At 46.7% G+C, this 111,482-nt stretch overlaps 1 protein-coding gene across 1 annotated transcript; it reads left to right on the top strand.

Annotated features, from left to right (window-relative positions):
• The first annotated feature begins 3,456 nt into the window (after window positions 1-3,456).
• On the top strand, window positions 3,457-111,132 carry FRAS1 (Fraser extracellular matrix complex subunit 1). The gene is made up of 72 exons (XM_083861299.1): window positions 3,457-3,486; window positions 34,979-35,086; window positions 36,956-37,048; window positions 38,197-38,356; window positions 38,892-39,025; window positions 42,166-42,249; window positions 42,880-42,981; window positions 43,079-43,270; window positions 46,404-46,493; window positions 47,296-47,443; window positions 49,246-49,389; window positions 49,662-49,796; window positions 54,537-54,680; window positions 55,979-56,119; window positions 56,533-56,673; window positions 57,427-57,600; window positions 59,664-59,804; window positions 61,053-61,196; window positions 67,222-67,374; window positions 68,964-69,110; window positions 71,956-72,102; window positions 72,732-72,872; window positions 72,961-73,101; window positions 73,312-73,455; window positions 73,811-74,081; window positions 75,312-75,396; window positions 77,097-77,411; window positions 79,795-79,948; window positions 81,712-81,890; window positions 83,049-83,165; window positions 84,992-85,106; window positions 85,561-85,698; window positions 85,890-85,922; window positions 86,558-86,689; window positions 86,942-87,067; window positions 87,445-87,692; window positions 88,867-89,015; window positions 89,248-89,410; window positions 90,114-90,249; window positions 90,545-90,741; window positions 91,094-91,247; window positions 91,618-91,881; window positions 91,996-92,184; window positions 92,604-92,723; window positions 93,231-93,410; window positions 95,273-95,397; window positions 95,961-96,101; window positions 96,672-96,899; window positions 97,169-97,282; window positions 98,287-98,437; window positions 98,921-99,080; window positions 99,324-99,486; window positions 99,714-99,960; window positions 100,510-100,854; window positions 101,084-101,244; window positions 101,617-101,764; window positions 101,862-102,067; window positions 102,527-102,683; window positions 103,232-103,432; window positions 104,052-104,239; window positions 104,402-104,677; window positions 104,836-105,068; window positions 105,381-105,541; window positions 106,248-106,462; window positions 107,430-107,580; window positions 107,877-107,984; window positions 108,156-108,315; window positions 108,690-108,806; window positions 108,898-109,064; window positions 109,367-109,572; window positions 109,875-110,021; window positions 110,436-111,132. The coding sequence occupies exons 6-72, from the start codon at window positions 42,175-42,177 to the stop codon at window positions 111,021-111,023; spliced, it is 11,373 nt and encodes a 3,790-aa protein (XP_083717425.1). The 5' UTR covers window positions 3,457-3,486; window positions 34,979-35,086; window positions 36,956-37,048; window positions 38,197-38,356; window positions 38,892-39,025; window positions 42,166-42,174; the 3' UTR covers window positions 111,024-111,132.
• The last annotated feature ends 350 nt before the right edge of the window (window positions 111,133-111,482 follow it).

Here is a 111,482-nt window from a genome sequence, read left to right as displayed (position 1 = left end):
CATAGACTAGTAAAAATAAACTCACTTTCTGAGTTCATTTTAATTTGAGGCTTTGGCTCACAGCAGTTTAATGGCTGTAACTTCAAACTTGGGGCTGTTTTTCTTTATCCTGTGACTTGTAGGAGCCAAACTTTCATTTGGAAACGTTGGCTCCAAGGTGTGTTGAGTGTGCAGTGCTGGAGGGGTGACATGGGAAGCTTTCCTTGAGTGGACATCGTACTGTGTGTGTGGAGATGCTTCAAGCAAAGAAAACACTGTAAGGACAACAGTTTTAACTTGAGTTTTGTTGTAGTTTGAGTGCTCCATTTGTGATTGCTCGTGTTTGAGTATTTAACTCATTTGGATTAGCTCCAGAAAGGAGAGCAAAGCAGCAGCAATGGCAAGAAGGAATAGACACGGAAACAGACCGGGCTTTGATACTTCTTGTTATAATACTACAACCCAAACTGGCACCCCAAACGGCACAAATTAGAACCTTCCAACCCCTAGGAGAGGGTGACCTCTCCCTTCCAGCCACCGGCACGGATAAAGCCAGTGGGGTCAGACCCGACACAAATGCATTTGCTTTGCCTAATCCCGGCACTGCCGCGGCTGGGACGGGCTGCGGGATTACCGAGGGCTGCTCCATCCCCAGGTACCGGCGGGGAGGAGGAGAAGCCGGGTGGATCCTGTGGCCCCCCGGCGCAGGGTGCCGAGGAGTAGGAGGAGAGGAGAGGAGGAGGAGAGGCTCCGGTGCCGGGAGGAAGGAGGGCGCAGCGCTGCCCGGGGCGGGGCGGGGGGCGGGCGGGCTGCGGCGCGGAGCTGCCCCTTTGTCTGCGGGCAAAGTTTGGCGGCGGGGCGGGGGCCGAGGCGCTGCCCCGGCACCTGCCGCGGGCCCGGCGGGCACTCCCGGCTCGCTGCTGCCCGCCCGGGGCCATGGGAGCTCCGAGCGCCGCCGGGGCCGCCCTGGGGCTGCTGCCGCTCCTGCTCAGCGCCGCGCTGGCCGCCGCCGATGTCGCCTCAGGTGAGTCGCGTCCCCGTCCCGCGGGCGGTGGGCTCCCTGAGGGGAAAGCCGGCTCCCAGGGACCCTTTCCCGCGGGATGCCGGACGGCTCTGCCTCCCTGCCCGCCTTTTGGCGCTCCCGGCCGGGCGGGGGTCCGCCTCCGCCCCCCGCCATTTTGGCGGCTTCTCCGCGGGCGAGGTGAGGAGGGGGGACCGGGGCCAAGCCGTGCCCGGCTCCTCTTCCCGCCGGGATGGAGGAGCGCGCGGGGTCCCGTTCCGGGCAGGGATGGCGGGGCTGCCCCGCAGAGCGGGCGGGGAGGAGGCACCTGCCCGTGCCCAGGTGAGGCAGTGCTGCCCGCGCTGAGGGGCCGGGGCGGGCGCAGCAGCCGCAGCCCTCGCACACACACACACACAACACACACACAAACACACATCCCAGGGTGGCCGTGGCTCTGGAGAAGGCTCGGGAATGCTGCGGCGGGAGCTGCTCAGTGCCTGGGCAGCCGGCAGCAGCCATCCCCGCCTCCCGGCGTTAGGAGAAGGCGGCTGAGCCAAGTTGCCATGTGCGGGTGGCGCGGTGGGAGCGCTCGGAGAGGCGCCGGGCTGTGTCTGGAGGCGCTGGGCTGTGTCTCGGGGCGCTGCCGCACACACCCGGGGCCGGCGCAGGGTGTGCGATGCTGCCGGGCGGCCGCGCTGATGTATTTGGAGTTTGGGGTGGCGGGTTGGCTGCCTTCGTGCTCTTAAGTTGTTTTCCAGCTTGTCCTTTTTGCTGGAGGTTGTTGGTTCCCCAAATCCTGCTCCCAGCGCGATTCCCGTTTGGCATGGCTGTGTTAGTGAATAACAGCGGGTAAAATCAGCGATGTGTGTGTGCCAGCTAAGGAGCTGCTACGTGTGGATTTAGGATTTTGCCTCTTTGGGTAGCACTCCGACAGACTTCACTTTTACCAAAAATAAAAGCTCTCAAACCAGAAAACTTATGCTACCAACAACCCGCATCCAAGAGGTTCCCCCACAAAAACGCCACAGCACCAAGTCTGGAAGTTTCTTCTTTAGGTGCTTCAGTATGTGAAGGTCATAATTTGCAAAATGCTTTTCAGGTATGCTTTGCAACATGTGTTGATTACACCTGGGACTTGGAGTTGTGTGGAAAATCAGGGCACTATTGCACAGCAACCTTAATGTGTGCGTGGCGTCTTTGGCTCACTCATAATTGGGAATAAAAGCAAAATTTATTTGTAACTAAGGATTTTCCAAGTCCTGCATAGTTGGGTTGTATGTTAGTATCCCTTGGCAACTTGTAAAGGAGGGAGATAAGTCTTTGCCCTCCTTGGGGAAGAAGGATCAGACTTCATGAGTTTGCTTTCTAGTCCGACATGATCCCTATTCCCTGCTCTGGCCCTGCAGGGGATGAGCACACTGATATTTTAAGGAACTATAGCTGTCAGTGAGCTAAAAAGAAAAGGCAGCCAGCCCTGGAGGGGCTGTAAAACAGATGGATTGTGCTGCTCTTAACTGATATGATTTTTTTGGGTTCTCTTTTCCCCTTCATGCCTTCCAACAATGTGTGACCTTCTGTTTTGTGCTGCATTTTGAGGTGCAGCTTGATGATGAACCTTGAAATTATATTTTCTTGCCTAAAAAACCAGCTATTTACTGAATTTGAGAGAAGTGTGACTGGCCTCCTGTGGCTCATCTTCTTGGCAAGGGAAAATAATTCCCCATGGTGCCTCCACAGCCTCTTGCAGCTGAGCTGAAGAGAAGCTCCAAGGAGGAGCCTTTTGATTCCAAGTAGTGTAGCTCCCAGGTTTTCTGTACAGATTTGTCTAATCTGCATTTTTCAGGGAAACTTCACTCTTTGACAAGGAAATTCTGACTTTTCCCTGTGGTCTCTCGAGGCAGCCCTTCTCTCAGCCTCTTTCCTTTTCATCTTGGAGTTCCTTGGGTTGTTTTTCATTGCACATTCTCCTCACGCTTTTGGGAGACAGGTAATGTGTAGTTGCTCAAGGAAGACCATTTCCCAGAAAATCGATAGAAGGGCTGTCATTGAGCTTATTCCTGGTTTTACTTCCTAAGCTTTCATTTGATTATTGGGGTAGAATATGTAAAGTGTGCTTGGATCTGGAACTGCCTCTGTCCCTGGCTTGGAGAAGCTTTCTTTTCAGTGCCAGTGGGGAGGAAAGCTGAAGCAGGAGGAGCCCTGTGAGCCTGTCCTGTTGTCCATGCAGGAGTGGGAATTCACACTGGTACTTCTCACTGTTATTTCGCCAGGTCCTCTCTTTTGTCTCTGCCTTATTTGTGCCTCTTTTGAGCCCAAACAGGCCAGAGGTCCTGTCCCTCATCCAGAGGTTGCCCAGCTGCCCCAAAACTGCATTTTTTGTTGGCTGCTGGTATTGTGGCAGAGCGGGTTCACTGGTGGATGTGCTGCTGCTGCTACTCACTTCTAACCTGGTTTATTTTTGTTTTGGTCCCTCAGGTGCCTGTGTCTACCATGGCCTCTTATTTGAGGTAGGTGAGCTTGAATATGTGCTGGGGAAGGCTTTGAGAGGGTGCTGTTTGAACTTGACTCCAGCTGCTGCTTTTAGTCACCCCTGTGACTGGGGTGCAGGTCACAGGTCTGTCAGCTTCCAGTCTGCTGGAAAATGCCTCTCTCTCCTTTGGGAGGTTGGGAATTCTCCCTGGGCCTTTGGACCCTGCCAGTCTAACTAGGGCTTCAGTGGGTGGAAAGATGTGAGGGATTTCCAGGGTATTGGAAGCATCAATGAGCAGTCCCAGGCAGGATGGAGGTGGTGCTTTGTAAGACGCCAGGGCATGTTCCATGTTTCTTTCTCTGAATTAATGAGTTATTAATGACAACAGCTTAACACTTTTTCCCCTCAGCTGAGTCTGGTGTATGTACCCTGACTCATCCTTATAAACCCAACACATTTTCTTTTCTGGTGTCCCTAGAAATGTAACCCACAAGTGACTCGGTACAAGAATCTCAGTTTTTAAGAATTCATGACCAGCGTTTTGCTCGGTAACACTTGTCTGCCTCACTCAGGTACTCCGGGCTAAAAGGAGGTGGCTGAGGTGCTTTGTGTCTCTGGAATGCTTCTGGACCTGCTTCCATTCCCACAGCAGGCTGGCTCAGGGATTTGTTAGCTGAGGCTGGGAGGCAGCAGCTGTCAGAGGTTTTGTTTCTCCTGGAGCAGAGCTGGATACGAGCTCTGCTCCTGTGACACACAGCCACAGGGCACTGTGGAAACAGCTGGTGGCAGCTGCCTCCTTTGGCTTTCCAAGGTGGGCTCGAGGTCCAGGAAGTCTTTCTGCTCCCAGCAGGGCATGGAGGGAAATTGCTAGAGGGTACTGATTTTGGTGGGTGGCTTGGGAGGGAGTTTAGGCAGGCCAAATGTGTTTGCCTCTCTTAGTGATGTGCTGTGGAGGGTCTTGACAGCCCCCAAAAGAAACCTGTAGCAACTTTTTGTGTTTTAAACGATGGTTGGAAACATTGTTTCCTTGCAGTGTCTCCCTTGGTCAGGATTTTTCTCCGTGCTTGCTGCAGAGAGGGCTGGGATGGTTAGAGGAATGGAGCACCTCTTCCATGAGGAGAGGCTGAGAGAATTGGGATTGTCCAGCCTGGAGAGAAGAAGCCTTGGGGTGAAATATGTATGGCCTTCCAATGCTTGAAGGGAACATAAAAGAAAGATGGAGAGAGATTGTTTCAGAGGGATGGAGTGACAGGACAAAGGGGAATGGATTTAAACCATCAGAGAGGATAGGTTTAAATTGGATATTAGAAAGAAATCCTTGGCTGTGAGGGTGGTGAGACCCTGGGACAGGTTGCCCAGAGAAGCTGTGGCTGCCCTTGGATCTCTGGAAATGTCCAAAGCCAGGCTGGAGCAACTTGGCTTGGAGCAACTTGGGATTGGGGAGAGCTGTCCCTGCACATGGCAGAGGCTGAGACTGGACACTCTTTAGGTGCCTCCCAAGCCATTCTGTGATTCCACGTGGAAGTGGCTGTGGGTGAGCTGCTCCTGGGTTATTGTAGGAATGCTGTTTGCTGCAGAAGTCTCTGAAGTCACTTGGAAAACCCTTGGTGCATAAATCAAACATTTAAGTGCAGTGAGGCAGGCACTGCAGGGTTTGCTGGAATTGTTAACGCTGCAGAAGTTCTGCCTCTTGCTTGACTGACTTATAGCCAGGGTCAGCTCATGTTCATGGCTTTCTTCTGAGGGAAAGCACCTCCCTGAGTGTGATTTCCAACTGTGTGGAGGTGCTTGGCATTCCTTCCTCCCTCTGGCTTCTCCTGCCAGGGAGTTTTCAGCTCCACACAACCACACAGCCCCTCCCTTTACTTAGAAAGAGGAAAAACCACATTATTTTTTTCTTAGCTGTAGGCCACGAGGAGACACATTGATGTCACTCTTGAAAGGATGTGTGGGAGGCGTTGAGCAAATCCACAGCGGTGTCTTCCTGCCAGCTGGCTCATGCCAAGATCAGGGGAAAAGAGGGAGGGGAAGGACAGGGCTGTGCCTTGAGGGGGTTTGGATGGTGAGTGTGACTTGAGAAATGACTTTGTGTCTGGTAAAGGCTGCAGTACAGAAGGACGAGTCCAGCTGAGCAACATCCATTTCCATTTTGTCCCCTTTCAAACACGGACGTTATCTGTGGTACCAGCTGCTGGTTGTGCACCTGAGGATGGCTTTCTGGGCTGACACATACCTTTGGATGCTTCCTGAGACACAAATGGGATGCACTGTTTTAACACCATAAGGCACTAAAGGAGCATTTTTTTGAAAGAAAATGTTTTTAATCTTTGGGTTGAAAGTTGTGAAGGGAATAAAAAGCCCAAGCTTAATTCACAGTAAACGGTGCTGTGCTTGTGCTTCTACCAAAAATCTTGCTTCCCTGTTTCCTTTTGAAAGATTTGTGTGCATTTTGTTTAAAGTTTAAAGAAAGTTTAAAGAAGTTTAAAGAAATCCTGATTTTATGCTTTTGAAGTCAGATTTCTGTTTCCATCAGTGTTTTTGATGGACAGAAATTAGAGTGGAAAGGTAATAAATAAAAAATGCTGGGGGGTTTTCCCCCTAAATTTTAAATCTCCCATTCCAGATAGCTTCTACTATGAATAATTTCAGTGACTTTTAAAATAAATGTTAGCAAGTCCAGAGCACTTCTGGTTAGGGAATATTTCAAACTAGCAGTGGAAAATGAGCTTCATTTTAATTTTATTAGAAAGATAAAAAGTTACTACTGAAAAATGAGATCAGACTTGAATATTTCAGTTAAAAGGTTTGCTTATTAACTCTTACAATGGTCAAGATATTTTTTGTTTTTAAATGATGCGATTTAAATGCCACTGCTTAGCTTGGGGCTACATCCTCTGCATGTACATGAATGTTTTGCAGTTAGGATTTATTAGTACAGTAACGTGATGCCTCTAGGGGAGCAAATCTCATCTGCTTGTGGGTTTCAGAAAGGTAGGATCAACTGAGGATCAAAAATAAAAGTGATTTTTGAATCAAGCGTGTGCTTCTTTGTTTTCCTTGAAAACAGCAGTGAAATACAGAGGGATGGGCTCTTCATTTCATGGTACCAGGTAAAAGAACCTTAGATGTAGGATTTTTCGCCTGAGGATGAAGTGAATTTTTTTCCCTTCATCAGCAAATGAAAGGGACAGAGGCACACATTTTAACATGAAATAATTACTCTTTTTTTATTTTAGTGGTTCTAAACATCACCTTCTTGTCCAAGAAAATGAACCTTTGTGCAGTAGCAGCACCTCTCCGTTCCCCCTGAGCCTGGAGCTAGTTTAGATCCACAGCCCCAGTGTCTGGGAGCAGCAGTGGCACCATGTGCTGGTTTTGCATTGGTTGACATGTGGTGAGGAGAGAAACCACCCACAGGAGTGATTTTTTTCCTAAGGAAAGCTGTGATAAAACCAATCAGTGACTAGTTTTGAATACTGACACCTTATTAGACCACTACAAAGCTGAGCACGTGCCTGTGAACACACATGTTAAAAACAAACAAACAAACACCCCCCCCCAAAAAAACAAAAAAAAAACCACAAAAAAAAAAACAAAAAAAACAAAAAAAAAACAAAAAAAACCACAACCCCCCCAAAAAAAAACCCAAAAAAACAAAACAAAAAAAAAACAAAAACAAAACAAAAAAACAAAAAAAAAAAACAAAAAAAAAAAAAAAAAAACAAAACAAACAAACAAACAAAAAAAAAAAAAAAAAAAAAAAAAAAACAAAAAAAAAAAAAAAAAAAAAAAAAAACAACAAAAAAACACAACCAAAAAACAAAAAAAAACCCCAAACAAACAAAAAAACAACACCAACCCAGGAAAACTCTCCTTCCTGCCTGGGAAGAGGTAAAGGGGCACCTGGGGGGCTGGCTCCTGGCTCTGCTCTGCTGTGTGGCCTGTGGGCTCTGCAGCTCTTCAGGGTGGCTCCACAGCTGGAATTGAGTGTAGCCAGAGCCCTCCAGATCCTGGCACAGCCCCAGTGTCCCTGAATCTACCACTGACCATCATGACCTTCTGCAGGCCCTGGGTGAGATATCAGCTCTCTCCTTGCACAGATGAAACCTGCAAAGATCTAATCCTCTCTTAAGTGAGAGAAAAGGACAGAGTGAAGACATGTAGAGAGACACCATAGAGACATTAATGTCAGTGAAGGAAGAGTCGAATCCCAAATGAGAGGAGAAAGAGGAGATGGCTAGTCTTAGGCTGGAATTATTTTGTGAGGCCTGTGGTATACTAGAATATCCCTTTAAACAGTGTGGGGGGGATGGAGTTTTTAAATTGCAGACATGGGCAAAGGCATTTTTTGCTGAAGCAAGTAAATGTTGAAGTAGCTGTGATCTGATGAGAAGTTTGAACAGAGAGAGATAAGATGATGATCTGCTCTCAGACAGAGAAGAACAGAATCTCTGTTTCTAAAGATGAGGATGATTTTAAAAATAGATAAAGAGAACCTTTGCTCTTGAACCTCTCATCTTTAAAATAGTACCCCATGAGTTTACATGGCTCATAATGCAGCTGTGTAATATGGAAGGGACTTCACGAATGCAGATTCCTGGGCAGCTGCTTTTGTGAGAATTGAAAGCCACAAGAGAATTTTTTTTTCTTGTGGAGAAGTTTTCATGGCAGGACAGAAGAGACTTCTCTTTCTAAAAGAACTGATGAAAGACTATTTTAAAGGTGGTGTACTGACCTGAGTTCTAAGTTTTGCCTGTGTGTGTTGTCAGTGGGAAGGGAAAGAAAGGTTATGGAGGAGGAAGAAGTGGTTTGAAAATTTTGTTATAGTTTTTATTAATTTTTTTTCTCTCTTGTAGCTTTGCTCATAAGGCTTTCTTTATAGCCTTTAAAGTTTGAGCCTGCTTTGCTTTTCTCCTAATCCTATCTCACGGCAGAAACCAGAACTTGGTGAGCCTGAAACCACTGCACCATCCCAGTGAGCTTCCCAGACAGGAGCTGTGTGTCCATGAGCACTGACTGAAGTAGATGATTAACATTTACTAACAGTTACAGGAGCTGTATGCCTTGGCAGGAGATCCTGACTTTCCCATGGGTTCATTCACCAGGACAGGAATTCAACAATTACCCAGCGTTTAGAAAATTTTCCAAGTCCTTCTGCCTTCCATCTTTCAGGATGTGTTTGAAGAGCTCTGTTTAGGAAATCACACCTTACAATTCATCATTTGCTTTTTCTTTTTAAATCCCCACCATGCAAAATGCCTTTTTCCTTTGCTAGGTCTCTTCCTCATTCCTTCCCTCTCTTCAATCCTTTCAAAACCTTGGTCAGGATTCCCATTTGCATTTTCTCCTTAGAGGGAGGTGTTGCCATATCTAATTAATTGATAGGAGAAATTTTAGAACTTTGCTGTACATTTTCAGTGACCTCCAAAGAGCTTAAGGATTTTGTAAGATAAGTGAGGGAAGTGGTTCCCCACTTTGTTGGCAAATTGAACATTTTGCCAGCCCAGGGTGTGTTTGAGACCTTGTTCTTCACTCTCAGAACATCTGAGGTGAAGAAGTTAAAAGGAACTGAATGTCCTCTCAGGCTTTTGAAATAGATTGTTAGTGTTTTAATCCCTTGTAAACCTTAGGCAAAATTGGATTGCTGTGTCTGGATGGTGGTCCCATGTGGAATTTCTCATCTCTAGGGTGATTTCATTGTGTTCCTTTTTCCCATTTTTCCCCCTCCTCGAATAATCCCCGTCAAAAATGCCATTATAGTTAAATAAGTTTGTTTGGTGCTGTCCAGGGTAAATCATTCCCTGTGCCTTTTCAGCAAACATTAACTCTGTTTGTTGCTATTTTCACCACTGAATTCCCCCAAGATACTCCTTGGTGTTGTCAGGAAGACAAAAACTCCCAAATCTGAAGCTCTTTCCAGTTGAGTGCATTGATTTTATGTCACTGTTTGGATGCATCAGCATTGGGAGAGGCTGTCAGGAGCCACATAGTGCTCTGAAATTTGTGATTTCAAGGTGCCAATATTTCTGCCATGCATATTAAATAGCCTCCAGTGGGAGTGCAGGCAACAGACTTCCCTGGGAAGGCTGCTGTGATTCTCCTTGTGCTGTGGTTTATTGCTGAGCTGTGGATTAAGGAGACCCGTTAGGATAAAAGACTCGATTTTGTAATCATTATATCTGCTCCAGAGTCGTTCTGTAATGAATGCTCTAACTAACCCCGGGAGCTCAGCATCCAAAGGATCTTTTTATTACCAGCTGCCATGCTGCAGCTAAAGGAGAGTCCCAGTGGCTCTGTGTTTCTGAGGATCAGCCAGGGGGAAAAAAATCCTCTCCCTCCTCCCTCAAAAGATAAATCCTGAACATGACTTCTTCCCAGATTAATTTGAATAATTTTAAGCCAGATGTTTCATTACTAAAAAAAAAAAAAAAAGAAAAAAAAAGAAAAAAAAAAGAAAAAAATAGTTTCCTAACCTGCTTTGCATGTGTTTTAGGGAGATCAAAATGGAACCCCTTTCAGGCTGAGAACTGGGAGATTTTAATTCAAGGATAACAATTTTTTGGAAACATCACTAGGACCTGCAAGCTGGGGTCTTGCAGTGAGATGGCAAAGATACGCAACTTGAACCCTTCCGTTATCAAACCAGAGATCTTGTTTCTAACAGAATGGCTCCTTGAAAATCTTAACTCTTTCCTTCCCTGGGTTATTCATTCACCTGTTGCTCTGCATGAATAGATTTGGTCATGACCATGTGGGGTTAATTCCTTTTGGGTGCTTGGCCAGCTCAAGACTGATATGCCATAGATCAAGTGTTGTGGTTCATGGCTATTTATATTTTCAGAGGAAACACAAAGGGTTTGTTGTTTAATTATGAAAAACTTCTGCTGATGGAGAGACACAGTTGTCATTACTGACATGCCAAGAGCAAGTTCTGAGTTAGTGGATGCAGTAAATCCTTTTATGCATCGGGCTTGGAGAAGTGGTTTCAGGGGAAAACATGAGCAAACTTGTTAGCAATTTCTTTCCTACATTTTTTTGCAGTTTTATAGTTTCTTCTATATATGTAAAAACTCTGATTTTCTTGAGTGCCTTAGGAATTCTCAGTATTGCAGAGCAGAAGTAACTTGCTACGCTTTTATTCCAGTGGGTTTTTTTTTGTTGTTGTTGTTATTTTAAAAATATGAATTCTAAAAGTGCTCCATTTTGAAAACTGGTTAGGTTTTAAATTGGAGGCACTTAAAAATTGCATCTGCTCCTTTCTGTCTCAATTTCTCAGTGAAACTGCAAGATCATCGTGGTTATGGGAAGGGAACCCTAAAAGTGCCTCAATTTGCTGTTAAATGGAAACCTTCCAAACCAAAAATAAATTGTGTGCTTCCATTGAATGACATAAAGAGTAATTCTTAGGCCTCTTTTCCATGTTTTATTTAAAATAAAAATTCCCACAATGAAGCAATAAGCTTAATGAAAACCTGTTTAAATTTTAATGAAATCCTTAGGACAAAACAAAATCGAATATGTTACTTCCAAAGGCATTGGGAGACTTTGTATTAGTTAAAATGGAATCAACTGAGATACAGTTGATTAAAAATTGAGGAGAACTTGTCCCAGAATTTAGGCTTTAAGCCCTGTTACCTAAGAGCAGTGCATCCCACAACTCCAGAAGTCTGGCCATGACTGCATGGCAGTGTTTTGCAGTATTTTTTTTTTTCTCCCCATGTTGTAGTTTTACTTTCTAAGAGGTTTTTGGAGGCTCAAATGCAATCCAGGGACGGATCCTGTGTATGTGGTGTGTGATTAACAGGTGTATCTGTGATGACACAGCATAGCTGATACCCATCAGCATGGTAAAAGTAGAATGGATTTTGAAGTCATTTACCTCTATAATGTTGGGAGTTCCTTTTCTGTCTGGTCCCTTAATACTCTGATTCTTCTGAGCAGACTTAATTAATTCAACTCTACTCCTGCTGTTTCTTTTGGAAGATGATGTGGCTTTAATAACCCTGTGTACGTCCTGCTGTGCACCACAGAGTTTCTCTGGTCACAGGATCCTTTGCAGGGGGTTTCAGAAGGATTTGCTGGCTTTAGAAGAGTGGTAAGGCTTCACTCTATGGAAAGGAGTGTACTGGAGTTACCACAGATCCTTCCTTCTCCTCTGACCTCATTTTGTGGGGAAAGATCTAAGCTCACAAGATGTAAGACTGTCAGTTCTTCTTGCTTTGGGCAGAGAAACATCTGTGAGATCAGAGGCAAGCCTCTTGAAATCCCTAGGAAAAGGCACCATCCATGATATTTTGCAGCCTAGGAGGGAGTTGTGCAGTTCAGCTGCTTTTCCTGCTGTGATCAGCATCCTGTGTTGTCCAGCTTTCCCCTTGGATGGCATTTCTGTCTGGTATGAGCTAGCTGTGGGCACCTGGTGTGTCCAGGCTGCCAGAAGCACTGATTTATGACATGAGGCCCTCTTGTCAGTTTTTGAATTATTGTGGTGATGCTGATTTTCCTCATTAAAATAGGAAGTATTAGTATCAAAAATAAACTGTGAATGGTGCTCTCTAAGCAATTTTTTTTTGCTGGACTTTCACTGCTCATCAACAAGGTATCAGCAAGCAATGCTTGATGCTTTTGAGCCTGTGGCTTTATGAAAAAAAGGCAGGATTGAAATCTAGCACAGGGAACCAGCAGTCTGTTCATATGTGATTGTTTCCCTCCACTTAGTCTAGCATGGGAACTGGTATTTTGTTCTGCAGGTAGCTGATCTGATCTTCAAGGTCAAATCTTTTCCTCAGCATCCTGTTTATATGGATGCCTTCATTAGCTTCTACAAATAGCTGCTAAATCCACATGTTCAGACTGAGGAGATGATAATTCCTCATCTGGCAGCCTCACTAAGTAACCTCCTTGTTAAAATCAGCTGTAGTGCTCAGCAAAAGGTGCTGTGAGGTCTCTATACTTAATATTTTTAGTGCATTTTGTATGGTGCCAGAGTGTTTCTAACCTTACTGGAGTCATTTCATGCTTCTGTAATTCGTTGGGTTTTTAGTGTATTTATAAATGCCATTTTATCGAGCACTGCAGCAGAAATGTTTGATGGGAGCATCTGGTTAAATCAATCACATCTTGTGCAGCAACCTCTGAAAAAATAACCTTGGTAATTGAGCCTTTCCCCCTTTAGATGGTACCACTAGTATTTTAAAGGCTTTAGATATTTAATATCTTTGGGGGGGGCCATGAGTGTCCCTGCTGTGCTTTTCTGTGGTGGAAAGCACATCAGTCAGCGATGACACCTGGAACAGCAGAGCCACAGTTCAGCTCACACCCAGACCCTCAGCCATGAGGATGTGGAAGCAACAAAGCTGTGATTTGTTGGGATTCATATTGGGTAAGCTCCCTGAGATGGTGCTGACAGCAGCATCTGTGGGGAGTGACAGAGCAGGGTTGTGTGAGGAGTGTTGGGCGGGCCAGAAAAATGAGAAATATCCGCCCATGCTGGCAGGGAGAACTGTGCCCGTGCTTCATCTTTCAGCCTCTGGGAAGTGGTGCCCGAGTGATTTAGATGGGGTTTGCAGCCTTGCCAGCTTGCAGCCTCACAGAGAAGCTGGAGGGGAGGCTTATCGCAACACGACCAGCACGTTTCTATTTGGGCAGCCCACGTTCCTGCACTCCTGAGCCCTGAGCTGCTCTAAGCGCTGGAGCTGCTTTGATGTTGGTGGGGCCGGGCATTTTCCCAGCTGAGCACTTGACCCTGGCGCTGGCAGTCAGCCTTCCAGCCACTGAGCTCATTTAATGAAGCAGGGTTGCAGGCTGGCAACAGCCTTTCCAGTTGGTGTTTTCCAGGGAGAGCCTGGATTTGCCTTCTCACTTCCCTTGCAAGGGATTTGCAGCTGCTGCCCTTTCTCTTTTTCTTACCTTGTCTTGGCCCTACATGTACACTTTTGTCTCTTGTGAGCCAAGCTCCCACCAACACAGATAAAGAAATTGGTTCTGGAAGGTTCAGAGAGGAAGCTGGGGAATGTGTTAAAGGTGGGATGGAGATTCCCTCACTTGGCTGCCTTTAGACAGCCTAATGCTCAGCTGCCCTGGTTGGGAATGCAGTTCCCTGTGTGATTCTTTTGTTTCTGAACCACTTTTATGAGGGGCAGCCCGCTCTGGCATCCAGAGGCTGCAGTCCAGGCTGGAATACCAAAGGTGTTGGGGAGTTGGCAAGGTCTTTCCTTCACCCATTCTGATGTCCTTGGTGTGGTACAGTCCATATCCCAGGTGACGTTCTTGTGGCTGAACTGGACAGACAGGGCTGTGTTTTGTGCTCTGTGCATGCTCCTGCAGTAGTTTCAGCGGGGTTACTCTTGCTCCAATCAAACATGATTATCCTTAGCTTCCCAGGCACTTGGAGTGTTGGAAATCCATCCGTGCTTTGCCTCTGGCTTCCCTGGGAGCAGCTCCCGGCTGTGCTTTGTGTTCGTGTCTCTGTTTCCTGGCAAGGCAGTTGCTGTGTGTGACTGCTGAGAAGTCAAATGAGGTCCTTGACTTGAGTTTATTTTTCTCATTGCACGGTCAATTTGGTCGCTGGGAAGGTGATGATCCCTATGTGTCTGAAGGAGCTGGAAAATGGTATTTTAGGAATCCAAACAAAAGTGCATTTCTCTCTCGCTTCCCCTCATTTCCCCTTTCTCCTAATCACCGTTTTACAGAGACTTCCAGAGGATTTTCTGATGAGCTTTTGGCCTCCTTGTGTTCCAAATGCTACTTTATTGACTGTGTTGTCCATATGGGGACCTTGACATGGAAGCAGTGCAGTGGGACTGGTGTGCAGGAATCTTTTGGTGTCCTTTACACAGAGAGTAAATTTTAAATTTTATCAGTGACAAGGATTTTTTCTATAGGAAGTTCCTTCTCCTACTGTTTTTCCTGGCATTTTAATGTGAGCATGTATATGAATAAATAAAAGTTCCTCTAGGCATCTTACTTTTTTTTTTTTTTTTTTGGATTGTACTTTTAAATAGCTGTGCTTACAGGAGCCTGTTTCCAGTTTCATCCAATTTTTTACAGACCTAGGGAAAGAAAAACCCTTTCCTGTCGACTTTAGACACAGTGGAGGCCAGAGTTTAAGTCCGGTAGGAGAAGATCATCAAGGGGCACCCACCCTGACCCTTTAAAGTGTTAAAACCAGTCTTTGGGCAAGGTGTGTATACCCTTTAAAGAAAAAAAACAACAACTTGGAAGCTGAACCTGAGCAGTGGTTGATTGTATTTCTGTGCCCTTGGGGTTGCTGGAGGTTTGTTTTCTGCCAGGCCTTTTGCCGTTTATTTTGTGCACACCAAATCTGAAGAGTGGCTGCTGGTAAAGGCAGTATTTTGGGTAGTTCCTTGGGATAACATTTTAAAAAAAGAGAAAACCTCAGAAAAGTCCTGCAGAATTTATCAAACAGAAGAGGCTGTGCATCAAGAGGTTTGGTCCTGCAGAATTTATCAAACAGAAGAGGCTGTGCATCAAGGGATTTATTTTCAAAACAGGTTTTTTTGAGAGTTTCTGATTCAGGGTTTGGGCCAGCTCTGATAAACCTGTCACCTTTGCTGGGGTTGTAGATGAAGGTGTTTGGGAGAGAAAAAAACCCTTCTGATGTGTCTTGGATCTGTACCCATCTTAATTTCCTCAGAGCAGGACATGTCCCAGCCCTAAGGAGGGGAAATCTCATTTGTTCAAGTGAACTCTCTATGGAGAGGTTTAGAAGCTCAGGGCTTGCTCCTTGTTGTCTGTCTCAACCAGATTCGTGCACAAAACAAATCCAAAGCTGGATTTGCTTTGGAAAGCAGTGATTTATGGTGTGGAGTAACTAAACATGTTTGTACATGAGCCCTTTGGGCATGCATAACAGCTTAGCTTGGAAACCTACCACAAAAGCATTCATTCCTTCTTATCTTGCCCCAGAGGCCAGGGCCAGTGGTGGTTTTGTTTCTGTTCACAAAGAACTGGCTGCAGGCAGAGATGAATTAGAGGGGGGGTCTTCAGGCCTTTCTGAGGGGGGAAAAAAGGGATGCACTTCAGTATTATTTACAATAAAACCCCCACATATATTACATCTGAATACAGAACACCCTGGCTTTTACTGGAAATAGTGTGGCCAGCAGGACCAGGGCAGTGACTGTCCCTGTGTGCTGGCCACTGGTGAGGCCCCACCTTGCACCCCAGGGACAATTTTGGGCTCCTCTCTCCAAGAAAGATACAGAGGGGCTGGAACATGTCCAGGGAAGGGAATGGATCTGGAGCACAGGTCTGGTGAGGAGCAGCTGAGGGGGCTCAGCCTGGAAAAAAAAAGGAGGCTCAGGGGGAACTTTATTGGTCCCTACAACTCCCTGACAGAAGGTTGGAGTGATGTGGGGATCAGACCCTTCTCTGAGGCAACAAGTGACAGGACAAGAGTAAATGGCCTCGAGTTGTACCAGGGGGTGTTTACATTGAATTTTAGGGGACATTTCCTTTGTGAAACAGTGGGCAGTCATGGAAACAACCTGTCCAGTGCAGTGGTGGAGTCCCCATCCTGAAGGGATTTAAAAGCCATGTGGTTGTGGCAGCTGGGGACATGGTTTAGTGGTGGCCTTAGCAGTGCTGGCTTGATGGTTGGGCTCCATGATCTTGAAGGTTTTTTCCCACTCCAAATGATTCCACGGTTCTGTGATTCTGTAAAATGTTTTAGGGGCTCCTGGTGTGTTAGCACTTAAGTGTTAAGGCTGATAAAATTCCTCTGTGAGTATTAGGGGCTTACAATCCAGGAGGAGCAGTGTTACATTAACTGGGTATTTGGCATTGCTGTCACAGCTGGAGGAACATTAATCTGATTTTTCACTGTTCATTTGGGATGAGATATGGAGGGGATGCACAAAGATGGAGGGAATCCAGGAGAGAGTCATGATTCCTCATTACAAAGGACTTGAGTTCTGTCTCCGTCAGTTCTCAAAGGGAAAGTTAAGGAGTAATTTGTAGAATGCTACAGAGGGAACAGAAATTATTATAAATAAACCTCTTCTACCCATAAGAAAATGGAGTAGCCAGAAAATGAAAGCTAGATAAATTCGGCTTAGGAACTAGGTAGACTTTTACTGTGAAGATTGGAAATCATTGGAATCGTTTCCTGACGTGTGCTATGAATTATTCTGTATCACTAGAAATCTTTAAATCATGGTTGGCTTTTTCCCCCCCTGAAAGTTACACTTTCGTTAAATTGCAGCTTTTGGACCAGAGTCAAGAATTCATTTATTCAGCAGAGTCAACCAGCACAGGCTCCCTTGCATTCCAAACCAGGCAGGTTACGTTTTGGGGTGGAATCTGTGGAAGGATGGTGGCACGGGGACAGCACAGGGCACAGGACAGCTGTGGGGAAGGTGTAGTGTTCATCTCACCTGCCTTTTCGCATCACACCAAAGGGGAGGCTGAGGGGATTTTGTCTTGCTCCACTGATGCTCCTGTGTGTAAGTGGAAGGTAAAGCCCACTCCTGTCCCAGGATTAAAAGCTGTGTCTTGCTTGCACGCAGCTTGCTGAATAAGAGCAATATAGACAGAAATGGCCAAATCATTGTGTGCTGCTTTATTCTTTGCTCTGGCAAAAGGGAGAGGAGAGAGGGAAAGGAGTCCTTCCCACCTGCTGGTAACATCCAGCTGATTTACACCCTCTCCCTGTGTGTCTTGTTCTCCACTGCCTGGGGTGAGTGGCCAAATGAATGCTGAGGAGTTATGATGGCATAAAACTGATGGGAGACCAGAATTATGGAGGTCATAAGCTTGTTCCACATTAGAAACCTAGCTTGCAGGAACAAGCTGTGCAGCATCCTGGCTTCTGGGAGGATTAATTACAGATGGTGGCTGTGGCAGCTAAATCAAGTACCTCTAATGTTGTGTAAACTTCATTAAACAAATGCTGTAGCAGGGCTGTAATCTATGAGAAATGGGATAGGATGATGAGGGTAGAAGAGGAAAATACTCTGTAGGAAGTTAAAAAAAAAGAATTCCCAGTGTCTAAATCCACTGAAGCAATTTCTTCCACCTCTTGTGCTTTCATGGTAGAATTTTAAACCACAAGCTTTTAAACTTATTATCTAGTAAAGCCTCGGTAGCTTGAATTAATAACAAATTTCTGCTAATGCCTTGCTGAATTCCTCTTAGTCAGCAAATCCTGGTTTATCTGATATGCTCAATCCTTCCTGATATTCTGCCACCACGTGCACTTGGCCATTTCTTTTTTCCTTGTGGAAATCTCAGAGGAAGGTTCACCAACAATTAGCTTGATTGTGGCCACTGTGGGTGGGTGACTGATGTAGTGCAGGGCTTATAGGAGCCCTCAGTCCTAACTTTGGCTGCAGGGTTGTGTTTTGATCTGAAAGTTAAGCGCTCCTGTATGCTGATATAATATCCTGAGCAAAGTTATCTGATTTAAAGTCCAAGAAATGCAAGTTCATCCAGCTGTCACCTGTAACGTGAGGCTGTCATTTCATTCCACTCCAGATCGCAGGCACTCGTGTGCTGCTGCAGAAAGGGGTGCTCACATTTCCCCTGCCTCCCTCAGAGCAGGCAGAAGCCTGAATCAGGAAAAAGTGAACAAATCTCTGCTGACTTAGCAAGTTAAATCTGCTCAGCAGAGAGTCCCATGAATGGGCAGCGCTGGGGCTGGGAATCAGGGCATGAAGGAGGGCTGCTCTGGGGAAGAGTTGATGGCAGGGGCCACAGTGGGATTAATTCATCTGCAACTTGTAATTTCACCCTTAGCAACTCAGTTATTGACATGGCGAGGAATTGAAAGGCAAATTAAATTAACTGAGCTCTTCCAGACAGGGAGAATTAACTGAGGAGGAAAAGCCAAGTGTCTACTTTAAAGCACTTTTGGTGGCCGGAAAAAAAGGTTTTGTGCTTGTTTAGTTCAGTTGTTTGTTTGAAATTGGATAGTTAGGATTGTGTTAGACATTTGTCGCTACAGACACTCTCAGTGTGACCCTTTGCCTGGCTGAAGAATAGAGTGGGTAATAGCTTGTCCTTAAAGAAACTAGGGAGATCTAATCCCAAGGGAGTGCTTTTTAAATAATTTTTTCTCTCAAAACATTATTTTAAAAATTATTTTTCCCCACTGTCTCTCCATCCTCTCCCAAATCCTTGACTATGGATAGGTGCTTTAAGGTGACTCTTTCAAGATCAGAAGCCTAAAGTTAGGTTGTGGATATAGGAATCCTGACTGTGGTTTGATTTTTTCATCTGATGTTTTAACTGTATGGTGGCTCCACAAGACTTGCGAATGGTCAGCTGAACACAGGATTTCTGGAGAGGAGCACTGAACACTTTGATGCATAAATTTAGGCTCAGGAGCTTGACTTACCTCAGCTGGTTTGGAAAATGCTGACTTTTGAAAATATCATCTTTCTCTTGCAGTTTTAGGAGGGCTTAAAAAGAAACCAGTCTTGCCCAGTGTCTCTTTTTGATGTAGGAAGCAAGTGAAAAAGTTGTACCACTAAATAAAGGTAAATTTCAAGCAGCAAAAATATTTCAGCTTTTATGTTGGCATTAAGTCACTTTTGGTTTTGAAATGCATTTTTAAATCCTTGTCCTGGGTTGCAGTGTAGGATGTACACAAAGTATTTATTCTATCACCATCTTCATGAACTCTTGAAACCAGGTGGGCTAGTGTTTTCCCAAGCCCCCTGCCTTTTCTGCTAATGGCCCATTAACGCCTTTGGGGTGTTTTCTGCTAATGACTTCTGGGGTGTCTCCTGCTAATGGCCCATGAGTCACAGGTAACTCCCTCCAGGGGTTATCTCTGTTAATGGGCCATCAAGGACACATTTCACACTTCTCATGCTATTGTGAGGTGCTCTGCCCAGGGGGAGGAGCCAAGCATTCTCACCTGGATATAAGCTGGGATTTGAGACAGTGCAGGGGGCATTTATCCACTGGATTCCCAGAGGACCAGAGCTCCCAGACCTTTCTACAGGATCACTGCTTCAGGAAGAGCACCTCACCTGGACTGCTTCCACCATCCTGCTCAGGTTGTATTCTGACTCTGTCAGTGATCCTTTGTGTTATTGTATTTATTTTATTTTACTTTTACCTTTTTACCTTTCTTCTTATTAAATTATATCTCTGACTTAGAGCCTCTCATTCATTTTGCTTTCAAAACCACAAAAATCCTCTTTAAGGAATCCAGGACTAGAAGCCTGGCCCTGCACTGCCCTGCAGGTTAAGTGCTCAGAGGAATTGCTTTTGGTTCCCAATGGTTTAGATGCAGCTGAAGAGAAATATTTTGGCCTTTGGGCTTCATCAGATAACATGGCATAGACTCTGTGATCAGTGGGAACAGCACATGGTCTTAGTGGAAGTGCTGGAATTTTTATAATTTGCCATAAAATGCTGCAAAATTCCTTTGGTTTTTTTTTCCTTTCAAAGCTGTTCTGCTAAAGGGAATCCTCATTCCTTCTCTAAAACTTGCTTCTTGCAGTAAGAAAAACAACACAACAACCAAATGCTGCCTGTCCTTCTCTCCCTTGCTCCCCTCTCCTCAGGAACAGCTGGGGAAGTGCACGTGTGTTTAGTGCTCCGTGTATGATTAATCCTGAGGAGTTTTACAGAGCTGGTGAGTGCAGTATCAATGGGATCTCTGTTAGCTCAGTTTTCAGGGAGAAGGGATGTGGCATTCTTCAGACCTGGAGTTTGGCAAGCAGCCAGAGGGGTACCAAAAAGCAAATGGCTTTGAATGGGCATGCCTATAAAATCCTGGAGCCACAATGATGGAAAGGTCTTAATGGTATTTTTTTTAAGAAGCATGTCCAATTCTGGCAGTCCAGAAGTCACATGGACAGGGGGAAGAAAAGACTGATGGATCCATATGTGCAAACATTTAGTCATTGCATTTCTTTTTTGGATGCTTTATACCTAAAATGGAGGAAAATTGGAATTAAAAGCTAGTTTAGAGACAGGCAACACCTGTACATTTCTGTTTACCAAGGCATTTATTTTGTGTGTGAGATCTGTGTCAAGCCTGGGAAATACTTCTCTGTAGACGCCCTGAAAAGGAACATTCTTGAAGAAATCTTGAGTTTATGATCATCTATTTAACTCCATTTCCTTCCTATTGTTTGGATTTATCTGTATCACCGTGAGTTGTGCTTGCTCAGGGAAGGTATTTTCCAAGAAGAGCATTTGCATGTATTGAGGATAATTAGTTTATTTGTTTCTCCTTGAAGCATCTGTTAAATATATTTCCGGGTTTTTTAAAATCATTACTTTTTGGAGTCTTCTCAGCCCTGTTGTGGTGCACTGATGGGAAGTGTAAAAAAATCCTTTAAATCATGGATCCTTTGGAAGGATTTCCAAAACATCTCCTGTCAGGACAGTTGGGTGCTTCGGAGCCAAGTCTTTTTTTCCCTCCCTTTAAAAAGACTAAAGTAGGTTTTCTGGCCTTTTGGGTAAACCTCGTCCTAATTTGCATCCTTCTTACCTGCCTTGGTCTACGTGAAGCTCCAAAATGTCTCTAATTAGGGAAGACACAGAAATGAAAAGCAATTAAAAAAGGAGTTGTTTCTAACGAGGTTTTGACACCGGTGCTGGTGCCTCACGGGGAGGAAGCCCTGGCAGGGTTGGATGGACCTGGTTACCCACTGGAACACATTTTGCTGCTTTGGGCAACGCTGAAATTACTGTTGGCTCTGCCCTATTTTCTCCCAGCTCTTCCTGGAGGGAGGTAACAAGAGGGAGGTAGCTGCTTGCACACAATTGTAGGAGATTCCCTGGAGTCCCAGGAATTGCTGCCTGGCTTGGGATAAGATGCTCACTGCAGAGCAAGCCACATCCCTGGGGATAAGTCCTCACCCCTAAAACCTGTGGGATTTGTGGGGAGGAGAGGAGCTGGCTTGTTCTGGGGACTTGGCAGGTGGTTCAGTCAGTGTTGCCAGGAGCCTCACTGATTCCACCAACCCATGCCTGGCTGGGGGATCCATCCTGCAGATGGAATTCCAGGTGCCCGTTTCAGCACTGACACAGATGAGGCTGGTAAAGAACGTTTCAGCAGCTCACAGAACCCGTGCCTGGTGGGAGAGGCTCTTAATTGCCAGTTCCTACAAGTAAATGGCTGTTGGGCATCGTGTAAGAGAATTAAATCCTTAATGGCCTGAGCAGATGATACAAAGGGCTGTGACAATGGGATGGATGATTATGGTTCCCTCGGTCACTGGAGATGTAAACACGCACGTCACACACCATTTTCCAGGCAACTCTGCTTTAACTCCACTCCTAATAGAGGGATTGGTTGCCTTGAATTTAAGCAGGTATGAAGTGGCAACGAGAGAAAGGGGGAGAGGAAGCCTGTGCTTGCTCATGTGTCTGTAAAATGCTGAACACACAAAGATGGAGTAATTGAGACAAGCCAAATGTTTATACAAGAGCAATTCTAGTGCCCCTCTCCTTAGCAGGACCGGAGTTCAGCTTGCCTGGGGGAGAGGCTGAAATGAGACCAGACACTTGTTTTATTTTGTTTGTCTGCAGGAGAATCAAAGCAGGGCAAGGGACAGCTTTGATGCAGGGTCAGACGTGGGTTTTGTTAAGTGCAGGGTTTGGTTTTGATTCATTAGCCTGATGCAGAGGGAGGAGACCTTGCCTGGACGAACACCAGCAGGAATCATTGTTTTGCTGGGAGAAGAAGAAAATCTAGCAGTGGAGTAAGGGTGGGTTTCTGCTGACTTTGTTGGACTGCAGTGTTTGAGCAGTGAGGAACCATGGCTTTATTTCTGGATTGCCCAGTGGCAGATGGTGAAATGGCCTTCAGAAGGACACGTGTCTGCCTTTAGCTGGGCCCTTTTAAAGAATTTATTGTGGAGCACATCCTCTTATTCCTTTTTGCAGTCTTGCCCTCAGTTTTTTTCTGAAGAGACATACTTCCCCTGATGAGGAAGGTGATTTTGCTCACTGTTATAAATTCCCTCCAAACTACCAGCTCTTGGATGAGTTCCACTGTGGCACCCTGCTTGTGCACAGAGCAGCCAGGGCTCTCAAGTTGTCCACAAAAGTTCCTGGCTCCTGCAGACAGAGGTTTTGGAGAAATCAATCAAGTTGTGTTATACTACACTAGTGAATTATTGGTGTTGAATACTTGTCTTTAAAAACTCCTAACAAAGGGCATGTCACTGCCAAAACTTCCACAGATTTTGGCTGCTTCTGGCTCTCTGATTAAAGTGCTTTGGGGAGATCAAAGATCATTCCACCCTCTTAAGATTTCATTGGAGTTTGTCTGTTTTGCTGGAATTGCCATTTAAGGGGACACTTGTATCCTGATGTGATTTAGATCTGTGATCCTGCAGGGGCAGAGCTGACACTGCCAGCTCATTTTATGGCCAAGCAGGAGAGGCCATCATTCATTAACAGCTTTCTGAAACAGAAGTGGAAAGCTCTGCTTTTCTGCCAGTTCCCTGAGAGGTTCCCTGCTCTCTCCTTCCTTGGAATTTGTGCAATTTGCTGTTACATTGGAGCAGCGGACAAAGTATGAATATTGTGTGTGACAGGCTTCTCCTCCTAGGACTTCCATCTTGCATAAATCACTTCTATTATGCCTCCCTATAAAATTTAAATGACATCTGGAAGGAAGGGACTTGCCAGCCCCGTCCATCTGAAATATTCAAGTTGTTTTACATTACATTGGCATTGCTCAAATCAAAATCTCAGCCTTTGGGATGGCACTTGTGACCACCTAAAAATTAGGGCATAGGCATCCACAGGAGAGACATTTTGGAGAGAAAATGTGATATTATTTCTTGCCCTAAGGGTGTGTGAGCTTTTGGTTTTCTTCTAGTTTCACACTGGCTGCTGTATCTCTTCATTGAGAGCAATAATTGCTTGCAGTCCTTGGTTTTTGGGTCAGCAAAACTGGCAGGCTTGGGTCAACTTTACATTCTGGTCCATGAAGAAATTGTCCATTGTCCCAAGTGATTTTCCTTTGAACTGTTAGATCTTGGAAACAAATGTGTTTGTGAGATAAGGTGGTTCACTGGAATACTTCACCCTGTTTTTCCTCAGAGGCATTTCAAAGCAGCAATAAAATATCATCTCCTTTCAGAGCCTCTTTACGTTCTGGGAAGGTTTAAAAACTTAAATATTGAAAGGTAAGTAGGCTTTGCAATCAGAAAATCCGAAAAGAGATTTGAATGAGGAGGTAGCAACACAATGGCAAAATTTGGATTTTTCTTTTGATGCAGTGGTGAAGCTGGTGAAGTTTTGGAAAGTTACAGCAATTAGCAGAGCCAACCCCCAAAACAAGTAGGGAAAAGTAAATGATGTGCAATGGGCTGAGTATTAAGAATGTAACGAATGATGTCTGTAAGAAATGGAAAAGTATCAGGGAGAAGGAAGGAGAAATGACAGGAAAGAAGGACATTCTAGGAAGATGTGGAGAAGGCTTTCCTCCCCCGTAGTGAAAACATTTTGAAATAACTCCTGACATTATGGATTTTCTGAAGGTACTTTGTGTTTTCCCAAACCAGCCCCTTGCTGAGCGTGGGGATTTCAGTTTGCTGCCCTGAGTGCACACAGCAGGGCTGCTCGGGGTCATGGCAGGAGGCTGGATTAACATTCCCAGCAGGCTCTGGGGTTTGGACAGTCTCTGTGATCTTTTCTTATCCCCTGTGATATGGTGGGGACCGTGTGCTGATGATTCCAAGCAGGTGATGCCGCTGGAGGGATTATTGGAAGTACAATTCCCTTTTCTTTCCCCAGGCCACAGCTTGGAGGTCCAGCAAGGAGCCTGGGGGCCTGTCTGCTGTCCTTCTGCCCCAGGTTTTCCTCCTTTTTGCTCCTGGAGCCAGAGATGTTCACTTTAGCATGGCAACATGAGAAAAACCCCATCCTTTTCCTGGCACCTGCATGAGGTTTTCCTTATGCTTCCCAGGCACAAGGTGGAAATACAGCTGTGATAATGTCTGGATAAGCTGGCTAGAAAAGCTCAAGTGGGGTAGCTAACCCTCTTACTTGAGAGGCAAACTCCCTTTTGTTTTAAACCTCTATTTTTCCAGTGCAAATGATGGGGTGGGGAGGGTGGGGTGGACACGATAGGACTTGTGCATGTAGCTCATGGGCACTTCAGTCTCGGTGTACTCTGTCTGCAGATGTGGGAGTGGTGCCCAAGTTAATCATCCAGGGAAGGGTAGGGAAAAAAAATCCATGTGTTGGCTTGTTGTCAAGTCAAGTGTGCCTGGAGCAAGGCTCTGAAATTCTCCCTCTCTCTGTTCCTCATTGTGGGGCGGGAAAGTTCTGCAGATTATTAAGGGGTTAAGCAATTTTTTCCGCCTTTGGACATCCTCATTTCCAAGAACAGCGTGTCTTGGCTGTCTCAATATCTCAGCCCGGTGGGAGCTGGTGTGGGCTGGGGAATTTGGGATTTCCCTGGAGCAATCTGCTTTTGCCATCTCCAGGCTTTCATCAAGCATCTTTCACTGGCCTCTTGAAGGTGAGGGGAAGCTGGAGGATTTTCAGTGTGCTGTGTTAAAAAGAGTTGCAGGCTTGCTCTCCTCTTTGTTTGTAGGAGTCTCCCCTCAATGCAAAGCTCTCTGGTTCGTGTTTTGAGGAGAGGATTCTGAATGGCTGCAATTCCCTCTGGGTTTAGCTGCTGTTTTAGCACGTTTATCCTGGAAAGGTGATAATGCAGCTGCTTCCCACTCATCTGTCACTGCATGTCCTCTGTTCAACGTTTCCTTGTGCAAGGACTTCTGTATATTCCTAGAAATAGCAGACAGTCATAAATGACCTAAAGCTCAGCCATTTCCAGCCCCTTGCCGTGGGGGGAACACCTTCCACTAGACCAGGTTGCTCCAAGCCTCATGCAGCCTGGCTTTGAACACTTCCAGGGGTGGTGCAGGCAGAGCTGTAGGTCAGTCCCAGAACCTGAAGGCTGGATTCCTAGCAGGACTTAAAACAGCTGTCAAGTGGATTTAAAGTGCAGTATTTACTGCACTGTAGAAAAGAGCGCTGAAATTCTTCATGTTCCCAAGCTCCTGAAAAATGGGCTGTCTCAGCAGGACTGCACATTATGGCAGTTTCTTTCCAGTGTCTGAAACAGCATTCCTCATGGCCCTGAGTGGGAAACACCAGGCAGAAGGTGAAGGCTTGATTTGGAGCATGCTCTCCTCTGGGTTGGTGCAGTCCAGGAGCTTTGGCTGATCCAGGCACCACTGACCCAGGCAGTCACAGCTGTTTCCCTGCAGGCAGGAAGGGAGGGAGCCTGGCTGCCAGCTTCACTCTGGTGACCCACATTACTTTCCTTTTTTTCTTTTTAAGATAAAAGTAGCTAAAGATGCAGGGAAGAATGTGGCCTCTGGAGGTCAAATCAAATGATGGATGCAGGTGTTTGGAGAAGCCATCCATCCACGCTGTTGTGTGTAGACCTCTGGGAAGTGTGCCAGTGCAGAGGAGTGGAAGAGCCATGCAGGAAAGAAAGTTAATTCAGTAGTCTTGAATCTCCCAGCTTGTTTTTTTATTTTGCTGAGGGAATAAAAAAAAAAAAAAAAGAAAAAGGAAGGAGAGAAAGAAAAAATACAAGAGAATATTTTTCTAAATCCCCTACCTTTTTTTGTTATCAGATCATGATTTATTTACATGCTGCTGGTTTTGAAAGCATAGGGAGAAACAGGTAGAGAGACACCTGAAAGTATTGGAAGCACCAGGGCCTTGCTGCTGGGAATTCCCATCACCAAGATCTTCAGGAGAGATGGATGTACTGAAACCAGGATTGTGATTGGAGCTGCTCTAAGTACTTGTAGTTCTGGGAATGCCCCTTTGTGTTTTGCTGCAATGTTCTTAGAAATTAGGTCTTGTGCAGCAAAGGAGATTAACCTGCTTTTGCTTTGGAGGGCTTCTTCCTTAGTACTTGATCCCTGCAATCAGATAAGTCCCATTCATCCCTGGTGTGGGATTTCTGTAGCTCTAGGAAGGTGCCAGGCTCGTGGTTGCATCAGCTCCATTCATGGCACAGTGCGACTGAGGGTGGGGAAAGGAGAATGTGGAATAATCTCTCAAGTTTTACAGCTCTGTTACGGGGGAACCTCTCCATCCTGAACTTTCCATCCCTAACCCATTCAGTAGAGAGGACACTTCTCTCAAGAGTGTCTCCTGTGCCACTTCTCCTAAATCACTGCATTCTTCAGGGAGGCTGTGAATCATTCAGGGCACAGGCAAGCCCTCAAGTGTGGGACTCTTCCACTTTAACACCTTCTCAGAGTAGATGCAGATGAAGTAAAACTAAAAACCTTAGGATCCTGCAGGAGCCTGGAGTTAAAAGTATTGTGAGATGTTTCTTAAGCTATGTAGAAACTACATGTACAAAATCTTGGAAAATGGAATTTCCTTCTTTGAGGAGAGAAAAAAAAAATTAAAAATGCCTAGGCTGCATAATGGTTAATCTGTTTCACGTCTCGTCTTCTTTGAGAAGGAAGAGAAGGAGATGGCAAGGAAGAGTTCTGCCATATCACGGTGTCATGATTAAATTTGTAATGAGGCAGCAATTATTTCTAACCAAGCGTGAAGTAGCCTGACAGGAATTGGCTCACACCATGTCAGTGAGCAATCTTCAGCCTGGCAAATATCCATGGCATGGAGAGGGATGTGAGGAGAGCTCTGTGTTACTCCTCTCCCTGAATCTGTGTGGACAGTGATGCCTGATGCTTTGTGAATGCCAGAGATGTGCTTTGAAAAACACATCACCAAGCACTCATGCAGGCTTATTAAAGAAGAAGAATTAAAATGGCCAACAAAAACATGTTCTCAGGTGTTATTTACTGTAATACCCAGCCTGTTCCTGCTGCCTGAGGATGGAGGGAAAATGGATTTTCTTCCTGAGCCTGAACTTACGAGATGCATATGCTTTGCCTCTGCTAAATATTTCATGGAGCAGCTTCTGTAGATTAAGACATTGCTGCAGTGAAGGAGCCAAGTGCTTTGATATAAAACTGTCCCTTTTTAAAATGATGAGCATTGGAGAGATTTAGGAACCCCCCAGTCTGTTTTCAAGAGTCTAAATAAGGGCTTATGCATGTGCTCCCTCTTGCCATTGCTGCTCCAGCCCCCATTATGGGCTTGTCGTGTAAATTGTTCCGAGCTTTTACTGCAGATTTATTCTGAGAGAGATGTTAAGTGCTGAGAAGGAGGTGAGAGACAAAAATTCATGTGCAGGAGCTGTAGAGGTTATGGTAATCTTTGTCCCTGAGCTTGCTTCTCCTGTGGACAGTCAAATTTTGTAAAATTGTTTTTTCTATAGAAGAGGAACTGTGGTAAAGGGAACAAATTGGAGACGTGTTCCAAGTATGGATCATGGTTATTTTCAGAGCAGCTCCTGACATCTCCTTGGGACTGTATTGGAAGTCAGGTCACAGAGCCATGGTGCTGTGCATGAAAAAAAATTAATATACTTTAGATAGGATTACAGGGCTTTAATTTTAAATAAATATTTTTTTGCCATGACCTTTCACGCAGTGCTTCTGAATAATGAAAGCAAAAGGAACTGTTCCAGCATGAGCTCAGAGACACGAGCAATTTGTTTCCTGTGGAATGCTGCCACTTACCAGTGGATAATATGATTTATTTCTGACTGATGGCCAATCATGCTAATTAATAGACTGGTACTTCTCCTGCTGAGGCCAACCCATGCCCTGTTTCTCTGCTCATCTTTTATCTGCCTCACAGGAGGGAGTTTAAGTGCCTCACACAGCTGTTTCTTACACCTTCTTCTCTGAAAAGCAATGGTTTGTGATTCATTTGACCACCCTTTCCAGCCCTGGAGTTACTTTTTCCTCCACTGCACCTTCTGGCCACAGTTGCTTACCTGTTGCTGTTATTCCAAAGGTTTTGCCTCTTCTCTTTCAGTCTGCTCACTGCTCTTGAACAGGATAAGCTTTTGTACCCCTGGCATTCATTCCTTCTTTCATAGAGCGAGGGCTAATTAGCTGTAGTTCTTCTCAGTTGTTTGGTGTGATTTTGTTGTCACTGTAAAAAAATCATCATTTTCAAAGCATGTGTGACCCAATGAATGCCAAGGACTGTGCTGCCTAACTTCTCTCCTTCCCCTCATGCTGTCCCTCTTGGTCCCACTTCACAATCCTGAAACACACAAATTATACGTATCATCTTTGCCCTTTTCAGGATATTTTAAGCCTGATTTTGGTTTTGGGCCTGTAGTTTCTGTGTACCAGAGTCAATTAATTAAATTATTTGTAGCAGAAGGCAGCAAGGAGCCTGTGTTTGAGTCAAGCACTGAGGTGTTACCTCCTGCTGCCATTATTTCAATTTGGTTTTGGACATGAGATTGTCACCTTGTTGAATCTCAACAGCTCCCAGTGAACCAGAGCAATACTGGAAGCAATACTGGAGGACATGAGGACAGTCTGCACCTTTCCTTACTCTACAGGCTTTTCTTCATCATTTTTTGCTCAGTAATGAAGCCTTTGTTCTCCAAGATTAATGGCTGTGCAGGGGTCCTCTTTCCCTTTGGAAGGGAAGAGAGAACCAGTTTATTAATCTGCTGCACAGGGAGCTGAGATGGAAGATAAGGATATAAAGGGTTGTATTTTCTGAGAGCTGTGTGGAAGATTACTGTGCTTGGAACCACAGTGACAAAAGCAGGAATCGAGGTGTGCTATTCCCTGCTTTGAAAGGATACTTCCTAAATATCCAGCCTGGAATTGGAGGTAGCTCTGTACTTGCTGACATGGCTTGCATGGGTTGTTGCCTTCAGGAAATAGAATTACAGTTACATTTCACCTGGTGCAGAGCTTCTGAGGGCTGTGACTGGTACAGAAGAGAATTTCTTTTTCTCTGCTGAATCAAGAATTTTCATGGCCTGATGAGTTTTTTTTTTTTGTTGTTGTTAGAAATGGGATAAAAGGCTTAGTCTGTCTTGTTTACTCTGTCCTGGCTTAGATGCAGTTAACATGGAAACATTGACCCATAACCTGCATTTTCAACTGAAATTCTTCATCCTGCTGGCAGTCTCACTTCATCATTTGACACATCTGTCACTTGCTGTGGAGTGCTGATGTCCTGGTGGCTCTCCCAGGTTCAAGTTTTGACCAAGCAGCATCATTTGGAGGGGGTAGAACATCACCTCCTTGGTCCTTTGCCAAAGGTTCACCTGCAACCACAGCATCACTCAGCAGAGATGGGCACCCCTGCTGCTGCAGAAATAGCCATCAGATTGTAATAAGTGCTATCATTAAGGCTGTGATCTAGCTTAGATTAAATTAATCCCTTACCTCCCTTCTTTTCCACAGCTGTTCAGTCAAGCACTCCAATGGATGGGTTTGACATCCATTAACAGTTTGATATCCGTTCAGAAGTCATTCCAGGGGAGGATGTTTGAAAATTGCCAGTTAGCAGGTTAGGAACTACTTCGGTAAAGGAGAAAAACCAGCAGGAGGACCCCAAATGTTATTCCTGGAAGCTGAGGAGAATTTCTGGTGTGTGCGGCTCATCAAAACGCACAACTGGGCATGGAAAAAATCTGCAGCATAAGAAAATGGGAGAAAATAGTCATTGTTTTTGCTATCAGTCATTCACCATGTCCATTCATGAATGGATTTAATGTGAGAAGAAAGTTTACGAAGAGGCTGCAAGCACTGCTGCTTCCAAAATACTGACCTGTTGGTCTGAACAAAGATCTCTGTGTGCTGATTTAAATCCTGGTTAGAACCAATGATTTGAAACCATAGTTTTACTCCCTCTGCCCTGTTTTCTCAGTGCATTTGGTTCATTTGGGCCCTTTCCTGGTGACTGCTTCTGTGCCTGTGTGAAAGACAGGATGAAGATTACAACAGCACCTAAGTATTTGAAGAATATTTTGGAATATCATATCCCTGAAATATCTTAGGACTGCTGGGAAAGGTTATTTTTAGACTCTTGATTTTTACAAGGCTGGTTCAAGTGGTGAAAGACTTTAACAGTTGGAAATGTAGCAGACTGTTGAACTGTGAAAACAGTACCTTGTTTTACTTTATTTAACTTCTTAATTCCCTGACTGGAAGAAGGGGAGAACTAGTTCCCAATTCCTGGAACAGCGTGTTCACGTTGCTGTGTTGTTAATCAAGCCCTGCACTCTGCATTAACTGCTCTGTACTCTCCTAGGACTGTAGGACTAAAGCTGTTCCCACTGAGAGGAGTTGAATTTCCATTTGATTTCTGAGCCGAGTCGTTCCCGTGTTGTTCTCTGATTGTGGGCATGCTGGAATGAGCCCATAAAAACCCCCTTGTCAAGGAGTTTTTATTATGTGCCAGCAAACACCAGATCTGAGAACACACTCAGCAGAGCAGCAGCTCCCCATTGCTGGAGATAAAACATCAAATCCAAACCGAATGGACACTGGGAATCCTTTATGTGCCTCTGAATTACTTTCATCTCCTCATCGCTCCATTAATGGGTAGCTCCACGGACCGTGCAGTGCTCTCTCTCTGCTTCCCCCTCGTTTGGGCTTCTCCTGCCAATTGCCTGGCATTGTCAAGTAATTGGAGTGGAAATGACAAATGAAAGCGGGGCCGGGCGCTGCCAAGGCTCCTCGCCTGGCAGCCCATGGGTAATGCTGGTAATTGTTACCAAAAGTATAATTGCTCCGGGCTCTGCCTGCGATTTCAACAAAGCAGCCTGGAATTCCTCCTCTGAGACACCCGATCCCTGCCTTTTCTCAGTTGTCTCTGACACAGGAACGACCTGGGAGGTAAATCCGAGCTGGCACTCGGACTTGGAGCTCCCTTGGGATTTCTCCCTGTGTGTGGTGTGGCCACAGAGCAGCCTCTTGGAGGGTTAATCACAGAATCCCAGAATAGCTGGGGTTGACAGGGAGCTCTGCACATCACTCAGTCCCATCCCCCAGCCAAGGCAGAGTCACCTGGGGCAGGTGACACGGGAATGAGTCCATGTGAGTTTAGTCCCTGGGCAGCTGTTCCAGTGCTCTGCCACCCTCATGGAAAGAAGTTTTCCCTCATGTTGAGGTGGAACTCCTTGTCTTTTAGGTTATGGCTGTTACTTCTTATGTTGTGTCCTGCCACTGGGTGCACCAAAAAGTCTGGCAGCATCCTATTGACACACCTTTGAGATATTTGTGTGGGTTGATGAGATTCCCTCTCTCAGTCTTCTCCAGGCTAACCAGGCCCAGCTCCTGTAGTTTCTCCTCAAGAGAGGGGTGCTCCAGACTGCTCATCATCATCAGGTGATTAGTGGGGTACAGGATAAGCAACAACCCCCTGGTTTTTTGGTGTGACACTACAAATCTGCAGCTCGACCCCTGGCTGACACGGCGACTGCAGCTGTGCTCTGCTGGCTTCACCCTGCTTAGCAATTGCAGCAATGCCACCACCACAGTGACCAACTTCACACATCCTGCGTGCTGCAGGGGACACTCCAGCATCCAGTGACATTGTAGGGATGGGCTGGATGTTTTCAGGAAGCCGTAAGAGCTGGAAAGGGGACACAAACCAGCTGTTGTATGCTTCTTATTTCCCCAGTCGCTGCACCAGAATAGCACACGGGCTGTTATCTGGGGTGATGATATCCCATGCTAAGTGGCACCTGATTAAATTACTGAGGCTTTTCACATATTAATAGCAGACTGATGTTTTTTGATTTGTTGGGTGGGTTGTTTTTTGTTCGTTTTTTTTTTTCTGAGGTAGAGGAGGAACAGGTACAGCTGTCTGAAGTTATGATGGCCAGTTGAAAAAGCAGTGATCCAAGAGATTTGGGTCTTTCTGTGCTCTGGTTAATGTGACAGGGTGACAGCAGCAAACCAGGAGCACTCACAGCTGCTCTGGGCTCCCTTTGCTCCATGTCTGCTCTTTGTGTCTTTAGCTTTTTCTTTGCTTTTACTGCTTGTTGTGTTCTTGCCTCCTTCTTTTATCTTTTTCTCCTCTGCCGCCTTCTAAATCCTCATCAGTATTCTCCAAACTCATCCCATGCTCACAATATACTCCTGTGTGTCCAATTTTATCTCATTTTTGTCTTGGTCTGGGTGTCTGCAGGCTCGAAAGGTTTGTGAGCATTTCTTGTTCTTTTGGCCCCTGTTCTGCAGACTGACATAAGTAATGTAGATGTATCTCCCCTTGCAGCATGGTGTTTTAAAATTCAGTTGAATTAGGTATCATTTCTTCTTTTGATGCAGGGAAATCCAGGGAATTAATAAATTAAAATGGCACTACTTGGTGTTTAAGGAGTGCTTTCCATCTTCAAAGCACTCTCTGCATGGTATTTCATTATTTATACTGTTAATTATATTAGTACTTGTAAGGAAAAAGCCCCTTAAGTTGTCATTGATAAAAATACACTCTCAACGGGATTGGAATCCAGCACTTAGATCGCAGCAGATAATTTGTCCACTGAGGAGCAGAGCCTTGGAGAAGATTTCCAGCAGTTCTTTAAGTGTCTACTGACAAGTCTTGCTTTATGTTTAGAACTGTATTGCCTGGGAGCTTTGAAGTCTCCTTGTACGTGCTGGGTGAGCACTAACAAAGCCTCACAACTGGACACGCAGGTGGGATCCAGACTTTCCAAATTCCACTTTAAGTCTGTTGCCAGGAATCTTAAGCTAAATGTTGAGTTGTCCAAAGACCTGGACACCAAGACCTATGAGGTGCCTGGAAGACTCTCATATCCCAGCAAATCAGGTGGTAGTTTCCTGACGATTAACTAGATAATGAATTTTTTAAAACTCTGCAGAGAAGTGTCAGTTTTGATCCAGCACCTGACAAAAGGAATTTAGAAGCAGCTGATTTGAGCCCACAGACAGGAGCCAGCCTGCTTGGGCTGTGATACAAACCAGGGGAGAAAGAAGAGCAAAGAGGGGTTTTCTTACCACAAACCTGAGCATTTAAGTCCCAGAATGTGAGTAAGGATGGCTCTGTGCTGACCTTGTGCCGTGAGAGTCCTTTAGTTATTATTCACTGTGGAAATTATTTTCCTTTTTGAAAATTTTAATAAGCAGGAGAGGTCAGAGGTGAAGGTTTAGGAGAACCAAGAGGTGGGGCACTAAGTCTGCCCACTCCTGGTTACCCCATGGCTGGCTTTCCCTGCAGGGAGCTGCCAGCTTTCAAACACAGAGCGCTGCTGGAGCCAGCGGGACGAATTAACTCCGATATGTATGTTAGCTAAAGCTTGGCACACACATCACTTAACCTTCATTTCTTCTCTAACTGCACCGTAAATCTGCTGGCAGAGATGATGTCAGGGTTTCTATTCTGCAGCCGCGTGTGAGCCAGGGCAGAGCCAGCTGTGTTCCTGAGGAGGAATTACTGTTCCCTCTTTGCCTTGCTGCTGCCTTACCCCCAGGGGCCGTGCACCTTCTAAGGTCAACATTGCCACCGTCATTCCATCAATTAGGAGAATCTCCCTAAGTTTCTGACACTGCTGGAGTGTTTGTAATGTGTGAATGATCTTTGCCACAGAGAGGAGCACAGTTTGATGTGGGAGAAATGCTTTTGGAAAGCAGGGGAAGGACACGAGGACTGTTTTTTGCAGCATTTTTGGCTGTCCCACTAGCTGCAGATTGACACTCTTGATCCAACACCCAACAGAAGTGCCTGAGTGAGTGGCCTGGTTTTTCAGGATATTTTTTCTCTCATTAAGCAGCCTAATGTGCCTTTAAGGCACATTTCGATGTTTTATCATTATGCTTAACAGTTTTAGTAGTTAGCTGTAAATGTGCTCATGGCAGTGAACTGCTAATCATCCTTCCATAGCTTAATTTGCCCAACTCATACTTTGCACTGTGAATAAATTGAAGCAAATCACTACATGGTGTAAATGAGCAGCAAGGTCTGTTCTCCTTACAAATCCTGGGATAGGGGGTGTCCATCCTACAGAGGAAAATATCCTGTGTGGGGTCAGTTTAGCCCAGTGTCTGTCTACACAACAGGGATAGGGATGGTCTAGCTGAAAACAGCGTTTCAGGTGAGAAACTGATCCTCTTCTTCCCATTTTCTTGTGGAGGCAGTGTGGGATCATGACCTCAGCATGGAGGGAGTGGAAGGTGGTCAAGCAGGGCTGGTGAAAACCCTTGTGAATTAGCTGTGGGTGTCCCAGCTGGGTGCACTGATCAAGTGCTGGCAACAACTGTTCGCAGATCTGTCAGACCCTCTGCTTGGCCAGAGTCTCCTTGGTGGTGTTTTGGAGTAAACATGCCCAGGTAGAACCTGTTTGTGCCTGGCCACGCATCCAGGAGTGGGTTTGCCTCAAAGCCACCTCTGGGATCAACCTGCAGTGTGGACAGTCTGAACCTGATAACAGGGAAGTTTTCCAGAGGTGTTGCACTTACCTGGAGTTCTTGGAGTTTGGATTATCTTGCTGTTGGAGCTGATTATTGGCTGTGCATGGCCTTGTCTTTCAGCTGCGTGTTGGAAGTTGTTGAGTGAAAAGTGCCAACGTTGATAAGCGTGTGGGAGGGAGGGGGGCTCTGCTGCAGTCTGTCTCTGTGGAGCTATTTGAGACATGTTGTTAAAACAGGATGTGCCTTGTGCTGCATGGGTCTCGTTTCCAACTCTATTTGCAGAATAACACGTTCTGGAAGCCGGATTCCTGCCAAGACTGCCGATGCCGGAGCAGTGTTGTCACCTGTGAGCCTGTGGCCTGCAAAGCCCCTCAGTGTGACTTCCAGAAGGTAAGGGGCAAGTTCCTGTGGCTTCCCAGAGCCACGCACAGGCTGTGTCCTTGCACTCCTCCTTGGAGTGAAAACATGTGGTGTGTGGAGCCTTTGTCCCCTTTGCCGCGCTCCAGCCTGAGGCCAGGTGTTGGAGCAGCTTGATCCCAAAGGAAGCCCCTGAACTGGGCTCGAACCTCCCAGCATGAGCCCAGCCTCCAGTCGCCCTTCCTTTGGAGATGGGGCTGGGGCTCCCTGAAGATGCAGATGGGCACTTTCCACTCTGCTGAGCAACAACAGAGCTGAGATTGTCTGTCTTCCCATTTCTTCTTCCTCGTGATGATTGCTGAGCTTTCGTTGTCTCCTGCCTGTTTTTGTCTGGGTCTTCATTAATTGGCCATGGAATTGGTCTTGCATTAACATCTGGATTGCTGGGGTAGAGTGCACAAATAGCAGTGAAAATGAGTGTTTTAAAGAGGCTGTCAGTATAATTATATGGCTTTGTGAAGCAGGTTAAAATGTTTCCCAATATGACAGCACTAATGAGGAAATAATTTTGATTCTTACTGGTTTTCCTTGTTATTATTGCTGTGTATTGATTAAAGCTAGACTGAACTAGTAGGATTTTTTGTGCTAAAGAGGAGGGAAATTAAGTGCTGTCATGGCACACCTAATAATGAGTGCATTAGATAAAATTATAAAAATCAGATAAATTAAAAGGTGGCAACTTGAAAGCTCATTAAGGGAAATAGGTTTATAGTGTTGTCGTGGTTTGAAAGCAAAACAAGTGAGAGGCTCCAAGTCAGAAATATAATTTAATAAGAAAAAAGGTAAAAAAGGTAAAAATAAAATAAATGCGATAACACAAAGGATCACTGACAGAGTCAGAATACAGCCTGAGCAGGGTAGTGGAAGCAGACCAGATGAGATGGGTCTTCCTGAAGCAGTGATCCTGTAGAATGGTCTGGTAGCCCTGCTCCTCTGGGAATCCAGTGGGTAAGTGCCCTTGCACTGTCCCACATACCAGCTTATATCCAGGTGAGAATGCTTGGCTCCTCCCCCTGGGCAGAGCATCTCACAATAGGATGAGGAGTGTGAAGTGGGTCCTTGATGTCCCATTAAACAGAGATAACTCCTGGAGGGAGTTACCTGTGACTCATGATCCAGGCGTTAATGGGCCATTAGCAGAAGAGGCAGGGGCTTGGGGAAACACTGCCCCACCTGGTTTCAAAAGTTCATGAAGATGGTGATAGAATAAATACTTTGTGTACATCCTACACTGCAACCCAGGACAAGTGTGAAATGAATCTGTGTGACTCCTTGACATGGGCAATCTTCAAGACAAAATGTTTAAGTGTTCTAAAAACATCTGGTCATTTAAGTATGGAAAAGGATCACCAAGGATCTCAGAAGAAAAAAAATTCCTTTCATGCTTCAGGGATAAATCACCAACAGAAAAGCAAGGTCAGAAATCATCATCCCTCTCCATGTTTTATTTCTTTTCTACTCATCATGAGATTTATGCAAATATTGCTGATCTTGTTTCAGCAACATCTGTCTCATGTTTCTCAGAGGCCTCTCAGTTAAGAATCTTGAGTTTTGTCTCGAACAAGTGTTTTCTATTCTTTGAAAACTGGTTCAGCTGAAGAATTCCCAACTGTATTCTTGGGGCTGTAAATTCTGCTGCTATTTTGGGGGTAAAATGTCAAACACATCAAGTGCTGTGCCACCTCTCAACAAGGGGATGTGTGTAGCAGCATCCTGTATTTCACTTGAAACTTTTCCTTTCTGAACTGAGAGCACCAGGTCCAGCGAGGTCTCATGGCTTTGCTTTCATTTTAAAGTCCCTGTTTGATGTCAGCAGTTTATTGGAATCCTGTCTCTTTTTAGGGAGAAGTGCTGCAAATAGCCTCCAACAAGTGCTGTCCTGAGTGTGCCTCCCAAGCCGAAGGATTTTGCCAGCACGAAGGACAGATCCACAGCGTGAGTGCTCTGCCCAGTTCCTCAGCAGGGGACAAATCCTTACCTGTTTTCAGCTCCCTGTTTGTTTCAGCTGAGCTGGTGTGCAGGGGAAGGATAGATCATTGCATTTATATCCTGTCACTGTCAGATAGTGGAATTTAGCAGGAGTTTGGTCAGCAGGGTTTGCAGAAAGGGAACGTGTTGCTGAGCAATTTCGTATCCTGCACAGCTTAATGGGAGAAATTTCCTCACTTGTTCCTTCCCTTTGCTGTTTCTGTGGATGAGTGAGACAGTGCAATAGCATCAGAAGGGGAGCAAAGCACAGTGAACTTGACATATTAGCTGTGCTCAGAGAAGGCTTTTCTCTCAGCAGTCATCTGTGCTGCTGGAGATTGATTGCTGTTCTGCGACCTGGGTTCTGTATTCTGTAATCCTGAATTATTCAAAAAGTAGGTTCTGGGATGTGGTTTCACCTAGGGGGGCTGAAAGGCCAAAATAATCAGAGTAAGTGTCTGGAGATAAGAAAAAAAAATCAAGATTCATAGGTAGTACCTAATGAATCATGTCAAACAACTGGCAAATGTAGAAAAATGGCTTAACAGCAAACTCAAGTCCTGTGTGTGGTTTCTTAAAGACTTTTCTGTTTGACAAGAGGCAAGTCAGGTCTCAATCTCAAGAAATATGCTAAATTGCCCAGACACATTTGCATATGTGGTCTGTACTCTCCACACCTGAGATGGATGTTGTGTTCCAGCATGAGGCATGGCTGGCGTGAAGCTGATGCAAGCAAAACAAAAACTGGAACAGGAGGGGTAGCACACCCATCCTCTTCTCATGTTTCTTTGTGCCTGTGATTTGGTGGTACAATATTTCATCATAATATATTGTATTTCTTCTTGTGCTATTGCTGCCTTTTCCTGTGCTGTTCTCTTGCTGCAGCTTTTGTCTTTTGGCTCTTTTTGAGCCTGTTCTTTGGGTAGGCATCCCCACGAGAAGGATATTTGTGACCTACAGTCACATTTCACATCCCAATTCCACTGTCACATGGTCAGAAAGCCACTTTTTATCAGTGCCAAGTCTCATCCTTGAGAGAGGAGGGACTTGGAAAGGGACAAGGCTTATTTCCAGGTCTCACTGTGCTTTCTGTGCCCCGGGTTTGTTGTGTGCAGCATGGCACGCAGTGGGACAGCTCGGGATGTGTCCAGTGCTCCTGTGCCCACGGGAAGGTGACCTGCAACCCCAAGACCTGCCCAGCCCTCACCTGTGGACAAGGGGAGCTGCAGGACACTGCCCAGGGATCCTGCTGTCCCAAATGTGTGGGCCCTGGTGGTGAGTACTGTCTGGTTCCATTGAGCTCAGAACCTCCTTTTAGCCCCACATCTGGGAAGCTTTTCTTCTCTTGTTCAGTTTTGTTGGGAAGATACTGGAGGCAAGCATGTCTCGTAATTCCCTTTCTGTCCTGCTGCCATACTTACATTTTTAATGGCTTCACCCATGGGCCAAAAGGTTGGGGCAAACTTTAAGCAGTGATCAGATGATGTGCCTAATATGTCCTCATTTTGGAGATTAAAATTGAGAAAAAACCCTAGGGTATTTCCTATTCACTTAGACTGCAAGTTCCAAGAATGTTTCTTCAGCTGTTGGATGCCTTTTCTTGTAGAGACCTAGTGGGAGAAGTGTATCCAGAGCTCTTAATTCACAAGCCCCTTGGAAACTGGTGGAATTGTTACCCTCTTAACCTGCTTTGGGCAAACTGCAATTTCGAATTCTGAGAAGCACAAAAGCCGTGTTTCAATTATGGGTGACAGAAAGGGACTAAAGGGCATTGGAAAAGAAACTTCCGCCTTGATTTCCTGTCCTTTAGAGCCTTGCTCCTTCAATGGCCACGTGTTCCAGGATGGCGAGGGCTGGAGCCTGGGCCGCTGCTCCAGATGTGTCTGCAGGGATGGTGTAACTCAGTGCTCCACAGCTTCCTGCCAGCCTCTGCTCTGCAGCCAGGTCAGGACCCTCCAGCCTTCTCAACACCTCCTTTTCCGTGGGCAGTGTGCATTTCTCATGCTGGGGACCAAACTAGCAAGCAAAGCTTCTGGGTGACAAGTGGGTGATTTGGGAAAGAGACCTGCAGAAATGGTGTGGAGTGATGGTGAAGCTTGTGTGTGTCTTCCCTGATACCTTATTTCCCCAGCATTTTATTTTTATCATTCCTTTGCAAGTTAATTTGGCACAAATTATGTCTAAAGAAACTGGTATTTGTTTTCTACTAAAAAAAAAAAAAAAAGATTCAGAGTTGATCGGGAAATGTTTTTATTTCCGTTGAGTGAAGGAATGAAAACAAAAAATTTATAATGGAGTTCGTCTTCACAAATTTCAGTGTTTGGTTTGCATCTGTGTCGTGGTTTGAAAGCAAAATGCATGAGAGGCTCCAAGTCAGAGATATAATTTAATAAGAAGAAAGGTAAAAAGGTAAAAGTAAAATAAAATAAATGCAATAACACAAAGTATCACTGACAGAGTCAGAATACAACCTGAGCAGGATGGTGGAAGCAGTCCAGGTGAAGTGCTCTTCCTGAAGCAGTGATCCTGTAGAAAGGTCTGGTAGCCCTGCTCCTCTGGGAATCCAGTGGGTAAGTGCCCTTGCACTGTCCCACATACCAGCTTATATCCAGGTGAGAATGCTTGGCTCCTCCCCCTGGGCAGAGCATCTCACAATAGGATGAGGAGTGTGAAGTGGGTCCTTGATGGCCCATTAAACAGAGATAACTCCTGGAGGGAGTTACCTGTGACTCATGATCCAGGCGTTAATGGGCCATTAGCAGAAGAGGCAGGGGCTTGGGGAAACACTGCCCCACCTGGTTTCAAAAGTTCATGAAGATGGTGATAGAATAAATACTTTGTGTACATCCTACACTGCAACCCAGGACAATCTGCAAAGTTTGATTTGGAGGCCTTGTTACTTTTGGAGTTTTTTAGTACAAGAACTCTAGAAATGCATTTGAGAGTAGTCAGCTGTGGATGAAACTCCCCTTTTGCCTTCAGGAGTTCAGGAATACAAGGCAACTTGAGCTGAAAGAAAAGTCTCAGAGCAGTGTTCCTTCTGTGTGTTTGTGTTTAGAAAACAACAAAACTGGAATGAGGAGTTAGGCAAGCTCATGGTTTTAGTCCAGTTAGGAGAACAGGGACATTGCTGTTTCCAAGGTCTTTGCTGTGGACAAGCAACGAGTTTTTAGGATTTATGCAGGAATCAACACAGCCAAAACCCTACAAGACTCCACATAGGGATCATTCACACAGGGTTAGTAAAGGCAGCAAACTGTACACAGTGCTGCAAACTCTGGGCAAATCACTCAATTTTTGGAATTCTTGTTTGTGCATAGGAAATGCTGACGGGTTTTACTGTGCTCTTTGGAACTTTTTCATTGGGCCCATTGTACCCTGGTTTTGGAGCTCCTTGATATACTTCTTTGCAACAGCATGCCTGGCTCCCTGGAAATCCTTGTCTCTGACCTCGACTTTATGTTTTAGGGAATGCCATTTTCCAAGTATTTTTAAGTCTATTACCACGCTCCAATGATGAATCCAGAAGAATTTCCCTGTCTGAGAACTTTTCACTGAGTAAATCAAAAGCAGTAGTGGTAAACCTTTTTCTCTGTTGATGCTTTCCCAGCCTTCTGTTACTGGACCAGATGTTTGGACAATTAACAATTCTATTTTTTTTTTTGGCTAGAAGAAACCCCACCTGTTAGTGTATGTGTGTGCTAATTGTGTTTTGCTTTGTCCTGAGATATTTCATTAGTATTCATTTACTAAGTACTCTGCGTTAAAACAAATTTATTCCTCCTTTAGTTCCCTCCTTTCCCAGTCCAAGTGTACTGGCGTTACCTGCTGAGCCATTGCACTAATGTTTGATCAGCTAATCATTAGGATCTAATTTATGGAATCAGGAGTGGCTGAGTTGTTGCTGTGATGTGTTTGAGAGGAACAGGCTGGCAGCATCCAAGTTAATGCAGCAGAAAGCCGATTCTGATGGTGTTCCAGATATTTCCTACCAAGGACTTTTCCCGGTGGAAGAGACATTAGCAGGATGTGCAAGAAACCTGTTCTGATCTCAATCAAACCTAACTTTTTTTTTGCATGGTCCTTTATCTCTGTCCCTTCCTTTCTTCTCCATCAAAAGCCAAGACAAAAATTCTCCCAGCATTAAACTTTCATCTTCCATCTTTCAGATAACTTTGCTCTTCTCTAGGTGCTGAAGGAGAAGAACGCCCAAAATTCCTGATGCATGCTACCAAAATACACAGAAAAAGTCTTTTAACTCTGCTGGGAAATCTGTCCTTGGTAACTTTTGTACAAAAGTCTTCCACTCTTTCTTTGAAAGCTCAGGTTTTTACTAAAGAAGAAGATGAGATGATGGTGCTTGGCTTGTCTACTCTAATTCCAGTCCACCAATCTGTCTTCTGCTCATCCTGGTGTGGCTGGAGGGAGGTGCTGATGAACAGTGCTATTCCCAACTGTTGGATATACATGGACTGGGAGCAGTGGAATTAGACAAGTTTTGGGTGGTTGGAATTGGGGAAAAGTTATATTGGTGTGAAGTGCCAGCTTTTCCAACATGATTTAAAATCCGTCGTAAAAAAATTGAAATTAGAAAAATCCAGTTTTAGGCATAATTTAGCATCTGCACAGACAGTATAGATGGATTTAACTAAAACAAGGCAGATGCCTGAGAGGTGGTGAGTGTAAATCACACCTTCAAAACCTCAAAATGTGGCAATTCCAGAAAAGAAACTTCTCTCATCCATCTCCTCCTTTATTGTGCTTCCCTGTGTAGCCGTATTTTTTTTCCCTCTGCATATCTGTATGCCTGAATACAAGCACTTTATGTCATGTGTATGAATTTATCTGCATCTTTCCGTGTATTCAGACCTCAGCTGCCATCTAAATGAGCCCAGAAAATGAGGTGGAGAAAACATATTTCAAGCCTTTTACTCTGCTGTTGTGCTGCTTTTTGGGCCAAAACGAAGCCCTGAGTGGCGATGGGTTATCCCATGGATGCTAAATGCCTGGAATTCCAAGCACTGATGCTGACCCCCACGTTAACTGTTCATGCTTTCTTTTCCTTGTCTCTGCCTTCTGTTTAGGAGGAAGTCATGGTTCTATCTCCTGGAAAATGCTGCCCAGAATGTGTCCCAAAGCCCTGCTCCATGTCAGGAAGGACATTCCAGGTGACTTGTGACGAACCACACCAAAACCACTCGCAGTTTTTGGCAAATCTCTCTTTCCCTTCTCCCCAGCCTCTGATTTTCTGCAAGCAGTGATAGCTTAGTACAAATGCTGCTTTCTTCCCTCCTGGAAAGGCAGGAGAATTGAAAGAAATCAAGGCTTGATAAGAATTTGCTGGCCAGCAGAAAGGAGGCTTGCTAGGCAAAGCAGATAAGGCACTTTCTTTTCACACTTGTTTTGAAGGAGGAAAGCAGAAAGCACTGGTGGTCAAAGTATTTATAGCTTTCATTGTGCCATCTGGGATTAATTGAATGTATTATTTAATGAATGTATGTATGTGGGATTTTCTGTCAATGATTTTTTTGGGGCTAATAGTAGTAGTTCAGGCCTCCCCAATGCCACTAGCTTGCAATTAATGAGAAGTACAAACCCACAGTGTCATCTAGACCTCAATCCCTCTTCTTCCTATTTACTGAGCATGTAGAGATCAGCATTTTAAAAGAAAACTTCACTATCTGATACAGACATGCAGAAGGAGCCATCATATTTCATAACCAGCTCAGGTTTCTGGGGAGGAATTTGGTTGTTTTCCAAGTGTGTTTAACAACTGTATCCATGTCCTTTTTCAACAGCACGGGGAGCAGTGGAAAAAAAATGCCTGCACTGTGTGTGTGTGTCAGAGAGGGGAAGTCAGGTGTCTGAGGGAGACCTGTGGCTCTGTCACCTGTGAGCAGGTACTGAAAAATCACCCACCTCTGATAGCCCAGCTGCACCTTCTGCAGTGCCAGGGGCTTTCAGAGAGCCCTGCTCACTGCTGGATGATGTTTTTAGGGGGAGAAGAAGGTGCAGCGCCCCGGGAAGTGCTGTGAGGAGTGTGTGTCTTCCCAAGGGAACTGCCTGGACGGTGGCACCGTCAGGTACCACGGGGAGATGTGGAACGGCTCCCGCTGTGACTTCTGCCTGTGCCAGCAGGGGAAAGTCACCTGCCAGGGAGCTGAGTGTGCCAAAGTGGAGTGTGACAAGGTGAGAAAGGCTTTCTTCTGCCAAGATGGACCTGTCAAGTCTTGGGGTTTTATTTATTTATTTATTTCCTCTCCCTTTTTCTTTTTTCTTGGCTTGAGGCACTCAAAGAGCCAGCCTTGTTTTGTGCAATCCCCCCCAAAAACATTCCACAGGGAAGGAGAGCAAACCTGGAATTTCCCATGCAAGTTTGCACAGTGGGCTTCCACTGTGAAGCAAACCAGTGTGAATCTGATATAACTTGGTTTCCCTCCCATGCTGTGTCTGCCTGTTGTGGTGGAGAATCATACACACAGAGGATTCAGGGCAAAACTGGATTTACCAAGAGCTGAACATGGGGAAAATGTGCAGGTCGAAGATGGTCAAAAGCTTAAGAAATGTTCCTTTTATCCCCATTCTGTGTGCTACAGTGGCCTTCAGTAAGGTAGCTGGATGTGGAAGTCAGTGTTCTACTTTCCTTCATTTTTTTCCATGCCACTCTTAGCGTGGAAGTGAAGCTGGCAAGGTATTTTATTCCCAGTGCTGTTTGCTCCAAAACTAATACCCTCCCTGCCAGGTTATGTTATATTTGCTCTGCAGTGGATGTGCAAAATGCATTAGATAGGGTTGAATGCTTCACCCACTCACATACAAATATGTTTGAATTGGCTTTTTTTGCAGTGGGATAAGACTTATGTGTTTTTGTCACTGCACGGGCTGAGAGGATTGGGATTACTCAGCCTGGAGAAGAGAAGGCTTTGGGGTGACCTCCCAGTTCCTGAGGGACTCTAAGAAAGATGGAGAGATTTTTACAAGGGTCTGGAGGGACTTGACAAGAGGGAATGGAATTCATACTGACAGAAATTAGGTTTAAATTGGATATTGGGAACAAAATCTCTGTGAGGGTGCTGAGGTCCTGGCACAGGTTACCCAGAGAAGCTGTGGCTGCCACTCATCCATTCCAACCCAAACCTTTCTGTGATTCTACGATCTGATTTAATTGGTGGGCTCTTATCTGTTTTATACCTACTACTCCACAGTGTAAGTGAGGGAAAGAATTGTGGCATCCTGGGTTTTCTGTCTCAGTGGTGATGCCTTTCTGGTAACCCTGACTGTGTGTGTCTGAGGTCCAGCCAAAACCCAGACATGGTGGTTTCACTGCATTAGCTTGTTTTAATAAATGTTCAAAGGAGTGAAAATCCGCACATGAACTCCCAAGTGGCACAAAAAAGTGTGCATCAAGGTATAAAAGTATGTGTTCACCTATGCCTTTGAAACAGCCAAAATGCACAGAGTGTGGGACCCAAAGTCACCCCTGCTGCTGCTCACCCGACCTGAAGCCTCACAGAGAGATTTTGCTGGATGAAAAGTCGTGGTTGTCATAAAATCTCGTGCACTTGCAGCTGTTTGAGTGAGCTGCCTTCGTGCTCCTGGCTGTAAATTGGATCATTTACACTAATTCTGATGGCGTGCTGTCATGGCTCAGTGGGGAGGATTAGTTAATATTCATGCTCACATCTTGGGTACTGACAAAAAAAATCCCGTTATTCAGAAAAGCCAGGAGTGTTTTCCAGCACAATAGCTGGAGATGTTAACGTGTAGGATTCAAAACTCCTCAAGTCACATTCAGTCCTAGTTTGCCTCAACAGTGTGAGGTGTGCATTCATTAATGACAAGAAAATGTTTACTCAAAAAGCAAACACCATATTTTCTTTTTCCTTTGTATTTTCCTTGTGAAGTTGCAGGTTCTGTTTATTTAGGCACCTGCCTCAATAAATCAGAGATGATGTGAGTCCGGGAGCACTTGGATTTCTCTCTTCACAAGGCACTATTAATTTCCTGGTCACATCATCCTGCTGGAGGTGTAATGAGGCCACAGATAGGGACTGCAAGAGGTTTAGCTCCAAACCCTTTCAAACAAACTTGTCCAGCAAAGTATCAGTGGTGATTCTGACCTAATCCTCAAAAAGCCATTTTCAGCAGGCTGTGAGCATGTTCTCAGCCTGGAATATGATCAATCTCTCTGCAGCAAAGCCACAAGTTATCTCCCACAGCCTCTCCCTTTGCTGAGCCTTGGCAGAGCAGCATGGCTGCATTTTTTTTGGGCTAGGCAAGCCATGTTCCATGGGTAGTTGCTCCCAGTTTTCCTGTAGCCTGTGTTTATGGATGTGGGTGGGGATGAAAGAGTTTACAGTACACAGTAGTGACATGAGATCCAAACCCTGCCTAAGGCATTTTGGAGTAATTGAAGAGCAGAAACATATAGAAGCAGCACAGAGAAATTTAGGTCCTAAGAGCCAGATGGTTCCTCCTCTGTTCCCCGGCTCAGGAATGCACCAGGGATGGCAGAGTGTGGCCTGGCTTAGGTGTTCTCCCTTGAGGAACCTAACAATGACCAGTGCTGCTGTTACCCTGTCTGCATCTTTAATCATTCCCATACAAAGATTGTGCATGCCAGCGTGGCCCAGGGAAAATTATCCTGGAACAGACACCTGATGGGCATAAATCAGAAAAACTGCTTGGTAATCTTGGAAACCAAAGCTGTTTCTTGTGAGCTGTGTCCTGGTTCCCTAGGAAAAAGTCTCTGTCTTTTCTAAATATTCAGCTTCCACTTGGGCACAAAGAGTTGTGGTGAATTTGGGGCACCTTATTCTTTTCTCCTGCTGCTAAATTCTTATCTTCAAACTGAAGTTATTTAAGTGGAATCTGCGGAGCTGTACAATTGTGACAAAGAACAGGCTTTTTCCATCTGGGATAAATAGAGCATGTGCTTTGAAATTCTCCTGGGGAAGTAAAAGGAGAACATTTAAAATGAAAGTAAGGCTCTATGCATTGAAATCTTGAGGCTGGTCCGGTGAAATCCCAGTGATCCACAGTAAAAACGAGGAGTATTTCTCTGTGGGATTTAGGGATGAAGTTATGGCCTTATCGCTGAATTCTGAGGCCTTTCCTGAGCTTTATTCTGCAGCTGCAATGTTCACTAAGCACATTTTTCAACCTGTACCTACTGAGATGAAGTGAGATAGGGAGAAGATAAGGTGAAATTAGATATTGGAGATTGCATTCCAGGGCAAGAGCCGTTCTGCCTTGGCATTCCACCATGGTTTTGGTGATGTTGATTCCCTTGGAATTGCTGCAACCTTTCTCTTCTTCACAGGGTGAAGAATTAATTCACTTAGAGGGGAAGTGCTGTCCTGAATGTATCTCCAGCCACAGTTACTGTGTTTACAAAGAACATACCAAAGCTGTGAGTATCCTTGTACTTTGCAGCAGGGATTAGTGAGTTCTGCTCAAAGGTTTGAAGGGGTTGGCTCCGCCACTCCAGTTCTGAGATGGATATTATTTGCAAGTGTAGCAGAAAAATAACCCATTAATATTGTGTTTGCAGATTGCTTTTGCAGCTTGCAGAAACACTTGTGTGGATCTGCTGCAGAATTTCAGTTTTCCTTGCTCTCCTTTGTGCAGTTCAATCAATCATTTCCCTTTAATATTTAATATCCCTACTCAGAGGTTTCCTGCACATTTCATAAAGATAGTTGATTTTAATCCTATCAAGTAGAGGCTACAGAGCTGGGGCACTGTGTAGCTTTCTGCCAACATATTCTACTGATTATAATCTTTACTGCAACAGGAGCCCATCATTAATATTTTCAAGGAACTTCCCTCTGAAGTTAAAGAGAAAGGAAACATTGACTATCTCGGTTTAAATATACCAGTAGTGGACTTTTCATTGCCCTCACAGATGGGGACTGGAGCTGGTTGCTCTCTTTGCCAACAAATGTGGGAAATGGGAATTTTAACATTGTTTGGGGCTTTTTTTAGATGCTGAGCCTTTCTTTGCTCAGATCCCTTTCTCTGGCCCAGGAGAGCTAAAACACTCAGGTGTGAGTTTTTTTCCAGTTGGTGCTTTGTCCTTTCTGAGAGAGGAGCTGGCAGAAAAGCTTTGTGAGCGTTTAAAATGCCTGCTCTCTTTTCCTGTGGACCCCTTCACCCCTGCGCCTGGCAAATCCGCTCGGTGCCGAGGCTTTCCGTGTGTGTTTCTCCTGCAGAGCGGGGAGACGTGGACAGAAGGGCCGTGCCGGGAATGCGAGTGCCGGGATGCGGCGGTGACCTGCTTCCAGCGCTCCTGCCCGCCCTGCCCGCGGGGCAGCTGGCCCCTGCAGGCCAAGGGAGACTGCTGTCCCCGCTGCCAGCCAGGTACAATTCCTTCTTCTGGAATCCCCTGCAGCCTCCGCTCCCCCAGCACCAGTCTGATCACCGCCTTGGTGATCATCTCGCCTCCAGTTTTCGGTTGCTAATTAACTCATTTTCGTACAATTTAGTTCTGAGATAAGTTTGAGGCTCCCGGTGACTTCCTCTGGTTTAAATGACAGCTTTCTTTTCTTACTCCTCGGGTTTGGTGTTTTGGAAGTGTTTTGTCTTTTTTCTTTTTTTTCTGCCACTGCTCCTTTCTAAATCCTGGCGTGAGTTTTGGAGTTTATGGCCTCCTGATTATTTCTTGGGAGTGGGAAGAATAAAGAATGTGCCTACACTGTTATGCCAGAAGCTCACCTGGGGCTGAATGGCTGCCAGTTAATAATTGTTTGGAAAGGCTAGCATAGCCTTGGGTTATATGGTAATTTTGCCTATAAATTCCTTTTTCTCCAGGATATTGTCATTCCTCTGGATTTACATTTGGTGGTTGGGAGGCTTGAGCTGTAGGTTGCTGGTTCTTTTTGGTAGCTAGCTCTTCTTGTTGCAGTCATATAACTTTGGTTTTATCAGGATGCTCCAGTTAATGCTTTGTCTCAGTAAAAAAAGAAAATGGCTTCACAGTTTAATTGTGCTGGAGTGCCTGGGCACATTTACCAGCTTCTTGTTTTAAAGCTTGTTATTTGCTGCATGCTAATGGAAATGCAAAGCACTACGGGAAGAAAAGTGAGGTAAAAAGGTTTGGACAGTTCCATCGGAACTGTCCTGGATTTTTGAGAGGGAACAGCATCTGCACAGGCTGCAGAGGAAGGGATAGACGATGAAGAAGTGCCTCTGTCTGCTGGTTATCCTTGAAAAAGTGGCCATTTAGCTTTCCATTTTGGAAAACCTAGGCTTTGGAGTCGTGGTATTCGACATACAGAGCCAAGCCTGCATTTTTTTGTGTCCTGAAAGGTAGCTGGCAATTTCCCTTACCCAAGCCTGCTCTTTCCCCCCTGTGTTTTTCTGTCTTGCAGTGGTGAGGGATGAGAAACAAATGCAAAATGCAGTCTGCAGCAGTTCAATCTCTGAGCCCAGAACACCAGCCCCTGCTGCATCTGCTTCCATAAAGCCAGCAAAAATTGATTGCTGCTTTTTAGAGATGTACTGGGGGAAGCTGGCAAAGAGAACCCACTCCTTCAGCCAGGGGAAAGCAAAAAGCCCCTGGCACTGCTGTATTTATGTTAAAAGCAGCAAATATTCCCTCTCACTGAGAGCTTTTGGCTTGGAGCCTCACTGAGAACACTTGGCTGGGAGCAGAGGGACTTGTTTTGTAGCTAGAGAAAAATTGTTCTGTTTTGTGTCTCTCCCAAGTACCTGTGGCCAGGAAGAACTTCTGTGGTGCTGTGGCATCAAGGTTTTTCTGGAGGGGAAGCAGTCTGCCACCTCTACTCTGACCTGGGATTGACACAGAGTCGTAACCTACTGCAGGGTTTGGCTTAAGGAATCTCAAATTCAGATTGTTTTGGGCCGTTAATTCCTGGTGACTTACAATTTTTACTGCTTAGAAACCATGTGGACAATGAATACCCTTTTAATCAATTGCCTAGAAAATCTGAGTCTATATAATGACTTCTCACATACTAAATAGAGCAATAAAATATTTAGCCTCTTTGATATAATCTAGTAGATAAAAACCCACTCCAAAGCTAACACACCTTGTACCACCCAAAGAAATAAGCGATGAATTTCACTTTGCTTTGTTTTGCTCCTTCCTGACTGCCAACACTGGTTCTGTTTCCCCCCTCTGTGTGCTCCCCCTGTGCCAGGTGAATGCCACCCAGACTGTGTGAGCTGCTCCCAGGCCTCTGATCACTGTGACTCCTGCCGGGACCCCAGGAAGCTGCTGCAGGGTGGGCGCTGTGTGGAGAAGTGTGCGAGGGGCTTCTACCAGCATAGGGGGGCCTGCCTAGGTAATTCCTGCCAGGGGTTAGACCCCCTTCTCTGCTGCACACTGTACTTTTGACTGTGGGATCCCACGGGTTCCTTCTAAAGAGATTGCTAGGTTTTTGTGGGAAAAGCATCCAGGCACGTGCTGTGTTGTAACCACAAGGCTTTGTGAGGTTTTCTTGAACTCTTTAGCCAAAGTACGGCAAAATCGTCTCATTTTGTCAGAGCAAGTGGGGGGTCTTTCTGCATCAGGGGTGTGGGATTGATTTTTCTCCTCTCCTCTTTCTCCTGGAAGCCTGCAATGAAAGCTGCTCAGCCTGCACCAATGGATTTGAGTGTTCCTCCTGCCAGACACCCCTGCTGCTGAAGGACGGGCAGTGTGTGGCTTCCTGCGGGAAGGGCCACGTTCAGGATCAGCTCCTCTGCACAGGTACCTCCAAGCCAAAAGGGATGCAGTTCTCTGTGATGGCCAAAGAGCAGGCAAAAGTTGTACCTGGGCTATGAGAACCCTCTCTCTTGAGGCATCTGCTGTTGACATAGGTGTTAATGTTCACCCTAGAGTACAGGAAGGAGTGAGTGAACAGAGGAACCAAGTCATACAGGGTAAAATTGATCACTATTCATGATGATTCCTCCATGGATAAGTTCTGTTGTGTGTTTCTTTGACTTCAGTTCAGACTGTCTGCACCTGCTCATGCCAGACCTTTCAGGATACGGTACTTTGAGGTGTACAGAAAGTTGCTTGGGGGGGCGGGGGATTGATAGGACTCAGGAAATACTTTCTGGGGAGGTTTCCTGCTTTGTTTTGCCATTCATTCAATCCATACTGTGCATTCTTCCTGGAAGAGCTCACTGCTCTCAGGAAGCATTTTTACAGAGTAAATTGGCAATTCTATAAAATCCTTGAGATGTGTCTAAATCCTTTATCTTAGCAGTTGGAAAGACTGAGAACAAGATTCAGAAGTTAGCTTTCTCTTTGATGGAACGATGACAGTGCTTTTTATGAGCTTCCCCTGCTCCTTTGAAATACTTTAAACTCTTCCCAAACTGTAAAGCAGCTGCTTTTTCATCATGGCAGTTTAATTGTTTTCTCTAAAATTAACACTTTTCTCATCTTGATGTTGGCCTTTTTAGAAGGCTTCTAATTATTTCTGCAGCTCTGATTCAGCAGAGGCGTGGAGCAAATGCTTAACTTCTGAGCCATCACTTTAATTTTTTTGGAACTAACCCTCCTGCTCAGAAGTAAATACAGGCTGAGGGCTTTTGGCACATTTCAGGGCAAAGCACTTTAGATGGTAAGTCCAGCTTCCTTTTCTGAAGTGGTTTCCCTTGAAGAGCTGACCACCTGTTTCAGGTTTTGAAAGTCGAAAAAAACCTCTGTCCTCCAGCAGCCACTACAGCTCAGGGCACAATTGTGGATGTATAAATAGACAAGAGAGCCCAGTCCAAAAGAATTTATAGGCTTAAGTATCTCATAATCTTCTACTTCATTTGGTTTTGTTTTATCATTTCCTTTCCACCTGCTCGTGGTGTTTTAATTGGCAGTACCCATGTGCTGCTGAAGGGGTAGGGAAAGGCTAATGTTTCATTTTACTGCTGGTTTGTAGATTACTGATTGTACACTCCATCCGAATTTGCAGTCACACATGCATGTAGCAGAATGTTGCTGGGAAAATTTGTTCCTCTTTCCTCAAGGGAATTAAACCAATTTGCTTTAGTTCTGCCTGGCTGCATTTTCTGCATAAAGTCAAAGCGGTGAAGAAACTCTTACATTTCAAATGTGGTCTGTAATGCATGGCCATTCACTCTTCCCTTGTATCCTCTTTATTTCTGCAAATCTCTAATCAGATTGTCGAGATGGGCCTCAGACTGCTCCAAAAGATTTTCCTCATAATGGTTTTAACATCCACAATAAACATCTTCCAAAATCACAGAAAGGGTGAACTAGACTGTGTTAATTGCTATAGTTCCAGTAAACTCCCTCTTGAGGAATTTGCTCTGGACTTGAAAGAGACTTTATACCAGGTTTCTTGCTCTGTCCTCTTGTTGAAACACTCCTGTCTGTGTGGTAGAAAAACACAGTGAACTAGCCTTTCCTTTTGTTCATGTTTTATAACAGTTGGTCTAATTGAGTCTCTTTTGAATTTTTGATTACTGTTGTCCAATCTCTGCCCTATTTTAATCCCACACTGGGGTTATTTCCTGTCCCCATCCCTCCACTTGCTTCTGTGAAGAATTAAAACCATTAAGAGAAAGTGAAATTGAGAATAAAAGGTAGTAAGTTCAGTTATGGTACAGTGGATTTAAAGATCACAGTTGAGTTTGTGTCGGGCAGAGTGGTGGATTCTCCCTTGGCAGAAACAGAGCTCCCCCACCAAAGGCAAAGCAAAAGGAAGCAAAAATAAACTGTGTTGGCATGGTAGAATGGAAGGGCTCAAAGGACTTGCAGTGTTCTATGCTCTCACTGCATTTTTCTAACTTAATTATTAATGTTTTCAGGATTATTCAAAAGCCCAGGCAGAACTGGAGTGTTTCTGCTTTCATCTCCCAAAATGCGAATGTTAAAGTGTGTAACTTGACACTAACAGACCCGGCTCACTCTGAAGCAAAGCACTTGGATTTCTGCTCCCTAAGTGTTGCCTTTCCCTGCTGTCCCTGGCTGTGGAGGATCCTCCAGGATCTGAGGCTGAGTGTGGCTGAGCTGAGCTTGCCCACCTCCCAGGGAGAAGTGCAGGGGAGAGGTGGCACAGATTGGTGGGATCCCAAAGCCCAGCAGTGCCTTCTGTGTCCTTACTGGGACACCACTGGCATTGCCCTCCTGCTGTGGTCAGATCTGGGAGGCTTTCACATATCTGCAGAAGAGACAGTTTAGTGAGCTGCAGAACAGCCCCTAAAAATCCCAGCTGGAAATAGCCAGGGGGGTGGAAAGAGCTTCCTGACCATGCAGCCACTGCTGTTGTTTTATTTTCACTCAGCCACTTCATTGCTGCAGGCAAAGATGTTTGGGCTGACAGTGGCTCATTGAATCCTTCCAATTTTCCCTTGTTCTTTCTGTGGAGTTGGTGCCTGGCTGTTTGGGTGAGGAGCAGCTGTTGAGCCTGGCAGTGAACAAGTGCTGAAAGAGCCAGGGATTCTGGAGTCAGGGGGTGTAATCATGGAATCAGGGAATTACAATGGTTTGGGTTGGAAGAGACTGTAAAGATTATCATGTTCCAACCCCTCTGATGTGGACATCTTCCACTAGCCCAGGCTGCTCAGAACTCCATCCAACCTGGCCTTGGATACTTCCAGGGATGGGGCAGCCACAGCTTTTCCAGGCTACCTGTGCCAGGGCCTCAGCACCCTCACAGGGCTTTGCCAAGGGCCAGCAAGAGCCAACTGGTAACTCTCTAAAATCAGAGTCAGGCTGCCAGCAGGGAAAAGTGTCTCTTGGAAAGGAGCAGCACCTCTAGGGAGGAATTGAGAACATTGCAAATGACTGAGAATGTTCAGATATGCTGACATACTGAGGCAGGTTAACAGGCAGGGGTCCCAGCTGTGCAGTGGGAAGTCTGCAATTAAAGGGTCCAAGTCCTGGCACCCACTCTTTCAAAAGCATGTTGAAAGTTAGACTGAGCTCAGAGAGGAGCAAAACAGGCAGGTCTGGAAGGTGAAGTGAGGACATTTCACTGCTTAGACATTTACAGCATGAAATCATACTCTGCAGTTAACTTTTGAGTGTAGACGTGCCCTGAGAATCATCCAAGCTGGAATGAGATGCAGGATTTTGTATCAGCAAGGGAAATTATTGACTGTAGCAGGAAACTGTGCACCAGCTCTGCCTTGGGATAGGATGGTTGGTGTTTGTTGTGTTGGGATTGTGAGGGGAAGATCCTATCCAGTACAGGATGCCCAGGGTCCTTTTGAGACACCCCTCACATTGGAGTGCTCAGGAACCAAAAGAGCCACAGCATTCTGGAATGATCCGGAAGGAGGTGGAAGGAAAGAAGATGCAGGAGGGTGAGAAGGGGAGAGTAAACAGCTAATCAAGACAAGAAAAGGGAAAATAAACCAAGGTGGAAGTGTGGAGGAGTATCCAGAATGCCAAAGCACCGTGTGCTGGGCATGAGCTCAAATGTGCCATGTCTTTCCTTCTGAGCACTCCCTGTTCTAAGCCCAGGTGTTCCAGTTCCCTCCATGTGAGGTGGAGCTGACAGCTCTTCCCTGTCTTGGGCAGCACAGAAATCCCCTGGGATGAGGTGTTATGCCCTTCTGTGCCACATGAGTCCTGTATAACGTGCTCTTAGTTCTGTGGATGAGCTGCTGCTGTTTCTGCTTTGCAGTGGTGCTATTCACAGTTGAGTTTTTCTTGGGTGGCTTCAACTTCAGACATGTTTGCAGGGCAAACATCAAGAAGTTCCCTTTTTCCCACCTGCCACAGACTGGGAGCACAAGCACGTACCCGCCTTATTGTGAAATAATAAATTGCAGAACATCTTTGGAACACAGGTGGGTGTAATTGAGAAAAAAAAAAAAAAAAAACAACAACAAAAAAAAACAACCCAAAATCTTAACAGCTTAACAGAACTGTAATTTGCACCATTCCTGCAACACTGGTAGCACAGGATTTGATAGGAGTCTGTGTCCCTTATTTTCCCCAGGAATTACTCAGGCTGATTATGTGAGGATTCCTGATCAGTCCCTTCTACACCTGGAAAGACAGGAGGAGTTGTTTCTTGGGAGCAGGCTGGCCTGTTTTTCATTCTGCCAAACCTTGGCTGCAGCCCTGCAGCATGGTTCTGTGTTTGTGCCCAGAGCTGGGTTACTGTCAGCAGTCACCCCGAGGATCTGAGTTTTAATCAGCCTGTGATGGGATCTCTTCCTATTTCCCTTTGTGCTTGTGCAGCCCCAGGGATTTCACAGTGTTCCCAACACTCTTCCTGGGCTGATAACAGCCTCACTAACTGCTCTGATCTGTGCAAAAATGCAGCTGGAAGTTGTCTTGCTGGCATGGCTTGTTTGAAAGATTCTAACCCAAAAGCAGCAGTGAGTTGTGTTTGTTATTTTTCATCTTCTGTTGCAGTGAAAGCCTGAGCAAACCTGGGAAGAACTGAAGTGGTGCAGGCTCTTTGTTGTAAAGAGCTGGCTGGAAGCGGGTTGTTGGCTAATCCCAGGCTTTTCTCCCCTGCAGCCTGTCACGAGTCCTGCTCCTCGTGCTGGGGAGCTGCTGAGAACCATTGCCTGTCCTGCCAAGACCCATCACACGTGGTCCAAGAGGGGCTCTGCCTGGCCAGCTGTGCCCAGGGGTTCTACCCAAAGGATGGCATCTGCACTGGTAAATACCTGTGAGAGAAATGCTCTGCATGAGCAGGAATCAATATTTCATTTAGCCGTTCAGCAGCTGTGACTTAATTCATGTCTGACAAGGCAGCTGCACCTTGTGCATTCATACTGGATGAGGCAAGCTGCTGTTTGTTTGTAAGATTATTAATTCATTTACACGAATCAGATGCTGAAAGGTTTCAGGGGTTTTTCCTCGCCGAACAGCTTGAAAACCTGAGTTGTTTCTGAGGGCTTGACAAATCCATTTGTCTGCGGAAAGAAAAATGGTCTTTGCCAGCAGGTTCCTGTAAATTTAATTATAATTCAGCATCACAGTAACTAATACCTGCACAGCAGATGTGCCTTGGGAGCTGGGAAGGTTTGCTGGGAAAAAGGGAGAAGAGTTGGCTAGAGGGAATTAAAAGACCTAAGTCAAACAGATCCCGAAGGGAGAAAAAAAAATCTCAAATAAGGAATCTCACATTTGCCACATGCATTCCAGTCTAACCTGGACTGCTGTTGGCAGCCACCTCCAGTTGGGAGGACTATCCATGGTCAATCAGGGCTTGTTGGGTTTCTGGTGTGTGTGGGCCACACCTCTGTAGAAAGAGCCTAAAAGCTGAAATGTGGTGGCATAATTGTTGCTATTTGTGCTTATTCCGGATAACCAGGTTACCCTTCATTTTGGTCCATGTCTCTACCAGGCAGTTTTATTCACCTATGTTTTAAGTGTGCAGGCTTGAAATCTTGTAGCTGAAAAAGAAATTTAACTCTGGTTTGGTTTTTATTGCCAGTGGTTTTTTGAAACCCCATAGCTGTTCCTTGAAACCTCTGAGGTTCAGACCTTTTGCCTTCTACCAAAAGCCATGCATTTTGATACCCAGCTGGAGATCTGCTTTGTCTAGTGAAAAGAAACAGAAATTGGTTAAGTAAAATGCTTGACTCTTCTAAATATCCAGCAGCATATTGCCTTAGGGAAGCCAGAGTTCCATGGGGCTCTTGGACAACAGGTCAGTTCACTTCAGAGCTGGTTGCCTGGGATAATAGGGACCACAGGAATTGACAGGAAAAATTATTATGCTTGATTTTATCTGCATTTTCCCACTTGGAAGAAAAAGGGGAGGGGGAAATGACCATTTTTTGAAATCACCTTTTCCCCCCGCTCCTTCCTGAACAGTCTGGTAACTGCTGCTTGCTGTCCACTGCCATGTAAAGATTTATAGGGCAGTTTCCATACATGGGGAGAGGCTGATGGCTCTGCTGTTCTTCCCTAATTGAGTGCATGTCATTAATGAGCTGTTCTCTTGGCAGCTTGTGGCCAGTCCTGTGAGAGGTGCTCCCCAGAGGCAGGCAGGTGTGTGAGCTGTGCTGCAGGGAAGCTGTTACATGAGGGGAAGTGCATCCCTCAGTGCCCAGACAGACATTTCCCGAGTGCCAGTGGAAGATGCAGAGGTAAGAGGTGTATTTTTGCATCATGACCCTGTCCTAGGCTCTCAGGGCACCCTCCTCTTGTTGTCTGCTCTTCTCCAGATGTGGGGAGGGAATTTTAAGAGCACAGAAATGAGAGTGGGGACAGGAAATTTTTCATTTCTTTGTTCATTTTCTTCGGTTCACTTGGGATGGATTGTTTCAAATAACTTCTTTTCCTTGTGAGACACCCTGAGATACATGTTCAAAACATCCTGTGAGAGAGAGTTATTACTGTTACTGCTTATTCATAAATGGGCACTTCAACTCTTGTTAGTTCACCTAGCTGGGTCTCATTCCAGCTGGGAGTTCTCTACAGCTGGAGAAGGCTGTAGTCAGCAACACTACTCTCAAGGAGTAAAAATGGGTTGTTTCAGTGTGCTCTGCTTCTTTATCAGCTTGTCACGCTTCATGCTCCACGTGCCAGGGACCTCTGGCCACTCACTGCACCTCCTGTTCCTTCCCTCTGGCATTGCACCAGGGCCAGTGCCTGGAGAACTGTGGAGAGGGTTTTTACCAGGATCACAACATCTGCAAGGGTAAGCTCTGCACTTGGAATAAGTTCCCCAGCTGCTGTAAACCAGGTTTTGTTTTCCTTTTATCCTATGCTGAAGCAGTCAATGCTTAATTCCTGCCTTTCCTGCTGATTGTTTTCTGCTTTGAGAAGAAGTGAATTTTCCCACATACTTTCTGCTTTCACACCCCCAGGATTTTGTGATTTCAGGGACTTTTTCTTTTTTTTTCCTTTTCTGTGTACGCTGCAGAAATAAATGTACATTGCTTCCAGGTTTTTCTCAATATGAGTTAAGAGGTGGGTGAAATTCCACATACAGCTGGTATGAAATTCCACATATACCTAGTATGAAAATCCACATATCCTAGTATGAAATTCCACATACATCATCTGGTAGATTTGTAAAGACTGAGGTCATCTTTGCAGTAGTGGGAAAAGCGAAAATTGGGAAGGTGAATTTCTGCTTCATGTGAGCCCTCCACACTGTCATTTCTCGCTGTCCCTCCTAGTGAGATTGTGCTCACTGTTGCAGTTCCAGAAATTAAAGAAGAATTGGCTGACTCTGGCACAGGGCTGCAGTTTTTTATTTGTTCATCAGCTTTACTCAGGAAAAGCTGTTCCTTGGGGGTGGGAGGAGCGATGTCAAAGTATTTTCCTAAAATCCCTGTTCTGTTGTAGAAAGCATGACCAGATGTTGTTGTTGTCTCTGGGAAAGCTGTCCCTTGACCTTCTCCCTGGGAAAGCTGTGGCTCTGATGGCTCTCTCCCCCTGTGCCCAGGTTGCCACCCATCCTGCCACTCCTGCTCTGGCCCAGGGGCCGCACGCTGCCTGCGGTGCCGGGCGCCCGAGGACGTCCTGCAGCCTCACCTGCCTGGGGAAGGAGCTCTCCATGGCCTTTGCCTCCCTCTCTGCCCATCCCAGTTCCATGTAGATAGCACAGGAATCTGCAGAGGTGAGAAGGGCTGTTCAAAGCCCTGGGGTTTGGGTGTTTGAGGGGAGCTTGTACCGTGTTTGATTTGTACGTGCTGGGCGCCCTGTGCTTGCCTCTTGACTGCCATGAGTGCTTAAACTCTGTAACTTTCAAAATGGCATATCCTAGTACTTTTGAGGGGAAACGTAATCTACATAAGACTCATGACTAAAAGACTCAGGTACTTTCTTTTTAAATGCCTGTGTTCAAGCCTGCACAGCTCAGCTCAGCATAGCCTCCTTCCCATTGAAGCTGAGTACGTGGTTTTTAGCACTGACTTGCTTTGAAGCAGGATCAATCCTTAAATCCTTTTCAAAAAAGGCTGAGCTTTCTCCTTCTTAGCCCTTGAAGCAGGTCAAGACATCCCACAGCAGTCTTTTCTTTTGAGGAAGCTCTTCTGCTACATGCCCTGCAGCACACCTGCCATCCCTGCTCCTGAAATACCAACTGGGAAGCATTTCCATGAAGGCTAGAATCTGGAAAAGTGCGTAATGTGATGTGCACTAGGGATACCTGTGTTTTCCCACCAGTCAGAGAGATAGTGCCTTAAGTAAAGTACTAGCAGTAACAATAGTAACAGCACTACTGATGGCTATTTCTTCCTGTTGGAAAAAACTGATCTTTTAAAAGTGGACATAATTTAAGATCCAGTTATTTTAATTTTGTCTCTTTGTCTCAGCTCAGTGGAATAAGTACAAGCTCATTTTTTTTTGCTTTAGAGGATGTTAAAAAGGAAGAAGTGGCTTTTTTTTTTTTTTTTTTTTTTTTTTTAGCAATTCTGCCTTCATCAGTGACCTAAACAGGTACTCAATGCTTTGAACTGATTCCTGAAGGCATTAGTGTAGTGTACAATCCAGGCAATGGCTGTTCCTTGATGGGTAATGGGTTTTCCTGGCTGAGTCCAGGTCATGGTGTAGAAACTGTGTGAGGGAATCCCTATATCCCTGCCTCAGGTGGTTGAACAGGCCTCAGCAGAGCTCAGAGACAGCACTGTCATGGGGCAAGAATCCCAGCACAGCCCCTCATGGTATTGGCTCTGCTGTGTGGTGGTGTGGCATTAGAGTGGGGGTTTGATTTATTGTAGAAATTGATTTATTGTAGAGCGTTCAAGATATCGAGCTAGGAGCTCTCACTATAAAATACTCATGCAAGGTTTGTAGGTTCAGCCTTTTGGAAAAAGCAGACCCACAGCATTGTGCAGAACAGAAGCATGTTCATATGTAGGGCAAAATGCTGGTTTTGTAGAGTCATGGAATGGCCTGGACTGGGAGGGACCTTAAAGATCTCCTTGGCAGCCAGTTAAGTGTAGTTGTATAAATTATTTTATTTCATTAAATGTCTTCTCTCCAGCCGTGTCTCATCTCCTCAGAGTCCAGAGGTCTGTGTTCAACCCACACAGTGGAACTTGTGGCCTCCAGCCACTGCTCCAATAAATGAGGTTTTAAGCTAGTGAGTTTATGTATTTATTTAATCAGATGGCTTACTTGAAGATGGTTTGGTTTAGGGTCAGTGCCAGGAAAGAAGTGCCAGGAAAGAAGTGCCATTTTTAACTGCACTCTTCCTTCTTGCTGGATCATCCTTGTGATCAGCGTTCCCTTCAGGTGGCTAGTCCGTCCACCTCTGTGGATATTTGCTCCAGAATGGCTGATGATAACTGTGCAGTGATAGGAAACCCTGCCTGGAGTAACTGCAGGGTGATAGCAGAAGGTGATTTCAGCAGCTGGTAAGTTTGCAGAGCTCTTCCAGAGAGGACAACAGCATCACATGGCGTTGGGCAGCTCAGCTTTGCATTTCAGTAATGAACTGCGTGGGTGCAAAGAAATATTAAATATGCAGCTGTCTCTGCTTGCTCCTTATCTTCAGGAGCTGCTCTCTACTTTGTACTCCTTTCCACCTCTCACAAACAGAGCATCCTCTGAAGGAAAAATACCTTCCTGTCATCCTTGGGAAGAAAGCAATCTGGTCATACTTTGAGGCAGTAAGAAGCGAAATAACCCAGAATTAATTAGGCTTGCTGTGTGTTCTTGTTGTTCCCTTCCCTGCAGAGTGCCACTCCTCCTGTGCAGGCTGTGTGGGGAATTCTTCCGAGGACTGCACGTCTTGCCTGGCTCCTCTGGTGCTGCTGGAGGGCAGGTGCCTCCCTAGATGTCCTGAGGGGCTGTTCAGCCACGGGGATGACTGCTCCTGTGAGTGCACCTGCAGCTCTCCCTGCTGTATCCCAGTCTGTGCATTTCTCAATGTGATTAGAGAGGCTGCCAGATTTTTTGAAGCCGGGATAGTCCAATTTCAGGGAATGGAATCTCCTCCTAATGGAAGAGAGATGTACACTTGGAGTCATAAATTATACTCAGTTTTGCTCCTCAGGACTGTTTCCCTGAAGGTGTTTTGTGCTTGATTTCAGGATGGTGTTCCTAGCTTGTGTGCTGTGGAAAAAGCTCTTCCATGGACAACACTGAAAAATAAAATGCCTTTATTAGACAAAGCCTCAAATTTAGAGAGAAAAAAACCTTTTCTAAAGCTCATTCCCCTATTTATTCAATTTATTCAGCCAAGGAACAGCTCTATAAATAGATTTATTTGGCAGGCCATTGTAAAGATTCATCAGTTCTGAGGTGTGCACTGCCACCTTAGAGCTGAGGTAACTGCTGAGCGCTGCTTTACGTGGTTCCAGGCTTACATAAATGTCTTAGAAACAAAATTTCAGTGTCAGGAAAGTGGCATCTTGCAAGCTGTGTCCTTTTATTCACAGAGATCTTTGAAAGTAGTTTTTAAGAATTTTTTACTGACTGGTTAGCCATAGTATTTTTATCCCCCTCAGATCTGTAGCATGGAAATCTGACATCTGTCTTTAAAGCTGGAAGGATACAAAAGCAGTCCATGAAATATTTTTGAGCGCTCTTAAGTCACTTTCTCTGCCATGTCTTTGCTGAGCTTTCAGCAGACAGAATGGCTAATGAGCTGCGAGGGCATTCCTGCTTTAGAGATTTCAGTTTGGGAGGGCTTGGTGGAGAAATCATTCCTCAGTTTTCCTCTCATGCATATCAAGCTCCACAATGATGTTCATACAGTCCCAAGAGAAGTTTAATTTATCTCCCCTGTGCATGCTACTCTGGTTTTTTTATATGCACAAACATATGCTGCAGGGAGGAATACCAGGGTCATTCTCTCACTCTTTTTTATTGTGTGTAGATCTGTACCTTGATTAATGCAGGGAACAAATCACATTTCTTAAACTGACAACCCATTCCTCATCCTGTTTATTCAAAATGAGGATGTAAGAGCCTTCCAAACCACAACCCTGCAGGCCTGGTGCCATTAGACTATTTTAAACCCATATTTTGGGGGAGTAAATGATGGTGGGAGGTGGTGTTTTGGGAAGGGAGGGCAGAGGGTGCACCAGGAGCATAACCAGGAGTGTTAATTTTTTTCCTCAGCCTGTCATCCATCCTGCAAGACATGTCATGGCCCCTCTGACTGGGAATGCTCAACCTGCCACCCCCATGCCACTCTGGATGGTGGGAATTGCAGGACAGGCTGCAAGGAGGAGCAGTACCTCAACCTGGTGGGGTATTGTGTGGGTGAGTAAGGGATGATCTGTCTGTGCCCTTAAGCTGCTGCTTCACACTGCCAGGAAAGCTGCTTAGGTCCTGCTCAGACCTTCAGGAAAAGGAGTTAAGTTAAAATTTGTGATCCAAAGAAGCAGTTTATGGGGCCCTAAAGAAAACCTGGCGCAGTAAGCATTGCTGTGTGCATTTTTTGGGAGGTAATAGGATTTCTGGATGGGATATGCTGTGTGGGTGCTCAGTGCCTGCACTTAAGCCCATCATCTGAAACCACTGATTGCATTTATCTGTTTAAAAAGAAAAATTGCCTTTAATCCATCACACAGACACGTATAAACTTATCCTGGGAACTGCTCCAACAATTTCTGAGCTTTATCGAGCCATTTTTTTTCCCTTTATCAAAAAAAGCTACGGTGTGTGAGGCTTAATTCAGGCTGAACAGTTCCAAATGAGATAAGGAACCCTAAGAAAAGGGAAAAATGCATTAGAAGTAATAAATATATCCATTGAGGGGGTATTGTTCTCAGTTTAATATGATTTCCCTTCACAGAGCTTTCTCTTTGCTTACATCTATGTCCTGGATGTTTTTTTAATGAAAAGACTTGTTTCTTTGCTCTCTACAGCTTAATTCTATGAATCATTTCATCATCTTCCTTTTAAACAACAGTGATTGCTTTTTCTGCAGAGACAAAAACAGCAGGGAAAGAAAGTGTGTGAGGAGAAGGAAAATATCCTAAAAGTACTGTACAGCTCCTTAGGAATTCAAGTTGGGGAATCAAGATGTTTCATACAGTCAGAAAACTACAACCTGGAAATAATCCAGCATTTTAGTGTAAAGATGTGTCTCTGTCCTGTACAATTTCAGGGGATACAATGGTACTTACTAATGTCCTGGCACATCAGAGCTCTATCCACTTTATTTCTTCCACCTTATTTCCCCATTAATTTGAATTATGCATCCTATGTAAGAAGTCCCGTGGAAAAGTGGCCTTCCTCTGTAAATTTTGTTGGGAAAACCTTAGTACCATTTATCATCAATCAGGACTCTTTCTGAGGAGGGTTTATTCTACTGCTTTAATTATCCCTTTGTTTGGTGTCACAGACCAATTATCCTGCCCCCAAATCCCAGTGATCAGGGAGATGTCACAGTGCTGGGCAGGAACTGGAAGCCCTCAGGCAGTGTGGAGGGCAGTCCTTGTGGCATGGGAACCCTCAGTGTCCAGATGTTCCTTTGTCCCACTGGAGCTGTGAGAACCCTTGCAGAGGAACATAACTGAGGTTTTTTGCCTTGACAAAAAAAAGTGCTTTGGCCCCCAGATCTGCAGTCTGAAGCATGTTGCTCTTTGTGCCAAATTTATGTCTGGTGTTTAAGCGAAGAGTGTTTGTTGCCAGTTCTCCTACAGATAAAGAGCTCCACATCCAGGCTGTTAAGTTTCACTCATTCTTCTCATTCAGCACTGATTGAAATGCTGAATTTGCCCTTGCAAGTTATTAACTATCGGTTAAAGAGCAGCTGTCCCATAAAAGAGGATGTTAAAACTCCTGACACTCTCATAAGATATGATTTGCATCAGAATCTAACAAAGCTTTTTCCTGCACCTCCCAAAGCAATATATTTTTACAATTATCTTCCCATTTATCTTTAATTTCCAACCATCCAGGCTGAATTGTGTTACGGCTTATAGGGCCTGCTGTGCATTATAGCCACCTGCCATAATTTATGGACCTAGAGGGGAAAATCTTTCACAGAGGCTGGAGAAAACCAACTGTCACTCCAAACCATTGCCTAAGAATTAATGGTGTTATTGTGCATGTTACCTGAATGAGGATTGGAACATTTGCCTTGTTAATAGGAAAAAAAAAAAAGTTTTGTTTTCAGCAGTTAATCAAATAAGCATTTCACATTTAAGCAGAAGAAAGACAAACTGTCCTCAACTTTCAAAAAATCAATGAGTCTCTGAGCTCTGCTTTGGGCATGCAGAATTTGTGGCAATTCTTCCCTGAGAGTGCTCAATTGAATAATTTTATTTTATAGCCCAAGTGTTTGTACAGGAATGTGCTTGAGACTTTAGCCATCCCCTGTAGGATATCACAGCTTCCGTGGGTTTTGTTTTCCCAGTTCAAAAATACTCTGGGATTTCCCTCTCCCTCTTGTCCAACTCGACTTCAGCTTCAGGAAACTTTGCAATTGCCAGTCTAAAAATCCCAACCACTGCTAAAAGTCTTGTCCTGCTTGTAAACCTCTGCCCTCACTCTTCTGATTTCAGATTTCCATGTTGATCTGGAGGCTTCCCTGTTGATCTTTTCCTGACTGCATGGAAGGGCAATTAGACAAATGCAGAGGGACTGGAGTGGAAGAAAACTGTTAATGCCAATACAGAATCCCTTGTAGTCTGGTGTTAACTCCAGCTCCATCCCCCAGCTGCAAGGGAATTCCCAATCCCTGTGTTCCACAGGCCCTTGCTTTCTTAGGCTGTGTGCAGTTGGGAAAACGTTCAAAGCTAAACCAGAAGAGCTTGCTCAGGAGGGGGCCTGTAACAAGCTTTGCTGCCTTGCTCTTAAAATTCCAGAAGGGACACTCTGACAACAAGAAATATACTCAGTTTCTTGTAAAATTAATGAGCTGTTGCTGTCTTTTTAGGGAGACATTGATACCATCACAGAGAGCTGGAGTTTCCCTGAGCAGAGCAAGAGGGGCTGAGCTCCACTTACTCACTGGCGTGCAGCCTCCTACAGAATCAGCAGCTGAGCTGCAGAGGAGGAGAAATCCTTTCCCTGCTTTGGTCTGGGCTCCTTTGTGCCAGACACCATCCAGCTGGATCTCCCACCTCACGCTGCCTAGGGAAGCTCTCACACAGGATGCAGGCAGATCCCTGCAAACGCGGTTGCACTTCACCAGGAATTGACTTTGTTTGTTTGAGTGACAGATTCCTTTTCAGGTCCTGGAAAAGAGAGACAAGAAAAGCATTCCAACAACCAAAACAAGCCAAAAGTCCTGGTCAGTGTTGCATATCCTTTTAAACCAACCACACTGACTTGCTTTCTTACAGTAAATACTGTAAGACCAGAGACATTATGCACATTGAGGTGCCTATAAAGTGTGTGGTGTTTTCAGTGCTGATTTTAAGTGATGCTCTGTTGTAAACCTCAGGACTCACCTTAGAGCATAGCACAAAACTTGCATCAGGAAATACTTTCCTGGAGAGCCCCTAAGAGGGCTGATGTGTTTAAACAATATGAGGGGGTGATTGCTTAGCAAATGGTGGAGCTGAGAGGCAGAAATGCCACTGCTTTCCTTTGTGAGCATTCACAAGCACTTCAGAGGTGGTTTTGTCTCCCCAACAGCCTCTTTTGTCTTAGAACAATCTGTAACAGATAATTTCCATATAGGAAGGGCACCATTTTCTTCCTTTATTTGCTAAGAGAAAGCCAAAGAGGGTGTGGAAGTCAAGTAACTCCGGAAATCCGTTTATTTCCATTTTACTTTAGAATGAAAGTAGCTTTTTAGGAAGATCAGTGATAGGGAAGGTGATGGGGGTTATTTTTGCATAGAGGTGAAGAAGGAGGAAATCAGAGTCAGCTGGAAAGGGAGCAGGAAAACATTTTGCTCAGAGAATGGGAGGAAAGTCAGCAGTCTCAGAAAGATAAGGAGGGAGGCGTTGGGACTATGAGCAAAGTGGTGACAGACTTCCTAAGAATCCAGTTTGCATACTGGAAGGGATCTAAGGGAATTAACTAACTGGTTAATTAGCAACCAGCTGGGGATGTGAAGGCTCCAGAAAACCCAAATCCCACCGGTTGTAATGTGCCCACTGGCCGAGCTGGAGGGAGGATAGGGAGAAGGCAGAAGCAGGAAACAAGTAGGGCTGTGGGATGTTACTGAGAAGCACAAGGAAAACATCCTCCTTCTGTTAGTCCTTGCTTCAAAGGCAGCCTGCTGTGAAAAAGTGAAATCATCTCTCCCTAAACAAAGCACTCAGCTCTTCCCTCACTCTCTTGCTCGTTCCCCAATGTCCCTCAAATTCACCATGAGCGTCAGCCCTGGGTTTTTTGTTGGTGCTGTGTGTGCTTTGATCTCCAGGCTTGCAAAGGAACAAGAGAGTGATGGGGCTGATTCATCCTCAAACAGTAACTGAGAAAACTCTTTCCGCTAGTAGGAGCAAAAATAGAGGCCTGTGAAGAGAAAACTCTGCTGCAGCAGCACAGAGTTTTGTAGATACTTAGGTTTTTAAATGTTAGTTTGGGAAAATGTAGGTTTTTTACTGCAGATACCCTCCATACTGTTTGGATACCCTCATTTTCTCAGCCTCATTTTTATGCACCATTTATGGAACCTTTTGACCAGATTTGTTTCTAATTTGTGACTCCAGCAAGAGATTCAACTGGAGGAGTATTATTTTAGCAGTGAGGAGAGTCAACGTATTACCAGGTAAACATGAAAGTACAAAAAAGCAATTTGATTTATGTTAGTTTTATTGGTTATAAATGCATAAAACTCATCACCCCGCCTCCAGCCCATACAAATTACAGGTGCTCAGGACCTCTTGGATGATCTCATAATCTTTGCTCCCTAAGGTGGGCAGCATGTGATCCTTTCTGGCTCCAGGAACTCCAGAGAGATGGCAGGTCTGTCCACTCTGGTGTCAGTGTAGGTTTGGGATCTTTGGCTGTGAAGGCTCATGGAATTTATGCCTTGGGTATGGAGTTGTTCTCCTGCGCAGTGGGAAGCTGCAGGACAATAACCCCTGTGAGCTGTAACAACTCTGAGGAGGTTCTGAGGTTGGTCACTGAGGTGGGGAGCATGACCTCCTCTGCTGCCTCGCTTTTATCTGAGGCACTGAGTCTCTTCCTGCACACCTCTACCCCAACTCTGGCTGTTAATTTCCCAGCTCCAAGGCTGAAAGCACAGGGCCGAAACTCAATGGGTTCTATACCCTGTAAAAGCAGGAGGTGAAGGAGGCAGCTCTCCAAGAAGCTTGGATCCCTGCCTGCAGTCAGGACTGGATCAATTTGTGAGCTGCTTCTGGGCTTTTGCAGCAGTGTTTGGTAGGAATCACCTGTGTGAGACACGCAGAAGAAGTCAGTTTGGGCCAGGGTCCAGTCACCACCGTGCTCCTGCAGCTATGGATGCAGAATTCCTCCAGGCTCCATGTGAGCCTGTCTTCAGCTTGTAAATTTAGATTGCCTGACAATCTGTAGTAATGCTGTCACAAGAGACAAAAGACAGAAAGGTGAACCTGCAGCAGAAATCTGACAAGAGGCCAGGTACTCAAATCAAGCCTCATTGTTACGTATCTTTCAAGACAGTTGTCATTTCCTTTATAATTTTCTCGATTACCATAATGAAGATTAATTTGGCTTCAGGGTTGCCTTACACTGCTCCTTTGTGCACACAAAAGGCTTGTTGTAAAACCTTTTGAAGCACCTAAGTTTAGGCAGAGGTCAGGAGACACAAGCTTGTGTCCTGCTAGCGAAAAATGGAAAAAGGAAAAGGTTTTGAGGCACTTTGATGCCACTCTTGGCCTGGCTTTGAGGGCTGCTGTGGCAGTTTCAGGGTATACATGTCTTGTTTGTGTGGGAAAATGTGAACAGCAGGAACTACAGGAGAAGGTCATGTAGCTGGTACAGGTTCTGCTCTTCGTTTTTCCATGGTGGGAGCAGAGGGAGGTGAGAGCCTGAGGTTCCTCCAGAGGAGCTAAAGAGAAACCTGTAGGCAGAAGCACTCAAAATCAGAGAGTGGTCTTGGGAAGCAAAGGGCTTTGAGCTGGCTTTGTGCAAGGCTTTCCCAAGCTCACTTAAGGATGGGAAAGAGGATGCTTGAATGGGGCCGGAGGGGTGCAGAGGAAGAGTGAAAATGTTGTGGTGCTCAGGAAGAGCACAAGATGAGGAGGAGGCAAGAGGAAAGCATGGAAAACTCCTTGGATACAGGAGTTTCAGTTAGCAGGATTTGCTCTCAAACTTCCACCCCTAATGCCCTCCTGGAGTCCTCAGCTAATCTCTGTGCTGTTCCCCTGTGCTCAGTATCCCTTGTTCCCTGCAGACTGCCACCCCTTGTGCCAGCAGTGCGTGGCCGACCTGCAGGACACGGGCAGCGTGTGCCTGAAGTGCCAGAACGACCGTCACCTGCTCCTGGGGGATCGCTGCCTGCCCCACTGTCCTCCAGGACACTACGCCCTCAACGGTGCCTGCAAACGTGAGTGCTCCCCACACACACCTGCAGCACCTGCCAGGAGCTGCCCACATCCTTGGGAGAAGTTACATGAAATGGTTCCTGTTCAGTAGAGAGGCTTTGTCCAGCTGGCAGGACTCTGCACTTGAGCAGTTGGGTTTTTTTCTTGCTGGAAGGAGTTTCTCAGGATATTTTGCAGCCTGAGATGGAACATCTCTAATTAAACTCTGTTACTGAGGCTTGTCTCTCTACAGAAATGGCCCAGAAGGTGATTACTGGTAGCAGCTCCTAAAACAGAAAGGCAATTTCATTCAGCTTTTAAGGCTGCACCTGTGGCACATTTTATTTTCTAATGTGTCCCTGCCTCTCCTCCACTTTTAGTTGTTGATGTGGTTTCATATTCCAGTCATTGTCTGAGCTGCTTTATACTCCCTGGGCTCTTTAAAAGAACCAGGTTCCTTTTCCTGTTCTGTGGCTGACAGAGATGTGGTAAAGCTCAAAGCTGAGCAAAGGGTGCTGCACTTTAATTTCAGAGACAGGAACCAAGACCAGAAATTCAGCACAATGTAGATGCTCCTTTCGCAAGAAGTGGCATTTCCTAATCTAGTTTAGGGTGGGTAATATTTCAAAGCTTCTCTCCAGCATTCTGGGAGCTGTGTGTTTATGTATCTGTTTTTGACAAATGAGATCTCAGAGCTATGAAACATACTCTGTGTCACTTGATTGGAAAGGCCCCTGAGAGAGAGAGAGGGAGAGAGATTTTGCCTTCCTGGAAATATAAGCCTAGGGATAACATTTATTTCCTTTGGTTTAAAGGTTTCATTTAAAAGGAGTTGTGCATTTTTCAGACGATGTCAAAGCTCATAGAACATTTTGTTCTGACTTTTAAAATCTTCAGCACAGCTCAGTGTGGTCACTTCTGATTACTTTGCCCACTCTCACTCATGATAAATTTTACACCTATCATGATAGGTGTAATGATGGCATCAATCTCTAGGTAAAGGCCTGTCAAAAAGTAAAACAGACTAATGATTTTGTATGTAACCTTTGTGGGAAAAGTAACAGGCTACATTGGTCTCAGCTACTGTGATATTTTAAAGCTCTTTGATCAGACTAAGAAATGAGCCTGAAAAGTCATGAGGGAAATGGGGAGAGGGTGCATGGAGATAGTCTGGTCTCCATCAGTGCAATTCCTGCTGAAGTAATGGATGTGAATCTTCAGGGAAGGGTGAAACTGTCAGAAAAGTACTAGGTGGTTCCTACACAGACACAGAGGATCTAACCTGAAGCTAGCTGGGAGAAAGCATGAGAGGGAGGTATGTGCTAACCCTTTTTTCACTCTTTTCTGTTAGACAGGTGCTGGCCAGGTCCAGCAAGGGTTTTTCTTAAGAAGGGAAGGTTGAAGAGAAGAGGGTAAAAAGAGAAAGAAAGGAGAGGATTCTTTCTTGGGCAGGAGGCACTGTGCACCACTGAGGGCTTAGACTTGGCAGAAACTTTTGGTGCTCACCATTCCTACTTTCAGTCTCTGGGAGTGTTTCTGCTGAAGCTTATGAAACTTGCCCTGAGACCTGCTTTTGCTTGAACAGAAACACTGTTTGTTGCTGTCCCTGCAGGGTGCCACCCTTCATGTAAAACCTGCACTGGCCAGGGTCCCTTTTCCTGTTCTTCCTGCAACGCCAGCCTCGTCCTGTCCCACACGGGTGCGTGTGCTCCGTTCTGCTCCCTGGGATACTACAGGGATGACAGACAGACCTGCAGACGTGAGTGCCTCTCCCCCAGCCACCTCTCCTCTCCACAGTGCATTTACCAACATGTCTTTTCTTGTTCCTTTGCTCACTGTTCCTGTGGCCTGGGAAAGGAAGGTTTCAAGTGCCAAAAAACATGATGCAAGTTGACAGAGGTGATGAGCTGCCTCAGGAGCAGAGCCTACAGTAGGGTTGAAATTTGAAAACAGTTGCAGTTTTGTTATTGACCTCAAAGACAAGAGGCTTTGTGTCCTGCTGGAAAAAATCTGCAGGAGCATTTGTGCAGGTTTCCCTGTGATGGATTCTGGACCTGATGAAAACCTGGCAAGTTGAGACCAGTTTTAATCAGTCCTTACTAAGGCAAACCCCCTCCCCACTGCACTACCTGCCAGTACATGCCATGGAAGCTGCATTGTAGCATTTATGTCCATTTCTCCTCATGTGAAATCCCAGGAGAAGCAAGGTGCAGCTTAGTAGACACAGACCTGAGCTGATCCTAATGATCTGGTGGAACTGATCTGGTATTGAGTTATATTTTTTCCTACTCTTACTATCCTTTGTGAATCTCTCAGGGCCTCTCTTTTCCTTTATTATTTTGTGTTCACTCTGGCCCTGGGTTATTCCTCTCATAATTATCTGGCTTGATGCAAAATGCAAAATGTTATGGTCCAAAGATATAAAAACAAGGGAAAAAGCCCTGCTTGAATCATCCCACTATAATACACCCACTTAAAAATGAGTGAATACTGAAGTTCTTTGGTCACTGTGAACCTGAACACTTAGATTAGGGAAATCCCATGTTACCCTGATTTAAATTCTCCCAATTTATAATAAAATAACTCTGTTGCACTGAGTCCAGGTATCAGTGTTATCCTACCTAGACCCAGTATTGTCACTGATGAGATCCTGTAGGAGGAAACTGATGTGGTTGTCAGCTTTACCTGCCTTTTGTTGGAATAGATGGTTCTCTTGAAACTGTTATTTCCATCTGATCAGCAGAAATGGAGACACCTTACATAAGTTTAAGGAAGTAGCTGGAAGGACTTATACCATTCTTCTAAAAAAAACCCCAGGCTATTAAATAATAATAATAAAAAAAAAAGTAATAAAAAATAGGATTTTCTGTTTTTTAAAAAAGGATTCTTGCTGTTCTGGCTGGTTTCCTACAAGCTCAACAAAATACTCAGTTTTCTCCTGCAGTAAGGATTCTCTTATTGCTTGCTGCACCAGAATATCTCCCTTCCTAATTAACATGCCCCTTTCTAATGAAAGCTTTCCTGTTGATAGCTCCTGCCTCAGGATATCAAGGTAGACCAGGAATGTTTCTGAGGCCTGCACCCTTCCTGAATTTGGTTCAGAGGCTCAACTGCAAATAGATTTTTTAATTTTTTTTTTGCAAGCCAATTCAGCTACTCTAATCTTATTGCAAATGGCTTTTTAAGAAGTGTTTGTAATCCTTGGAGCAGGAGGCTCAAGGCCAAGTGTGTTGGATTTTTGTCATTCCAAGTGTCACTTGTGCCTTTTCAAGTGCTGCTGATAAGCCAGGGAGATACAAATTGTCCCAGGATGCTGGGAAACTGCCACTTCGAGGGAATGAAGATTGTTTAATCAGAGGTTGGCTGTTAGGCTGAGAAAATCTGGTCTCTCTTCAATGTTTATTTTAGGCTCTTTGCACTTTTGAGGAACTCAGGGTTGGAATGAGGTTCAGAGAGAGGCTGAGTGCACGAATGGGCTCTGGGAGATATTTTTACATTCAGTGACATCCTGGCCCAGGAGCAGCGAGGAGCTTAACGAGTCCTTCATGGGCTTAAAAATGCAGATATGGAGTTGTGCTGATAAAACAATCAGGCAGGTTTGCTTCCAGATACAGTTTTTGCTTACTCTTCTGGCATGCCTCCATGGGTAGCCCTGATTTCCACAGATTTAGACATCATGTAGAATGTTTCACTGTATTTTTAACAGTTGGTTCTTTAGACCACATTAAAAAAGTGATTTTTTTCATGGAGTATTCTTAAGTGAAGAAAAATCAGAAGAAAAAGAAGTGGCACCAGAGCACCTAAAAGCAGCTGCTTGATTCTTTAGGAAAACATTTGGCTAGAAATCATTCATACATCAATAAAATGCAGACCTTCTGTGACATTTTTTAGAGGAGCTTAAACAAGGAACCGTTTTGAAAAACACTGTGTTCTTGCTTCAGTGAGAGCAATGTGTGTATTTCCACATTCACTTTGGTATTTGGAGGTCTTTTGGTTATAAAAGTGTGTTTTGAATTAACATGTCAGTATTTATCACCCAAACTGTTAGTACAGCCTCCTGTGAAGTTTAGTTCCTGGACATCAAAGAGGTGAGTCAAAATATTCTGAACCTCTGGACTTTGATCCTAGATTCAGTAAATCCCTGAATTATTTTTTTTTCCTGGCATACTTATTGCTCCCTGCAGCTCCAGAATTTCACACTGTGTGCAGATAAAAAGGTGGAAACGTTAAGTGAAATTAAATGGGCCTTTGGTCCCGCCAAGAATTGCAGCAGTCTCCAAATTTCTGTGTTTCTGGGTAAAGAGTTGTATGAAATGCAGGTTACACAAAGGAAATTAAAAAAAAAAACCCAGAAACAGGGAAAGCTCTTATTTGGGGACTTGGATTCAGGGTCAACATTCTACCCTGGCCAGTCCTGAGGAGAGTAAGAAGCAGCGTGAGGGGACATTCCAGCCTATTCCAGGTAGAAAGAGGCTCTTTACATTTTGGAGAACACGAAAAGGAAAAACATTGAAGTCACCATAGAGGACAAGAGGAGCAGCAAGGCTGCAGGGTAACATCATTTTTAGTAGTGCAGTTGGCTGATTTTCCTTGTCTTTCCACAGCTTGCAGCAGTCAGTGCCGGAGCTGTGACTCAGCCGCCGGCTGCACATCGTGTAGAGATGCAGCCAAGGTCCTGCTTTTTGGGGAGTGCCAGTATGAGAGCTGTGCTCAGCAGTATTACCTGGATTTTTCCAGCAAGACTTGCAGAGGTGAAAATACATTGCTGGTTTTGAGGGGGAAAAAAAAGGAATAAATACAAGTGCCTTGGCTAAGAATCCGTTAGATGGCGGTGGGAGCTGTGCAGGTGGCCTGCTTTAAAACGGGTGTAGGAAGAGGAAAATTGTTCAGTGACAGGTTGCTTGCAAGGTTTCTGCAGAGTTTTTTGTTTTTGTTTTTTTGGGCAGCCTGCTGTCACATACTTGAGTCTTTCAGTGGAACAAGATTATTGCAAATCGCTCTCTTGTAAATGATTTTGTAACTGAGCCAGCAAAGTTTTCAGGGGTCAGGTCCAGCAATTCATTTAGTTACGGGTCAGCTGATAACAAGTGAGCTTGCCAGGGTAAGTCTCTTTTAGGGAGCTTATCTGGCCTCCTGTACTTACCTGTCTCTCTCTCTCTGTCTTATTAAACCCTGCATCACTGGATGGCTGCAGAAACAGCAGTTTGGAGTGATTTAAAAGACATGTGACTTGAAAGATTTCCAGAACTCCCCAGCAGAGTGTTCCGTAATTGAAATAAGTGATATTTTCCCACAGCTTGCAGAACCCAAGTGCTAAACCTTTGTGCAGGGTGAGCACCCCAGAAAGGTCTGCCCTGAACTGGTTTTTGTTTTCTTCCAGAGTGTGACTGGAGCTGCAGTGCCTGCAAAGGTCCCCAAAGCACTGACTGCCTGCAGTGCATGGAAGGCCACATTCTCCACCAAGGAGCTTGTGTGGAAGAGTGCCCTCCAGCTTTCTACCGGGAGTCAGACACGTGCCAGAGTGAGTTTTTATGGAGCATTACTCCCAATGTGTTTCCCTGCTTGTCTCCTGAGAACTGCCGAGGTGAACTCTGCCTGTGTCTCTTTAGAGTGTGATCAGCCCTGCCTTCAGTGCCACCAAGCAGACAAGTGCAGCCTCTGCCCAGCCCCGTTCTTCCTCCTGGGCAGTCTCTGTGTTCCCAAATGTGGGCAGAGGTACTATGCAGACGAGGCACGGCGCAAGTGCACAGGTGAGCACAGCGACCCTGATGCAGGGACAGTTGGCAAATGAGGAAGGAACTTCTTGCCAACTTCTATCTCTTTGCTCTCTATCTTGACTCTGTCAGGTAGGTAAGACACATGGGGGTACTTCTGCTCTGACCCTTGGGACAGCTATGGCTACCAGTGGCTGCACTGGTTTTGCAGTGTCTCAGTGGGGTTGTGCTTTCCATCCGATGCAGCTTGTCCTCCTGGATGCCTGGAGTGTGACAGTGGCAGCCTGTGCCACCTCTGTGATACCACCACGTTTCTGAAGAATAAGATCTGTGTCTCTGCCTGTGGCCAGGGTTTCTATGGCAATACACGGACCAGGGAGTGTAAAGAAGGTGAGTGTCTCTCAAGAGACAGCACCGTTTATCATCAGTGTAAAAACAGTGACAAAATTATCTTGGGGAAATCCCTTCCTGAATCAAGTCTAGTGGTTACTTTTCCATTCTTTATTCTAAATGAAGATTTACTAGTGTGTCTGCAGGGCAAGCCAGAGAGTGTTGGCTTTCAATTCTGTGGTGGGGAAGGCAAGGTGGGAAGTGATTTGCCCCAGTCATGGTGGAAGTCGGGATGGATTGCAGTCCACCTGGGTCAGGAATGAACAGGACACCCAAAAACCAGCAGTGACAGGCATGGTGCCAACACAGCCCGTGGTGATTCCTGCTGTAACACTTCTCCCTTCTTTCCCTTCAGCCAGCAGGCATCCCTGGAGCTCCCGTGCGAACAGCACCCTCAGGGTGGGGATTGGCGAGGTGCAGCCTCTAGACCTGTCCTTGCTGGGCGAGTGTGATCCGGGCGGTGCCTCGGGCCAGCTGCAGTTCCACGTGGACGGCGTTCCCTCCACCGGCCGCCTGGTGATGCTGCTGGACGGGCGGGAGGTGCCGCTGGGCCACGGCCGCCGCTTCAGCTGCAGGGACGTGCGGGAGAGGAGGGTGCGCTTTGTGCACGGCAAAGAGGAGCCCAGGTGACCGGGGGAAATCTTGTTTTCTGAGCTCTTGCCTCACAAAAAAAAAAGGGTTGTATTTTGAGAACAGTATTTCCTTCTTCCTTGGAAGCATTCCTCCAGGGAGGCACACTTCCCATGCTGCTAAATCAACTTCCAGCATATTTACTCTGTACTGCAGTGTAACTAGTGGTGCAGAACTTCTCAGTTCATAGTAAAAGAGCTCACCCTGACCCAATTCCCAAACCTTCTGTGCTTTTGCGGTGCAGGAATCTTCACACTACTCAGCTGAGAGATAAAACTGGCACGTTAGTCTGATTATTACCACAGTTTCTTAATATTGTTAGGAAGATGCTCAATTGATACTACTGCTGTGCCCTCTGGCATAGTTTTCCTTCAGCCATTCCTTGTTTGCCTACAGTATGAGCTCTGTTAGTACCCTAACAGATTAGTAGCTGGCAAGGCTCACACTGCAAGGATATTGCATGGCAGCAGGTTTTTCCTGCAGCCAGGCAATAAGGCAGCCAGGCTGCCAGATTTCACACCTGATTTGCATCACCATAAAGCCTTGGCACCAGAGTGACATTGGTGGAACTGTTGTAAATTTCTGGCTGTATAAATCAGGAAGGTCTTCAATCTAAATAAGATCTGAAGAAGACTTTCAGGGTGTCCTGATGCCAAGGGTTAGCTGGTGTTCACCAGACCTCAGGCATATGTTCCTGTATCCTGCTCTTTGTTTTTTTAGTCTGCCTGGTAGTCACCGTGAAATGTCAGCATCTTGTCTTGAGAAACAAAGCTACTCTATTACTAAATATTACTCTATTTATTATTTATACTGTTGCTTGAAACTTCAAGGTGTTTGGGTGGCATCACTGAAAAGTAAATGCGAAGGAAGAATCCTGGCAAGTCCTAAAGCCAGATAAGTGACATTTTTCTTTAGCAGCGAGTGGCTGACATTTAGAATTGGCACTTTATCTTGGGGCTGCCATTCAGTGTGGATAACGTTACTTAGAGGGAGATGAGGGTATATAATTGAACACCTAAAGGTGTTTTATTACCTGTTGTGACTGTTGTGAATCTTCAGGAAAAAATACTATAAAAACATAATTGGAGAAAACTTGAGCTAAAGCTTCTGTCACTGAGCCTGTCACTTTTGCTCAATGTATAATGTGCTTATCATTTTTGAGTCCTGGAAGAATACTTCATTAATTTGCATTATCCTGTATTTTGGCTTGCTGGGGACCTGTTTAGGAAAGGACAGTTTTCCTTGAAGGTCAGTGATCAACAATCATTCTCATACCTCAAGGTGATCAACATTCAAGCCTTCTCAACTCAGGTAAGAAATCCTGGAAACAATCCCAAATTTTGTACTGTCTGAAGCCCTGGTTTCTTGCAGGGATAACAAAGGAACTGGGCAGAACTTGAGCAGGGATTCAGATCAGGCAAATTGGACTCAACTCTCTCTTAGGGGGCAACAGCCAAGAGTCACATGGAGGGAAGGGACTTGGGGAATTGACTGGAGAAGTTGGCCTGTATCATTTTGCTTGTGCAGGGAGTTGCAGCTGTGCAATCATAGAGCAATTATCAGCGAGGGCTAAGGAATCCCTACTGCTCCAATTATCCTTTGGATCTGCTGATGCTCCAGTTCTTGATCCTCTTGCTGCAGGGCAGTTGGGCCAGGATTGATCCCAATGGCAGGAAAGCTTTGACACTCAGGTTCAATGCTCTGTTCTAGGACAGCTGGGAATTAAATCAGCATGAGCTGTTTAAAGTGTGCCTCTTAAACTTTTCACCACTTCTGGGCAATGTGATGGTACTGCCCAGTGTCCGTGTCTTCTGTATTATTGTTATTTAAAGTCTGTGGCACAATATATGGGTCTCACCCCAAGGGGGGTACATGCACCTCAATGGGTTCCAGATTTCCAGGGAGCCTTTGCAGCTTGCACTGAGCTTTTTCCAGTTAGGAAACCTCAATCAGAAGTTGTGACTGAGCATATCCTTACAAATAGAGACCTTAAAGTACAAAAGAGAATCTGCTATTCTTGAGGTGCATTTACATCCTCAGAGGGGCACCAAATGACTGGACAGAGCTCTTCTGGTGCTGGCTCCTTCCTGCCTACAAGCCTGGCTCAGCCTCCACCCTCACCATGAGTAATTTATATTCCATATTAGTCATTCTCATAACTTCTGGAAATCAGAAGTGCTCTAGTTTGTCCTTTAAAAATAAGACAAACTATGTGTTTTGATCCTGCCGTGTGTGTATTGATTCTGGCTGGTGCTGAGATCTTGGCTCAGCCTCATCTCTCGTTTACCTCAGTAGGACATTCACCTAAGTAAGAGCTGCAGTCACTGCCCCAGAATACATAAGTGAGGTTTAATGACAGGAATTTTGCCTGTTGATCCCTAAGAACCCTGGGAATTCATGCACAGGTGAGGTGGCAGCAGTTGGCTCCCTGATGGATGTTCCCAGGGCTTTGACTTTGTCTCTGCGGGACTGCCTCCCTCCCAAGGCAGTGCATTACCCATGGGAAATGATGTTTATTGGGATCAATAGAGACTGCAGATTGAAGCTTTCTTGAAGACAAAGAGCTGGAGAACTAATTTAAGCCAGCAGAAATATGGCCTCTAGCAGATATTTGGTATAAGTTGAGTAAGGCTGTGGGGAGTGTTGGAAATGAAATAAATACTGATGATGAAGACACCCAATTTTGTTGTCATCTCAAAAGGCTGATGAGGATCAGCTAGAGTCAGATGCTTTCCATATAAATGTCCTAAGTTTTTGCCTTTCCTAAGCCTAATGTGGCACAAGAATCTTCTTTTAATTGGACTAATTCAGTTTAAATGCTAAATATTATTAGATCTGCCCATCAGGCGAAAAGGTGTGGAGAGTGATTCTCTGCTGCTAAGAAATAGGAGCTTTCCAGGGATGAAGTGACCTGATGTCCTTATCCCCAAACTTTTAATTCCAGCCTTTGATCATGATCCAATCTCTTACTGAGCTTCAGCAGACACCTCAGAGCTGCTTTTGTGTTCCAGGCCCCCTACATGTTCAGGAACGAGCCCCTCCTTGTCGGCAGGGGGGAAACCGGGATGATATCAGAGCTGGTGCTTGGTGTGGGGGACAGTGACAACCCTCAGGACGTGGTACTGATGGTTTTGGAGCCTCCACGCCATGGGAGGCTGCTGGGGGCCCTTGGGGACACTGCCACCTTCCACCTGGGTGACCTGGCGGGCGGGTGGCTGCGCTATGTCCACGACGGCTCCGACAGCCGGCAGGACGCAGCTCTCCTGCAAGTGAGTGACGGGTACCACTTCCAGAACGTCCTGCTCCACATCAGGATTGCTCCCAAGGTATGTGCTGGCATATAAACCCTGGCAGGCACATTGAAGAGTCTGGAGAAGTGCTGCTCTGTCTCTGAGGTGTCACTAACCCTGAGTAACCAGCCCGAGAAAGTAGTGGATTGATTGGGTTTTGGAGGTTGCCCGGATTTTTGGTTTGCAACAGCTCAAATAGTGCAGCTTGGATGATTTAAAGTCCATAGCTATGTGATAAAAAGTAATAAATTGTAATAAAGTAGGAGAACATGCTGAAGATATCTTCATTCCTTTTTAATGTGAAAGAGTAACAAAAAGGAGGGCTGTCATTAGAGCTGTCAGTACAAAAGGTCACAATTTGCCGTCTTTTATGTAGAGATCTGACACAGCGTCTTGGAGTTCCACCCCTTGGGAAAGGAGTTAGGAGAAAGTAACATTGCCCCTCTTTTTGCCCTCTGTGCTGTGTTAGATGTCTTTTCACAGCAGCTCGAGCAGGACAATTTGGAGGGAGCTTTGCGAGCACTCTGTGTGTCCATGGAGTTCCACACACGGAGGCACTGATCCCATTTGGACCCTGCAGGTTCTCCTAAAGCTACAGTAGTAATTAATATTAATTAGTGCTGTGACTCACACAGCAGTCTGGGGATGAAACAGGAATTGCTTTCAAGGCTGGTGCTGGTATTAGACTCCTGGAATAAGAGGAGCTATGCCTGTGGTTTCTTCACCCAGATTGCTTCCATGGCCCTAAGGAGCCTGAATAGGATCACAAGGACTGTGAAAATGCTTGGACACCACTCTGTGTTCTTTGTCACACCTTTTTTTTCCCCCACTGTTGATTAAGCAGGTTCTTGTAAATGCCAGTGAGGGTGAATTGCTGAGAGTAGTTTCTTTTATTATCCTGTTTTGTGCTCCCTTGTCTCCCCTTATCGTTCCACATTTCCCTGTGCAGCACTTGGCTACAGAGAAGAATGAAGGTGATGACAGAGGAGAGCAGGGCAGCTTTTAGGACTTTTTCCAATCCCTTTCATTGCTAATGACTGTTTTTCCCATCCAAACCCTTTGCTGGAAATGTTGCAGTCTGAACAGGAACGTGGAAGCCTTTATTTTCTGAGAGGTCAGGGAGAACACAGGAAAAAAAAAAAGGCAAAAGGTGTTTATTTTAGGTGTAGCCCAGACCCCTAGAGATCCAGATAAGGAAGGTCTCCAAGGTATTTGCAAGGCAGCTGACCTTGCCCTGCCTGGGAGCAGGTAGCTGAAGCACAGACCAGGGGGCTTTTACTGTGCTGTGAATTAATTCATTCATGTTAAAATATATTTTTAAAATAGATTACCAAGCAAAAAGAGCTGTCTCATGAGTCTGTTCTTATTAACAAGCAGCATCAAAGCCACGTGGGAACAGTATCAGAAGGTGCTGGATGAGTTTGATGTGGCCAGTGAAGGAACATTCAGTCAGTTAGTGACCTTAAAGCTGAAGGTTTCTGTGTTTATAACAAATCCACAGTGTAAATAGAGTACAGATTAGGTGGGTGCACAGGACACATGCCAAAAAGGAGGTCGGAAATCATCCTGTAATGTGGTTCCTTTTCACAAACATCTTTTTAGCTCTCTCTCCTGTCTCTGTGGCAGATCCAGAAGAACACAGCAATGAGTCATTGATCAGTTTGGGGACTAATTATGTGGAGTTGTAAATGAGGAGGAAGGTGATCCCTTAGATGGAGTAGTCAGGATTTTGGCTGATCACACAGTTCAAGGTGAATTGCAGCCACAGCCAATTGCAAGGTGAATGTGCAGAAATCCAGAAAAGAAGTCACATTTACAGCAGCTGGGGTTATAAGAAAGAACCATGGCATGGAAGAGGTCATGAGGATTTTGGTGACCTGTCCAATAAAGCAAATTGAGGCCAAAAAGGGCTGATAAAATCCTTGAATGCCAGAGTAGTGTTACTGGAATAAATGGAAACTGTAGTGGAACTATTACTGCAATCCAGTGCTGACATCCACATTTCAGGAGGCTTAAACTAGTATTGGATAAATATTAATTTGAAAAGGAAAAAAAAGCCACAGGAATAGTTTGAGGGTTAGGAAACCCACTGAGTAACTAAAGACTTGGATGGATGCTCAGAGAGAATGAGGATGGTGGTAAAAGACAAAATTATGGAGGGAGACAAGTCAGGAAGTTTTAGGGTCAGCAGCAGGAAATTAGGAATTAGAGGACAAGATTAGTTTTACAGGCTGGGAATTGGGTCTGAGGGATACAGCAGAAAGATCTGCAACCATTTCTTCAAGCAGACAACCAGGGTGGAATGTGTAAGAAATTCCAGAATCCTCTCCTTGACCCTTTTCCCTTGCAAGTCTGTTTCCCTCAGCACAGCATTGCTCACATTCCAGTCAGCCTTTTCCTGCTGTCCCCCTGCCTGCAGAGTGACAGGAGCCCCCGGCTGGTGACCAATTCCCTGGTTTGGGTGCCCCAGGGAGGAATGCTGCAGATCTCCAGGACAATCCTGCACGCCGAACTGCCCGGTGCCCGGGACTCTGACATCACCTACACCATCACCAAGGACCAGCCCAGACATGGTAAATCCCTCTGGAGTTCTGCTGTCCAAGAGCAGCACCCTTCCATGGTGTTCTATGCACAACCAGCAGCATTTGGGGGGAATATTTCCTTAGAATAGTAGGGAAATTTATTTCCTTAGAATGAGCGCTGCTAACCTCATCTTTTCCCACTTCTGATGGCCATGCAAAGTAAACAAACCACTCTTGCCCTTCCTCATCATCGTGTTTCTCCACTGGTGGTGGAATCCCGGCGTATTTACAGCCCTGAGAGAGCAGAATCCTCCTGCCAAAAGTTAATCCTCCACATTGAATGTCTGGTTTGAGTAGCACAGAGTAGAATCTGCCTCTAGAAACTGCTGAGCCAAAGTTTACCTTGAAGAATTCCCTCAATTCTGTGACATTTGATTTAATTTGTCCCCGAGGAAGGGGTTGCCAACTGAAACAGGAATTGGGGATGTTTGAATCTGTAGATAATTCTTGTCCCCAAATTCCTTTTGAGAGGCTATGAGCTCAGCTCTCAGAGCAGTGACTTTCACCACCAACCCCATGATTACGGAGGATCATCTGGGCACAGGCTAAGGGGGAGTGTGGAAGGATCTGGGATTTGTGACTGAGCTGTAAATGGAGAAAAACAGGATGAAAAATAGGTGTCATGTGGAGGGAAATGAAATATGGAAAGAAAAGAAAAAAGTTCTTTTCTTACTCAGCATCACTATTTTCTTCACAAAACCCATGTCTTCAAATAAAATATTTTGCACTTCTAAGAAATGATACCACATTTAATTTGCTGATCTGGGAAATTCAGAGGATCCCTCTAGCAACATCCATGGTTTTGGTTTTTTCTCCTTTTGCTTTGAGGACAGGCTGGTTTCCATAACAGCTGCCAGCACCTGATGGAAACAGAGATAATGAGAGTTTTGCAGTTTAGAAGAGAAGTAATTAATTTGTATTCCCCCTTTAGCTTTCTGCAGATGAAGGTCTGTCGTCTTGTTTTTAATAAGCATTTACATGAAAACAGGAATTTTTCCCCAAGGAGCTTGTCTCCTGCTGCCTAACCCTAACTAAAATTTATAATCCTGTGTTTGTGTCACCATAATTATTGCTGGTGTGATTAACTGCAGTAATATAAACAGGTTTGTAGCTGCAGGTGAGGAAGAAGCAGCAGAAATCAATGATCTCCAAAATTTTGTCCAAAATGCTGTTTTGCAGAAAGAGAGGGGAAAATAAGAGAGAGGGAAATGTGGAAAATTGGTCTTGAATCCAGGAAGACTTATCTGCCTTAGTCTGTGATTAATGGGAAAGATATTCATACCTATAGAAAATATAGAATTTGATTTTTAGGGGAATTCCCATTAGCAAAACCATAAGATCTGGAATGTGATTAGGGTACTGATAAAGGAATTTTAGTCCAGAGTTTGATGATTGAATGGAAGTGTGACATTGCATCTTGCTGAATTACTTTTTTTGTTGCTCCAGCTTTTCAAGGGTGGTTTGGGAAAACAAAATGGGAGAGCTTATGATGGATGTTTCACATAACAGAGTGATTAATTATCAATCAGCAGAGTTATCAACCTGTTTAATGGAATTAATTAACAAGATTTCCCAGTGTCACTGGGATGTCTCAATGCCCGCTGATGGCTTTTGGGAGCTCTGCTGCTATTTCTGTCATTTAACACTGCATGGAAAAAAGCTTTGACTGGGTGGGTGCTTGCCTTGGCTGCTCCTTAGTTGGTGCAAAGGCACCTCTTGCTCCCTCTGTTGAAGCTCCTCTTGGCTTTTCCCAGGGGAAGTGGTGCTGCTGGTCCCAATGCTGGCGGACGGCCCGGCAGACTCCTGGCAGCTTTTGCCTGATGGAAGAGCAGTTTCACCCACAACCTCCTTCACCCAGCAGGACATCAGTGATGGCATCGTGTGGTACAGGCACTCTGGAGCTGAAGTGGAGAGTGACTCCTTCCAGTTCCAGGTATTCCTCATCGTGTCCTTAGAAATACCATGTGGCAGTTCTCTAAGCTTACTCCACCTGTGTCTTGTGAGTCCCAGTTTTAACAATAGCACAGATATGTGTGTAAACACATGCTGGCAAATACACCACCCTCTCATAAAACCTATAATATTTGCACCAAGTGAAAAACGTTCCAAGTGCCTTCTTAAAAAGATGTGTTTTGCGAGCCCTGGAGCCACACAACCCTTGGTTTCTAAACTAATAATTTAATTTTGGCTTCAGAGCCCTTTGTCTTGGTAGAAGCACTCCTCAGCAGCTGGGAAACTAAAATAAATCCCCACTCCCCACAGGTTTAAGAGCCATAAAATTCCTCAGACAGGTCCTTGCTGTTTGCTGGGAGGGTTTCACAGCCTCCCCTAACTGAGCCTATGTGAACAGTGGCACGCAGTGTTTGTTACATCTGGTTTACAAGGCAGAAGCAATTACTGTAGCACCGGAGAGGCAATTAAGGTAATTTCTAAAGTAATTAACATAAGTGATAATGAGGAATTTGTGAGCGTCAGTGTTGAACAAGCTAATCTTTGGCTTAATTGCTGCATTCCTCTTACAGACTATGCATTTTGCATGAGTTGAGTGTTTGGGGTTAGTATCTTGGAGCAGTAGCAACAACTGTGCAGAGAGATAAGAAAGGGAGCTGGGAAGTCCTGGTCACATCAGACCATGGCACCCCTGTCCAAGTCCTGAACTTTGGGTTGGGACATTTCAAGGCCAACATGTTTTTTTTCATTGGTTTTAGGACAGAGCAGGTGCAGCAAATGGCTAGAATGGCATCACTCTTCTCATCAGAACTTACATTTTTATGCATTTTCTAAAAATTAAGCTTCAGGATGTCAATTCCCACTCACAAAGCATTCTGTGGACTTCCAGAGCACACTGCCATCCCTGCTAAAAGATAAAGCCATAACTGAGTCTATCAAAGAAGGGAGCTGTATTTCTTTGGGTGCTTACTTTACCCCTGGATTGCTGGGAACATTTGCAGGCTCACCTCTAGGGAATGGTTCTGGTACTTTGAGTTTTTACCAATTTAATATAATTTGCTTTATATGTCTTTTCTGCCAAAGGAAAATCTGAAACTGGTCTAGAAATCACATACTGATTGATGTGATCTTTCCTTCCCAGGTGTCCAGCTCTGGCAGTTCACAAACCAGCTTGGAAAGCCACGTGTTCAACGTTGCTGTTCTGCCCCAGACCCCCAAAGCCCCTCAGCTTTCCCTGGGCTCCTCTTTGCACATGGCTGTAAGTGATGACACCACATAGGTGGCTGGAGCAGGCATGGGGAAACAACAGATTAGAAGAGTAACTGGGGTGGAGGGTGCAGAAAATACCCATGGAAAGTTGAAAAACTCACTATTAAAAATAATGAATGTACAGACTGGAAAGGAGAGGGGGGTAAGATATGCAAAATCAATATTTTATGGAATTCTTACCCTTTCCTGAGAAGCCAGGAGGAATGGCAAGAGAGAAAAACTGTGGGTTGGACTGTAATGAATGGGTTTTACCAGTAGTTCCACTGTAAACTTGCTCCAATATGTAGCTCTGGGAATGACCATTTGGATGAGAGTGGTCTCTCTAAGGTGGTTCCTTCCCCGACTGTGTCGATTGGAAAGATGATCCTGGAGTCTAAAGTCTGTTTTGTGGGCTCTCAGACTGTGGTGCAAGCCTTCCCTGTGTGTCCCCATCAGGTGTGGGTCAAGTCCAGCTGTCCCCTCTGCTTCTCCTGTTCTGCATGCCAGGCATGGGGCCAGGAAAGGCAAAGGAAGAGATGGGAAAGGGATTAGTGGAAAGTCCATGGCACAACAACCTTGTCAAAGTTTAAAATAGTGGCGACCTTTCCTGGGTGATAATGAAACATGGTCAGACTGCCACTTGGAGCCATTTATCTTCCTGCCCCTGACTTTTTGTTGTTGTCATTATTGACAAAATTGATGGGAGAGATGTCTTGCAGAGCTACGCAGCACTGGGTTTTATAGCTAATTACTCCTCACAAAATTCAATAGGGCCATAAAACACCTTTTACCTCACCACCTGCAAGTCCCACCTTTGGGAGAGACAAATAGGCCTTGGAGGCAGCGAGGAAGAAACATAACCTTAAATCTTTCTGTCAAAGGATTGCACTTCCCTGCCCCAATGTGATCGAGTTCTGTTCATTCGTCTTCAAACTCCTTCAGAATGAGACTTCTAGAGCTGAGAGGAAAGCACAATACTTTGAGCCTTCCCATCGCTCTAGTCTTGAATTTGACTTGTGCTGCTGAGAAAGGTCAAGGGAAGTTTCATGACTCTTTTGTTAAACTGGACACAACATCTGTATTGGTTTTTGTTCAATCAAGTTAACCTGCTTCCCCCATATTGGTAACCTTTCACATTCCAAAGAACATGATTTAAGTGCCCATATCCTTAATTTAGCTTGTTGTATCCTTGTTTTGCTCAAGATTATGAAATGAGCTGGGTGCTTTTCATACCCAACTGAGCTGTTTAATTGGGCAACTTGTCGGAGCTGTTAATTCTGCAGGATTAAGGTTCATGAACATGTGGAAATTAACTGGTTTTGGGCACTTAAGTTTCTTCAAGCAGCACTGTAATTCCTTTAATGCCCTGCCTGCTTTTGGTTCATAATAATCTTGTTATGGAAGGATCAGAGCAATTGTAGACAGGTTTAAAACAAAAGGGAAAGCTTTGGTTCCTCTAAATTCCAGTGGAAAAGGGCTGGGTGATTTTCAGGGTTTCTTTTAAAAGAGAATCCAGTCCAGCCACATCAGACTATATGAGAAAACTACGTAGACAATGAATTACATGTTCATCCAGGGAGTTCTTAATCAAACTAGGTTTTCCTTTCTCTCTTTTTAATTGCTGTAGGCCAAAAGAGAAACCTGGTCACCTCTGAGTGTGGAGGCTGTACATCTGCAGGGGAGAGGGGGTCAGGTTTAGGTTTAAGAACTGGGCCTTTACATTCAAAGACTATTTTATATTTAACTAGAGCAAAGCAAATTCTCTTTCAATGCATTTTTGGGTGAATCTTCCCATGTCTCTGGCCTTGATGCTCATGGTCTTATGTGTTTATTGAGGTGCTGGAGGACCGTGTGACAGTGATTGAGCCTCATCACCTCTCCTTTGTAGACCCGGAGATTCCCAGTGAGAAAATCCTGTACAACGTGACTGTGCCTCTCCTTCCTGGGCAAGGCAAGTGAACCTGTTGCTGCTGCATTAATTTCCATTTTCCTGAGCACATCTCCTCCTTCCCTTGGAGTATCATTCTGTGGAGGCACCTGTTAATCCATTTGGCCTCTTTCCCTAGCTTTTAAACACCTTGTTCCTTAACCCCATTTCTTTGGCTTCTTTAGGAATGTGCTGCAAAACTCAGACAGTTTTTGCTACTGTCTGAATAATATTGAAGCTTGTGTCCCGTGGCATTCTGCTTCCCACCTCTCCAGTGAGAGGTTATGTGAAGAAATGCCTAAGTGAGGAATCTCTGTTTAATTTCTCCCATCCCTAGGTCCCATCCTCGATGCAGTTGCATCCGTATGACTTGTTCTGCAACTGGTACACAGAAGTACCCGGGGAAAGCAAAGGAAGCTGTAGAAGCAGATGGAGTAATTAACCCCTCCTGGTAATGCTGGTGTCTCTACATCCATAGGTATCGTGGAGCACAGGGACAGGCCTCTGTCCCCAGCCAGGTACTTCACCCAGGCTGACATAAACCACGGCAGGATCGCGTATCGTCCGCCGACCGCCGCTCCTCACCTCAGGGAGATGATGGACTTCTCCTTTGCAGGTGAGCAGCCAGTGCTCCTTGCAGGGCTGGGACACGCAGCTGGAATGCTGCTCTTCCTCCTTGCTGAGGAAAGACTCCTGCCCAGTTCAATGTCAGCATGTGCTTTCTCCAAAGCCCTCCAAATCCACATCAGGAGAGCGTGCTCTCCTGTCCTGACAGCAATCACTCTGTGCTTGTGTTTGTCCCGCCAGGTCTCCCAGAGTCCGTGAACTTCCGATTCACAGGTATGTGAACCACTTGCTCTTTCCTGGCCAAAACAATTTTTATCCTTCTTTTGCCCTCCCATAGCCTGTTAGTCATTGGCCCTTGTTCTGCTGCAGGCACACCTGTGGACACTCAGTAGGAATTCCTGGAAATACACATGCCTAGGGGAATATTAATTTGCCTGATTCCCAGCAGTGTTTTACAGAAGCTGAGCCGCTGCTTGCTAGAGACATCTTTTTCCAGTGGCTGCCTGGAATCAGTCCTAAAAGCCTGATTCATTCCTGTTGTCCCCCCAGTGTGAGCAAGGAGTTTTATGCTCTTGTTTGTTTTTTTTTAATACAGCGTGGAGACATTTCTGCAATTAAATTGCCACAGATAAGCTGCTTGCCTGTTTAACACATCCTTCTGTTTCCATGTGCTTTCTGGCTTCCACCAGCAAGGAGAAGTCCATGTTCTGAGTTAGGGCGGAGAGAAATGCTCTTGGCCTGTGTGAAGTATGTGTGTGTATGTCCACAGATAAAGGTGCAGCCTGGAAAGGCAGGAGAGGAGTCAGGGATGTGGGATAGTGATTTTTGTACAGACAGATGAACTTCCCAGGTGAAGGGTCCCTGCAAACCCCTCCCTGCCCTCAGGCATGGTTTCTGTCTGTGCCTAGTGTCTGGTGGGGAGCACACAACCCCGGAGATGGTGTTTGTCATCCACCTGCTCTCTGCTGAGCAGCAGCCCCCGGTCTTCCAGATCGCGGCTCCGTTCCTGGAGGTCAGCCAGGGGGGCAGAGCCACCATCGGTGAGTAGGGTGCATGGGGCAGGGTGTGGGGCTCAGCTCGCTGCCAGGAGGCCCAGCTTCACTTGAGAGCCACTCTATTAGACAATTCCCTAATACAGCCCGAGCATCATCAGGAGACAAAGTGTTTCCATGAAACTTGTGGCTCTTGGGCTAGGGCAGCTCCAGAATTTTTTTTTTTTTTTTTTGTACTGACTAATTACGTTGGGGTTTTTTTGCTCTATTCACAAGCTATGCTCTCTTTCCCTGACACAGGGATCCAATTGGCTGTAAGTGACACAGATACAGCTCCCGAGGGTCTTTTCTTTGAGCTGGTGAAACCTCCCCATCACGGCATTGTGCTCAAGTACAGCACAGATGTGCAGGAGCTCATGAGAGCAGGTGAGTGGAGTAAGAGCTTCCCTCAGTACAGGAGAGGGGTCAGCCTGGCTGCTTTTGGTAAGCAGGAGGTGATGGATGCCCCTGGCAGATAAGAATCCATCCATAGAAGCCTTATCTAGCTGTGAGCTCACGAAGCAGCTGGGAAGAAAAGGAGGGTTGCTGCCCTCCTTGAGAATCAGGAGGAGTTGCTGCGTCCCTGGAACTGGGAAGGTCACAGCTTTTCCTCTGCCCTGCCAGCTGCTTAATAAATGCCCTCATAACTCACAGCCCTGGTAGGATGGGATTAAATGCCAGCCTAGCTCTTGATTAAGGTTGTTTGAGTTGGATTCCTGCTCTGAACAGAGTCTTTCTGACTCGTGTGTCTCCTTCCTGGGAAGGCGACACCTTCACCTACGAGGACGTCACTCGGAACGCTCTGCAGTACGTGCACGATGGCTCAGCAGCAGCAGAGGACAGCATGGAAATCTCTGTCACTGACGGTGTCACCACAGTCACCACAGTGCTGAGGGTGGACGTGTCCCCGATGGACACCCATGGCCCACAGCTGGCCCCAGGCTGCTCACTGGCCATCACCGTGGCCAGCAAAAGCTCTGTGACCCTCTCCCGACAGCACCTCGCTTACACGGTGGGTTTTCATCTGATTCCAAACCCAGGGAATGCTGCCAGCCCTCCTTTCCTTACCCCCCCACACTTGTCTGCTGTCAGCATGGATTCTGTGTAGAGAGCTCAAGTTATGACTGCTGCCAAAAAGGGGATAACAGACTCTTTCATCCCACAGGGATTTGAGGTTATCCCCATTTGACTGTAACAGAGGTGAGCTGCCATGCTAAACATGAGAACCCAGTTAATCCCAGATTTTTCTATCAAACAGACTTGCTAATAAAGCACATGGATTTACTAAGTATTAATCCCTTGAAAATTTCAGCCCCCTCACCCACCTTCCAAAATTGCCTGGTTCTTTTTCTGGACAGATTGGAAGGGGGAAGGATTAAACAACCCCAAGATGCTGCAGAGCTTGGTAGCTTGAGTTTGTCCCAGGGCTTGTTGTCCTGCTGGTGACATTCCCAAGAAAGCTCTGTACTCCTTGCAGGTGATGTAGCAACCTCCTGAGGGAGGAGAGATCACAGCACAGGTGGTAAAGCTGGAGAGACCTGAGCTGAGAGAGGCTGGCTGTCAGAGACATGACTGGGAATGTTTTTTCTTCAAAGGTTCAGTCTGGATACAAGTCTGGAATCAGTCCTGTCTTCCTCTTCAGGAGGAAGGCTGACAAGGGAGCTGCTCAGGTTTAATCTGAGTAAGAGGACAGATAGGAAAAAAAGGATTTCACTCCTGACCCATATGCTCAGGATGTTGATTTCTGCTCTGGATCTTATTTTTCAAGCACCTAACAAAACTCTTCTAAGAAAGGTGACATCTGAGTTGTGATACCATAGTGTGGTTGTACTTGATATGGTTGAAAAGAGACAAAATCAGCTTTTAGTTCAGTGTGAAGTACTTTGAAAATGAAAATACCAGGTCTATGTCTGTGAGGCTGTGTTAATGTGATACAAGGACATAGAGAAAGCCTTTTTGAGCTGAGAGAAAATGAAAATACATTTTATGGTATATTTTGAAAATGTCAACCCTCTTGACTCTCTTCTCATCAGTAGAAGAGCTTCATTTAATATTCATCTGTAGGTCTGACCCAGCTAGGCAGCTATAATTCCCTATGAAACACTTATTCTTCCTTCCATTTTTAGTGGAACAAGGCAATGGCTAATTTTGCCTGGCATTGATTAGGTTTGTTTCTTCATGCTTAGGATAACAATTCTCCTGACTCAGAGATCAGAATCCAGTTGATATCTCTGCCAGCCTATGGAACCCTCCTAAGGATGTCAGGCTTCCACAGTGAAGAACTTTCCAAGGTTTACAATTTCACCATGGAAGACATCAACAGCCAGAGGATCAGGTAGCAATGAGCACTATTCTCCTTCAAGCCATACCAGTTAAAAGCTCAGTGGGTTTTTTCCCCAGAGATTTCTGGGCTACTTAAAAGAATTCTGGGAATGAATATGAAGGAGGGTTGGGAACTGAGACACCACCTCTCTTCCAAGAGGATTGCTTCACCTCTAACTGCAGGGATAGATGGAATGCCCAGGGGTCAGTGAGACTCCCTGACTCCCTGTGTCCTGATTCCACAGCTACTCCACCATGTTTGAGACCAGCAATCAGCCTGTCACTGACATCTTCCACTTCTCAGTCCTGGATGCTGACAACAACCATCTGGACAGGCAGATGTTCACCATCACCATCACACCTGCGCCGGCACCGCCTGCGCTCATCGCCTTTGCTGACCACATCACTGTGAGTGCCTGCCCAGGGGACAGGCACAGGAATGCCTGAGATGGGAGCCACTGAACAGTTTTCCTGGGCTGGGGGGAAATCACTGAGTAGCACGTAGTGTCACTTGTGCCATGCAAAGAGTGAACAAATCACTCGGAAGCCAAAGGAGGCTGACAATCCATCTGCATCCCTGAACCTCATCTGTCTATATCTGTTCTAATCAGGAGCTGCTTGTCCCTAGGGTGTCTTCTTGATATCAGTGGAGCAAGTCAGATTTATCCCTACTCAGTATTTCATCCCTACTTTCACCAGTGTGTGTGTAAGAGATGAGCAGAAGACAAATCTAAAGACACCTGGTGCTTTGGACTGACCCCCAGAGCATTTCACACTCCTTATCAAAGCCTTTGGAAGTCATCTCCCTCCTTTCCAGCTTTGCATTCCCCCTCCCTTGCCTTCAAAAGGCACTCCACAAGAAATGCAGGTCTTGCCCTCTGAGAGGTCACCGTGACTCTGTCAGTTCCCTTCCTGCCCTGATAAAGAATTCACTGGCTCCACTTGGAGCTCAGGCAGGCTTTGTTCTTCCCATCCCACCTCAACTCCCTGCTGAATTCCTGATTAACAGACCTTGAGGAGGATGGGACAGCACTCCAGGGCCCAGTCAAGCCTCTTCCATGGAGGCAGCCTCATTCAGTAAGGATTTGTGTTGTCTGCTGTTGCTTTCCAGGTGGATGAGGGAGGCAGGGTCCTGCTGCTGGCTCATCACCACTTCGCTGCTGATTATGATACTACTGCCAAGGAGGACCTGAGGGTCACTGTGGTCATGCTGCCTGTGTATGGCTACATCAAGAACACCAGGACAGGTAAACTGCTCCCTTCTTCCTCCTGGCTGGTTAGTGCTCCTAACAGGATCACATCTGCCATATCCCATGGAGGGAATGGCTTCTACTGCATCTAAAACTCCAGCTTCCCTGGTGCCCACTCTTAACACAGCAGATGTTGCTTCCCTCAAAGGCCACAAGATGTGGGAAGCCAAGCTGTAGAAAGGAACCTTCTGCAACCTTCACAATGTGCCTTTCTTCCCCTTATCCTGCTGGGTTTACATTGAGTTTATCAGCCACTTGAGCATCCTTTTACCAGTGATATTCTGGTTTGCAGGCGAGAGCTTTGGCCCACGGAGTGAGTCTGCGGGGACCACAGATGCATCCTTTTCCCTTCAAGATGTTCTGGAGAACAGCATTTACTACTTCCAGAGCGTCCATGAAAGCATTGAGCCCACAAGTGATGTTTTCAGCTTCTATGTGAGTGATGGCTTCAGCCAGTCAAAGATGCAGAGCATCAACATCACAATCCAGGTATGCTGGCTGCCAGAGCCCTCTCCTTTCACACAAACACTTTTCAAGGGCAAGCTTTACTCCTTCCTTTGTAGTATGTGGGAAGGGGATTAAGGGGAGATTTCTTCCCCTAGCACAGGCACATAATTTAGCTGTGATGCCCAAGGACAGTTGTGCATTGTAGCCTCATCCCCAGGGCTTACTGCTCTGGTATCTCTTCCGTCTTGGAAGCAGCCATGGTGCTGGATAGATTTGGATAGATTTTAGATTTGATGCCAGCACCACTACTGTCATTTGGGAGCTTGTATTTCATTTGGATGGGCTTTCCCTGTGTTCATTTTCCTTTTCCTGGAAATTTTCTGCCTTTGTGCAGCGGCAGAATGACGAGCCCCCGGAGATGGTGCTGGAGCCTGTGCAGGTGCAGAGGGGCTCAGCCGTGGTTGTCACCAACACCTCGCTCAGCCTGCACGACTTGGATACCCAGAGCAGTGACCTGGTCATCGTGGTGAGCCACAGTCCTGAGCATGGTATGTCCTGACAGGCCGGGGGGTGAGGGATAGGGCATCTTTCTGCCTTGGTGTTTGTCTGTCTATCTTTGCTATGTGCATGTGTAAGAGCTCCCGCTGTGAGAGGGGAGCCTGGCATGTGAGATAAAGGACAAATTAACCATGTATTGGTTAATTAACCAATACAATTTGGACCAGGGTTGTGCTTGAGGACAGTCCTGTTCGTGGTGAGTTATGCCTCGCTCTTTGCCAGAGAGCAGAAGGGGACCATGCATGGGAAGTTCCCTGCTGTGCTCCCCCAGTTCCTGAGGCAGGAGGCCCAGGCCAGGCAGAATGTCAGGTGCAGGCTCTGTCCCCAGCAGGCTGTGTTGATCCCTGTGCTATTTTCCAGGCCAGCTCCGCAGAAGGCAGAGCACGGCGCAGGCCCTGGAGCAGGGACATGTGCTGTCCAGGGGCTCCTCCTTCACCTACCAGGACGTTCTGGATGAGCTGATCGTTTACACTCAGAGCGGAGCTGCAGCACAGACAGACGAGTTTGGCTTCTCCCTCACGGATGGGCTCTACACACAGGCAGGGAGGCTGGAATTCTCCATGGAGCTGCCAAGGAAGCAGCCACCCACTTTAGCTGTCAGCAGGGACCTGCAGCTCGCAGCTGGTACGGGAACAGGGATGGGAGTGGCATTGCTTGGTGCTGCTGGATGGTCCAGCCTAAACCATCACTTCACTGGGCTAGCTGAAGCTGATGGTGGGTTTGCTTTCTCTGGGGCAGGCTCTGCAGCTCGGCTCACGGCTCAGCACCTGAAAGCAGCAGCTGGTCATTCAGGGGACACGGCCATCAGGTTTGTCCTGAGGAGGGACCCCAGCAGGGGACAGCTGCAGCTGACCACAGCTGATAGTCCAGTCCAGATCTCTGCCAAAGGACCCCTCAAAAGTTTCACCCAGGCTGATATAAACAAAGGTGAGAGTGCTGGATTTTGGGTAGTCACAGCAAGTATATAAACTAAGGCTAGTTTAGGTAGTCCTGTGACGAGCAGGGAGTTGGACCTGATGATCCTTATGGTTCCCTTCCAGTTTGAGATATTCCATGACTCTGTGATCTTTATGAGAGGGGGACAATGAGCTGAAGTAGGGAAGGGAGAGGGAAAGAGGTAAGTGTGGGTTGTTAAATTAGAACAGAACCATGTATCATTAAATATATGTTAAAAAGTCTCTCTCAGCAGGAGGAAAAGAATAAAGAGAGAAAGTAATGAAACCCAAATCCAGGAGCTCTGTCAAGCCCCAGGTGCTTCAGCTGATGGTGCCAGCCTGCTTCCAAACTAAGAATTAAATGCTGCAGCCTGTAATAAAGCATCTCTTTTCTTCTGTCCCTCTCTCCAGGGCACGTGCTGTACAGCCACAGGAAAGGGGATCCCGGCGGAAACTTCCACTTCACCTTTGATGTGATGGATGCAGATGGCAACAAACTGATGGACCAGGTTTTCTACATCCATGTAATAGGTAAAAAGTAGTGCTGGAGTTATGTTTTCTTTGCAGATGCAGATGGCAACAAACTGATGGACCAGGTTTTCTACATCCATGTAATAGGTAAAAAGTAGTGCTGGAGTTATGTTTTCTTTGCTGCAGAGTTCAGGCCTGCTCACAGATTCCCATCCCATATGTACTGCAAGGCAAAATGTAATTCTTGAGATGTAGTTTTGATCTGCTGTCCATTCAAAGGCCTTTGAAGTGAGAGGCATGAGGAGATTTTGCAGACGTAATAGTTGATTCTTTAGCTTCTCACAAACTCACTGAAAAGGTAGAAAAATTCCCCTTAATATCTTCATGCTGTTTAGATTGTCTCTTAGACAGTGTAATGTTACCATCATTGATTAATGGCAAAGCCGAAGGTTCCTGCTTTGGAATTATCAAAACGTTTGTGCATGTGTTGTCTTTTGCTTGAGCACAATTACCCGGGGGAAGGAATGTGACTGTCTCCTAACTCAGCTTTGTGTTTAACCCTTCCAGAGGACAGATTTCCCCCCTCCATCATCACTAACAAGGGGCTGGTGTTGGATGAGAACTCAGCAAAGACAATCTCGACCCTCCAGCTCTCAGCCGCTGACCAGGACAGTGAGACCTCCCAGCTCCAGTACAAGGTCACTCGGCAGCCACAACTGGGGCATCTGGAGCACGTGGCCTCTCCAGGTGAGCAGGGAGGTGCTGGGCCCTCAGAGCAGCAAAACACTGGAGGCTTTTGAGCCCTAAACATTCACTGCAGGAAAAACGTGCCCAGAGGCAGCAGCACAGAATTCCGATTCCTGTTAGAAATCAAAGGGCTATTAGCCCAGAGGGTTGGGGAATAAAGTGAGGGAAGGCAGAGCAGCCCAATAATCCCAGCTGAGGATTTATTCAGCCTCTGGGCCAGTTTATGGCCCTACTGCTGCTTCTGCATGACAGGAAAACTTTTTGGCCTTTGGCCTTTGTGAACAGCACTGGGCACCAACGAATCCAGCCCTTAATGTCCTTGGAAACAGCCCATCTTGGTAAACAGACAACTTGTTTTCTGTCCCCCTCTTGGCCAGTCTGTCCCTTGGTCTGTCCCTAAAACCCAGCCTCTTCCCCTAGCTGTGCTTTGGAGGGAGGAAAGGAACATTGTCCACTGAGTTTAACAGGAAGCAATGCTGGGGTGTGATGGTTGTGTTGGATAATGAGCCCTGGTTGTTCAGGGAAGGCGGTTGGTCAGTTCTGCTCATGTGATCTGAATTTCAGAACTACCTTTCATGCCTGCTGACAGTGAGAGTGTGCTGCCCCTCTCTGATGAATTAATCTAAAACTGAGGTGTCATATAATACGCTCTTCTGATTTTATTATACTTATCTAAGATTATATTTGTTCATAACTTTAGATTTCTCATTAACACGAGATTAAAGTGGAAATATCTGCTGTGTGCTTTCAAGATGCAGACAGTCCCTGTACAGCTCAGTTTGAGTGTGTGGTTTGCCTCATCTTCTCACCAAAAACGTGTTGAAAGGGCAGGAAAAATGATTGAGTTGTAATATAAGCAAACTACTCCCTGATGAGAGTTAATTAAAAACTTGCAATATTTTTGTCTACACTGCAAACTAAACAGTGAATCTTGTACTTTGGATACTTGAATTAAGGACTTTATTCCTACTTATTATTTAAAATCTGATGATGATTCTGATTTCTGTGCATTTTCACATCTGTGAGGGATTAATAAGGATACAGAGCCACAGACAGAAGTAGTTGTAATCATGATTTAAATGACCTAAACCTAAGGAGAGAGTACTGAAGTACTCAAAAAAGAACCCAAACCTTTACAGCTGATGAGCTCTGAGGAAATCTTAGCTGATCATTCCATTTTGGCTCATTTATTTAAATCAGATCCTGGTGTCTTTTGTAGTGTGGCCAGCACTTGTCAGCAGCCATTTAGTGTGATATATTGGTGGCAAACTTCTTGTCAGGGTGTTTGTTGATAACAGCAGTAAAACTGCCGAACACAGCAATGAGATTTAAAAAGCTCAAGTGCTTTTTAAAATGCTTGTCAGGTACCTTTCTGTGGCTGTGTCACACCTAATGGCCTGTAAAGATGTCACTATAAATCAGTGCTGAAAAAGGGACTTTGTACTAAATGCAGGGGTACAAGGAGAGGCAGAGAGAACAGACACTTGGAAGGCATTTTGGAAAACTGCTGTGAGGCCAGGAGGCCTTTAGCTCATCTTCAGTGATGCCACGGTTGGGTTAGTCCTGCCCAGCAGTGACAATCCAAGTGTTACATGGACCATTTTTCTCCCAGCTTCTCTCCTGCTCTGCCCCAGGAGGCCTACTCCCAACAGGATGAGGTCAAAGGAAGCCTGGACTTCTTTTGGAGAAGGAAATTTTAGTAGACTCTCTTCCAGCTAAATCCCGAGGTTCACGGGGCAGCCTGACTTGGATCAGAACCAGCCAAAACGGAGTCCTTATGGCTAAATATGTCCCGCTTCCTGTAGTTTTCCCCTGCCTTTCTCTTTCTGTTGCTCATTTCCCCCCCGTTGTTCATTTTCCAGGGACAAGAATTAGTTCCTTCAGCCAAGCAGACTTGGCCTCTGGCAGCATCCAGTACATCCACACCAGTGACATGGAAAAGCACAGGGATTCCTTCACCTTTTCTGTGTCTGATGGGACAAACGAGGTCAGTCTCAGCCTGACTTTTGCCTGAGTAGGGACGTGCTGTGGGCAGAGGTGACTGTTTCTCCTTCTCCTGCTGTGAGATTTCCCACATCTCCCAGGGCAGGGAGCAAGCCCTGTGTAGGGAGCAGGGAGCCACCTGCCATGTGGCCTCATGGGACTGGCTCACCAAGATCTGAGTGCCTGGTTTTCAGCTGCTTGCCAGCTGCTCTCTGAGCTCAGCTTTGATCCAGCACACTGCCTGCATAGTGACGACAGCCAGACCCTGGAGAAATGCCTTCTTCCTGCTCTCTGAAAGAGAAGCAGCACATAGAGGGAGAGGGGCAAAACAGAGTGAGAGAGGGAGGGACAGTGGATGTCCATAAATACCACAGAAAGAGAGAGAATTAATTAGTGGGGAGGGATAAAGAAGGTCCTGTTCATGTGATCTGGGCTTATTAGCTCAGATTTGCTCACCAGACGAGGCTGAAATGAAGTGACCCAAACCAGGGATTGCTTTGCTCTTGTGATGAAATCACACTCTCGGAAGGCTGAAATCATCAAGAGAGGCTTTTCCTCCTGTCCCAGGTGAGCCAGACATTTGACATCACCATAAACCCCGTGGATGACTCCTTACCCATAGTGCAAGTCTTTGGGATGACAGTTCAGGAAGGGGTGAGAAAAATCATCACCGAGTTTGAGCTCAAAGCAACAGATGCTGACACAGAGGTAAGGCGGGACTGCCCTGGCCTCCTCCCTCCCCTCTTCTGCTGCACATCTGGGCAGTCAGGAAAATGGGCTTGTGTTTAGAGACTTATGGCCTTGACACTGAGTTTATTCTTAGTATGGATGAAGATGGCCCTTCCTCTTCTTCCTGGGTCTGGCCAGAGGCTGAGCTGTCTAATACTGGCTCTACCTCACTGCTGCTTCCCCTGCAGCGAGAGATCTGGCTGCCTGAGCCAAAATCCTGCCCCAAAGGTTTTTGCTGCTTCACTCCTGGCAGAAGTGACAAGGGACACATTGCACAGAATGGCTGCAGAACTGGGGGCTGTTCTTGCCTTCACGGAGCTGTCTCAGACTAGCTGAACCAGCGTTTCGGCGGGATGTGCCTTGCTTTGTAGGGAGCCACCTCGGTAGAGGGATGAGGACAGGGCGGGGCTCAGGGGCAATCAGGGATGTGCGGTGCCAGCCCTGGTTGGGAACACAACACAGGGAAGCTGCCTGGGCAGAGTGAGCTGGAAGGGCAGGCCTGGCCCTGAGGTGGTGTCCCCAGCTTTGCCCCTCCGTGTCCGGGCACAGGTGGAGTTCATCACGTTCAGGGTGGTGCAGCCGCCCCGGCACGGGGTGCTGGAGCGCAGCGGCCGCGGGCAGCGTCCCCTGCAGGCCACCACCTTCACAATGGATGACATCTACCAGAGCCGCGTCAGCTACAGCCACGGCGGCGGCGGCGCGCTCCGGGACCGCTTCACCTTCACCGTGTCCGACGGCACCAACCCCCTCTTCGTGGTGCAGGACGGCGGGAAGAAGGTCAGGGAGGAGAAGGGAAGGATGGGAGGGGCCTCGGGAGCTCACAGGGAGCTGCCTCCTCTCAGGGCAGGGGTGGCTGAGCCGCACTGAAGGCAAGGGCTGAGTGTTCTCAGTTATGCAATGTCTTTGCTCCTTCCCCTGCCTGCCCTCTGTGTGTGCAAACTCACCCCGGGACCTCGATCCCAGTAGAGCTGAAGGGACCCAAGCTGCTCACGTGGTGGGTGAGGCTCGGACACCCAAAGTGACCCCATCCCCCTGAACTGTCTCAGGTGGTGACCGCGGCCCCGCAGCGCTTCCAGGTGGACATCCTCCCTGTGGAGGACGGGACACCCAGGATCGTCACCAACCTGGGCCTGCACTGGCTGGAGTACACGGATGGCAAGGTAATACCTGCCTGGCCTCAGCTTGAGCTGCTCCTCAGGCTACTCCAGGAGAAGGGGCTTTGCGGGAAAACATCCTCATCCTTCAGCACTTTTTATTTTTGTGATGGAGAACACCCGCCCCAGGGTTCATTTCTAGCTTTGCTGATGGTGGAGATGTTTTGATGATGTGCTGCAGCAGTCATGGCAGAGATGTATGGCTTTCCAAGGATATGGTGCAGGAATTTCTTGCTGTAACATGCCTTTGTTGTGCTGAAGTCCAAACAAAACCCCAGGAAACTCTTGGCTTGTTTTTGAGGAGCCAGCATTAACTGTAAAGAAACACTTTGGTTCTTCACAGAAAAAAATGAGTAGAAGATACTGTAGTAAGAAATTGCATTAAGAAATGGCTATCTCAGCTTAAACTCCTCACTTCAGGAAAAGCACTTCTGCAGTCTTGAGCATCTCAAATTTCTCTTTCTCCTGCTGTTAAAAACATTTTGTTTTTGAAAAGAATGCAAAAATGTGGTGGAACTGAATCACATCCATGTGAGGGCATTTGAAAGAGGCTCTCAGGAAGGCTCACCAGAGCTGTGTGAACTGAATTGAATGAGTCCTTCAGCCTGAGGCTGTTGGCAGGTGGGGTTTTTTGCTAAGTAGGGCCTCACCTGAGCATCAGCACTGCTCATGGAATAGAGGTTTCTAAGTGAAACCCAAAGATTTGTCCTAGCTTTTAGCCCCAGCTAAATAAGGCTGGGCAGCTGCTTTGAAATTTGCTTTTCTTTGAGCCACATTTGTCTTTTTAATTAAACTAAACAGATGTGAGGCAAAATTTGAATCCTTCTTGTGTTGCCAAACACATTGTAGGATATCTCTGTTCAAGGCTGCTCGGTACTATTACATCCCTAGATCTTCCCTCATGGAGAACTGTTTTGACAGAGGGGTGGTCAGGCTTTTTGTATGAACAGTCAATCAGATTTGCACTGCTGGAGCTTCAGTTTTACTCCCTTGGTTTGGCTTTAATCCAGGCCACCAATCTCATCACTAAGAAGGAATTACTGACGACAGATCCTGACACAGATGACAAACAGCTGATCTATGAGATAACAACCGGTCCCAGAAATGGTCATGTGGAGAACAAGCTGAAGGCAGGGACAGCTGTGACCACCTTTACACAGGGTATGGAGCTGGGCTGTGTCCGGCTGCTTTTTTCCATCAGTTGATTCAGTTTATTAAAAAAAGGAAGAAAATAGGTGGGAGGGGAGAAGACAAGGGGCAGATCTCCAAAGTGTGTTGAAAATAAGCATTGAATTTGCTGTCAGTTGCAGAAATCCTGTAATTTCCTAGAGACACCAACCTGTGTCCTGTAGGTCGTCCCAGATTTTCCAGCCTTGTTAGAGCTGGAGATGTGACTTGAGACAGTAAAGAGGGGTTGTAGATCTTGGAAATGCATCTGATCACAGTCTGGTGGAGGTACATCCAGGTGTGCAAGAACCAGCACTGTGGGGAAAGTTCACTCTTGCAAGGCTGAGGGAAGGGGAAGTGAGGGGGTACCTGCTTCCTGTGCCACTGTGATCCCAGATCCCTGCAGGTCCACCCTGCTCATCTACAAAACTGACTTTGGATTTCTGTGTTGACTCACTGGGTGTTCCCTCCTGGCAGAGGACGTGAACCAGGGCCTCATTCAGTACGTGATGCACGAGGAGAAGGTTCAGGAGACCTCGGACAGCTTTCAGTTCCTCGTGAAGGACAGCAAACCCAACATGGTCAGCGGCAACGTCTTCCACATCCAGTGGTCCCTCCTCAGCTTTACTCACAGCAGGTAAGTGGCACGAGGGTCACAGCACTTGGCTGGGAGCTGGGCTCTTACCTGAGCTCCCTACAGCATGGGGAGGAAATTCTGTCAGTGAGGAGAGCTGCCCTATGCCCAAGTCCCCGGCTATTATTGTGCCTTGGATTTTCCATGGAGGCCACGCTCACCCTGAGTGTGTGGGGCTCAGTGTCACCCAGATACATGGGGTTGGCTCCCCAGCCTGTTGTTTGTGTGTGCTTGATCCCTTTCCAGCTACAAGGTCAGGGAGAGCGCCGGCTCCGTGAGCGTCACCGTGAGGCGGGTGGGGAACCTCAACCAGTACAGCATTGTCCTGTGCCGCACCGAGCAGGGAACAGCCACTGCTGGATCCAGATCACGGCCCGGAGAGCAGGACTACATGGAGTATGCGGGCCAGGTGGGTGGGCACGCAGGAAAGGGACAGACTGACCACACCTGCCACAAAGCCTGGAGGAAAGAATGGACAAAAAGCGATAAAAACACCAAGGAGGGTGTATTTTATTTGTGAAGTCGTGCGGGTTATTTGCTGTCAGAAGAGGGAGCACCTCAGATGGGGGTGAGAGAGGAAGGACGGGAAGCTCCAGACTGCAGTCCAAGGACAGCAGTCGGATCGCTGCCTTCCAGGTGCAGTTCGAGGAGCGGGAGGACACCAAGGCCTGTACCATTGCCATCAACGACGATGACGTCTTTGAGGGCATGGAGAGCTTTTCCCTGGAGCTCAGCATGCCAGCTTATGCCCTGCTGGGGAACGTCACCCAGGCCACCATCACTATCGCCGACCCCGAGGACGAGCCCACGCTGCAGTTTGACAGGAGCACCTTCCACGTCAGCGAGAGCGCCGGATTCCTCTCGGCTCCCGTGCAAAGGAAAGGTGAGTCGGGCAGGACAAGGTGCTGAGCCCCACGGGAGGGACACATGCAGAGGGGGAACCCTCATGGCAGAGAGGTTGGGCTTTGCCTGCTTATGGTTTTGGGGTCTTCTCTGATGTTTTGTCCTGTGGCACAGCTGTAATGGCAAGCAACACGCGGGGCAGTGTTGTTTATTTTTTTAACTTTTCCTGTCTCTGCTGTTAAAGCTTCTTGGGTTTGGATTTGTTTCAACTCCCAGCACGAGCAGGAGCAAATGCTTGTATTTGTTTGCTGCTTCTCTGTGATCTAGACAGTGTTTTATATGGACCCTGTCACTGGGCTGTGTGTTCTTTAATAGGCAAGTGCCACCAGTTTCCTGAGTGTAGATTAGGAGCTGGAAGTCATGTCTAAGCAAGCTGCTATACAAGTTCAGGAGCAGGGATAGTGTTCTTTTTCATTCCTCATCCTCTTTTTCCTGACCGCTGCTTTATTCTTTAAGTGAACAGTGTCTCTCCACCAGACAGATTACAAGTATTTCCACAGAATTATGGAGTTTTCCTGTTGCTTCCTAGGGGATGCCAGCAGCACGGTGTCTGCCATCTGCTACACCGTCCCCAAATCAGCCAAGGGCAGCAGCCTTTACATGCTGGAATCCGGCTCCGACTTCAAGTCCCGGGGGCTGTCGGATGAGAACCGCCTTATTTTGGGGCCAGGTGTCACCGTGGTGACCTGTGATGTCACTCTGATCGATGACAGTGAATATGAAGAGGAAGAGGAGTTTGAGGTGGTGCTGGCCGACGCCTCGGACAACGCCCGCATCGGCAGCCGGGCTTCAGCCAATGTGGTCATTGCCGGCCCCAACGATGCCTCCACGGTGTTCCTGGGGAATGCCACCTTCACAGTCAGCGAGGCTGCAGGTGAGGAGCAGGGGCTTGGGCTGGGATGCTCATTGTAGAAGTTTTCACCATGAAGGAGGTGTCAGAAGGAGCAATTCTGGGCACAGCAGAACTTCAGAGATGTGCAGAGGGGCTCTGTGGTTCTCTCTGTGCTGAAGGCAGGAACAGTGCTGAAGGGAAAGGGATGGATTTGTGGAACATGGCTGCTCTCTCAGTTTGTTCTCTCTTTCACGTGCCTCTGGCGCTGCAGGACACATTGAGATCCCAGTGCTCCGGCAGGGACCTGACCTCTCCACGCCCACGTCAGTGTGGTGTGCCACTCGGACATCAGACCCGCCCTCAGCCAGCCCTGGAGTTGATTATGTCCCCAGCTCCAGGAAAATAGAGTTCAGGCCAGGCAAGACAGAAGAGGTGAGGACCTACTTGGACTCCTGCTGAGTCTGCTTTGCCTGGTGACACTTGTCTTGTGTTTCCGTGCATATCTGCTATTTGTTTTGAAAATCCTCTCAGGGCCATTTGAGAGCTATTAATGAGTTTGCTAGGCACAGACTCCCATCAGCACTCCAGCCAGGAGAGATTTGGTCATGCCACCTCTTCCAGGATAAGGATGGCTGCCTGTTCTCTGAAACGATATGCTGGATTTATGTAGAACATTCTTTACATTGATTAATGGATTCAGAAAACATAAATTCATAACAGCTTTACACTAGACTCCCAAATGTGAGTGCTGCGAAGGACGAAAGCTTTGTACATCTAACAGCAGGAATTCCACTTTCCTCCCAGTTCTGCCCCCTGACAATCCTAGATGATGCTCAGTACCCAGTGATAGAAGGACTGGAGACATTTGTTGTTTACCTCAGCTCCCCCCATGGAGCTGAGCTGGCAAAGCCGTTCCAAGCCATCGTGGCCATTAATGACATCTTCCAAGATGGTGAGTTATCCCTGGCAGCTGTATCTGTTCCATTCCAGCCCCTTGGCTCCCTGTGGATCCCCAGCACTCCATTGGCTCTATTTCTGCCCCCCTGCAGTGCCCAGCATGCAGTTCACCAAGGACACCTACACGGCCAAGGAGAAGGAGGGGACCCTGCACATCCCTGTCTTCCGCACGGGGGACCTGAGCTACGAGTCCTCTGTCAGGTGCTATACCCAGAGCCAGACAGCACAGGTCATGGAGGACTTCATGGAGAGGAGGGATGCAGAGGAGTCTCGCATCACTTTCCTCAAAGGGGAGAAGGTGAGCTGGACCTGCCTCATGGCGGAGCAAAGAACCAGTGCTGGGAGAGGTTCACATCCATTCCTTGGCTGTCATCAGAGGGAGCTGACAGGGTTGTCCAGGCTGGTTTCAGATGATGCAGATTCTTGTCCTGGCAGTGTGACCCACTCTGAGGGGGTTGTGTGTTTCATGATTAAACTGGTTAAATTGTGAAATGCAAATCCAATTTGTCAGGAGAACCCAGGATTGTTCTACAGAGGGCTCTGGGTTTGCAGAAGAAGATGCTTTTTCTGCTGTGTCTCATCATGTAGCAGTGTGGTTTGTTCACACTGAAGAAGAAGCCCTAAAAATAGAAGTGTTTCTTCCAGGATGGACAGCACTCCGATGTGCAATCCCAGATAGGGAAGTATGGCCTGGCCTTTATGTGGCTTTATCAGATTCATCAGTGTTTGCTGCTTTCTCCTCTTCTCTTGGCTTTAGGTGAAGAATTGCAGTGTTCACATCAGCGACGACTCTGCCTTCGAACCAGAAGAGCAGTTCCAGGTCCATCTGGGTAGCCCCCTTGGAAACCACTGGAGCGGAGCGAGGATTGGGAAGATGGATGTGGCAACCATAACTGTCACCAATGATGAAGATGGTGAGTGAGGCTGCTCCACAAGGATGTTGTGGTGGTTCCCAGGGTGTCAGTCCTGTCAATGCAGTGGATGCCTTTGGTGCCACAGTCACACTCCGGTGTGCAGGTCACTGGTGTGCACTGGGCTGGGCTGAGGGGAGAGGTTGGATAGGAGTGCTTGGACCCACCACCTCTCCTGTTTCCCATTCCCCTGCAGCTGGAGTTGCTGTGCTTCCCCTGGGAGATATTCCCCTCCCTCCACAGCATCACAGCCTGGAGAGATCTGTGAGGGAGAAGAGGAATGGCAGGTCCCTCTGGTGCAGCGGGGGATGGAGCACCAGCCCGTGGCAGGGATTTTGGGGGGTGTGGGAGGCAGGGATAGGAGAATCATTTGCCATCCTCTGTAGCCCAACACCCTTGTTAGGTTTTGCCCCAAGTCACACCCAAGACGTTTTGGCCCCAGCCTTGAGGAGCCCCTTGCTCTGAAGGCGGGTTGGCAAGTCTGAAAGGAGCCGAGCTGAAGCAGCCAGGGGTGCAAACCTGGGGCTTTTCCCTCGCCGCTGTCCCCGCAGCCCCCACCATCGAGTTCGAGGAGGCGGCGTACCAGGTGCGGGAGCCGCCGGGTCCCGAGGGAGTGGCTGTGCTCAACATCCCGGTGGTCCGCAGAGGCGACCACAACAGGACCTCCAGGGTGCGCTGCAGCACCCGCGACGGCTCGGCGCAGGCCGGCGTGGATTACTACCCCAAGAGCCGCATGCTCAAGTTCAGCCCAGGTGAAGGGGCCTCGCAGGGAGGGTTGGAGGTGGGGGCGTGGCCAGGGACATTTTGTGTGCGTGAGAACGGCCAGATTTGGGGAAAAACCGCTTTTTGCGTGAAGTTTGCTGTAATTTTATTACTCAAAAAAGCTGAAGTGTTAAACAGTGATCAGACCAGAGGGAGAAGCACTGGGACCTGGCAGAGTAAAGTCCTCCTCAGGGAACGTAGGGCTGTGAACACCTTAGATCATGTTGCTGGACCAAGAAGCCTTCACTAAACAGCTCTGCACACTGGTCTGAGGGAGAGGAGGCATGGGAATGTGCTTTGCATCCCAGATTTTTCCTGCAGACAGCTAATACAAGACAGCCATTATTAATCCTCAGACGGCATCTGCTAGTAAATCTGTCACCGGATCGATTGGATCAGTTGTCATAGCTGGAGTTTTATGTTTATAGTAGACTCCTCTGGGTAAATTATTAGCAGCAATGAGTGAAAATAAAATTTATAATCGTATTTTATCATAATGTCTGCATGGTCACAGCCTGGAGCAGCTGCGCAGGGTTTGGATGAGAACTTCAGAGCAGCCTCCGATGATGAATCGACTTCTCTCTGTTTTTCTTGCACTCGCTCCCACAGGTGTGGCCCACATCATGTTTAAGGTGGAGATCATGTCCAACGAAGACCGGGAATGGCACGAGTCCTTTTCTCTGGTGCTGGGCCCAGATGATCCAGTGGAAGCAGTTCTTGGAGACACCAGCACTGCCACAGTGACTATTTTGGATCAGGAGGCCACAGGGAGCCTGATTCTCCCAGCACCTCCCGTGGTGAGTGGATGTGCTTCAGTGCCCTTCAAGCACAGACTGGAAACCGCAGTGAGATTTTGGAAATAAAATGTAGAGCTGCAGTGACAATGTGGGAGGGAAGGATGGCTTCTTCCACCCTTTCCCTCAGCCCCAGCTGAGCGCTGCCCTCTTGCCTCCACGCAGGTCGTCACCCTGACTGACTACGACCGCGTGGAGGAAGTGACCAAGGAGGGTGCAAAGAAATCTCCCTCCCCAGGCTACCCCCTCATCTGTGTCACTCCCTGTGACCCTCACTTCCCCAAGTATGCCCTCATGAAGGAGCGCTGTGGCGAGGCCGGGATCAACCAGTCTTCCATACAGTTCAGCTGGGAAGTGGCTGCCCCCACGGACGGGAACGGAGCACGGTCACCTTTCGAGACCATCACAGACAACACCCCCTTCACCAGCGTCAACCACAGGGTACGCTGGGGCTGGGGGGCCACAGAGATCCCAGCCTGAAACCCCCTTGCATTTGGGACCTGGTGTGAGGCACGAGTGTTTGGGTTTAGAAAACTGAGCACTGTTTTCCCTTAAGCCTGCTGGAAGCACTAATGGTTTCTCCCTCCTTGTCCCCTCAGGTGCTGGACAGCATCTACTTCAGTCGGCGGTTCCACGTGCGCTGCGTGGCCAAGGCTGTGGACAAGGCTGGCCACGTGGGGACCCCCCTGAGGAGCAACGTGGTGACCATAGGCACAGACAGTGCCATCTGTCACACGCCGGTGGTGGCGGGGACAGCCCGAGGCTTCCAGGCACAGTCCTTCATCGCCACGCTCCGGTACCTGGATGTGAAGCACAAGGAGCATCCCAACAGGTATGAGGCTGGAGAAGGGGGAGTGCAGCCTTTTACCAGCCCCTCTGGGTTCACAAGGACAATGTGTGTGTGAAGCCACGTCCCTCCTGCAGCGTGGGGTGCTCGAGTTTGTGCTCACACCCTGCTCAGCTGAGGGGGTGCCCTTCCCCTCAGGAATTGGGAGCTGGTGGGACAGCTTAAAGAGTAGATGTGTAGCTGGGGAAATCCAGCTCAAACTAAACATCAGGCTCACCTGCCAGAGCTGTGCTGCTGTGGGGCTCCTGTGCCTGCCAGGCTGCTCTGTTCTGCTGTCTCATGTGCTGCTTGTTCCAGGATCCACATCTCAGTGCAGATCCCTCACCAGGATGGGATGCTACCCCTCATCTCCACGCTGCCACTGCACAACCTGCATTTCCTTCTCTCCGAGTCCATCTACAGGCACCAGCACGTCTGCTCCAACCTGGTCACTGTCAGAGACCTCAGAGGCATCTCAGGTAACGTTCAACACCAGCCTTTGCTTCCTGAACATGGAAGCCTGGAAAGAAATGTGGAGGGGGCAGCTGGGCTCTGGGCTCACTTGACATGATGTAAATAGCAATGAATCTTCCTGGTCTAACAGCAGTGACCAGAGTTGCCCCGTTGGAGCTGGGATTCCAGGCATGGGAATGTTTGAGATTGTAGGTTGTAGGTTCACATTGTGCTAGTGATTTTCTGCTTTTCAAATCTGTCTTGTGACGTCCACCCGGATCTAGAGGGATCTGCAGGGCTGGATCACTGTGTGTGGGTCACTGAGATCTCCCATGAGGCAATAAAATCAATTCACTGCTAAAGGAAATGTCAGGGCTGAAAAGAACAGGCAGACCGTGTCTCTGACACCCCAGGGAATGAAATCCATGCTAGTCCAGGCAGGCAGCAAGTTGTACTTCATTCTGATAATTCCACACTCAACCTGTTCCTCATTTCCTAAAGGTTAACATCAGCTTTGAATCAGTAGGTCCCTAAGTTTGGTTTTTAGGACGCTTCCCCCATTCCTGTAACATTTTCCCCCGTGAAGAGTTAAGTGTGTCCAGTTTGACCTCCAGGATAGCGAAGGGAGAGGAGAGGAGCTCCCATGACTCAAGAGTGAAGCAAGACCTCCATACTTGGGCTCAGGCTGTTCAAAATCGGGGAGGGATCAGTGTCCTGACTTCTCTCTCTCAGAGGCAGGGTTCCTGGACGAGGTGACCCAGGACAGCTTTGTGCTGGGCCCGGGCTATGACCGCCCCTACCAGCTGGACCCCGCTGTGAGGGAGCCCAAGAGCATCCAGCTGTACCAGCACCTCAACCTCAAGAGCTGCATCTGGACCTTCGACGCTTACTACGACATGACAGAATTAATTGATGTCTGTGGAGGCTCTGTCACTGCTGACTTCCAGGTGAGAGGCCCATCCAGAGCTCTCCCATGTATCCCAGAGCTCCCTCAGTTCTCTGCATTGCACTTGTGTGTAGTTGCTGCTCTGCTCTGTACAGGTGGAGGGTGACTTTTCCCCCCGTCACCTGGAAGAGAACAGTGCTGTATGCATTTATTTCATGTATTTTCCTGGGGGTATCACAGCTTTTATTCTCTTAATCTTCAGAGCACCAGGAAAATATTTGGTTTTTTAATGTACAGCCATACTGGAAGTAGAAAACACTGACAGCTGGGCTGTCTTTTATAATTTTGACCATGTTCTCAGCCTATAGAAATGAGCAAAGGACAGGGCAGAGGCAGCTTAATCCATGCTCCACAGAGTGAGGTGGTCATGGGATATTTTAACTCACTCCCTAATTAGCAGACTGGCAGACCAAAAGCCAAAAATGTTCCTCTGAGTGGCTCTCAGTATTTGAGGTGCCTCATTGCCCTCTCGTGGCTGCATTATCCATGTGCAGCCCACTCCATCTCCCTTAAGTTCTTGCATTAAATTCCCAGCCACATTGCTAGGAGCAGCATCATCTCTTTTAATTTCTGCCAGCCTGGACTACTTCATTAAGTTTCCTTTTATAGCTCCAATTGTTTTCACAAGCCCAGAGGAGCTGCTTGGCCTGAACAAATGCCCAGTGAAGCATGTGGAGCTTGGCTTCTCTGGCCAAGTACAGCTGCACTCTGCAGATAATAAATGGAGAGCTCTGGGAGGCCTGAGGAAGCAGAATTTCCCATTTTTAATTCACAGCCTTGGAAACTGGGGAGGTTTTGAGGTGAAATTGTGCCCAGAGCTCCTTTGTCCCATGGTCCCAGGGAGCCTTAGCACTGCCCCTGAATTAAAACACAGGTTTGTCTGAGGTACCTACACAGAAAGAATGTTCAGAGTCACCTCTGACTTCACTTGAAGGTGCATAACCCCCTCTTTGTTGTTTTATTGCCAGGTAAGGGACTCTGCCCAGTCCTTCCTAACAGTCCATGTCCCTCTCTACGTGTCCTACATCTATGTGACAGCCCCGAGGGGCTGGGCTTCCCTGGAGCACCACACGGAGATGGAGTTCTCCTTCTTCTACGACACCGTACTCTGGAGGACAGGTGAGCCTGAGGCACTCCAGGGGCTCTGGAAGAAGTGGCTCCTTCATGTTTTCCCCTTAGTTCCTGCCACCAGAGTCCTGAGGGAGCAGGGAACTCAGAATATTTCCTTCCTTTATGCTTGTGGGGGCCTTAGGCAGCCAGCGGATAATGGAGGAAGTGTGCAGCTGGCTCACTGGAGGATGGTCCCAACTAAACCCTGCCTTTTGGAGACCTCCCAAAGGCTTCTGAGGCTGGCACAGCCCCCCAGCTGAGGGGCAGGTGTGCTGTGTGGGCTCCCAGTGCCGCTGTCCTTGCAGGGATCCAGACGGACAGCGTGCTCTCGGCCCGGTTGCAGATTATCCGCATCTACATCCGTGAGGACGGCCGGCTGGTCATCGAGTTCAAGACACAGGCCAAGTTCAGAGGTGAGGGCAGGGATCCTGACAGGGACACAAACCAGGGTACACACAGCTCTGCTCTGGCAGCACGGGCAGCAGGATGAGACCCTGTCCCCGCCAGGAGCCCCTCTGTGCTGAGGTGCACGGTGTGGGGCCTCTCCGTACGTTGCCTCCTGTCACCTCCTTGTCCTCCCCCAGGGCTGTTTGTCATGGAGCACCACAGCCTGCCAGATGTCAGGTCCTCTTTGGTGACTCCCGAGCACCTGGGAGGGATTGAATTTGACCTGCAGCTGCTGTGGAGTGCTCAGACTTTTGACTCCCCCTACCAGCTCTGGAGAGCAACCAGCTCCTACAACAGGTGAGGGCTGGGGGTCCAGTCCCCTTCAGCAGCTTCCCACAACACCGTGTTCTCCCTGGCACCCCTCCAGCACCCACAGCAATAGTGTGGAATGCTCAGGAACTTGGTCAGAGCTGGAGTATGTGAGGAGTTGCTGTCAGGGCTGGAACACTGTTCTACTGAGAGAAAAATCAGCTCAGCCTCTTGTAAAGGAGATTTTCCAGCAGTGAAGCCTGTGGACAGACTGATCCCAGAGGTGACAGTGCATTTCAGAAGGTCACATTTGTCCCTGAGGAACTGCTGGATGGCACTGCTGGGGCAAGGGAGAGGTGCTGCCCTGGGTGAAGAGCTCAGAGCTCTGCTTGGTGACTGCAGGGTCTCCCCTCTGTTCCCAGGAAGGATTACTCTGGAGAATACACCATCTTCCTGATTCCCTGCACGGTGCAGCCCACACAGCCGTGGGCAGAGCCTGGAGACAAGCCCTTGCCCTGCACGGCTCACGCTCCCGAGCGGTAAGGAGGCCCCATCCCACGGCAGGGGCAGCCCCTTTGGCTGTGTCCAAACCTCATCCCTCCTCTGTTTCCTTCCTTGTCCCAATTCCAGGTTTTTGATCCCGATTGCCTTCCAGCAGACAAACCGCCCAGTTCCAGTTGTTTACTCCCTGAACACAGAGTTTCAGCTCTGTAACAATGAGAAGGTTTTTCTGATGGACCCCACCAAATCGGAAATGTCTCTGGCAGAAATGGATTACAAAGGGGCTTTTTCTAAGGGTAGGATTTACCTCTCCTCTTCTGCTTCTGCCCAGTGTTTTTGCCTTCACAGCTTCCATTTCCTGGAGAGGAAAGGGCAAAATTCAGATGTGGCTTTGGCTCTTCCACAGCAATAACTGACATTTTGAGCATCTTACAGCCCTGTAAAACAGCAACATGCTACGGCACCGTGTTTTGTCACTCCCACACACCAAGCCCTTCCCAAACCATCCAAACCCTTCTGAACACCCAGCACACTTGGCTCTGGCAGCGTTTCCCTGGCTGGGGAATTTCACTGCTCCTCTTTGTCCCGACCTCCCCAGGGCAAATCCTGTATGGGCGCGTGCTCTGGCACCCAGAACAAAACCTCAATGCTGCCTACAAGCTGCAGCTGGAGAAGGTCTACCTGTGCACAGGCAGGGATGGCTACGTGCCCTTCTTCGACCCCACGGGCACCGTCTACAACGAGGGGCCCCAGTATGGCTGCATCCAACCCAACAAGTACCTGAAACACCGATTCCTCCTCCTGGTGAGTCCTCTGCTCCCACTCTCCCATTTGGGATTTTCTCTGGCAACGGGCAGATCATGACTGCAAGGGGATGAGGAAAGGAATGTGGTGGATGTTTTGTGCTGCTGGTGCAAATTGTGAACAGAAGATCAGTTTTTCCCCACCCTTTGTCCACGAGTGTTCCTTAATCCATGCCCACATGTGGATGTGGAGATGGGGCATTCAGACTAGATCCCTTACACAGGTGTTGGGTAGTGCCCTGGCTTCCACCCTGTCTTGGGAAAGCAGACATCAATCCCTCACAACACTTCTCTGACTTCCAGGACCGAAACCAGCCAGAAGTGACGGATAAGTATTTCCATGATGTGCCTTTTGATGCCCACTTTGCTTCCGAGCTGTCCGAGTTCCATTCAGTGAGCAGCATGCCTGGAGTTGATGGATTTACTCTCAAGGTGGATGCTCTCTACAAGGTACGTACCCAGTACTTTTGGTAGCCCAACCAGGACTTCTCTGTCCAGGACCTCCCAAACACTTGGTGAATTGTAGGCTCTGGGTCTTCAGAATTAAACTCTGATACAGGAAATGGAGATTAGGTTATTATTCTGGTAATTATTTTTTTTCCTGAAGCACTCATGAGAAACCACTTTAAAAACATATTAATAAATATAATACTAATAAATTCATAAATACATATGAATTATTGCCATTGGCAAAGGCTGGACACCTCACTGGGTGGTCAGCGTTACTGCAGGTGCTTAGAAAAACCCACTGAAGGGCTGGCTTTGTCAGACACAGGACACGAACCACACCAGCACTTAACAGAATCACCTGCTGCCAAAGCCATCATTAATACTCCCTCTGTCCACGCCTTCCCTTGGGTAAAGGTGGAAGCTGGACACCAGTGGTACCTCCAGGTGATCTATGTGATTGGCCCGGAGGGCGCGGCCGGGCCCCGTGTCCAGCGCTCCCTGGCTCGGCGCTGGCAGCGCGGCCGCCGGGACCTGGCCCAGGGCGGCGGGAGGGCGGCGCTGGACGACTCCCTCATCTACGACAATGAGGGCGACCAGCTGAAGAACGGCACCAACATGAAGTCGCTGCTCCTGGAGAGGGAGGAAGCTGCCGTCGCAGCCTCCTTGTCCCAAACAGGCGCTTCGCTGGGCAGCGCCTTCGCTGCCCTCACCCTGCTACTGCTGGTGCTCTCCGGGATTTGCCTCCTGGCCAGGAAGTGCCGGAAGGTGCGGAGGAAGCGGGAGGCTGCCAGGGGCACTCCCGAGGAGCACCCCTTGAACACCAAGGTGGAGCTGCCCCGGGGCACCCCGAGGGCCATGGGCAGCCAGTGTTGCACCGTCAGGAATGTTCATCCACCAAGGGACAGCGGTAGCGGCTTCTTCCAGGGGCAGGGCAAGAAAGTGAAGCAGGTGAACTTGGAAGTGAAAGTCCACAGCAATTTGCACGACGGCACGGAAGTTTAATGGAGCACGCGCATCAGGAAAAGCTTTTTATAAACTGTAAAATAAAGATAATCCAAAACTGAAAAGCCACGCGGGTATTTTTTGAGTCTGGTGAGGAGAGGCAGCTGTGAATTCCCGCTGCTCCTGTCTTAGCGACTTCACCAAGTGAAAGAAACCATCCCACACCCCTGGCATGTGGGAGCTCTGAGCCAGCCTGCGAGCAGCCGGGTTCCTCTGGAAGAGAGTAAAGCTGAACTAAAACCTTCACCCGGTATGACCGGGGTGTCCCTTCCTGTGCCGCTCCTACAGTCCCGCTCATTCCCCTGCGGGGCGCCGGGCGGGAGCCCCGCGGAGCAGGGCCGCCGGGGGATGGAAGGAGGGAGAGGCGGGCGCTGCTCGGGCCCGGGGCCGCCGCGGCCTCGGGGCCGGGCTGGGAGCGCTCCGGGGCTGCGGATCCGGCCCTGCCCACGCGGGGGCGCC

The sequence above is a fragment of the Zosterops lateralis genome (genome assembly GCF_965231275.1).
Source record: "Zosterops lateralis genome assembly, chromosome: 5".
Lineage (NCBI taxonomy): Eukaryota > Metazoa > Chordata > Aves > Passeriformes > Zosteropidae > Zosterops > Zosterops lateralis.
The sequence above is the reverse complement of the archived record's forward strand: the minus strand, read 5'-3'. Positions and strand labels throughout refer to the sequence as shown.

What these genes read in the sequence shown, in the direction of transcription:
- FRAS1 (XM_083861299.1), top strand. Translation starts at nt 42,175, where the DNA reads ATGGTTCTATCTCCTGGAAAATGCTGCCCAGAATGTGTCCCAAAGCCC. An exon ending in GCATAGGGGGGCCTGCCTAG is followed by an intron (nt 49,390 to 49,661) that starts GTAATTCCTGCC and finishes TTCTCCTGGAAG; the next exon opens with CCTGCAATGAAAGCTGCTCA. An exon ending in TTCCAGCAAGACTTGCAGAG is followed by an intron (nt 72,103 to 72,731) that starts GTGAAAATACAT and finishes GTTTTCTTCCAG; the next exon opens with AGTGTGACTGGAGCTGCAGT.